Raw genomic sequence first — 128904 nt, 5'->3', positions numbered from 1 at the left:
AACCAAGTCACTATAAAAATATTTATGGCTTTTCTACTGACAAACATCAGCCGAATCACAGAATAATTTATAAATTTGCTACTGACTAAACATTAGCCTAGTCACAAACAAACATCAGCTAGTCACTGAACTTATTTATGGCTGTGCTACTGACTAACATCAGCCGAGTCACTTAACTTATTTATGGCTGTGCTACTAACATCAGCCGAGTCACTTATTTTATTTATGGCTGTGCTACCAACTAACATCAGCCGAGTCACTTAACTTATTTATGGCTGTGCTACTGACTAACATCAGCCGAGTCACTTAACTTATTTATGGCTGTGCTACTAACATCAGCCGAGTCACTTAACTTATTTAAGGCTGTGCTACCGACTAACATCAGCCGAGTCACTTAACTTGTTTATGGCTGTGCTACTGACTACCACCAGCCGAGTCACTTAACTTATTTATGGCTGTGCTACTGACTACCATCAGCCCAGGTTCAGAATATATTTATGGCTATGCTACTGACTGCCATCAACCAAGTCACAGAACATATCAATGGCTATGCTTCTGACAAACATAAGTCAGGTCACAGAACATACTTATGGCTATGCTACTGACTAACTTGAGCCAAGTCACAGAACTTATTTATGGCTATGCTATTGACTGCCATCAACCAATTCACAGAACATATTTATAGCAATGCTTCTGACAAACATAAGTCAAGTCACAGAACATACTTATGGCTATGCTACTGACTAACTTGAGCCAAGTCACAGAACTTATTTATGGCTATGCTACTGACTTACTTGAGCCAAGTCACTGAAAATATTTAAGGCTATGCTTCTGACAAACATCAGCACAGTTACATAATATATTTATGAATACTGGTATGCTATTGACTAACAAAAGCCAAGTCACAGAACACATATGGCTTTACTACAGACAAGCATAAGCCCAGTTCAAAAACATATTTATGGCTATGCTACTGACTGCAATCAGCCAAGTAACAGAACATATTTATGGCTATGATACTCACTGCCATCAGCCCAGTTATTGAACATATTTATAGCTATGTTACTGACTAACCAGCCCAGTTTAAGAAAATAATTATGGCTATGTTACTGGCTGCTATCAGCCCAGTTATAGAACATATTTATGGCTGTGCTACTGACTAACATCAGCCCAGTCACTAAACATATTTAAGGCTATGCTACTGACTAACATCAGCCTAGACACAGAACATATTTATGGCTTTGCTTCTGACTAACATCAGCCCAGTTATAGAACATATAAATGGCTTTTCTTCTGACTAACATCAGCCAAGTCACTGATCATATTTATGTATGTGCTACTGACAAAAATCAGCCCAGTCACAGAATAATTTTATAGCTTTGCTAGGGACTAAATTAGCCAAGTCACTGAACATATCTAGGGCTATGCTACTGGCTAACATAAACCAAGTTTATTGACATATTTAGGGCTATGCTATTAACTTATATCAGCACATTCATTGAACATAATCATGACTATGCTACTGACTAACATAGGCCAAGTCACTGATCATATTTATGGCTGTGCTACTGACTAACATTAGCCAAGTCACTGAACAGATTTATGGCTATGCTTCTGACAAACATCAGCCAAGTCACAGAACATAGTTATGGCTATGCTTCTGACAAACATCAGCCTAGTCACTGAACATATTTATGGCTATGCTACTGACTAACATAAGACAAGTCACTGAACATATTCATGACTAAGCTACTGACTAAAATTAGCCAAGTCACAACATATTTATGGCTATGCTAGTGACTAACATTAGCCAAGTCACTGAACATATTTATGGATGTGCTACTGACTAACATTAGCCAAGTCACTGAACATATTTATGGCTATGCTTCTGATAAACATCAGCCAAGTCACAGAATTTAGTTATGGCTATGCTACTGACTAACATTAGCAAAATCACTTGGCATAGTTATGGCTATAATGCTGACAAACAGCCAAGGCATAGAAAATATATATATGAAAATATCAGCCCAGTTACAAAACATATCTATGACTTCTTTGCCGACTATAACATTATCCCAGATAGTTAACATAATTATGACTTTTTTACTCGAGTAAAATAAACCCAGCTTCTGAACATATTATAACATGGCTGCTGACTAACATTAGCTCAGTTACAGAACATGTTTATGACTTTGCTACCGACTCACATCAGCTCAGTTACAGACCACGTTTATAACTTTGCTACTGACTTACATCAGCACAGTTACAGAACATGTTTATGACTTTGCTACTGACTCACATCATCTCAGTTACAGACCACGTTTATGACTTTGCTACTGACTCACATCAGCTCAGTAACAGAACATGTTTATGACTTTGCTACTGACTCACATCAGCTCAGTTACAGAACATGTTTATGACTTTGCTACTGACTCACATCAGCTCAGTTACAGAACATGTTAATGGCTTTGCTACTGACTCACATCAGCACATTTACAGAACATGTTTATGACTTTGCTACTGACTCACATCAGCTCAGTTACAGACCACGTTTATGACTTTGCTACTGACTCACATCAGCTCAGTTACAGACCACGTTTATGACTTTGCTACTGACTCAAATCAGCTCAGTTACAGAACATGTTTATGACTTTGCTACTGACTCACATCAGCTCAGTTACAGACCACGTTTATGACTTTGCTACTAACTCACATCAGCTCAGTTATAGACCACGTTTATGACTTTGCTACTGACTCACATCAGCTCAGTTACAGACCACGTTTATGACTTTGCTACTGACTCACATCAGCTCAGTAACAGAACATGTTTATGACTTTGCTACTGACTCACATCAGCTCAGTTACAGAACATGTTTATGACTTTGCTACTGACTCACATCAGCTCAGTTACAGACCACGTTTATGACTTTGCTACTGACTCACATCAGCTCAGTTACAGACCACGTTTATGACTTTGCTACTGACTCACATCAGCTCAGTTACAGAACATGTTTATGACTTTGCTACTGACTCACATCAGCTCAGTTACAGACCACGTTTATGACTTTGCTACTGACTCACATCAGCTCAGTTACAGAACACGTTTATGACTTTGCTACTGACTCACATCAGCTCAGTTACAGAACACGTTTATGGCTTTGCTACTGACTCACATCAGCTCAGTTACAGAACACGTTTATGGCTTTGCTACTGACTCACATCAGCTCAGTTACTGACCACGTTTATGACTTTGCTACTGACTCACATCAGCACAGTTACAGAACACGTTTATGACTTTGCTACTGACTCACATCAGCTCAGTTACAGAACACGTTTATGACTATGCTACTGACTCACATCAGCTCAGTTACAGACCACGTTTATGACTTTGCTACTGACTCACATCAGCTCAGTTACAGACCACGTTTATGACTTTGCTACTGACTAACATCAGCTCAGTAACAGAACATGTTTATGACTTTGCTACTGACTCACATCAGCTCAGTTACAGACCACGTTTATGGTTTTATGTTACTGACTTACATACACCCAGTTTAAGAACATGTTATGGCTATGATTTCGACTCATATAAGTCAAGAAATAGAACATATTCATGACGTTGTTACTGACTAACGTTGGCCTAGTTTCTGCACATTTTTATGGCTATGCTACTGACTTACATCAACCAAGTCACAGACCATATTTATGACTCGCTACTGAAAGACCAAAGGAAAACGGTGTGAGCAATAACAGATCATCTTTTGTCCTTCAATATTGAGCAAAAATCATTATAGTAACCAATAAAAGATCTATGAATGACAAAATGTGGAACATTTCATGATCAAAAACCAACGTCCCGATCCATACTACAACGATAAACAAAAATAAACTGTAAATTAATGCAATACAACATTCAACGATTCCTGGCTTCGGAAGGCATATAGAGTGTTTTATTGTTATAAGTTGCTTTTATTGAATTTTTTTGGAGGGTAAAGTTTTAGTAGTAAGACCCGTCATCGCTTGGTCGGGGGAAAGGGTAAGAAAATGCTCACATTAATGTTTGCCGGTAAAACATTACAGTATACGCTAGTGGTACATCAGTTGACAATTGATAGTTATACCCCCGCTTTAAAAAAGTGGAGGCATACTGTTTTACCTCTGTCTGTCCGTCCATCCGTCAGTCCGTCCGTCCGTCCCATGAATATTTTCGTCGCATCTTTCTCAGGAACTACATTACAAAGATTTCTGAAATTTGGTTTCAGGGTTTATATAAGTCAGCTATACTGTGTGATGCGTTTTCAGATTCATCACTCAACAACTTCCTGTTTATCGAACACTTTTATCATTTTACACATGATAGCTAAGTTGAAAATTTTCGTCACATTTTTCTCAGGAACTACAATACAAGGATTTCTGAAATTTGGTTTCAGGGCTTATATAAGTCAGTTATACCGTGTGATGCGTTTTCAGATTCATCACTCAACAACTTCCTGTTTACCGAAATCTTTGGGCGGGGGTATCATCAGTGAGCAGTAGCTCGCAGTTTCACTTGTTTGGATTACAGAAATGGTTTGATATTAAAGATTAACCTTATCTGATACCAGGATTTACAAAACTGGTAACATGATACATATTCATATCAAATTTAATTTAATTACCAGAAACAATAAATAATGAGTTGTAGTTTGTGTTTATGAAATAATAAATAATTAATCATCAAAAAGCAATATATAATCTAGATATCTAATGTCCTTAACTCCTTTATTGTCCATCCTGTTACTGCCACTGTTCGTTTCTGCTGGGAATAGTACACTAATAATACAAATGATTCTCATATAGCAAACACTTGAACTTTTCACTTAGTTTCCAGTTAAAAAGAATGCAAAGAGACACAGTATATTTTTTGGGGGCTATAGCTGTCTACACAATTTGTTTTTGCCAGTTTTGGAAAATTAAAACTATGATGTGTTTTTTCCCCCTCATGCAGGAACACTTATATATCACGTGGCAAAGACTATCTACATATTAACATAACTTCATTTGTTAATGCATATGAACATGTTTTGTTAACGTTATTTCAAACACTACAAAAGTCAAAAAGTCTGAAAAGACCAGTTTTTGTCTGAATTTGCATGAATTTTTACTCGACATTCTTAATTTGTCTGAATAATTTTTAAAAATTCTTAACATAGTATGAATTTGTCTAATAATGTTCTTGATTTTTCTTGACAAGTGTCTTGACAGTATGAACTTTGTCTTAAAATTTCTCGACACTTCCTGTATCATCTGATAAGAGTCTGGATTAGTCTCGACCAATTCTTGACTGTCTTAAATTTGTCTCGATCTGTCTTGACATATTCTTGACATTCTTAATAATGTCTGAATATGTCTCGACATATTCTTGACATTATAAATAATGTCTGAATATGTCTCGACACATTCTTGACAGTCTTAAATATGTCTTGACACTATCTCAACAGTATAAAATTCTACTGAAATGTGAACAGACTTATTCTGCACTGTTTATGACATTCTATTGCTGTTGTATACTCCTTTTTGTCGAGCCTTCGACTTTAGTCGAAAAAGCGGGACATAGCGATCCTACATTCCGTCGGCGTCGGCGTCGTCGTCGTCGTCGTCGTCGTCGTTGTCGTCGGCGGCGTCCACAAATATTCACTCTGTGGTTAAAGTTTTTGAAATTTTAATAACTTTCTTAAACTATCCTGGGTTTGTACCAAACTTGGACAGAAGCTTGTTTATGATCATAAGATAGTATCCAGAAGTAAATTTTGTAAAAATAAAATTCCATTTTTTCCGTATTTTACTTATAAATGGACTTAGTTTTTCTGCCGGGAAATATTACATTCACTCTGCGGTTAAAGTTTTTAAAATTTTAATAACTTTCTTAAACTATCCTGGGTTTGTACCAAACTTGGACAGAAGCTTGTTTATGATCATAAGATAGTATCCAGAAGTAAACTTTGTAAAAAAAAAAAATCCATTTTTTCCTTATTTTATTTTTAAATGGACTTAGATTTTCTGCCAGGAAACAACACATTCACTCTGTGGTTAAAGTTTTTAAAATTTTAATAACTTTCTTATACTATTTTGGATTTGTACCAAACTTGGACAGAAGCTTGTTTATGATCAAATGCTAGTATCTAGAAGGAAATTTTGTTTTCTTTCAGTTAACATTACATACAGTCTGCAGTTAAAGTTTTTAAACATTTATTAGATTCATAAACTATCCTGGATTTTTACCAAACTTGGACAGAAGCTTCTTACAATCAAAAGATAGTATCAAGTGGAATATTTTTATTGATTTACTTCCTCATTTTTGTTGAGCCTGCGATTAACATAAAAAGTAGGCGAGACACTGGGTTCCGCGGAACCCTTACGAATTTTTATTATGGCTAAACTAAACTTTGAAGAATCAAGGATTAATTTGGTATAGTAAGATACCCTTTTGGTGCAACTAAGTTGGAATACCCTGAATAATCCCCCATGTAGTTTAGTTTTGATTTATTTTCATTAAACATTTAAGTAATTGTTTTCACTTGGAATATGTCGAAGGTATTGACAAACAGCATTTAGATTTTTGCCGTTCGCAAAACTGCCAGTCAAATTTGCTTTACAAAAATAGGTGTCTTGTATCTCTTTTGGACCCCACAATTCATCTTTTGGGTGTGTGTGGATAAAAAAAGAGGGGGGGGGGGGGGGGGGGGCTTTCGTTTAGGTCAAAGAATTTGTTCCCATCTTGATTTTCAAACATTATTCATTTTTTAGAACAACCAAAAAACATTTTTTATTCAAATTTGAGTGTTGAATTTTATAATTTTTTATCAAAAATGAATATTTGTGATAACTCCTTCCTGAAAAAAAAAAATGTTTAGATCTATATTATGCATGTCTGCTTGAGAACCATTTCATAAGACCGATGATTTCTATAGAAATCATTGATGGGACCCATTATAAATACATTTTTTTTTATTATTCCAGGAGTAGATAATAATTTTCTTTTAATCTTTGGGAATTATTCAATTTGTTTTTATGTCAAAATAATTAACTTCATAATTTTGATGAAGAAAATCAATTTCAATTTAATTTTTTTTCATCAAAATGATGATTTTCATTTTCATCTATCAACAAACTTTTTAAATTGTAGTGGCATGGTCGGTCAATTGATAAGTTGTATGGCTGATTACAGGTAAAGCAATAACTTCTATTTGACAGTTGGGTGTACTCTGGGGTGTGGAATACCTTAATTTTATGGGGAACATCCTGTCCATGTGTAATACTTAATATATTCCAACAGATGACATTACACAAATTTTTCTTCTGTAAAATGGATGATTTGTACATCATCATAATTTGCTATTTATATAAACCACATTTTGGTATCATAATTATTTACCATATCAACATTGCATATTATGAATGTAGAATGAAATATGTCTACAGTATGAAAATTGATTGGTTTGAATCATTTAATTTATAAGATTTAGGAATCAAAATTTGTAATTATTTAAAAACCCACATTGAAATTGTTTAATATCAACACACCCACATTTGAATTATTTTATACTTTAGATTTCATAGCCAAATTTCATTTGTAAAAATATTTATATACCCAAATTTTCAATTATTTTACATGCCCAACTTTTATTTTTGTTGTAAAGAAGTGTAACTTGAAACAACAGTATATCATATAAAGAGAAATAAAGATTAAAGTTATATCATGAATATTGGTCATGATTTGTAAAACTCAGAACTGTCAAGTAAATTTAAGACACGATTAAAAATGTTCAGAATATGTCAAGCCATACTGAGAAAAAATAAGAATGTCGAGAATATGTCGAGAAATTTCAAGACAGTATTCAAATGTCAAGAATTTGTCAAGAAATTTTAAGACCATATTCAGAATGTCGAGAATATGTCGAGTAAATTTTATACAAATTTAATATAAATGAGAATTTGTCAAGAAAAATTAAGACACAAGTCATACTTTTGGAGAATGTCGAGTAAAAGTTCATGCAAATTAAGACAAAAACTGGTCTTTTCAGACTTTTAGACTTTTGTAGTGAAATATACATCGTAAATTTTGATGTTACTAAAAATTATCCCTTTTCTAATTAATCTAAGTCCTTATCCTCAAAAAGAAAATAGGATAGACAAATGCTAACAACTTTGATCACAAAACTGAAACTAAAATTTTTCAGGGTGTCGTTTGAAAATGTTGTGCACAGAGTAGTAATTTTTGGGGTAATTAGTTTAATTCGTTTTCAAATTAACTTCTTTTCTCTTGGAAAGCAATTCGAAAATGGACCATTACTAGTATTTTGGCGTATATATACGATACGTAAGGAAAATATTTACTACTAATTATTAACACGACATCAATGAAAGAAATATTTATTGGTACCGTTCCTCTTAAAACAACTGTTGGAAAACAGCACATGATAATTTTTTTAATTTTTTGGTTATGTACAGACAAAAACCTTTGATATTTGCCCTTTGTACGATCTTGTCGTATCAAGTACTGATACCATATACTAATGAATTCACAATACATATAATTGAATGTGTTTGAAGTTATTTGACTTTGTAATCTCCGATAGGGACCATCGAAATAAGTATATCACAGATACATTTAACCTTTCTACATGTATATAATAGATAAATTGAAGTTAACTTTCTAGTTTAAGTCCATTGGGCTATATTGAATCCATTGATTTTAAAATAATGTATGTTTTTTTTCACAAAAAGGTAAACAAACACTTACATTGAAGTCGTTGATTGTTGTAAAACAAATATCTAAGTGTCTATGGTGAACCCCACAAAGAATAATCAAAGTACTGACGGACTGTTTACTCGGATGCACCAATTATCTGATGGTTGGCGAATAAATGGCACTTACATAATTTCATACCCCTGTAGACTGCTATGAGTATAAACTTGGTGTTGTTTTCTAACATCCAGTTTCAAATATTTCAACCACATTTAGGACTAATAACATCTTACTAGTAAAACAATTAGGTAGGTATTGTTGGCACACTCGGAGTGTAGACAAGGGATAACTGAAAAAGAGAAAGATAAAGGGCACTATATCTGGATAGTAAATACAATAAATGTTCGCAGTCGGTTAGAAGTGGTTGTGTATATGGGACAAAACCTTATTTTATAAACAATTTTTTACTCAATTTCGCAACACCTTAAAGACATTGGGACTTGCGGGCCCAAACCCTTTCTACACTGAGGTTTATTTTGATGATGTGATCTCTTTCTCTGATTTTTTAAAATCCATCTCATTGAAAGGCGTACATTCATTTTCCAGTTTTGTCAAAACTGTAATTTTGATTTAAAGAGTTTAAATTCTTGAAATATTCATAGAGGGAGTATATTTTTCAGGCAGGATATTCATCAAGACACTGCAACAGAGACATTCATGAGTGGGCCGATTTTGTAATATATATAAATAAGGAGATGTGGTATGATTGCCAATGAGACAACTATCGACCAAAGTTCAAATGTTCAAATGAAGTGGATGTAAGCAAATATAGACAACTGTACGGCCTTCAACAATGAGAAAACCCATACCATATGGTCGGATATAAAAGGACCCCACATGAAAAAAAGAAACAATTCAATTGCGAAAACTAACGGCCTTAATTTATAACAAAACAGATAAACTAAAACAAATATTACAGACATGAACCAACGACAACCACTGAACTACAGGCTCCTGACTAAAGGATGTGGCGTGGTTACACATGTTTGTGAGTGCTCAACCCTCCCCACACTAGCCGAATTTACACTATGCCGAGTTGACATGTGCCGAGATGTCCTGCTTCGATACAGAGCATATATCCCGGTCTGTATGCCATGTAAAAACAAAAGATTTTCCTTTTATATGTTTGTGCTGTACACGAATTAAATTACTAAGGGTATATACTCCATGTGGAGGTGCTTCTACTTACAGGAGGCTTATACACAGAAGAAGAAGCATACTAACAGAGGGAAATAACCTAAAGGCTACACCATTATATTCGAAATCGAAAGTGGAAAACTGTCAACTTGTTTAAAAGCTTCATGTGCTAACGTTAGTAACATTTAACACTTTTAAATAATTAAACTAATTTGATACTATGTTAAAAATCAAACAAAACCTTCAAGGTTAACTGACTTCCCCCACATAGCCATATATATAGGTAGTCCGAGATTACTCTGAGTAATTTTCTGATTTGGTCGCCTCAGAATCCCTTATCAAGCCCTTTCTAGTCTATTCGGGATAATTGATGCCAATTACCTCACCTCCAACTGGCGCCTTTTATACCTACAGCACCATGCTGATACACCCCAAGAAGGTAAGCATTTTTAAAATAGAGGACATCCAAATGGCATATATATCCTTTTAGCCTTTCAGAATCCGCTAAAATTTTGAAAAAATACCAACATTATAGTCTAAGTAGACTTAGAAGCATTTAAGTCTGGTTCAAAACAACATATATATTGCTAGATCAAAATCATGTTTTATCTATATACAAAATAAAAAAAAAAAGTTTTTGAATTAATTATTATCATGATTATCATGATTATTGTTAGTCCAAATAATTATGATGTCTTGAAAGGCTATTATATTTTTTTCTTTGACACCTTACATCGACGGCGTCAAAGAAAAAAATATAATAGCCTTTCAAGACGTCATAATTATTTGGACTAGATTATTGTACATGTTGTAAATATGTTCAAATTTTAAATTTTTTCCCTAGTTTGTGCCTTCTTGTAATCTTCAACATATTGAAGTTAAGGAGTATTATGTACAGTAGATGTAGATGTATGGAGCTTTGATATATTGCATACACGTGACTCTTCCATCGGAATTCAAAATCTGATTTTTAATCCCTCTTCCGTCCCTCCCATTTGTAATTCAAATCTACCTTTTTTTTTAAATTTAATATTATTGTAAATTTGTAACATGATTAAATTAAAGACAAATTTTCACAAAACAGTAGATTATGGATCATCGGGTGCAAATACATTTGGATATCCAGTTTTTGCTTGTTGTTAAAATCTGTTCTTCTTGATAAGGTACAAATTATCTTGTCCTGCATGGTGAGACATTTTTAAGAAGGCTCAAGTTCGGTGACCTATAGTTGTTAATTTCTGGTTTGGGAACACAGTTATCACCTTCGATTTTCATTGTTTACAAATATAGTCCCTACTGTGGACAGTGTATTAGTTGCAATTTTTTTCATAACCCTTCCTAATTTATTTCTTCATGTTTTATGCCTCAAATAGCACGTAGGGGGATGAAATTACACTGTAAAGAAATTTGGGTCATGAATTTTAAAGTAAAGCAGTGATTTGGTCTAGCTGAAAACTAAAATTTAGTATGTTTGAAGCGTATCGAAAGAATTCAAGACCCCCTTAACATAAAATTGTCCATATTTTGAGTTAGAGCTGATGAAGTTTTCTATAATTAGTCCCCTACCAACGAAGTTGAAGGGGAAAGTCTGTCTGTCTGTCTGTCTGTCAGTCCGGCAAATCAGTTTTCCACACTTTTTTTCTTTGTCCTTGAAGATATTGCCATCACTTGGCGTTCGTCGTCGTCTGTCGTCGTCCGTCTGGTGTAAACTATTTCAAACATCTTCTCCTCTGAAAGTACTGAACCAATTCCAACCAAACTTTTTGCTGAATGATGCTTAGGGTATCTAGAATAAAGTTTGTGTTTTATTTACTGTTTCATTAAATCACATGGCCACCATGGCTAAAAATAGAACATAGGGGTAAAATGCAGCTTTTGGCTTATATCTCAAAAACCAAAGCATTTAGAGCAAATCTGACATGGGGTTAAAGTGTTCATTAGGTCAAGTTCTATCAGCCCTGACATTTTCAGTTGAATCTGATAACCAATTGTTGGGTTGCTGCCACTACATTGGTAATTTTAAGGAAATTTTGCAGTTTTTGGTTATCTTGAATATTATTAATGATAAAAATAAACTATAAACAGCAAAAATGTTCAGCAAGGTAAGATCTACAAATAAGTTCATATGATCAAAATTGTCAATTGACCCCTTAAGGAGTTATTGCCCTTTTAAGGACAATTTTACACAATGTGTTTATCATGTTTTCTAACTTTAAAAAATCTTCTTCTTTGAAAGTACTGAACTAATTCCAACCAAACTTAAGCTGAATGATTGTAAGGGTGTCTAGAATAAAGTTTTTGTTTTATTTTTCTGTTTCGTACAAAAACATGGCCGCCATGGCTAAAAATAGAACGTAGGGGTAAAATGCAATTTTTGGCTTATATCTCAAAAACCAAAGCATTTAGAGCTAATCAAAGGAGGTAAAAATGTTTATTAGGCCAAGCTCTGTCAGCCCTGAAATTTTCAGATGAATCTAACAACCCATTGTTGGAATGCTGCCACTTAATTGGTAATTTTAAGGGAATTTTGCAGATTTTGGTTATTATCTTGAATATTATTAATGATAAAGATAAACTATAAACAACAAAAATGTTCAGCAAAGTAAGATCTACAAATAAGTTCGTATGACCAAAATTGTCAATTGTCCCACTTAAGGAGTTATTGCCCTTTAAAATCAATTTTTCAAAATTTGTTCATTTAGTTTGCTTACTTTAAAAAATCTTCTCCTTTGAAACTGCTGAATCAATTTCAGCCAAACTTGGGCTGAATGAGTTTCAGAGTATCTAGTATAAATTTTGTATTTTATTTTCTTGTACGTCAAGAAACAAAGCCACTATGGCTAAAATGAAACATAGGGGTAAAATGCATTTCTTTGATTTTGTAGAAAATATGACAGATACAAAGAACATTTCAATGGAAGTTTTAAGCCATTCATTAATATATATTGAAAAGCAAAAATAATCATTGATGAAAGATTTAAGCAAAAAAATACAGGTGAGCGATTCAGGCTCTTGAGAGCCTCTTGTTTTCGTTATGCTTGAAGATATTGATTTGATAAATGGTATATAGTTTTATCATGACAAGTTACAGATCAAGATCTAATTTTGTTCAGGTCTGATGATTTTGTGCAGAGTTATGGTCCTTGGACTTAGAAAATTCACTCAAATAATCAGTTTTCCTCACTTTTTTTCGTCATGCTTGAAAATAATGATTTGATAATTGGTATATAGTTTTATCATGACAAGTTACAGATCCAGTTTGAATTTTGTTCCAGTACAATGAATTTTTAACCGGTAGTGGAATGTGTATTACCATGCAATACTCTCAGAATGCTTGTTTTGATAAAATTTGTCCCAAAATTAGTACACCACACTGTAAAAATATTGAGAAAGTGCAGGTGGGATTTTTTTTTTATTCAACCATGCTGGATCTATGTGATCACTCAGGATTTGGAGATGGTGCAAAATTCGAAGTTGAGTAAAGACATGTCATGAAAATAATTGTGTGTTTCTATGACTTGCAGAAATTTATACATCATTTTAATCATCAACTGCCAACTTTTAATATGTTATTTGTCCTTAAATTAAGAAATACTTTGGGCTGACAATTTATTTATTTTAGATATACACTTGCATATAGTTCCTTTGTTAATCAAAATTTATATTAAATTAACATTTATAAATGAATGTGGAAAATGTAATTTATCAAATTTAAGCAGTTGATAGGAATAATGAAAGTGTCTTATCAGTATCTTATGTTCCTGTATGCCATTGAATAAAATTTGGTTCAATATGTGTATTGATATCAGAGTTGATTCCCACACTTTTTAAAAATCGGTTATTGATTTGGGGATGTACGGCGGGCGGGCGGGCGGCTGCCAAAAACAGTGGCCATTCATTTACATGAAAACGCTTTGAAGAAATTTTTTCAAATTTAGATATGTTGTTTCCTGTGACTAAATGAAGGTCAGGTTCAATTTTCACGATTTTAGCTTTTCTCGTTGTTCAGTTATAGCCCTTTCCCAAGAATTCAACTTTTGAGGAATTAATCCATTTCTGTACAAAGGGGAATAACTCATCTTTTATTTAAAAGATTTTTAAAAGACATTGTATTAATGATAAATGACATTTTGGATTTTTTTTTCTTTTCTTTGGTAAATTGTTTGAAGAATTTTGTGGTAGGGTTTCGTTTGTTATTCTGTATAAACTAATTTTCTGAATGCTATATATATAATTTTTTTATTATGAAGTGAACTCCTTTAATTAGATAATAATCTATTTTTATTATAGGATATATTTCATTACATTTTTAGAAGTTGTTACATTGATAGATAAGTTGCAGATCTGTGTTAGTTTGTGACAAATAAAAGAAAAAATATTTGGAACTATTAATTATATTTGACTATAATTTGAAAATAGATATACATTGTGTTACATCATATCTAATTTTAGAGAACTATTAATCATATCTAATGTTAGACAGTTAGAGTACTATGTTAAACCATATTTCTGTTCAAAGGGAAATAACCCTTCAGATTTGCAAATATCATTTTCATTATTAATAAGATCTGGGAAATATCTTATCATATGATTATAATTGGAGTGACAGATTTATCTGAAAATTTTCTGTTTCCTGATAAGATCTGTAGGACTGTATAAATGAAGTTTGAAATTTGCTGTTCATTATTAGACATTTTGAAGATAATTACAGATAAGTTTTATAAGATTTTTAAGAGATATTGTATTAATGATAGATAACATTTTAGATTTTTTTCTTCTTTTCTTTGGTATATTTATGCCAGCGCCATAATAGGTAAATGTCCAATTTAAATTTTTCAGTTATTTGACTACAGTCATTTTGTGTCACAAACCTATGCTGTGCCAAATATTCAATCACAATCCATATACAAGCTGTTTAAATTAAAAGTTGTGTCCATACTTGCTCAACTGTTCTGGGTTCGACCTCTGCAGGAAAATCCAGTTTGCTGTCACTCGACAGCCTCTTGTTTGAAATGCTATTATTTCCCATTCTTGCATTAGGCAAATGAGATTATTGATACAATACCAGTATGATGGACAGCTGCCAAGATTTTCAAACAATTACACTCAAAGGTGTAAGTATTAATTGGATTAAACTCCACTCAAATGCAGTCTTAATTGACCTCAGTTATATTATTATATCATGACAGCTGATAATCATACTGGTATTGAGGTCAAGAATTTGGGTATTAAATTTATTACACCTCTAACTGAATACACAAATTCTTGACCTCAATAGTTGTAAAACATGTAAAATCAGTGTCATAATCATCTGACATTAGTTAATAATTAAGGTCTATTTAAGTAACAATTATCAGTAATTTGATTGAAGCAATAAACACAATTGTATAACTCTTACCTGAGCATTTTCTGCAATAAATTTATTTGTATATTCCCCATTATATTGCTATTTAACAGTAAATGGAATTACCTCAGCATTAGGTATTTGTACATCATGTACATGTATATTTGAATACAGGAAATGTATTTTTTCCTTAATGAAGAATGAACACCAATTTAGATAAAAGTTATTTATTTATTTTTGTTGCTGTTGAGAAAGTGCATTTTTAATGCCTCTTTCTGGAAATTATTAAGCCAATTATTATTAATGGGCATTAGCATATAAAAAATATGCTACACATTTGAAGATTTCCCTTAACATTCTTGTCAAAATCATAGAATTTCAAATGTTTCGAAAAAAAAGATGTAAAAAAAATCTGACTGTTGTCAATTGAAAGACCAAAATAATTTGCATCAATATTGCAAAATTCTCCATCTTTTGGCAATAGAATAGAAATTTTACAGTGAGACTATGGAAATGAAGATAACAAAATAATTATCGAAAGTATGATAAGAAAAAATTTCAGGCTAGCTTCGAAATTGGCTGAATCACAACATGCACGCTACGAAATAATTCTGTTGTCGGGCCTAAGGTGTCATTTGGTGTCTTGTGAAGAGATTGATTTTGGGGGTATTTGCCTCAAAATTTTAGGAATAAGGGGCCAAAAAGAGGCAAAAAACATGCATTTTTCTAGTTTCAGGACAATAACTTGTGTGTAAGTGTATGGATCTTTATGAAATTGCACTACAAGGTTCCATATCACAAAGGGAAAGCTGGGTTTGAGTTTGGGGGTAATTGCCCTAAACGTTTAGGAATTTGGGTCCAAAAAACAAGCATTTTTCTAGTTTCCAGACAATAACTTGTGTTCAAGTGTATGGATTTCTCTGAAATTGTACTGCAAGGTACCATACCATAAAGGGAAGGCTGGGATTGAGTTTGGGGGTGATGAATCATAAGGGGGTTCAAAAAATTTGGGGGGTGATTTTTAAGTCTCCCAAACGAAGTTTGGGAAGACTTATTGTTTTTGCTCAGTTATTATTATTCTTCTTCTTCTTCTTCTTCTTCTTCTTCTTCTTCCGCCGCTTTTAAATTTGAACTTGTCCGCACCCGTTCTCCAAAACCGCTTGTCAGATTAACTTAGGGTTTCACAATATGTTAGACTAACATGTCTAGTGGTGCAATCAGGGTTTTGTTTGTGCAATGGGGTTTATAAAGGGGTACTTTGAGGGGCAAAAAGAAAAGAGGGTTTTACTATAGAACCCTATGGGATTTTATTTTTTTAAATTTTCAAATGATTATAAATTGAAAACCGTTTGTGATAGACACAATCTTTTTAATTGAAAATGTTCTAAATGATAAAGCCCATTAAATGAAATACAGGGTTAGTCCCCAGGGGTCACCCCCACCCCCTGCCATTTAAGAATGTTCTAATATCTTGTAAAGTGGTCAAGATCCCCACCCCTAAACCATATATATTTTGGTTTGTTATGCTAAGATGGTTTGAATGATAAACAGGATTAGTCCCAAGGGGTCATCCTGACCCCCTGCCATTTGAGAAAGTTCTAATATCTTGTAAATGGTCGAGATCCCCACCCCTAAACCATATATATTCTGGTTTGTCATGATAAAGCACATCAAATGAAATACAGGGTTAGTCTCCAGGGGTCACCCCCACCCCCTGCCATTTAAGAAAGTTCTAATATCTTGTAAGTGGTCAAGATCCCTCCCCTAAACCATATATATTCTGGTTTGTCATGCTAAGATGGTTTGAATGATATACAGGGTAAGTCCCCAGGGGTCATCCCTACCCCCTGCCATTTGAGAAAGTTCTAATATCTTGTAAATGGTCGAATTCCTCACCCCTAAACCATATATATTCTGGTTTGCCATGATAAAGCACATCAAATGAAAAACAGGGTTAATCCCCAGGGGTCACCCCCACCCCCTGCCATTTAAGAAAGTTCTAATATCTTGTAAGTGGTCAAGATCCCCACCCCTTAACCATATATATTCTGGTTTGTCATGCTAAGATGGTTTGAATGATATACAGGGTTAGTCCCCAGGGGTCATCCCGACCCCCTGCCATTTGAGAAAGTTCTAATATCTTGTAAATGGTCGAATTCCCCACCCCTAAACCATATATACTGGTTTGCCATGATAAAGCACATCAAATGAAATACAGGGTTAGTCCCCAGGGGTCACCCCCACCCCCTGCCATTTAAGAAAGTTCTAATATCTTCTAAGTGGTCAAGATCCCCACCCTTAAACCATATATATTCTGGTTTGTCATCCGAAGATGGTTTGAATGATAAACAGGGTTAGTCCCCAGGGGTCATCTCGACCCCCTGCCATTTGAGAAAGTTCTAATATCTTGTAAATGGTCGAGATCCCCACCCCTAAACCATATATATTCCTATTTGTCATGTCTCGAACATTTGAATGACGTATACGGTCAGTCCCCAGGGGTTCCCCCCACCCCCAATGTTCAAATATCTTGTAAATGGTTGAGATCCCCACCCCTAAACCATATATATTCCTGTTCGTCATGTAATGAACATTTGATGAACGTATAGGGCCAGTCCCCAGGGGTTCCTCCCCACCCCCAATGTTCTAGTATCTTTTAAATGGTCGAGATCCCCACCCCTAAACCATATATATTCTGGTTTGTCATGCCATGATGATTTCAATGATATACAAGGTTAGTCCCCAGGCATCACTAATGCATATAACTTTACTGGACCTAACCAATTTTCACTGGACGTTGCCCAATGTCAGGCGACCTTGGGAATTACGAATTATGGGAGCTTCGTTTGGGAGACTTCATAACAGCATCCTGTTACAATCATTTCTTGTTTTACCTTTTTTTCCTTTTTTTTTCTTTAAAATTTTCCATTTTAAATTGGTTATTTCTGATTTATATATGAAAGCAAATAATAATGATATGGTTTGAATAGGTAAATTACAAATTTTTAAGTTCTTAGACCACATTAATTCTGTGTCAGAAACCTATGCTGTGTCAAATATTTAATCACAATCCAAACTCAGTGCTGTATCAAGCTTGAATGTTGTGTCCATACTTGCCCCAACTGTTCAGGGTTCAACCTCTGCGTTCGTATCAAGCTGCGCCCAGCGGAGCATTTTATTATATTTACAGTATAAAGAATATTGTGTCAGGAACCCAGACACTGTTAACAACAGAGGTTTTAAAGCTTTTTGTACACTTCACAATGGAATTAAATTTGACAAAGAGAATATTTTAAGGTGAAACAAGCAAGTGTTTTGTATATTGTTGAAGAAATCACAAATTTTGTTGCCAAAGGGAAACATGACCTTTGAAAGTCATTATTGAACGAATAGCCAATGGAACTTTGTTATTTCCTAACACACACATTGCACAATGTTGCAGGCCAACCAAAGTATTTTTCTTATCCCTTAAGGAACAACTATTTAACTTTGAGGGGTCTTTTCTTTCATTCTGGAATTTTTGTTTGTATCATGCAAGCATCAGGTTAAAATCATATTATTTTTTGTTGTGCAAAGCGCAAAAATTTGTTAAGAACTTCACATTTCCGTAAATTGAATGGCAATAGTCTCAATCATACATTTTTAGCTCACCTTGCTAAACTTTTCTCGTTAACCGTTGTCCGTTAACTTTTACAAAAATCTTGTCCTCTGGAACTACAGGGCCAAAATCATCATTGGGGTATCTAGTTTAAAAAATGAATCCGCTGACCCCACCTATCAACCAACATGGCAGACATGGCTAAGAATAGAACATAGGGTAAAATGCAAGATTTGTCTTGTGTCTTAATAACTGCTATAAGTGTTGAAAATTTGGCAGGGGCAGAAATGTTCATAATGTTGAGATCAACTTACTGTCTATTTACATCAAAACTGTAAGACAACTGCTTATATGCCCTCTAACGACGATTTTTACCAACTTTTTTGCGTCTTTGCCTAAATTCTTTAAAAATATAATAGATAGATAGAAACTTATAGCTGGTATGGGTTTTAATCTCATTGTTGAAGGGGGTACTGTGACCTCAAATTGCTTTTATCTTTGTCATTTGAACTTTGGTGGATAGTTGTCTCATGACAATCATACCACATCTCCTTATTTTTACTAATTGCCAAAAACCTCTGTTGACTCCATATTGGAGTTATTGCTCTTTGATTTTTACAAAATTTTTTTTGTGTGTTTGCCTTTAATCTTCAAAACTGTAATAGATAGATAGGCCCTTTAAATATCAAAAATGATCAGCAAGACGAGATCTAAAAATCAGTGTTATGGACGAATTTGTCAGTCAACTCCTTATTGTAGTTATTGCTCTTAAATGACGATTTTTACCAATTTTTTGTGATTTTTCCTATTATCTTCAAAACTATAAAAGATAAATAGACATTTAACATACATATAGCAAAAATGATCTGCAAGTCAACTTCTACAAATAAGTCAAATTTTTCCGAATTCGTTTGTAGACTTTATAGGAGTTACAAATTTCCTTTAATAAGTATTTTGATTTTACCCTTTTTGTGTTTTGGGCAAAAACTAAAGAAGAAAGAAAAGCTGTAAACAGAAAAAAAGATCAGCAATACAAGATTCAATAGCAAGTCAACTTCTACAAATAAGTTAAATTTTGACGAATTTGTTAGTAGACTTTATAGTTGTTTCCCTTAAATTAGTATTTGGATTTTACCCTTTTTGTGTTTTGGGCAAATATTAAAAAAGAAAGAGAACTGGTAAACATAAAAAAAGTATCAACAATACAAGATCAATAGTAAAAATGAGATTTTTGTCATGAATAATATTCCAGCATGCAATGTTGGAGAGTCTCTATTGTTGAAGATGCACATAGATCTAGTTGAGCAACACTGGCTCTTTAGAGCCTCTAGTTTTCTCTTCTCCTAGTTCAGCATATTTTTTTCTTCAAAGTTGGGAATCAGAATATTTGTTTTTAGGAAAAAAGACATTTTAGTGATACGAGTTTGCAAAGGTTGATTTTCTTTCCTAATAGATCAGTTAATTATGATTCCCAAGGGAGCAATCAGTAAGTTATCATTTCCAAGGGAGCACTCAGTTAGTTATCATTCCCAAGGGAGCAATCAGTTATCATTCCCAAGGGAGTAATCAGTTAGTTATCATTTCCAAGAGGGGCGAAAGATACCATCATTTCCAAGAGGGGCGAAAGATACCAGAGGGACAGTCAAACTCATAGATCGAAAATAAACTGACAACGCCATGACTAAAAAATAAAAAGACAAACAGACAAATAATAGTACACAAGACACAACATAGAAAACTAAAGACTAAGCAACACGAATCCCACCAGTGATCTCAGGTGCTCCGGAAGGGTAAGCAGATCCTGCTCCACATGTGGCACCTGTCGTGTTGCTCATGTTATTATCATTTCCAAGGGAGCAAACAGTTAGTTATCATTTCCAAGAAGCAATCAGTTAGTTATCATTCCCAAGGGAGCAATCAGTTATAGGTGATCATTTCCAAGGGAGCAATCAGTTAGTTATCATTCCCAAGGGAGCAATCAGAATCTGTACAGAAAACAACAAAAAATTAACAAACTGACAGATCAACAAAACAACTAAACTCTATACAAAGAGCTTAAGATTTTGGGTTTGGCAACATGAACTCCATAAAAAACTCCACTTGTAATGTCCAGGTACAGCCAAGTAGTCTAATTCAACACATTTGCTTGATTTACTTGAAACTTTACACTGTAGTTGGGATTGATAGGAGTTACTGTCAGCTCCCGTTAAATAAATTTGTCCTCCCAGAGTTTTAGAACATTGAAGGTTATATTTTAACTGAATTTTCCACATATAGCACACTAACTTGAGTATGCTCAAATCCAATAACATGCAACTTTACACTGTGTTCGGGATCAGTAGTGTACATAACATTACCTACAGTCATGACAGGTAGATTATTATAAATTTCTGATTTGTCATTCCTGAGGTATTATATCAAAATCATTTTTGAAGGAGAAAAGATTGCAAACAAAACCCTAATGTCACTGGATTGATAGTTATATTTCCAGGCCTCATCTCTTCCTTTGAGATGGTAAACAAAACCCTAATGTCACTGGCTTGTTAGTTATATTTCCAGGCCTCATCTCTTCCTTTGACAAATGTTTGAGATGGTAAACAAAACCCTAATGTCACTGGCTTGTTATTTATATTTCCAGGCCTTATCTCTACCTTTGGGATTGTAAACACAACCCTAATGTCACTGGCTTAGTTAGTTATATTTCCAGGCCTCATCTCTTCCTTTTGAGATTGTAAACAAAACCCTAATGACACTGGCTTGATAGTTATATTTCCCGGCCTCTTCACTTCCTTTGAGATTGTAAACAAAACCCTAATAACACTGGCTTGATAGTTATATTTCCAGGCCTCATCTCTTCCTTTGAGATTGTAAACAAAACCCTAATAACACTGGCTTGATAGTTATATTTCCAAGCTTTATCTCTTCCTTTGAGATTGTAAACAAAACCCTAATGTCACTGGCTTGATTGTTATATTTCCAGGCCTCATCTCTTCCTTTGAGATTGTAAACAAAACCCTTATGTCACTGGCTTTGTAGTTATATTTCCAAGATTTATCTCTTCCTTTGAGATTGTAAACAAAACCCTAATGTCACTGGCTTTGTAGTTATATTTCCAGGCCTCATCTCTTCCTTTGAGATTGTAAACAACTGTGTGAACATAGTGGAGTGAGGTTAGCATTCATTCAATCTCAACCATGCACATCACAAGTAATTTATTTATGATTTACATGTATACTCAAATATTTGAATTACTAAATGATGTGAATGTGTATAACCATACTTGTGAAGAACACTTTTTTTATAGAAATTACATAAGTTGTGCATGGTATATACATGCATTTATTTGTTGTAAAGATTATAGGTTCACCACAATTATACAATTGTGGACAAAGAAGATAACTCTAATTGAAATATAGCCTTTGTTTGATTTTATTCTCACATTGCAAAATGAGAGCAGTCAGCACTTCAGTCGTCACTGAGCACTTTGATTATAAATGCTTATTGGAATTTTTTTTCTGTATCATGTTGATCATTTGGGTAATTAATGTTTTAGGGGTAAAAAGTATTCTTAGAGAATATAATAGATGCACATAGATATAAGAAGATGTGGTATGAGTGCCAATGAGACAACTCTCCATCCAAATCACAATTTGTAAAAGTAAACCATTATAGGTCAAAGTACGGTCTTCAACACAGAGCCTTGGCTCACACCGAACAGCAAGCTATAAAGGGCCCCAAAAATGACTAGTGTAAAACCATTCAAACAGGAAAACCAATGGTCTAATCTATATGAACCACATCAACAAACGACAACCACTGAACATCAGGTTCCTGACTTAGGACATATTTACATTAATGGAAATGTTGATTGTATCCTTTCTTTGTACTAAAAGTTATATTTTGTACTATTTAAGGTTGTCCTGATTATGTTGGAAATATTTGCATCTTGATGTCAAGCAACAATCAATCAATCATGAATTCCTGATATTTTGGACATTTGGTATAATTCTGCTTGAGGAAATACTGACGTGAAACCAAGATGAGTGGAATGCTGGTACTTAGGAAAATTAACTAAATGCAGGTTAGTCCATGTAGTAATTAAGAGAAACAAAAAGGTCATGGATGTTTGATAAATATGATCATGATGATATGGTGCCAAGATAACCAAGAAAAAGGGCACATGCCATCATATAAAAAGTCCTACCATCAGCACCAAAATTATGTAAAGATTAATAGACATATCAACACTATTCTGATTATTGTCCTGCCTTAAAGAAATGGCAGAGGTGAGACTTAAGTCTGTAGGTTCTTGTTGTGGCGGCATCAACAATTTGTTAAAAGGTCAGTTTCAGGGGAACTTTGAATGTTAAATCAATGATATTTGGAATACAGTTGTATCAGCAGTATCACATCTCATATTTAAGACGATTATTTGGCCTATGCCCTAATCCATGAATCTATGATCAATTGACTTTGGAACTTTTGTATAGTTTACATGTTAAAGTTTGATAAGTCAATGATTTTTGTGATGCAGTTGTATTTATAGCATTAGCATTTCCATTGCTACTAAATGCCCCACCACCTCAGTCATGGTTCATTGAATTTCTTTTGCTTAGTTTACCTGTCAAAGTTTGTGATTAGGCCAGCTTAAGGGAGACCAATAAGGATAGGTCAATGGTATATGGTTTGCAGTTGTCTTAGCATTAGCATATATATATATTTCAATGGAGATTATTTAACCCCACAAACATCTCTGTAGTCCATATGTTAAAGTAGTAGAGTCAGGAACCTCAAAAAACAGCCCTGTAGTAAGAGGTGTTTTTTTTAAAAACTCTAATTATAAATGTAAATCTAATGTGTATGTATTTGCTCAATGTATGATATTTAAAAGTATATTAAGAAAAAGTTGTACATCTGCTTCATATTTATATAGATATAAGCGGAATATAGGAAAAGATTTCATTTTCATCCATTTTCTTAGAAATTTTCAAATTTTTCAACCTTATTTCAGGATTTTATATGTGGCGCCACCCCTCGCCCATTGAAATTTTTGTTGAAAAGTAAAGAGTATGGTATATAAAGCATATTTCAGCAAAAATATCTGTAGGCGAAGGGTGGAGCCACTGTTAATTTTGCAGAAAACTGTCATATATTTTGCAGAATTCTGAAAAAATTCAATATTTTACGAAATTCACCTACATTATGACGTCACAAATACGTCACTGATGACATAATTGGTGAAAACCTTTTTTAGCTGCAAAACTATTGGACATTTTAGCATATGTTTTCATCAAATTTTCAACACATCTTCGTAGTGAAAAAATTTCAGATTTTTAGGGCCAAAATTATGAGTTAGTGAAGCAACTCCTTTGGTGATACATTCTTCATCTTTGATTTTGTCAATTTTTAACCAGATTTTCGAAGGAAATATCGGTTATTGATTTGGGGATGTACGGTGCGGGCTGGCGGGCGGATGGGTGGGCAGGGGGGTGGGCGGGCGAGGGGGAGGCGGACAGACGGGCGGTTGCCAAATAGTGTCTTCTTAATAACATGAAAACGCTTTGACAATTTTTTTTCAAATTTGGATATGTTGTTACCTGTGACTAAATGAAGGTCAAGTTCAATTTTCACGATTTGAGCTTTCTTGAATTTCTCCTTGTTGAGTTATTGCCCTTTTTAATATCCAGAAGTGGTATTTTTAATGTGATTGAGTTATTTTGCTTTGTACAGAAATGGTTAATTATATATATGAAGTTTGATTACACTAACATGACTTATTTTCACCTCTTGATAGATAAGAGCATCTGGTAAATGTTTCACACAATTATAATTGGATTGACAGATTTATTTGAAAATTTTCTGTTTTCTAAGTGTTGATGATTATAAGCTATATTGGACTGTATAAATAAAGTTAGAAATTTACTGTTCATTATTAGACATTTTGAAGATAATTACAGATAAGTTTTATAGATTTTTAAAAGTCATTGTATTAATGATAGATAAAATTTTGAATTATGAATGGGGGCATTAAGTTTTACCCTTGTCCTTCTGTATGTACGTACGTACATATGTACTTCCATACTTCCCAAAATTGGTTTCCATTCTCTAACCTGAGTTTGCCTCAACCAAATGTTATGAAACTTATACACAATGCTTATAACTACAAAACACAGATCGAGTTTGAATTTTGGTGGCGTCACTTTGACCGTTCTAGAGTTATGCCCCTTTATAAATTGAAAAATTGCAAAATTTTTAGTTTCCGTTCTCTAACTTAAGTTTGTCTCAACTAAATGTTATGCAACTTATACACAATGCCTATTACCACAAAATACAGATCAAGTTTGAATTTTGGTAGCGTCACTCTAACCGTTCTAGAGTTATGCCCCTTTATAAATGGAAAAATTGCAAAGTTTTTAGTTTCCATTCTCTAACTTAAGTTTGCCTCAACCAAATGTTATGAAACTTATACACAATGCTTATTACTACAAAACACAGATCAAGTGTGAATTTTGGTGTCGTCACTTTAACCATTCTCGAGTTTTGCCCCTTTATAAATGGAAAAAAAATGCAAAATTTTTAGTTTCCGTTCTCTAACATAAGTTGCCTCAACCAAATGTTATGAAACTTATACACAATGCTTATTACCACAAAACACAGATCAAGTTTGAATTTTGGTGTCGTCAATTTAACCATTCTCGAGTTTTGCCCCTTTATAAATGGAAAAAAAATGCAAAATGTTTAGTTTCCGTTCTCTTACTGTATAAGTTGCCTCAACCAAATGTTATGAAACTTATACACAATGCTTATTACCACAAAACACAGATCAAGTTTGAATTTTGGTGTCGTCACTTTAACCATTCTCGAGTTATGCCCCTTTATAAATCGAAAAATTGCAAAATTTTTAGTTTCTGTTCTGTTACTTAACAGTGTTATATGAATTGAACTTATATTCAATTAAAGATTTCTTGCTGTTGTGCAATACACTGTGCTGTTGCGCAATACTTAGTAAATCTGTTGTCAGACTATAAACAAATAAAGTTCAATTTCTTCTCAATGTCATATTTGAAATTTATGAAAATTAGTAGGGAGATTCAATCAATAGCTATAAATAATTCACCAAAGTTTCATGAGAAGTGCTGAAAGCATTCTTGAGTTATTGTCGGAAAACTGGAAAATCCCCCTTTTTAGCTCATCTGGCCCGAAGGGCCAAGTGAGCTTTTCTCATCACTTGGCGTCCGTCGTCCGTCGTCGGCGTTAACTTTTTACATTTTGAACTTCTTCTAGAGAACCACTGAATGGAATAAAACCAAACATGGCATGAATGTTCCTTATGAGGTGCTAACCAAGTGTTGTTACTTTGTAGCCGATCCATCATCCAAGATGGCCGCCAGCGGGGGACTTAGTTTAACATAGGACCCTATGGGAAATGCATACAAATGACTTCTTTTAGAGAACCACTGAATGGAATGAAACCAAACATGGCATGAATGTTCCTTATGAGGTGCTCACCAAGTGTTGTTACTTTGTAGCCGATCCATCATCCAAGATGGCCGCCAGCGGGGGACTTAGTTTAACATAGGACCCTATGGGAAATGCATACAAATGACTTCTTTTAGAGAACCACTGAATGGAATAAAACCAAACATGGCATGATTGTTCCTTATGAGGTTCTGACCAAGTGTTGTTACTTTGTAGCCGATCCATCATCCAAGATGGCCGACAGCAGGGGACTTAGTTTAACAAAGGACCTTATAATGGGAAATACATACAAATGTCTTCTTTTAGCTATAGAGAACCACTGAATGGAATGAAACCAAACATGGCATGAATCTTCCTTATGAGATGCTGACCAAGTGTTGTTACTTTGTAGCCGATCCATCATCCAAGATGGCCGCCAGCGGGGGACTTAGTTTTACATAGGACCCTTTGGGAAATACATAAAAATGTCTTCTTTTAGAGAACCAATAAATGGAATGGAACCAAACATGGCATGAATGTTCCTTATGAGATGTTGACCAAGTGTTGTTACTTTGCAGCCGATCCATCATCCAAGATGGCTGACAGCAGGGGACTTAGTTTAACATAGGACCCTATGGGAAATACATACAATTGTCTTCTTTTAGAGAACCACTGAATGGAATTGAACCAAACATGGCATGAATGTTTCTTATGAGTTGCTGACCAAGTGTTGTTACTTTGCAGTGGATCCATCATCCAAGATGGCCGCTAGGGGGGAGGCTTAGTTTAACATAGGACCCTATGGGAAATACATACAAATGTCTTCTTTTAGAGTACCACTGAATGGAATGAAACCAAACATGGCATGAATGTTCCTTATGAAGTGCTGACCAAGTGTTGCTACTTTGTTGCCGATTTACTGTTCAAGATGGCCACCAGGATATTTTATTAAATAACGGGACCAATATTAATCAAAATTTGGCCTCAATCATTATTTGGGTATCTGTTATGATTTTTATCTATCTTTACATGATTTCTAAAACCAAAGTAGAGTCAGGTGAGCGACACAGGCTCTTGGGAGCCTCTAGTTTAATGAATAAAACCCCAAGACTCGGAAACGGTAAATCTGAAATTTATAAAAAACGAAAGGGAGCTCACATCAATAGATATAAACAATTCACCAAAGTATCATGCATATTGGTTAAAGCTTTTTTGAGTTAATGTCCGACATGTTGATGACGGACGGACAGACAGATGGATGGACGGACGGTCAACGGTATACCATAGTACCCTGTAAACGGACGTATAAAAACTAATTTTCTGAATGCTATATATTTTTTTCTTTTCTTTGGTAAACTTTTTGAAGAATTTTGTGGTAGGTTGGTTTGTTAATCTGTAAAAACTAATTTTCTGTATGCTTTATATATTTTTTAATGAAGTGAACTACTTTAATTAGATAATAATCTATTTTTATTATAGGATATATTTCATTACATTTAAAGTTGTTGACATTGATAAGTTGCAGGTCTGTATTAGTTTGTGATAAATGAAAGAAAAATATTTGGAACTATTAATTATATTTGATTATAATTTGAAAATAGATATACATTGTGTTACATCATATCTTATTTTAGAGAATTATTAATCATAAATCATATCTAATGTTAGAGTACTATGTTAAACCATATTTCTGTTCAAAGGGAAATAACTCAAATTTACTCCATGAACCATTAATGATAAAATCAAAATTTCTTTATAACTATTTTGTTTTAAGTCATGTGTGTTATGAAGGTAGATGTCACAGTTGACAATGTTATGTAGTATTTTATTTTTGTTGTGTGTGTTAATGTTTAATTTTTACATGATCCTGTAAGGGGTTCAGATTTGCAAATATCATTTTCATTATCAATTAGATAATAATCTATTTAAGATATTCAACCACAATATAAATTCAGAGCTGTTTCAAGCTTAAATGTTTTGTCCATTCTTGCTCAACTGTTCAGGATTCGACCTCTGCAGGAAAATCCGGTTTGCTGTCACTCGACAGCCTCTTGTTATTATTGATCCGCAACAAAGTTTTTGGGGCCATATAGTTTTACCCTTGTCCATCATTCTGTCAATAGGTCATTCCGTCATTCTGTCATTCTGTCATTCCGCCATTCCGTCATTCTGTCATTCTGTCATTCCGTCATTCCATCATTCCTCAACAAACAGTTATACAGACTTTTTTTCTTAACGCCTTCAAATATTGGGCTGATTTTTGGTATGTGAGTTAACCATGATGTGTAACAGATCAAGTATAAGTTTCGTTCCACTCTGCTGATTTTTGCTGAAATTACGGGTTTTGGACTTTTGATAAATTGTTGAAAATCACAGGTATACAGACTTTTTTCTAAACGCCTTCAAATTTGATAAAATTGAGAATGGAAATGGGGAATGTGTCAAAGAGACAACAACCAGACCAAAGAGCAGAAAACAGCCGAAGGCCACCAATGGGTCTTCAACACAGTGAGAAAAATCTGCACCTGGCAAAATTTGAAAATTGAGAACATGACCTTGACTTCTGACCTCAATCTACTGTGTATAAACCAAGGACCTTGTATGAAAAGACTGTAAGTCTCTGTGGCTTACTGTTACACCAACATACCAGACATGTCAAACACAAAAAGGGAAAACACTGTAACTCATGTCAAACACAAAAAGGGAAATCACTGTAACTCATGTCAAACACATAAAGGGAAAACACTGTAACTCATGTCAAACACAAAAAGGGAAAACACTGTAACTCATGTCAAACACAAAAAGGGAAATCACTGTAACTCATGTCAAACACAAAAAGGGAAATCACTGTAACTCATGTCAAACACAAAAAGGGAAAACACTGTAACTCATGTCAAACACAAAAAGGGAAATCACTGTAACTCATGTCAAACACAAAAAGGGAAATCACTGTAACTCATGGTCTGATATCCAAAATCTAACAACATGGTTAGATTCAGCATATAAAAAAACACCAAAAATTTACTTAAAGTTGAAATCAAACAAAGTTTAATTTTGGACCCTTCAAATTTAATATGGACTAATTTGAAAATAGGGCCCAATATAAAAAAATCTAAATGCACAAAAAGATTCAGCATATCATAGAGCCGCAAATAACAAAGTTTAATTTTGACCCTTTGGACCTCAATGTAGACCAATTTAAAAATGGGGCCCAATATCCAAAATAGTAATACAAGGTTAGAACCTCAAAAAATTAAAGACTTTAAATTAATCCCATTGAAATTGGTTATAAGATTTGTATTTATTTTCAATCAAAGATTTCTTGCTATTGCGCAATACTGTGCTGTTGCACAATACTTAGTTAATCTGTTATATATAATAATTTACACACCCTGTTTGGTGTGTATCTCCTGCCATATCAGAATTTGCTGCTTTTATATATAAATAAGAAATAATCTATGTAAAAAAAAAATGAGGAAAAAAACCAAAAAAAGTATGGAAAAAAAATCCCCCCAAAAAATTTGTCCCCTCAAAAAATTTTTTTCTTCAAAATTTGAAATTTTGAAAAATCTTGAAGAAAAAAAGTATGAACCTCCCCCCCAAAAAAAAAATTGAAAAAAATATTCCCCTCCCCCCGAACTTTTTTTTTTTGAAATTTCAAAAATTTTGAAGAAAAAAAATATAAACCCCCAAAAAAATTTGAAAAAAATTTTTGAAGATTATTTTACTTTTCAGGAAAAATCTACAATTTCAGAGAGTTCCATAAACTTTTAACACATGTTATTGTCTGGAAACTAGAGAAATGCTTTTTTTTGGCCCCTTTTTTTGCCCCTAATTTCTACACATTTGGGGCAATTACCCCCAAACTCAATCCCATCCTTCCCTTTGTGGTATGGAATCTTGTGGTACAATTTCATAGAGATCCATACACTTACACACAAGTTATTGTCTGGAAACTAGAAAAATGCTTGTTTTTGGCCCCTAATTCCTAAACTGTTGGTACCATAACCTCCATATCGGTCGTATGAAAAGGGAAATTACAGTAACTCATGTCAAACAAACACAAAAATGGAATTCACGGTAACTCATGTCAAGCATGAAAAAGAAAATCACGGTAACTCATGTCAAACACTAAAAGGGAAATCACTGTAACTTGACCTCTTGCATCCAAATTTAATCAATCAAAATTCTTGTCAATGACAAAATGTCAAACATTTTGGAGAAAAAAATTAAGCAATATCTTTATAATAAGAAAGTAGTTTTAAAGCAGGAAGATAATGTCCATATTGAAAAGTGTTAGGTTGAACAAGGTGAGTTTTAAAAGCGCAATAACTTATCGACATGTTGCCAAAGCGACATTTTAGAAACAATTTTTCCAGCAGACTTAACTTTTCAAATACATTTTTATTATACATAAATGATTAATTATTATGCTGTAGCTTTTCATTTTAGAAATAGTTCTCTCATTTCAACTGAGCTTGCACAAGTGAGCTATTCTCATCACTTAGCGTCTGTTGTTTTCTGTTAGCTTTTACTGAAATAAATGTATCCAATGATCCTACCTGTGAACCAATATGGCTGCTTAGACTTAGGGGGAAAATGCATGTTTTGTCTTATTTTGAAAACCATTATAGATAGAGCAAATCTGACAGGAAAAAATGTGTAGAAAAGATACATCTATCTACTGTCCATTTTGACATAAATTGACAGAACTCAGACTACTCCAACATTTGTGAATTTTGGCAAAAAGTATAACAAAGAAAAAGGTACAAAAATGATTAGCAAGACAATGACTTGAACAGGTTTAAATATATCAACATTGGCCGAAAATGTCAGTTGATATCTTATAGAATTATTACACTTTAATGATTTTTACCCTTTTTAGCTCACCTGGCCTGAAAGGCCAAGTGAGCTTTTCTCATCACTTGGCGTCTGTCGTCCAGCATCGTCGACGTCCATTAACTTTTCCAAAAATCTTCTCCTCTAAAACTACTTGGCCAAATTTAACCAAACTTGGCCACAATCATCATTGGGGTATCTAGTTTAAAAAATATGTCCGACAACCCTGCCTGCCAACCAACATGGCCACCATGGCTAAAAATAGAACATAGGGGGTAAATGCAGTTTTTGGCTTATATCTCTGAAACTAAAGCATTTAGAGTAAATTTGACGGGGTAAAAATGTTCATCAGGTTTAGATCTTTCTGCTCTGAAATTTTCAGACGAATCAGACAACCCATTGTTGGATTGCTGCCCCTGAATAAGTAATTTTAAGGCAATTTTGCAGTTTTTGGTTATTATCTTGAATATTATTATACCCCACGCAACGAAGTTGCGGAGGGTATAACGTTTTTGACCTGTCCGTCTGTCTGTCCGTCTGTCTGTCCGTCCTTCCGTCAGTCCGTCAGTCCTGTTTCTTGTCATTGCAACTCCTCTCAAACCACACAACAGAATTTCATGAAACCTTTTTAGATAATAAGGACATACTATGTAGATGTGCATATCGACAGGAAATTACGATTCAGTTTTTTTTCTAGGAGTTACGCCCCTTTGAACTTATTTGCTTCAATGTACTTCTGCAACAGTTTGTCATCGCAGCTCCTCTGAAACCACACAACAGAATTTCATGAAACTTTGTAGATAATAAGGACATACTATGTAGATGTGCATATTGACAGGAAATTATGATTCAATTTTTTTTCTCACACTTATTTTATTTCTCCAATGACAATGTGGGGATGTGGGGTATGTGAGCGCGCTCACTAAGGTTCTTTAATTATAGATAGAGATAAACTGTAAGCAGCAATAATGTTAAGCAAAGTAACATTTACAAATAAGTCAACATGACCAAAATTGTCAATTGACCCCTTGAGGAGTTATTGCCCTTTATAGTCAATTTTTAACAATTTTTTCGTAAGTTTTTGTCATCTTTTACAAAAATCTTCTCCTCTGAAACTATATAGACAAATTTAACCAAACTTGGCCACAATCATCATTATAGGGTTTCTAGTTTAAAAAATGTGTCCGATGACCACGCCTGCCAACCAACATGGCAGACATGACTAAAAATAGAACATAGGGGTAAAATGCAGTTTTTGGCTTATATCTCTGAAACTAAAGCAATTAGAGCAAATCTGACAACGGGTAAAAATGTTCATCAGATTAAGATCCATCTGCCCTGAAATTTTCAGACGAATCAGACAACCCGTTGTTGGGTTGCTGTCCCTGAATTGGTATTTTAAGGAAATTTTGCAGTTTCTATACGACCACAAAAATTTTTTTGCGTCATATAATGCTATGGTGTCGTCGTCAGCGTCGGCGTTTTCCAAAGACACATTTGGTTTCTGGACAATAACTTCAGTTTAAGTGAATGGTTCTCTAAGAAACTTTACCAGAAGGTTAAATACCACAAAAGGAAGGTTGGGATTGATTTTGGGGGTTATGGTACCAACAGTTTAGGAATTAGGGGCCAAAAAGAAGCATTTTTGTAGTTTCCGGTCAAAACTTGTGTGTTAGTGTATAGATCTCTCAGAAATTGTACCACAAGGTTCCATATCACAAAGGGAAGGCTGGGATTGAGTTTGGGGGTAATTGCCCCAACGGTTCAGGAATGAGGGGCAAAAAAGGGGCCAAAAACAAGCATTTTTATATGACCGCAAAAAATTTCGCAATCGTATATTGGTATCACATCGTCGTAGTCGTCAGCGTCGTCAGAAGACATCTGGTTTCCAGACAATAACTTTAGTAAATGTAAATAGAAATCTATGAAATTTAAAAGCAAGGTTTATAACCACAAAAGGAAGGTTGGGATTGATTTTGGGAGTTAGAGTCCTAACAGTTTAGGAATTAGGGGCAAAAAGAGGGGCCCTAATAAGAATTTTTCTAGTTTCCAGACAATAACTTGTGGAACGGTGTATGGATCTCTCTGAAATTATACCACAAGTTTCCATACCACCAAGGGATGGTTAGGATTGGCTTTGGGGGTTATGGCTCAAACCATTTAGGAATTAGGGGCAAAAAAGGGGGAAAAACGATGGTTACCTGGTTAATGGACAATTAAAAAAAAGTACAATGTTATGTTTGGAATACCTCCCTTACACTGCTTTTAAATTATGTATAAGAAATGTTGTATTGTCTAGCTGTCAATTTATTTTCAGAAGTTACTATTTAAAAATGCTGATTAAGGAATATTAATTTTAGCCATGATTATGTATGCCATTTTCTATTTTAAGACTTTTATGATGTATTTAAATAGGTAATTATGGTTGCAAACGCCATTGGAAATTTGAATTGAGATTATGACCATATATTGAGGGAAAGTTTTTTTTTTTAATAGGGGGGAGGGGAGGTGAAAAAAAATTGAGGGGGGGGGGGGGTTAAAAAAGAAATTGTGAGGGGGGGACAATTTTTTCTCATTTCAGATTTCAGAAATTAAAAATATTTTTTTTTGGGGGGGGGGGGGGGGGGGGGTGTCAATTTTGGCAACAGCGTAGTGTATTGCACAAAAGTAAAAAAAAGGGGGGGATTTTTTTTTTTTTGGGGGGGGGGGGGGGGTCAATTCACAACAGCATAGTGTATTGCACAAAAGCAAAAAATTGAATATAAATTCAAATCATATAACCAATTCTAAGTTCTTTGACTACAGTTATTCTGTGTCAGAAACCTATTATGTGTCAAATATTTAATTACAATCCAAATTCAGACCTGTATAAGGCGCCAATATTATGTCCATTTTTGCCCCAACTGTTCAGGGTTGGACCTCTGCGGTCATATCCAGCTGCGCTCGGCAAAGCAATTTATTCTAGTTTCAAGACAGTAACTTGTGTTTAAGTGTATGGATCTATCTAAAATTGTACAAGGTTCCATACCACAAAGGGAAGGCTGGGATTAATTTTAGGGATAATTACTCCAAGGGGGAGGGGGTTCAAAAAGTCTTGGGGGATTTTTTTTTTCCAATTTTTTTTATTCAAAATTTTTGAAATTTCATCGATTGCACAGTTTTGCGCAATAGCAAGAAATCTTCAATTGCACAGTATTGTGCAATAGCAAGAAATCTTCAATAGCACAGTATTGCGCAATAGCAAGAAATCTTCAATAGCACAGTAAATCGCAATAGCACAGTATTGCACAATAGCACAGTATTAAGCAATAGCACAGTATTGCGCAATAGCAAGAAATCTTCAATTGCACTGTATTGGGCAATAGCAAGAAATCTTCAATTGCACAGTATTGCGCAATAACAAGAAATCTTCAATTGCACAGTATTGCGCATTAGCAAGAAATCTCCAATTGCACAGTATTGTGCAATAGCAAGAAATCTTCAATTGCACAGTATTGCGCAATAGCATAGTATTATGCAACAACAAAGTATTGCCTAATAGCACAGTATTGCGCAATAGCAAGAAATCTTCAATTGCACAGTATTGCACAATAGCACAGTATTGTGCAGTAGCAAGAAATCTTCAATTGCACAGTATTGCGCAATAGCAAGAAATCTACAATTAAACAGTATTGCGCAATAGCAAGAAATTTTCATTGCACAGTATTGCACAATAGCAAGAAATCTTCAATTGAAAATAAATACAAATCTTTTAACCATTTTCAATGGGATGAATTTAAAGTCTTTAATTTTTGGGGGTTCTACCCTTGCATTACTTGTTTGGATATTTGGCCCCATTTTCAATTTGGTCTTCATTAAGGTCAAAAGGGTCCAAAATTGAACTTTGTTTGATTTCATCAAAAACTGAATTATTGCGGCTGTATGATATGCTGAATCTTATTGTGCATTTAGATTTTTAACCGGATTTTCGAAGGAAATATCGGTTATTAAAATGGTTATATACGGCGGGCGGCTGGGCGGCTCTGGCGGCTGCCAAACAGCGTCCGCACAATGACATGAAAACGCTTTAACAAATTTTTTTCAAATTTAAATATGTTGTTTCCTGGGACTTAATGAAGGTCTCTATTAATTTTCAAGATTTTAGTATATCTCCTTTGTGAGTTATCTTCATTTTTAATATCCAAAAGTATAATTTTTAAATATTTTACTGTTGTTATCTTTTATGATTTGTCTTATCTCAGAATAAAAATTGGAGTGACAGATTTATTTGAAAATTATCTATTTCCTAAGCGGTAATGATTATAAGCTATATCATTAGACATTTTGAAGATTATTACATTATTAATTATGTTAGAGTACTATGTTAAACAACCATAGTTCTGTTCAATTAGATATTATAAATATTTCAGCATATGATAATGATTTATTTTCATTATTGATTAGATCTTTGAAATATTTTAGGATATGATAATCATTGGAGTGGCAGATTTATTTAAAAATTTACTGTTTTCTGATTGAAATATTGGGGAAGTCCATTGGGGTAACCCATACCCCCTTTTTTTTTGATAACTTGTAAACGGTCAAGATTCCCACCCAGAAACCATATATATTCTTGTATGGGACAATATATCAAATCAAATGAAATATAGGGGAAGTCCACGGGGGTAAACCCTACCTCCTTCTTTTTGAAAACTTGTAAACGGTTAAGATCCCCACCCCTAAACCATATATGTACTTATATGGGACAATAAATTAAAGCAAATTAAATTTAGGGGAAGTTCCCTGGGGTAACCCCTACTCTCCTTTTTTTTGAAAACTTGTAAATGGTCAAGATCCCCACGGCGAAACCATATATATTCTTGTATGTTACAATAAAAAAAATGAAATGAAATAAAAGGTGAGTTCCTTGGGGTCATTCCCACCTTCTTCCTGTTTAAGAACTTGTAAATGGTTGAGATCGCCGCCCCTAATCCATATATATCCTTGTATGGGACAAAAAAAACAAATCATATGAAATGTGTGCTATATTTGAACATAAATTAAATATATATAGGGTTCTTTAAGTGCTGAATCTAAACTTGTTTTTAATTAGATAATAATCTATTTTTATTATGAGATAAAGTTTTTGACATTGATAGATAAGTTGCAGATCTGTATTATTTTTTGACACATGAAAGAAACAATATTAGCAACTATTAATTAAATTTGATTATAATATGGAAATAGATATAACATCATATCTGATTTTAGAGAAGTATTTTGCTGGTTTTTTTATTGGTTTATGTAAATAAGTTTGAGTTATTTGTTTTGAAAAGTGATGTGTTTTTTTTTACTGGTTTATGGAAATAAGTTTGAGTTATTTGTTTTGAAAAGTGATGTGTTTAATTGATAGATATAAAATCATATCTAATTTTAGAGAATTATTTTGGTGTTATGTTACTGGTTCATGGAAATAAATTTGAGTTTTATCTTGTAAACAGTCGAGATCCCCACCCCTAAACCATATATATTCTTGTATGGGACAATAAAACAAATCAAACGAAATATTGGGGGAGTCCCCAGGACCACCCCCACCCCCCCTTCTTTTTGAAAACTTGTAAACGGTCAAGATCCCCACCCTGAAACCTTATATATTCTTGTATGGGACAATAAAACAAATCAAATGAAATATAAGGCGAGTCCCCTGGGGTCACCCCCACCCCATCCTGTTTGAGAACTTGTAAACCGTCGAGATCCCCACCCCTAAACCATATATATTCTTGTATGGGACAATAACACTTATCAAATGAAATATAGGGGAAGTCCAGGGGGTCACTCCCACCCCCCTTTTTGATAACTTGTAAACAGTTGAGATCCCCACCCTGGACCATATATATTCTTGTATGGGTCAATAAAACAAATCAAATGAAATATTGGGGAAGTCCATGGGGGTAACCCCCACCCCCTTCTTTTTGATAACTTGTAAACGGTCGAGATCCCCACCCCTGAACCATATATATTCTTGAATGGGACATTTAAACAAATCAAATGAAATTGAGGGAAAGTCCCCTGGGGTAACCCCCACCTCCCTTCTTTTTGAAAACTTGTAAATGGTCAAGATCCCCACCCTGAAACCATATATATTCTTGTTATGGACAATAAAACTAATCAAATGAAGTAAAAGGCGAGTCCCCTCGGGTCACCCCAACCCCCTCCTGTTTGAGTACTTATAAACGGTTGAGATCCCCACCCCTAAACCATATATATTCTTGTATGGGACAATAACACAAATCAGATGAAAATATAGGGGAAGTCCATGGGGGTCACCCCCACCCCCTTCTTTTTGAGAACTTGTAAACAGTCAAGATCCCCACCCCGAAACCATATATATTCTTGTATGGGACAATAAATCAAATCAAATGAAATATAGAAGAAGTCCATGGGGGTAACCCCACCCCCCTTCTTTTTGATAACTTGTAAACGGTCAAGATCCCTACCCCTAAACCATATATATTCTTGTATGGGACAAAAAACAAATCAAATGAAATACAAGGCGAGTCCCCTGGGGTCACCCCACCCCCTCCTGTTTGAGAACTTGTAAATGGTCGAGATCCCCACCCCTAATCTATATATATTCTTGTATGGGACAATAAAACAAATCAAATGAAATATAGGGAAAGTCCATGGGGGTAACCCCCACCCCCCTTCTTTTTGATAACTTGTAAACGGTCGAGATCCGCATCCCTTAACCCTATATATTCTTGAATGGGACAATAAAACAAATCAAATGAAATTGAGGGAAAGTCCCCTGGGGTAACCCCCACCCCCCTTCTTTTTGAAAACTTGTAAATGGTCAAGATCCCCACCCCGAAACAATATATATTCTTGTATGGGACAATAAAACAAATCAAATGAAATATAAGGTGAGTCCCCTTGGGTCACCCCACCCCCTCCTGTTTCAGAACTTGTAAACGGTTGAGCTTTTCATTATTAATAAGATAATACCACATTGAGGTCCAAAGGGTCCTAAATTAAACTTTTGTTTAATTTCATCAAATATTGAATTCTTTGGTTCTTTGATATGCTGATTCTAACAATGTTTGAGTGTTAAATCATATCTAATTTTAGAGAACTTAGTCATCACTGGTTGTTGTTATTATATTATTGATTATAATTTGAAAAATTGCATCATATCTTATTTTAAAGAACTATTTATCCAGTTTGAGTTATTTCCATTTGCACAGAAAATATTATGGATAAAATTAACTTGTGTTTCATTTCAACATAAATTAAATATATATAAGGGTTCTTTCAAATGCTGAATCTAAACTCTATTTAAATATTAGATTTTTAGGATCAGTTTTCAAGTTGGTCCAAATCAGGGTCAAAAATTAAACTTTGTTTGATTCTACAAAAATTGAATTTATGGTGGTTGTTTGAAATGCTGAATCTAACCATGTATTGAGAGATTTTAGATTGTGGGCTCCTTTATCAAATTGGTCCACATTGAGGTCCAAAGGGTCCTAGATTAAACTTTTGTCTGATTTCATCAAAAAATGAATTCTTGGGGTTCTTTGATATGCTGATTCTAATATGTACTTAGATTTTGGATATTGGACCATAATAGGTATTTAAATGTCCAATTTCAAATATATCAGTTCTTTGACTACATTCATTTTGTGTCACAAACCTATGATGTGTCGAATATTCAATCACAATCCAAATTCAGAGCTGTTTTAAGTTTAAATGTAGTGTCCATACTTGCTCAACTGTTCAGGGTTAGACCTCTGCAGGAAAATCCGGTTTGCTGTCTCTCTGACAGCCTCTTGTTTATTTTGAGCCCTGTTTTCAAATTAGTCCATATTAAGGTTTGAAGGGTCTAAAATGAAACTTTGTTTGATTTTAGATAAAATTTAATTTTTTGTGTTTTTTTATATGCTGAATCTAACCATGTTGTTAGATTTTGGATATCTGACCATTCTAGGTAAATTAAATGTCCCATTTCAAATTTTTAAGATCTTTGATCACATTTATTTTGTGTCAGAAACCTATATTATGTCAAAAATTTGATACATTTATTTTGTGTCAGAAACCTATATTATGTCAAAAATTTGATCACAATCCAAATTCAGACAGTATCAAGCTTGAATATTGTGTCCAAACTTGCCCCAACTGTTCAGGGTTAGACCTCTGTGGTCATATCTGGCTGCGCTCAGCGAAGCATTTTTATGCCCCCCGCTGTAGCGGAGGGTGCATTAAGTTTTACCCTTGTCCGTTTGTTCGTACGTACATACGTACGTCCGTACATCCCAAAATTGGTTTCCGTTCTCTAACTTGAGTTGCCTCAACCAAATGTTATGAAACTTATACACAATGCTTATTACCACAAAACACAGATCAAGTTTGAATTTTGGTAGCGTCACTTTAACCGTTCTAGAGTTATGCCCCTTTATAAATGGAAAAATTGCAAAATTTTTAGTTTCCATTCTCTAACTTAAGTTTGCCTCAACCAAATGTTATGAAACTTATACACAATGCTTATGACCACAAAACACAGATCAAGTTTGAATTTTGGTGGCGTCACTGTAACCGTTCTAGAGTTATGCCTCTTTATAAGTGGAAAAATTGCAAAATTTTTAGTTTCCGTTCTCTAACTTAAGTTTGCCTCAACCAAATGTAATGAAACTTATACATAATGCTTATGACCACAAAACACAGATCAAGTTTGAATTTTTGTGGCGTCACTTTAACTGTTCTTGAGTTATACCTCTTTATAAATGGAAAAATTGCAAAAATTTTAGTTTCCGTTCTCTAACTTGAGTTTGCCTCAACCAAATGTTATGAAACTTATACACAATGCTTATTACCACAAAACACAGATCTATTTTGAATCTTGGTGGCGTCACTTTAACTGTTCTAGAGTTATGCCCCTTTATAAATGGAAAAATTGCAAAATATTTTAGTTTCCATTCTTTAACTTAAGTTTGCCTCAACCAAATGTTATGAAACTTATACACAATGCTTATTACCACAAAATACAGATCAAGTTTGAATTTTGGTGGGGTCACTTTAACAATTCACGAGTTATGCCCTTTATAAATGGAAAACAATGCAAAATGTTTAGTTTCCGTTCTCTAACTTTAGTTGCCTCAACCAAATGTTATGAAACTTTACACAATGCTTTTTACCACAAAATACAGATCAAGTTGAATTTTAGTGGCGTCACTTTAATCATTTTCGAGTTATGCCCCTTTGAAAATCGAAAAATTGCAAAATTTTTAGTTTCCGTTCTGTAACTTAAGTTTGTCCCAACCAAACATTATGAGACCTATCCACAATACTTATTACCACAAAACTCAGATCAAGTACAAATTTGGTAGCGTCACTTTTATCGTTCTTGAGCTATGTCCCTTTATAATGTTGTATGCAAGCGGGGGCATCATCTGTGTCTATGGGGACACATTCTCCATTTTATTGGTTATTATCTTGAATATTATTATAAATAGAGATAAACTGTAAACAGCAATAATGTTCAGCAAAGTAAGATCTAGAAATAAGTCATCATGACCAAAATGGTCAATTGACCCCTTAAGAAGTTATTGCCCTTTATAATCAATTTTTTACAATTTTTCGTAAATTTTTGTCATCTTTTACAAAAATCTTCTCCTCTGAAACTACTGAGACAAATTTAACCAAGCTTGGCCATAATCATCATTAGGGTATTTAGTGTAAAAAAAAGTGTCCGCTGACCCCGCCTGCCAACATACATGGCCGACATGGCTAAAAATAGAACATAGGGGTAAAATGCAGTTTTTGGCTTATATCTCTGAAACTAAAGCAAAAGTATAATGGTTGCATTATTTCATGCATCAATTATAAACAAAAATATCAGGTGAGCGACACAGGCTCCTTGGAGCCTCTAGTTGATTTTTCCCATCACTTGGCGTCTGGTGTCGGTTGTTGCCGTCTATTGACCGTTAACTTTTACAAAGATCATTCCCTCTAAACCTTCTTTTTCGTAGTAACTTTTCCTTATGTGGCAAAGTTGAAAAAAAAATGAATCCTACAAAAATATTCTGTTTTTTGTAAAAGCCAGCCATGAAATTATAATGATAAAACACATAATTTCTTATATAAATATTAAAAGTCTTAGATATAATTACATACTACTCACGAAATTTGCACATTTCATTAAAGATCTAGACCGATTGTTATCTGCTCTTTCAAAGTTCAAGATGGATTAAGACACCCCGGCCAGCTACCTTACTTCTTTTTTTTCCCATTTTGTCTATTATCTTGAAAACTATAATAGATAGAGAGAAGCTTTAAATTGCAATCAAAACTAGATAAGATAAAGAAACTATAAACAGCAAAAATGATGAATAAGACAAGGTCTTCAAAAATATCTGCCAAAATTGTTAGTTGACTTCTCATAGGAGGTTTTGCCCTTAAATGACAATTTTTACCTGCTTGGCCAACAGATAAACCAGGTCTAGTAACCAATCGACTCCATCTGTCATTTCATCAATCCATCTGTTTTTCTGTCCATCTATCCATCCAAAAGACCTTTGTTCTTAGCTTTTATGAAAATGATAGAAAAAGGTAAAATAGCAAAAATACCGAACTCCAAAGAAAATTTAAAACGGAAAGTCCTTTAACAAATGGCAAAATCAAAAGCTCAAACACATTAAATGAATAGAAAACAACTTTCATATTCTTGACTTGCATGACTTGGTACAGGCATTTCCTTTTGTAGAAAATGGTGGATTAAACCTTGTTTTATAGCTAACTAAACCTCTCACTTGTATGACAGTCGCGTAAAATTCCATTATATTGACAACAATGCGTGAGCAACTGTAGTCAACATTGTGTTATTATCTTAATCACTATAAAAAATAAACTATGTCAACAAAGAAAAACGAAATGGCATGTAGACACTCTATACTATAACGATGATGGGAGTTTTTAACGACCTTGACTGGCTTATAATACAGCCCTCGCACGGTCGGTCTATACTATAGACTAAAGCACATAAGCAAAAATGAAATACAAAAAATTACCATAGCACAATAACATAATGGCAGGATGTATAAATACAGAGCCACACCAAAAGGATATTAACAAATTGGACTAAACAGTAAAGGCTATGAATATACATTTATTTGGTCTGCAGTTTGACTATGTTGTGTTAGAACCTGTAGTTTACAGGATTTGCTGCTATAGAATAATCGTTCCTTGTCACTAGATTTATTTGGTCTGCAGTTTGACTTTGTTGTGTTAGAGCCCCTAGTTTACAAGATTTGCTGCTATAGAACAATTGTTCCTTGTCACTACATTTATTTGGTCTGCAGTTTGACTATGTTGTATTAAAGCCTCTAGTTTACAGAATTTGCTGCTATAGAATAATCGTTCCTTGTCACTTGATTTATTTGGTCTGCAGTTTGACTATGTTTTGTTAGAACCTCTAGTTTACAGGATTTGCTGCTATAGAATAATCTTTCCTTGTCACTAGATTTATTTGGTCTGCAGTTTGACTATGTTGTGTAAGAACCTCTAGTTTACAGGATTTGCTGCTATAGAATAATCCTTCCTTGTCACCTGATTTATTTGGTCTGCAGTTTGACTATGTTGTGTTAGAGCCTCTTATTTACAGGATTTGCTGCTATAGAATAATCCTTCCTTGTCACCTGATTTATTTGGTCTGCAGTTTGACTATGTTGTATTAAAGCCTCTAGTTTACAGAATTTGCTGCTATAGAATAATCGTTCCTTGTCACTTGATTTATTTGGTCTGCAGTTTGACTATGTTTTGTTAGAACCTCTAGTTTACAGGATTTGCTGCTATAGAATAATCTTTCCTTGTCACTAGATTTATTTGGTCTGCAGTTTGACTATGTTGTGTAAGAACCTCTAGTTTACAGGATTTGCTGCTATAGAATAATCCTTCCTTGTCACCTGATTTATTTGGTCTGCAGTTTGACTATGTTGTGTTAGAGCCTCTTATTTACAGGATTTGCTGCTATAGAATAATCCTTCCTTGTCAAGTGATTTATTTGGTCTGCAGTTTGACTATGTTGTATTAGAGCCTCTAGTTTACAGGATTTGCTGCTATAGAATAATCGTTCCTTGTCACTAGATTTATTTGGTCTGCAGTTTGACTATGTTGTGTTAGAACCTCTAGTTTACAGGATTTGCTGCTATAGAATAATCATTCCTTGTCACCTGATTTATTTGGTCTGCAGTTTGACTATGTTGTATTAGAGCCTCTAGTTTACAGGATTTGCTGCTATAGAATAATCGTTCCTTGTCACTAGGTTTATTTGGTCTGCAGTTTGAATATGTTGTGTTAGAACCTCTAGTTTACAGGATTTTGCTGCTATAGAATAATCGTTCCTTGTCACCTGATTTATTTGGTCTGCAGTTTGACTATGTTGTAATAGAGCCTCTAGTTTACAGGATTTGCTGCTTTAGAATAATCGTTCCTTGTCACTAGATTTATTTGACAGTCATGACAGTCTGTGTTAGTATTTGTAGTACTTTGGATATATTTAAAATAGGACTAAATACCATTTACATTTTCCAAAACAAAGGATCATGACAAATATTTAGTGACTAAGGCAATTGCTATAGTATTGAAATCACTTAGTGAGAATGTGGGTTGTTTTGTTTATTTCACCATAATATCAAATTGTTATTTTGATTTTAATTTTAAAATACATGAGTTATGGGACTTTCACTAATTTTTACCTATTGAAACATTTTACATTTTACAAAAAGTCATGCTTATTCTTTAATTGATTGAGATTTTGGTCATGTTAGATTCTTCAGTTCACATTAAAAATCTAGATTTTAGCAAATATTTTTCACAGCAGTCCTCAACTTTTTATAATAACAACATTTCCATATAAATGACAGCACTAGTTGTAAATGATTACATAACATTGGAGGATAATATTAAATGTGTTTTCACAAATTTTTCATTTATGGTTTTCTTTTCAGAAAATTTTCTCAGTTGTTAAAAAGTAATTCTGGAAGTTAATAAACAGACCACCAGAAAATCATGAGAAGTGCAGCCATGGAGCTAAGATCCAAATAAGTGTATGAATAGCTATGATGCACATTGCATAAAGAAATAAAATTGGAAGTCTGAACAAAAGAAAATTATAAACTTAATTATTATAGCCTTACATCATGGCATCTAGACTTACACAAGAGGAAGAAAACTATGTCAGGATGAGCTTGTTACTGACAGGAATATCTCCTCGTGCAGCACGAGCTTTGTTTGATCGTGAATTTGCCCCATCATGCTTAGATTCCTCACTGAAGAAAGAGTACAATAAACTGAAAGACCTTCAAATGAAGCGAATAATAAACCAGTCTCAGTGGAAACTCCTGACCCCCCGGTCACCTGGTAAGTATAGAGACATGTTTCATGTTAGTTACAGTGAAACTAGTATTCCCTAGATTTCCTGCTGAAAAACAGGGAGATAAGTCATATTTCAATCAAAAGTAAAATAACAAAAATACTGAACTCCACGGAAAATTCAAAACGGAAAGTCCCTTAACAAATGGCAAAATCAAATGCTCAAACACATTAAACGAACTGAAAACAACTGTCATATTCCTAACTTGGTACAGGCAAAAGGGAAACTCCTTTTCCCTAATTTTCTAGTAACTTTACAGAGACATGTTAGATGTCAGTCGCAGTGAAACTCCTTTTCTCACAATTTCCTGGTTTGTTGTGAGAGACATCATATATGTCAGTTACAAGGAAACCTCCTGCTACGAAGATTTCCTGGTATGTTGTGAATATAAAAATAAGAAGATGTGGTACGATTGCCAATGAGACAACCCTCCATCAGAGACCAAATGACACAGAAATTAACATCTATAGGTCACTGTACTGCCGTCAGCAATGAGTAAAACCCATACTGCATAGTCAGCTATAAAAGGCCATGAAATGACAAATGGAAAGCAATGAGAAAACTAACAGCCTGATTATTGAACAAAATAATGAACGAAAAACAAATATGATATACAGCAACAAACGACAACCACTGAATTACAGGCTCCTGACTTGGGACAGGCACGTACAGAATGTGGCGGGGATAAACTAGTTTGAAGGTGCCAACCCTCATGTTAGATGTCAGTCACAGTGAAACTCCTGTTCCCCTGATTTCAATGTACATTGTATGTTGTTAGAGACATGTTATATATCAGTGATAGGGGACCTCCTGTTCCTAAGATTTCGTGGTATGTTGTTAGAGACATGTTATATATCAGTCACAGTGGAATTCCCAGTTTCTAAGATTTCCTTGTATGTTGTGAGAGACATTTTATATTAAGTTACAGTGGAACCTGCTTTTGTCGAGCCTTTGACAGAAGTCACAGAAAGTGAGACATAGGGATAGTGATCCAGTGGCAGCGACAGTGGAGTTAACTTACTACTTAAATATGGAAAGCCAACGGGGTCAAAATTCTTATTTCGTAACTTGTCAATTTGTAACTTGTATCTTTGTAATTTCAAAATTCTTACTTCCTAAATTGTCAATTTGTAACTTGTATCTTTGTAATATGAAAATTCGTAATTCGTAAATTGTTAATTTGTAACTTGTAACTTGTAACTGTGTGATTTCAAAATTCTTTATTGGTAAATTGTCAATTTGTATATTGATGTTTTGTAACTTGTCGATTCGTTAAATGTCGATTCGTAAATTGTCAATTTGTATATTGTTGTTTTGTAACTTGTCGATTCGTTAAATGTCGATTTGTAAATTGTCAATTTGTATATTGATGTTTTGTAACTTGTCGATTCGTTAAATGTCGATTCGTAAATTGTCAATTTGTATATTGTTGTTTTGTAACTTGTCGATTCGTTAAATGTCGATTTGTAAATTGTCAATTTGTATATTGATGTTTTGTAACTTGTCGATTCGTTAAATGTTGATTTGTATGTTTTGAAACTTGTCGATTCGTTAAATGTCGATTTGTTAATTGTCATTCTGATAGTTGTATTATGCTAACGATCATTATGACGACAGATGGTGCTCGGTTTCCTCTTCGGTGTATAAGCCTCCTGTAAGTAGGAGCACTTCCATGTAGAGTATATACCTAAGTAATTTTATAAATCAATTATGTACAGCATATACAAATAAAAGAAAATAAATAGATAAACACATTGTTTGGTTTATATGGCATATATACCAGGGACTCGGTTTTATATAGAGGTGACCTCGAATAAACATGTATGTCTTCCAGACTGGTAAACACACCTGGCAGGGGTGTGTCACTTCCTGTAATTAGGTATATACTGATGTGTCGCTGGAATGGGCTCACTTATCAACTTCGCAAATATGTTACTGTCACTTGGCAGGAAATATCTTTTTAATATTTGACCGGGTCAAAATTAGACTAAATACATGAAATAAAAGACTAAGCTGGATAGTTCATACTTATATTGTTCAGGGCCGCAAATTTTGGACTAAATGTATGATGGGAGAAATGGGTTGATACCATGGCCATTATTCCTTAATATTATAATTAAGATATTGGAAAAATAATGTAATTTATATCTAATGATTTTTGAATACAAAAAGCACTGAAATTGATGAAAAATCATTATTTATTTGGCTCTTGAGTAATGAAGATAAAAATGTTTTATATCATGTACTTTGCAAAACAAATTGAATGAAGTGTTATTTTAAATGAGTCACTTAATTGATGAATACTATATATTAAAACTGTATTAGATATGTAATATTTTGTAATAAAATCTAAAGGAACCAAAAAACTTATCAAGGACCTAAAATGGACTACCCATATTTTCATCGTAACCAAGAATGCAAACTCAACCGTGACTAGGGTTCCTGATAAGGAATTTGAGATATTGCCCACCAGCCGAATGCAAGAAAACCGCATATATTTCACTTGTCAATATTGGAGTATGAAACAATAGTATATGTGACCCCTACACATCTACGAACATCAACAAGCTTGAAAGAATACAGCGACAAGCTGCGAGATTTATAATGAGGAGGCTACAAATCCAGAGAAGATGGTTGTGTCTCAAACACGCTCTTCAAAGACAAACAGACAAAACGCTTAAGCCATAAGCGAATTGTTCTGTACGAGATGGTTGAGGGGCTGGTTCTTGCTATAGAACCTGAAAAATAAAAAAAAAAAAAAAGCTCGTCCAAAAAGAACAATTGCTGCCTAGGGATTTGACAATTATCAGTCAATAAATATTGTGGAAAAACAGATCAAAAACTACACAAAGTGTTTTGAGATTTTAACGATCAAAATCTCACATTCCAACCCATTTTTCGTAAAAACGGTAATCGAGTGGTACATCCTTGAAGACACTGTAGTGCGCACACCGAGCGTTAACAGCTTCAGATACTGCTCTCGGCACCATCAATAACTTCTTAGCTTCTTGACCAGAAAAGTTTAGTAGGCATGTACAAATGAATGTTAATATATATATATAACATTAAACACGTCTAAATTGAAATAACGTCCAAACCTATGATTGCGTTGGATAAAAACCGCAATTTTATACGTGTGAATGTAAAACATATTTCGTTATAGAGGGGTCTAAATACAGCACAAACAACATTATATAAAATTATAAATATATGTCACCCCTTCCCCCTGAGACCTCAGTCAGAATCAAAAAAGTCCGATAATAGCATTTTAGGATTAATAGAAACCGTTTATTACCTGGGTTTTCACGTACTGGTTTAGCCTTTCATATCCGACTATATGGATTGGGTTTTTCTCATTGTTGCCTATAATTGCTTACATCGACTGTATTTGAACTTTGTTGGATAATTGTCTCATATTGTTTATTACCACATCTTCTTATATCTATTTACCCGAATAATTCAGTCGCAATGTTCCACTAATCTACGACTACTTCATTAACTTCGCAAGTAGGAGAGATCGATTACGTGAAGGGAATGAACTATTTGGGTTGTATTTTTCATATGGTTTCCGTTCTCGAACGATACGCCACCTGTCGTCTTCAGAAAACAAAATAAAACCTGTATACATGCCATATAAAAATAAAAATGTTATTATTCTTTTTGTTTTCTTTAAGATGCATTTGCTGTGCATTATTGATTTAAATTACTTGGGTATATATTCCATATGGAGGTGCTCCTACTTACAGAAGGCTGATTCACCGAAGAAGAAACCGAGTGCCATCTGTCGTCATAATGATCGTTAGCATAATACAACAATGACAATTTACAAATCGACATTTAACGAATCGACATTTAACGAATCGACAAGTTACAATACATCAATATACAAATTGACAATTTACGAATTGACATTTAACGAAACGACAAGTTACAAAACATCAATATACAAATTGACAATTTACGAATCGACAAGTTACAAAACATCAATATACAAATTGACAATTTACAAATCGACATTTAACGAATCGATAAGTTACAAAACATAAATATACAAATTGACAATTTACCAATAAACAATTTTGAAATCACACAGTTACAAGTTACAAATTGACAAGTTACGAAGTAAGAATTTTGACCCCGTTGGCTTTCCATACTTAAAAGCTTAATATTTTAGAAGGTAGAAGACCTGGATGCTTCATACATATATATATATATATATATATATATATATATATGCCTTATGTTATGAAGTTTCAGTCTGATATGTTCATTGTCGATGACCTCATTTTCATGGTTCAGTGACTACTTGAAATAAAGATTTTTTGGAATGTTAATATCTCTTTTATTATGAGTAAATGTATAACTATATTTTGTATTTGCATACCTTGCAAGGTCCTCATGTCAGGCAGACAATTTCCACTTGACATCAACCTCTTTTCATGGATCAGTGAACAAGGTAAAGTTTTCATGGTCAAGTCTATATCTCGGATACTATAAGCAATAGGTCTACTATATTTGGTGCATAGAATGATTGTACGGTGTACATGTCCAACTGGCAGGTGTCATCTGACCTTGACCTCATTTCCATGGTTCAGTGGTTAAAGTAAAGTTTTTGTGTTTTGGTCTGTTTTTCTAAAACTTTATGCAATAGGTCAACTATATTTGGTTTATGGAAATATTTTGTAATTTACATGTCAGTCTGGCAGGTTTTTTTTTTACCTTGACCTCATTTTCACGGTTCATTGCTCAAGCTAAATTTTTGTGTTTTGGTCTGTTTTTCTTAAACTGTATGCTATAGGTTAACTATATTTGGTGTATGTAATGATTGTAAGGTTTATATGTCTGTATGGCAAGTATCATGTGACTTTGATCTCCTTTTCATGGTTCATTGGTCAATGTTAAGTTTTCCTGGCTAAGTTTGTTACTTAGATACTATATTTGATGCACAGAAATCTTTTTTTTTCAAGTAGTCACTGACCAATGAAAATTAGGTCAAGGACAATGGACATTAAGTTATAAAGTAGGGTTTTGTTTCCATTAGCATGATTCATTTTTGTCGAGCCTGCGACTTTTGTTGCAGAAAGCTCGACATAGGGATAGTGATCCGGCGGCGGCGTTAGGTAACTTCTTAAAAGCTTTATATTTTAGAAGGTGGAAGACCTTGATGCTTCATACTTTGTATATAGATGTCTTATGTTACGAAGTTTCCGTCTGTCACATGTCCATTGTCCTTGACCTCATTTTCTTGGTTCAGTGACTACTTGAAAAAAAAAGTTAAAATTTTTTGTAATGTTAATTTCTTTCTTATTATGAGTAATAGGATAACTATATTTGGTATGTGCGTTCCTATCAAGGTCCTCATGCCCGTCAGACAGTTTTCACTTGACCTAGTCGACCTCATTTCATGGATCAGTGAACAAGGTTAAGTTTTTGTGGTCAAGTCCATATCTCAGATACTATAAGCAATAGGTCTAGTATATTTGGTGTATGGAAGGATTGTAAGGTGTACATGTCGAACTGGCAGGTGTCATCTGACCTTGACCTCATTTTCTTGGTTCAGTGGTTATAGTTAAGTTTTTGTGTTTTGGTCCGTTTTTCTTATACTTTATGCAATAGGTCTACTATATTGGGTGTATGGAATGATTGTAAGGTGTACATGTCCAACTGGCAGGTGTCATCTGACTTTGACCTCATTTTCATGGTTCAGTGGTCAAAGTTAAGTTTTTGAGTTTTGGTATTTTTTCTTATACTATATGCAATAAGTGAACTATATTTGGTGTATGGAAATATTCTATGATGTACATGTCAGTCTTGCAGGTTTTATTTGACCTTGACCTCATTTTTACGGTTCATTGCTCAGTGTTAAGTTTATGTGTTTCAGTCTGTTTTTCTTAAACTATAAGCAATAGGTCAGCTATATTTGTTGTATGGAAGGGTTGTAAGCTGTTCATGTCTGCCTGGCATGGTTCATCTGAACTTGACCTCATTTTCATGATTCGTTGGTCAATGTTTAGTTTTCTTGGTTAAGTCTGTTTCTTAGAAACTATAAGCAATAGGTCAACTATATTTAGTGTTTTGAATGATTGTAAGGTGTGTTTTTCTTACATCTTCCATTCCTTCCTAAAAACAGATAATATAATGCATTATATGGAAATGATCCTGTGATCTTCTATCTTACTCTAAGGATATATAAAGGTTATTTATAGAAACGATCAAGTTTCTGTGATCTTCTATCTTACTCCTAGGATTTATAAAGGCTTTTTTTTAGAAATGATCAAGTTTCTGTGATCTCCCCTCTTATTCTTAGGATATATAAAGGTTTAAAATTAGTCTTAAATCTTCAATGATTTGATGATCTTATATATTTTGTTTTTAGATGTACCTGATTCTAAAACATTTGATGTAACTCTAATAATAACGTTACTTAGAAACCTGACCCAACTAACCCCTCCTCATGGTGGATATGACCAGTTACCATCTGATAATGAAACTACACCTTCTTCAGATTTAGCCAGGATAAAATACTACAGAAATTTCCTGGCTCACCTGAAAGAGGGGAAAGTAGACAGAACTACATTCACCACAGCATGGAACAATATTACTAATGTAAGTTCATTTTAAATAAAATGTTACCATGGATACAAAATATACAGTTAGAATAATTTCACTAAAAGCCTGAAACTGAGATGTTTGAATTTATTTATGTCTGGGAAATATTCAATCATATGCATGGACCATGTAGCAGTCTATGAAGAAGATAATCCTGACATTCACAAACACTGTGTTAAAAGTAAAACAACAAAAATACAGAACTCCAAGGAAAATTCAAAACAGAAAGTCTCTTATGGCAAAATCAAAAGCTGCAGTACAAACACATCAAACGAATGGAAAACAACTGTCATATTCCTGACTTGGTACAGGCATTGTATTATCTCTTTAGTTCTTAAATGCAGTGTACATGTAAATCAGAAACTATAAGAAACTAATTTAGTTCTTACAAAACTGCTAAAACATTTACTTTCCTATGAAAACATTATACTATATTTATTACAAGATAGTTTTGGAGAAATGCTGAATTACTGGTTCTCTGCAACATGTTTATCTCAAGTTTAATATACAAAAATGTTTAACATCTAAACTATCTAAAAAGTATCTAGCCCATTCTTTTGGCCGTCCTCTACTATTGACATAACATAGATTTAAAATTCATAGTTTAGTATGCCATTTCATCCAGCCTGACTTGAATAACCAACAATGTAAACTATTACATTGAACCATTTCTTATAAAATGTTTTATTATAGGTTGCACTTTGTAAATACATCTGTTTCACAAACCATGCCTCTTTTTAGGAAATAAATAATATTCATAGATATTTTGTTTTGTTTACTTACTGGTTCCCAGATATGATCTTTATACTTCATACCATAGAGACATAACTTGGGAATGTTAACAGGATAAATACACATGGATAGTGGCTAAATTGAATTCTGAGGAAGATCCAAAGTGAAGGGAGGGTAGTACAGAAAAATTAGTATAAGTTCAAACTCTTAGAAGTTCAGGGCATATAAATGTTGAAAATATGCCACACAGCCCTATGTTTTGACCTTTGAAAAAAATAGTAGTGCATATGAACTTTCCATTCTAGGATATGATTTTTAATGAAACTTCATACTAAAAGTGGCACAGTTTTAGCTGTAAAAGGAGTTCCTATGGGAAATTGCATTGTCTATATTTACAGAAGTGCAATCTATAAGCAGCAATTGTTGCAGGTATCTTTTTATACAACCGTAAAAGATTTGCAGTCGTATAATTGTATGATGTTGTCGTCGTTGTCATCGTCTGAAGACATTTGGTTTCCAGACAATTATTTGAGTAAAAGTGTATAGATCTCTATGAAATTATATCACAAGGTCCCATATCAAAAGAAAGATTGGGATGGATTTAGGGGGTAAGTGTCTTAACTGTTAAGAAATTAAGGGCCAAAAACCAGCTTTTTTCTTGTTTCAGGACAATAACTTGTTTATAAGCAGATGGATCTGTATGAAAATGTAACACAAGGTTCTATACGCCAAAAGGAAGGTTGGGATTAATTTGGGAGGTTATGGCACATACTGTTTAGGAATTTGGGGCTAAAAAAACAGGATTTTCTGGTGTCGGGACAATAACTTGAGTACAAGTCTATGGATCTCTATGAAATTGTACCACAAGATTCCATACTAAAAAAGAAAGGTTGAGATTGGTTTTGGGAGTTATGGTCCTAACCGTTCAGGAAAAAGGGCCACAAAACAATTCTTTTCAAATACTTTGTATGAATTGCTGATGTCAATGGGATTTAATTCAAATTATTAAATTCTGGGGGTTCTTTAATATGCTGAATCTAACCGTGTATTTAAATTTTGGATTTTGGGCCCTGTTTTTATATTTGACCACATTGAATTCCAAAAATTTGATTTCAAGAAAAAATGAATTCTTGGGGTTCTTTGGTATGCTGAATCTATCAACCGTGTATTTAGATTTTGGATTTTGGGCCTGGTTTTCAAATTGGTTCACATTAAGGTCCAACTAGTCCAAAATTTAACTTAGTAGTGAAACAAAAATTGAATTCTTGGGGTTTATTGATAAGATGAATCTAAACATGTATCAAGATTTGTATATGATCCTTTACAAGACTTATAATGGTATACTGTTGCATGTTGTCCGTCCGTCCGTCTGTCTGTCCATCGTCAACATGTCGTACAATAACTTGAAAATGCTTTCACCAATTTGCATGAAACTTTGGTGAATTGTTTACATCTATTGACGTAAGCTCCCATGATTTTTATTAATTTTAGATTTTACATCACGAGTTATGGGGTTTTATTTATGAAAAAGGGGGATTTTCCACTTTTCAGACAATAACACAAAATTTTAGCAGTTTTCATGAAGCTTTGGTGACTTGTTTATATCTATAAAAATAACCTCCCTTTAGATTTTGGGATACCATTTCTGTCAAGCAATCTGTAGACTTTTACCAATGACGCCTTTCCAAGGCTCTCATGTCAACCGTTTTGTGCTTTACATTAAGGAACAACTCAGATTCTTAAGATCGATCTGTTTTAAAGAGTAAAATAAACAAACAGATTGAATTTAAACAACTTTCCTTTTATTTTATTTTCATAATTCTCATGTTTTGATATCTTCCCTTTTAGCTCACCATGGCCTGAAGGGCCCCATGTGAGCTTATGCCATCACTTGGCGTCCGTCGTCGTCTGTCGTCTTTTTGTCATCATCGTCGTAAACTATTTCAAGAATCTTCTCCTCTGAAACTACTAAGCCAAATACCTTCAAACTTAAATTGAATGTTCCTTAGGGTATCTAGGTTATAAATTGTGTCCGAAGTTTTGATCCATCAACAAACATGGCCGCCAAGGCTAAAAATAGAACATAGGAGACAAAAGCAGTTTTTGGCTTTTATCCCAAAAACTACAGCAGTTAGAGCAAAACTGAAAGGGAGTTATAGTAATAAATGGGTCATGATCTATCTGTTATGAAATTTTCAGACAAGTTCGACAACCCATTGTTGGGTTACTGTTGGAACTAATTTATTTTTATTAAATTTTACTGTTTTTGGTTATTTTTTTTAATATTTTAATAGATAGAGAGGAAGTATAAATGGCAATTAATGTTCAGCTAAGTAAGATCTACAAATAAGTCAACATGATCAAAATAGTGAATTGACCCCTTAAGGAGTTATTGCCCTTAAGATGTTTTTTTTTTTTACATTTTTTGTGAAAGTCTATTTTTGCAAAAATCTTCTTCTCTGAAACTACTTGGCCAAATACTTAAAAACTTTAATTGAATGTTCCTTAGGGTATTTAGTTTATAGATTGCATTCTTGGATATGATCCATTCAAAAACATGGTGGCAGTTTGGCTTTCATCTCAAAAACTAAAGCAGTAAGAGCAAAAACTGACATAGGTGAAAGTGTTAAACAGGTGAGTGATATCAGGCTCTCATGAGCTCTTGTTTATTTGCGTTTATTCTACAATACGGAAATCAGAATTAAGTAGTATCTATATTAATGGTTTTATATATTAAGCATCACGTCAAAGAGGGAATTCCGCTGTTTTGTTGAAATGCGAGAGTGGTTCCGTATAAAACTATCAGATAAATACTTAAGTGGTGTTGTTCCTATTATGTTATCTTTAGGAAACTTTGATAATAAACTTCCTTCAAGAAATGGAGAACCCAATGAAGGACGTAAAACTAACATATTATATACATCTTTGCCACAATTGACCTCAACCAAAAAAAATTCTAACAGTAAGTTTAAGTGATGAAGCGCATGCATAGTTTTCTTGACCTCAAGGAGTATGAGACTACCGTAAATGGTTGCTCTGGATTCCATACTCCATTGATTCATTTGCAACTCAAGTTAAATCATGTACAACATTTAAATGGAAAAAATGTAGTCAAAACCGTAGCGATAGAAGTAAAACACCCCTTAAGCACAAATGGAGTCTTCCATATTATCAATTAACGCTAAGAAACTTTATGCCACTTGTTGCTCATTGTTGAACAAATGTTTTTAAAAAGTCAAATTCATTTAGAATATGTTTTAATATTTAAGTAATCATCAGATTTGTTAATTTATCGTTTAATTAAGTTTTTTAAATGAGATGCATTTTCTCATTCTCATCTCATAGAAGGGCGATTATTTCTATAAAAAAACATAAATAATCTATTTATCGCTATTATGTGTATTTTCGAATATTATTTAATACAAATTACCGCCAAAAAAAGGCCTATTCATTGATAATTTTTAATTTTTTCTATGTTACTGTAATTGTGTGCGATTTTGTCCCATGTACATTTACTCCATATACTTTTATTTTCTTCTAATACGATAAGAATGCATTTTCTTTTTTGGTACTATTTATTTCGCGCAGGCTTATTTGATATATACAGCACAACGACTTTTATTCATTTGAAAAGTGGCGTTTGAACTGATCAGCCGGCGTGTTCAAAGATTGCGAACACCATTTTCACCGTTTTGAAAGCTCTATTTTGATGTTACAATACATGTAGACAGACAGACAATCATTTGTAGCAGATTTATGTAAAAAATGACATTTTTTTATATGTAAGAAACATGATTTAATTACTTTTATCAACTTCAAGTTGATTTATAAGTGAAATTCACGGTAAAATTGAAAGGAGAAAAATACTTTTTTTGTAGACATTTCAGCGCAGTCATCCGATAACGCTTTTATATAGTTCCGGCTAAACTTTCTGATTGGTCAACACTCTAGCGCGTGGATATGGATTAATACGCTGTTGCTAAGGACCTTAGAAACTAGCAATAATTTTCATTCTTAAGCGAGTCGAGTGAGAATGAAAATTATCGCGTAAAAAGATCAAAGGAAAAATACTGATAATAGTGATAATTACTAATATTTCTGCTTTGTTAAAAATCTGAGTAGATCAATGATGAACTCGGCCATTGATAGATTACCTGTGGATAGACTATTCCATTTAAGACAGGGGTATACTTTTGAATAGACTATTCCATTTAAGTCAGGGGTTAAAATCTGTTAAAACATCATGGAATAGGAGACTTGTTATTATCAAAAGACAGTGTCCAAAGCAAAATTTAGAGGCAAAAAAAATTATATAATTTGTCCGTATATAACTAGTAATTGGACTTGGTTGTTTTTTTTGCGGTCGTATATTGGTATGACGTTGGCGTCGTCGTTGTCATCGTCGTCCGAAGACACATGGGTTTTCGCACAATAACTTTAGTTTAAGTGAATGGATCTCTATGAAATTTTACCATAAGGTTCAATACCACAAAGAAAGGTTGGGATAGATTTTGGGGGTTATGGTACCAACAGGTAAGGAAAAAGGGGCCAAAAATTAGCATTTTTCTAATTTCCAGACAATAACTTGTGGAACGGTGTATGGATCTCTCTGAAATTATACCTAAAGTTTCCATACCACAAAGGGATGGTTAGGATTTGCTTTGGGGGGATATGACTCAAACCGTTTAGGAATTAGGGGCAAAAAAGGGGAAAAACAAGGGTGTCCTGGTTAATGGACAATAACTTTAGTACAAAACATAATTTAATGCATTGTCAGGGAGGTAATTCAAATACATCATTTGAATTACCTCCCTTACACTGCTTTTAAATTATGTATAAAGTAATGGTTAATGAACAATTAAGACAATTTAAAAGCAGTGTAAGGGAATTAATCCAAATACAACGTTTTGATTACCTCCCTTACACTGCTTTTAAATTATGTTTAAAGAAATGCATATTTATAAAGGAAGACCAGTAAAAATATCTGCAAATGTTGCATCTTTTTTTTTTACAAAAAAATCCATATGAAAGATTTGACACCATATTTTAAATTCTATTGTAAAATAGATTAAGTTAGCACTATGGTAAATTTAAATGGTAATTATGGTTGTTAACTCCATTGGAAATTTGAATTGAGTTTATGACCATATCTTGAGGGAAAGAATTTTTTTGGGGGAAAAAAAGGGGGGGGGGGGTAAAAAGAAATTGCAGGGGGGTCAATTTTTTCTCATTTCAGATTTCAGAAATTAAAAGAAAAAAATTCTTCAAATATTATTTTTTTTGCCAAAAAAGTGAAAAGTGTTAATACGCAACATAGTGTATTGCACAAAAGCAAAAAAAAAAGGGGGGGGTAAATTTTTTTTTTTTATTTTGTGGGGGGAAGGGGGGGTCAATTAGCAACAGCAAAGTGTATTGCACAAAAGCAAAAAATTGAATATAAATTCAAATCATGTAACCAATTCTAAGTTCTTTGACTACAGTTATTCTGTGTCAGAAACCTTTTATGTGTCAAATATTTAATTACAATCCAAATTCAGACCTGTATCAAGCGCGAATATTTCGTCCTTTTTTGCCCCAACTGTTCAGGGTTGGACCTCTGCGGTCGTATCCAGCTGCGCTCGGCGAAGCAATTTTTTTTGTTTTGCTGTTATCTTTTTGTCTAAAATTAAAAGATTTTCAAATATCAAAATGACTTTTCCAAATTTCATGGAATTTTAATTTCCTACCTGGTTGGGTAAAATTCATCTATTCTTCATGATCAAAAGACAGTATCCAGAGCAAAATTTAGAAATTATTTTTTTTAATGTTAATTTTTTTTAGTATTTTACTGATAAATGTACTCAGTTGTTCGTTTGCAGTTTACATTTAGATAGTTTGAGGTTAAAGTAGTTTAGACAGTGATATGAAGTTAAAGAACATAAAAATCAGAGTTCACTGTTAACCTATTAGAATTTTTGGTTAAATTGAATTGTGCCAATTGTTGTCTTAAAATTTCTTTTAAGTAACATATATATGTGTTTAAATGCATTAACGTATGTCGATGGTCAGTATCTTTGCAGGTTATTTGTTTTTAAAACTTAATTGCTTGAAAAGGAAAAAAAATACATATTTAAAAAAGACTCATCAACTTTCAAGAGCTGAGTGTATACCAACAGAACAAAAAGAGGTGCAAATTATTACACACATTCTAAAAGAAATTATACATGCAAAATTGCCGCAATAAATCACTCTCCCTTTCAAAATGTCTTTACATGCCCAATCCAGGTGAAAACATGGATAATTTTTAAAAAGTTGGCAGGTATATGCCGTATATTCGTTTTAAGGTTATGGATTAGTTTAAATGACCACTGCCACATGTGTCTTGAAAGGACATATTCTTTCCGTCTGTGCCAAACAAGCATGACAAAGTACAAAATTGTAACTCAAGTTACTGTTTTCTCGAAAGCTTTCATACATGGTAGAATTTATAATCTTGACCACGAACGTAGAATGGGCGTATCATGGGCTCATGGCGCTGCTCTTTATTGATTTTGGTCCCAGTTTTCAAGTTAGTCCAAATTGGGGTCCAAAATTAAACTTTTGTTTGATTTCAATAAAAATTGAATGTAAATGGGTTCATTGATATGCTGATTCTAATTGTGTATTTAGATTTTTAGATTTAGATTTTTTTAATCACAATCCAAATTGTTGTTTACTTCATGAAGACTTCTTGTTCTCTGTTAATTTTCAGGCTATCAGCCGATTAGGTGGACAGCCAATGAAACAGGAGTGTGATGACCTGAAGGTGAAGATACTGGACCAGACCAATCAGGAAATAATGCTGGACATTAAACGTTCAAATGATGAAATATTTGAATTGAAAAAGTCGGTGGAGAGCTTGAACAAGTCAGTGAAGGGCTTGAAGAGAGCAAAGAAAGCTTTGACAGTAAAAGTGAAAAAGTTAAAGACATCTCAAGAAGATACAGTACCATGGAATATTAGGGGTAAATATTGAATATTCAACAATTGTGATAGTTAATTAGAAGGTTCAATTTTGTCCAAATTGGCTTTAAAATCAAATATATTTCAAGCTATTTCTGATTTTCCAAATGTGTAAATGTTGAATCTATATACAGTACGTAGTTAAAACATTCTAAACAGCTGTCATCTAATATGATATTGCAGTAGTAAGTGTATTTTGCTGTATCTTTTCACAGGAAAAAATTATACAAGTTAATGCTTGTGCTATACATGATTGTATGTTAATTTAGCAAAAACGTACTTAAAATTAGCCTATATTCGGTAAAAATCTAAAATAACTCGTATATGACGTCTCTTTAATTACACAACAGTCAACAAGGCAAATATTCACATGCTCTGAAAGCCTATTTTCCTTTGCTTAAAATCTGTTATTAGTAATGATATCGTACAATGTTTTATTTTCAGTGAATTTACACTTGTCTAAAAAAAAACAAAATACACCATGTCCTTAACTGATGTTCATCTTGGGAATGCTTTACAAGAAAATGGACAAACTAAAAGACAATGTAAACAGAATAAAAACACTGTTAACAAGAAATTATTTTGTTCTGGAATAATTTTTTATTTTAGAAAAATTGATAACAAATGTTAGATGAAAACTAACCCAACTAAATAGGGTCAGTAATTCGTGCATGCCTAAGGTTAATTTTACTTTCACTGATAACTTAGTAACCCCCCTTAGCCATGCATGCATGGCTAACACTCCTAAATTGGGTTAGTTTTCATCATACATTTCTTATCAATTTTCCAGAATACAGAATTATTCCAGATTCAAATAATTCTTTGTTAATTTTTGTAGACAAAAAAACCTGTTTACATGTACCCCACCAGTCTATTGAAACATGTTAGGAAGGGAAACATTGAAAACATCATCTATGAATATTATGGATCAGTTTTGCAAAAGAAACCTTAAATCAAAAAGTAATTGAAATTGAAGAATAAAAAAGAAAAAAAGATACAAATTTCTTCTATAAGTCGTACAGATATTTTTGATATCCTAATACCTTAGGAAGACTGATATCCTAATATCTTAGGAAGACTGATACCTTAGGAAGACTGATATCCTAAGACCTTAGAAAGACTGAGTTTACTTTCTAAAGTCAGTTCCATTCTTTGAACACAGTTTAATTCAATCTCATTTGATAGTTATGATATATCGTTGTCCCATGTATATCAATATGAAAATAAGGATATGAGGTGTGATTGTTAATAAATCAGAAATCCACCAAGATCTTAAGAACAAGGATGTGTGCAACTACAGGTCACTTTATAGTCTTCAATAAGGAGTTAATCCCATACCCTATAGTCTTCAACAAGGAGTTAATCTCATACCGTATAGCCTTCAACAAGATGTGAATCCCATACCCTATGTTCTTCAACAAAGGGGTAAATCCCATACCGTATGTTCTTCAACAAGAAGTAAATCCCATACCCTATAGTCTTTGACAAAAATAACCTATAGTCTTCAAAAAGGAGTAAATCCCATACCGTAAGTCTTCAACAAAGATTAAATCCCATACCAATGAGTCTTCAACAAGGAGTAGATCCCATACCCTATAGTCTTCAACAGGAATAAATCCCATATAGTATAGTCTTCAACATGGAGTAAAAAAAATAAAATCCATACCCTTTAGTCTTCAACAAGGAGTAAATCCCATACCCTAGAGTCTTCAACAGGAGTTAATCCCATACCTTATAGTCTTCAACATTAGTAAATCCCATACTGTATAGTGTACAAGGAGTAAATCCTATACCCTACAGCCTTCAACAAGGAGTAAATCCCATATCCTATAGTCTTCAACAAGGAGTAAATACCATATTGTATAGTCTTCAACAAGGAATAATTACCATACCCTAAAGTCTTCAGCAGGAGTAAATCCCATACCCTATAGTCTTCAGCAGGAGTAAATCCCAGACCCTAGAGTCTTCAACAAGGAGTTAATCCTATACCATATAGTCTTCAACAAGGAGTAAATACAATACCCTATAGTCTTCAACAAGAAGTAAATCCCATATCCTATAGTCTTCAACTAGGTGTAAAACCCATACCCTATAGTCTTCAACAAGGAGTAAATACCATACCCTATAGTCTTCAACAAGAAGTAAATCCTATATCCTATGGTCTTCAACTAGGAGTAAATCCCATATCCTATAGTCTTCAACAAGGAGTAAATACCATACCCTATAGTCTTTGACAAGGAGTAAATCCCATACCCTATTGTCTTCAACAAGGAGTAAATCCCATACACTATAGTCTTCAACAAGGAGTAAATCCCATACTGATGAGTCTTCAACAAGGCTTTAATCCCATACTGTATAGTCTTCAACAAGGAGTAAATCCCATACTGGTGAGTCTTCAACAAGGAGTTAATCCAATACCATATGGTCTTCAATGAGGAATAAATCCCATACTGTATAGTCTTCAACAAGGAGTAAATCCCATATCATATAGTCTTCAACAAGGAGTAAATCCCAGACAGTTTAGTCTTCAACCAGGAGTAAATCCCATATCCTATAGTCTTCTACAAGGAATAATTCCATACTGTATATTCTTCAACAAGGAGTAAATCCCATACTGTAAGTCTTCAGCAAGGAGTAAAAGCACAATGTGAAACAATTTAAAAGAAGAAAAAAAAAAAGCAATCGTTAACAGCCTGATTTATACTAAAATTAAAAATTTACAACAATTAAAGTAGACAGCAACAAATGACAACCACTGGACTATAATCTCCTGGCTTGTGACATGGACATACATAATGTTGCAGGGTTGAACATATTCAAAAGCTAACCCCCCCCCCCCGCATAAGTTCATGATATGGTCAAGTTTATGGGAAACTGTAGTTGCATTAGCTTTGGCACATCTCATTTCAATGGAGAATATTTTACCCCACCCCTTCAGTCATGGTCTATAGACTTTGAAACTTTTGAGTAGTTTACATGAATTATTTTGTGATTAGGTCAGTTTAAGGGAAACAATTAGTGGTAGGTCAATGATATTTGGTATGCAGTGTATAAGCATTAGCACATCTCATTTCCGTGGAGATTATTTTGTCCTGCCCCCTCAGTCATGTTGTATTGACTTTGAACTTTTGCTTAGTTTACATGTAATAATTTTTGTGATTAGATCAGTCTAAGGGGAACTATTAGTGGTAGGTCAATGATATTTGGTATATAGAAGCATTGGCACATCTGATTTCTATGGAGATTATTTTGCCCTGCCCCCTCAGTCATGGTCTATTGACATTGAAACTATTGCTTAGTTTAGATGTATTAGATTGTAATTAGATCAGTTTAAGGGGAACTATTAGTGGCAGGTAAATGATATTTAGTATGCAGATGTATTAGCATTGGCAAATCTTATAAGTCCCCTACCGACGAAGTCGAAGGGGACTTTAGGTTTGCACTCTGTCCGTCTGTCTGCCTGTCCATCCGTCAGTCCAGCAAATCAGTTTTCCACACTTTTTTTCTTTTTGCTTGAAGATATTGATTTGATATTTGGTATATTGTTTTATCATGACAAGTTACAGATCAAGTTCGAATTTTGTTCAGGTCTGATAATTTTGTTCAGAGTTATGGTCCTTGGACTTAGAAAATTCACTCAAATATTCAGTTTTCCACACTTTTTTTTGTCATGCTTGAAGATATTGACTTAATAACTGGTACATTGTTTTATCATGACAAGTTACAGATCAAGTTCGAATTTTGTTCAGGTCTGATAATATTGTGCAGAGTTATGGTCCTTGGACTTAGAAAATTCACTCAAATATTCAGTTTTCAACACTTTTTTTTGTCATGCTTGAAGATATTGATTTAATAATTGGTACATTGTTTTATCATGACAAGTTACAGATCAAGTTCGAATTTTGTTCCAGTCTGATGATTTTGTGCAGAGTCATGGTCTTTGGACATAGAAAATTCACTCAAATAATCAGTTTTCCACATTTTTTTTCATCATGCTTGAAGATATTGATTTGATATTTGTTTTATAGTTTACACCATGACAAGTTATAGATCAAGTTAGCATTTTGTTCCAGTACAATTAATTTTTAACCGGTAGGGGACTATGTTATTGCCATGCAATACTCTCAGAATGCTTGTTTCTATGGAGATTGTTTGGCCCTGCACCTTCAGTCATGGTTCATTGACTTTGAATGATTTGCATAGTTTACATGTTTAAATATTGCCATTTTAATTTCAACATTTTCGTTTCACCATCAAAGTTACAAAATGCGAAACATATCTCTGTGTCAATAGTTTTTAATACTGAAAGGTAGTTCAAATCCCAATTTCAATTAAAATATAAACCATGCTTTCACACACAGAAAATCAACAAATGCACATCCTATGGATAAATGTGAAAACATCACAAGCAGTCTGAGCTAAGCATTGCCTTGTCAAAATATAATTTATGACAGACTGTTGGGCCATAAGTGTTCATAACTGGATAGCAATATATGTTTAGTTATGTATTTAACCATTAGAACAAAACCAATTATAATATTGAATAAGAAGACATTCAAAGATTAAACTACAATGCTTAATTGATAACCTTTAAGAATATGTTTTTTCAAAGGGAATATTAATTAATGTGTCACAAATAATTTTGGAATGTGTGTCTGAAAGGTCAAGGTCATACACTTTATATATTATCATGAAAAACAAGGGGTGAAGCTGAATTATCACTTTATGAGCTGTATTTTGTATATAGAATCAGTATAAAATAGAGGGACTTTCAAACTTATAAGTAGGATACAAACTCACAACACCATGGCAAAAAAAAACAAATAACAACAAGCAGCATGAACCCCACAAAATTAGGGGTGATCTCAGGTGCTCTGGTAGGGTGAGCAGATCCTGTTCCACATGTGGCACCCCTCATGTTGCAAGGTTTACATGTATGTCACTGACTGTGACTGAATTTTGTACACTTATTCATCCATTATTGAACCTACATAGTGAATAATATATAACCCCACCATTGCTGAAGGTACAATTATATGAACAGGAATTACATGATTTATTAGGGACAAATAGACATGATGAAAGACCTCTCCCAGTTTTTTAAATGCTTATCTTAATTGACAAGGATGAATAGTTTTCCTGTCAAAGGTTGGTAGTTGTCTCTATGCACTCTGGTTTCCTCAACCAGAAAAGACTAGCCGCCAAAGCGAAGAGTGCTCAGGATGTGGCGTTAACCATCAACAATCAATCAGTCTATGTTTTAGACACATCTTTTGGTGTTATGATTTTTATAAAAATAATAGGTAAATTATGTCAAATTGATTCCTGGTATCAAAAATTCATTTCTTTATGAAATTGGGGGAAAATTGTGTTGCATCATCTTTGTTTAGTTTTTATTTGAATTCCTCACTCATGATAAGTAATTGGATAAATATATATGGTATATGGTATATGGTATTTCTTGGAGGGTCTTTATTTCTGAAAGTTTGTTTCATCTGACCTCATTTCTTTGATCAGTTATCAAAGATACTATTAGGAGTATGTCAACTATATTTTGTTTGACCTATATTTTGTGTATGGAATGATTGTAATTTGTTAATGTCCATCTAGCAGGTTTCATCTGAACTTGACCTCATTTTTATGGTTCATTGATCAATGTTATGATTTTGAGTATTGATCTGGTTCTCAGGTACAATAAGCAAAAGGTCAATTATATGTGGTGTATGGAAGAATTGCAAGGTGCACATGTCTATCTGGCAGGTTTCATATGACCTTGACTTCATTTTCATGGTTCATCGGTCGATGTTATGTTTTTGTAGTTTTGACTGGTTCTCATATACTTTAAGCAAAAGGTAAAATATATTTTTTTAACTTGTCCGTTTAGCTCATAATTAATGAAAATGTTAAGGTTTATATTATACTTGTATTAAACCTTTGTCTTTATGACTTTTAACACAAATTCAATCAGTATCAGAAAATCAGGTAAGCCATCTCAGCATGTTTACCATTGTCTTCATTATTAGCCATGTTCATGTTCGGGAAAAAAAAGAGGCGGAAGATACCAAGAGGACATTCAAATCTCATTAATTGAACAGAAACTGTTATTAACTTAACAAAATAAATAAAAGAAGTGGGGTACATGTTAATGATACAGAAAACAAAAAAACATAATTTGGAATTTTAGTTCAAAGAATATGTGCAAAAACTTGTTTCAAAACAGTTTTAAGTATTAAAATGCTTCAATCTCCAAAATGCATAACCAAATATATGAACTGCACAATGATCTGAATAAAGACAGTAATAAGTTTATTTATATTTCAGCACAAATCAGTCAGATTCTTGTGGAGTGGAAGGATAATGACCACATGTTTATACCAACAGAAGCTACCAGACATGTACTGAAATGTATAACAGAGAACAGTTGTGTAACTATTACTGCTAGTTCTGGTGTTGGTAAGACAGCAATACTCCGACATGTGGCATTACAAATGGCAAAGGAAGGGTACGATTTACTTCTAGTGACAGATCCAGGTGACATTGTTAAGTTTTATAATCCAAACCAGAAATCATTGTTTGTTATTGATGATTTATGTGGAAACTATTCTTTAAACCAGACCGACATAAAAGTTTGGGAACCAGTCATGGAGCGAATAAAAAATATCCTTTCAAATACACATGCTAAGATAATAGCAGCATGTCGATTACAAGTGTATCAGGATGACAAATTTGAATCTTTATCGATTTTCAAATCATGTGTGTGTAACCTTTTATCAGATAACATGTGCTTGACAAAAGCTGAAAAAGAGTCAATAGCTGAAGTTTATCTTAAAACAAAAGCACCTGAGGTTATAGATTATTATGATTTATATGATTGTTTCCCACTTTTATGTAAATTGTATCATGAAAATCCTGCACTTAATATCACAGATTTTTTCCAGAACCCATTTACAGTTTATAAAGAAGAGATTGACAAACTACAGAAAAAAGGATTTTCTAGTAAATACTGTGCTTTGGCTTTATGTGTCATATTTAACAACAAGTTAAATGAAGATATATTGACAGAGGAGGTGAAAGAAGAAACAAGAACCATCATTGAGAACACTTGTGAGGCATGTAAACTAGATAGAGGAATATCACGGCTTACATTACAAGATGAACTAAACTCACTTACACATACATTCCTGAAAAAGGAGGAAAACATATACAAAACTATTCATGATAAAATATTTGACTTTCTGGTGTACTACTTTGGACAGAAAATAATCAGCTGCTTGATAAAGAATGCACATAGTAGTTTGATCATGGAAAGATTTTTGTTACAAAAACAAAACAATGTTGATCAGTTTATAACAATTGTACCTCCTAAGTATCATAAAATGTACATACAAAGAATGATTGATGACTGGTCAAAGGGTAAAGTAAATGATGTGTTTTGTAACATAAATATGAGCATACCACAGTTCAGAAAAAAATTTCTCTGTTTTTTAAATGAACTGACTGTATCTTACCAGAGACAATTATCACTCACCTGTGATGTAAGTAATAATGATACTGCACTGTTACTGTCATGTTTTGATGGTGACATTCCTATGATTAATTGGTGTATTAATCATGGTGTTGATGTTAATCAGTGCAGAAATGATGAGTTATCACCATTACATGTAGCTGCTCAGGAAGGTTGGGTGGAAATAGTAAGGATGTTGTTAAACATAGGAGCAGATTATAATAAATGTAACAATGATGGTTGGTCACCTGTAAAGATTGCTTGTAGATATGGACATACAGAAATAGTAAGGATGTTGTTAGACATAGGAGCAGATTATAATAAATGTGACAATGCTGGTTGGTCACCTGTAATGAGTGCTTGTAGTAAGGGACATACAGAAATAGTAAGGATGTTGTTAGACATAGGAGCAGATTATAATAAATGTGACAATGTAGGTTGGTCACCTGTAATGAGTGCTTGTAGTAATGGACAAACAGAAATAGTAAGGATGTTGTTAGAATTAGGAGCAGATTATAATAAATGTAACAATGATGGTTGGTCACCTGTAAAGAGTGCTTGTAGTGAGGGACATACAGAAATAGTAAGGATGTTGTTAGACATAGGAGCAGATTATAATAAATGTGACAATGATGGTTGGTCACCTGTAATGAGTGCTTGTAGTGATGGACATACAGAAATAGTAAGGATGTTGTTAGACATAGGAGCAGATTATAATAAATGTGACAATGGTGGTTGGTCACCTGTAATGAGTGCTTGTAGTGAGGGACATACAGAAATAGTAATGATGTTGTTAGACATAGGAGCAGATTATAATAAATGTCACAATGATGGTTTGTCACCTGTAATGAGTGCTTGTAGTGAGGGACATACAGAAATAGTAATGATGTTGTTAGACATAGGAGCAGATTATAATAAATGTGACAATGATGGTTGGTCACCTGTAATGATTGCTTGTAGTGTGGGACATACAGAAATAGTAATGATGTTGTTAGACATAGGAGCAGATTATAATAAATGTGACAATGATGGTTGGTCACCTGTAAAGATTGCTTGTAGATATGGACATACAGAAATAGTAAGGATGTTGTTAGACATAGGAGCAGATTATAATAAATGTGACAATGCTGGTTGGTCACCTGTAATGAGTGCTTGTAGTAAGGGACATACAGAAATAGTAATGATGTTGTTAGACATAGGAGCAGATTATAATAAATGTGACAATGTAGGTTGGTCACCTGTAATGAGTGCTTGTAGTAATGGACAAACAGAAATAGTAAGGATGTTGTTAGAATTAGGAGCAGATTATAATAAATGTAACAATGATGGTTGGTCACCTGTAAAGAGTGCTTGTAGTGAGGGACATACAGAAATAGTAAGGATGTTGTTAGACATAGGAGCAGATTATAATAAATGTGACAATGATGGTTGGTCACCTGTAATGAGTGCTTGTAGTGATGGACATACAGAAATAGTAAGGATGTTGTTAGACATAGGAGCAGATTATAATAAATGTGACAATGGTGGTTGGTCACCTGTAATGAGTGCTTGTAGTGAGGGACATACAGAAATAGTAATGATGTTGTTAGACATAGGAGCAGATTATAATAAATGTCACAATGATGGTTTGTCACCTGTAATGAGTGCTTGTAGTGAGGGACATACAGAAATAGTAATGATGTTGTTAGACATAGGAGCAGATTATAATAAATGTGACAATGATGGTTGGTCACCTGTAATGATTGCTTGTAGTGTGGGACATACAGAAATAGTAATGATGTTGTTAGACATAGGAGCAGATTATAATAAATGTGACAATGATGGTTGGTCACCTGTAAAGATTGCTTGTAGATATGGACATACAGAAATAGTAAGGATGTTGTTAGACATATGAGCAGATTATAATAAATGTGACAATGCTGGTTGGTCACCTGTAATGAGTGCTTGTAGTAAGGGACATACAGAAATAGTAATGATGTTGTTAGACATAGGAGCAGATTATAATAAATGTGACAATGATGGTTGGTCACCTGTAATGATTGCTTGTAGTGTGGGACATACAGAAATAGTAAGGATGTTGTTAGACATAGGAGCAGATTATAATAAATGTCACAAGGATGGTTGGTCACCTGTAATGAGTGCTTGTAGAAATGGACATACAGAAATAGTAAGGATGTTGTTAGACATAGGAGCAGATTATAATAAATGTGACAATGATGGTTGGTCACCTGTTATGAGTGCTTGTAGTGATGGACAAACAGAAATAGTAAGGATGTTGTTAGACATAGGAGCAGATTATAATAAATGTGACAATGATGGTTGGTCACCTGTAATGAGTGCTTGTAGAAATGGACATACAGAAATAGTAAGGATGTTGTTAGACATAGGAGCAGATTATAATAAATGTGACAATGCTGGTTGGTCACCTGTAATGAGTGCTTGTAGTAAGGGACATACAGAAATAGTAAGGATGTTGTTAGACATAGGAGCAGATTATAATAAATGTGACAATGATGGTTGGTCACCTGTAAAGATTGCTTGTAGTAAGGGACATACAGAAATAGTAAGGATGTTGTTAGACATAGGAGCAGATTATAATAAATGTGACAATAATGGTTGGTCACCTGTAAAGATTGCTTGTAGTACGGGACATACAGAAATAGTAAGGATGTTGTTAGACATAGGAGCAGATTATAATAAATGTAACAATGAAGGCAAGTCAACTGTCATAATTGCTTCTGAAAGAGGTCATAGTGATATAGTTAATGTGATAAATGAACATTCCAGGGACAAAACAGGTACATAACACTAGAAGTTTTATGTTTTTTTCCCAGATCATTCAATTTGAAGATTTAAAAATTTACTTTGGATAACCTTTATAACTCGTAAAAATTACTTAAACTGTCTTCATCAGGCCAAAGAAAGTCAGTTTTACTGGTTCACAGAAAAAATAAATTGGTACGAATACAATAATTTTAGTATAAGTGTATGGATCTGTATGAAACTTTAGCACAAGGTTCCATACCTCATAGCTGATTAGGAATTAGGGGTCAAAAAGGGCCTAACAAAAACAATTATTTGTCTGGTTCACAGACAATAACTTGAGTATAAGTGCATGGATCTCTATTAAATTTTAGCACAAGGTTCCATACCACAATAGGAAGGTTGGAATTTATTTTGGGGGTTATTGTCATAGCTGATTAGGAATTAGGGGTCAAAAAGGGCCTAACAAAAACAATTATATGTCTGGTTCACAGACAAAAATTTGAGTATAAGTGCATGGATCTCTATTAAATTTTAGCATAAAGTTCCATACCACAATAGGAAGGTTTGGATTTATTTTGGGGGTTATTGTTGTAGCTGTTTGGTAATTAGGGGCCAAAAACAAGCATTTTTCATGTTTCAGGACTATTATTTGTGTATTAGAGTATGGATCTCTATGAAATTTTACCACAAGGTTCCATACTTCATAAGGAAAGTTTTGATTTATTTTTGGGGGTCATGATCCAAACTGTTTAATAATTAGGGGCCGAAAAGGGGCCAAAAAACTAGGATTTTCTGGTTTCTGGACAATAACTTGAGTATAAGTCTATTTATTGCTATTTAATTGTGCCACAAGGTGTTGTATCATAAAATAAAGTTTGGGATTGATTTTAGGGGTTATGACCTTAACGGTTAAGTTAAAAGGGGCCAAAAATAATTATTTTGTAATACTTTGTATATAAATTGCTTATTTCTTTAGCAATTTCATTGGGTTTTAATTCAAAGTTTTGAATTCTTACATTGGGGTTCTTTAATATGCTGAATCTAATTGGGTATTTATAATTTCGATTTTGGGTCTGTTTTTGAATTGAACCATATTAAGATTCAAAGGGACCAAAATTTAACTTTGTTTCATTTCTTCAAAAATTGAATTATTGGTGTTCTTTGATATGCTGAATCTAATCATGTATTTAGATTTTTAATTTTCGGGCCTGTCTTCAAATTGGTCCACATTAAGGTCCAAAGGGTCCAAAATTAATTTTTGTTTGCTTTTTTTTTAAATGAATGGTTGGGGTTCTTTAATGTGCTGAATTTAAGCATGTATTTAGATTTATGATTTTGGGCACAGTATTCAAGTAGGTCTAAATTGGGGTCCAAAGTTGAACTTTGTTTGATTTCATCAAGAATTTAATTGTTGGTGTTATTTAAAATGGTCAATCCAACAGTGTTTTAGATTTTAGATTTTGTGCTTGGTTTTCAAAGTTGGTACAAATTTGGGTCCAAAATTTAACTTTGAATGATTTCTTCAAAAATTGAATTATTGGTGTTCTTTAAATTTAGATTTTGGGCCCGTTTTTCAAACTGAAGGGTCCAAAGTATCTAAAATACTTAGTTTGATTTTAACAAAAATTGAATTCTTGTGGATATTTGATATGCTGAATCTAAGCATATAATTAGATTTTTGTTTTAAGGCACATTTTTTAAGTTGGTTTAAATTGAGGTCCAAAATTAAACTTTGTTTGATTTTTACCAAAAAATAATACATGGGGTTCTTTGATATGCTAAATTCAAGTGTATATTTAGATTTTGGATTTTGGGTCCTGTTATCAAATTGGTTCACATTGAGGTCCAAAAGGTCCAAAATAAAACTTTGTTGGATTTCTTCAAAAATTGAATTCTTGGGGTTCTTTGATATGTTGATTCCAACCATGTTTTTTAGAATTTGGATATTGGACCATAATTGGTAAATGTCCAATTTTAAATTATTTAAGAACTTATACCACATTCATTCTGTGTCAGAAATTATGCTACAATAAATATTTAATCAGAATCTAAAATTCAGAGATGTATTGCGCAATCAACAGAAATTTCAAGTTGAGTCATATTTGAAAATAGATACAACATCATATCTTATTTAAGAGAAGAAATTATGTATTGATAAAGTTTGAAATTTGCTGTTCATTATTAGATATTTTGAAAAATAATTAAGGTAAGTTTTATAGATTTTTTAAAGACTTTGTATTAATGAGGATTAATATTTTGGAATTGTTTTTTTCTTCATTTTTTTTTACAATACTTTTCTAATTACTTTGTAAAAATTGCTTATTTCTTGACCAACTTCAATGTGGTTTAATTCAAAGTCTTGAATTCATGTGGTTCTTTGATATGCGGTATCTAACCGTGTATTTAGATATAAGATTTTGGGCTCCGTATATGAATCGGTACAAGGGTCTCAAATTAAACTGTGTTTGATTTCATCAAATATTGCATTATTGGTGTTCTTTGATAATGACGAATCTTAGCATGTATTCATGGTATTTAGATTTTATTTTTGGGGCCTTCTTTCAAATTGGTTCTCGTTAAGGCCCAAAGGGTCCAAAATTATACTTAGATTGATTTAAAAAAAAATTGAATTCTAACTCTGTATTTTAAATTTTTTATTTTGGGACCAGTTTTCAAATTGAACCACATAGTCCAAAATTTAAATTATTTTGATTTTATGAAAAAAATGAATTCAAGGGTTTTTTTGCTAAACTGAATCTAAGCATGTATTTAGATTTTTGATTTCGAGCCAAGTTTTCATTTGGTCTAAATCGGGATCCAATATTAAACTTTGTTTGATTTCAACAAAAATTGAATATATGTGGTTCTTTGATATGCTGAATCTAACAATGAATTTCATTTTGGATTTTGGGCCCTTTTATCAAATTGGTCCACATTGATGTCCAAAGGGTCCAAAATTAAACTTTGTTTGAATTAAAAAAAAATGAATTCTTGGGATTCTTTGATATGCTGAATCTAACCGTGTATTTAGATTTTGGAAATTGGGCCATGATAGGTAAAAGTCCAATTTAAAATTTTTCAATTTTTCGACCACATTCATTCTGTGTCAGAAACCTATTGCTATGTCAAATATATAATCACAATCAAAATCCAGAGCTGTATCAAGCTTGAATGTAGTGTCCATACTTGCCCCAACTGTTCAGGGTTCGACCTCTGCCGTCGTATCAAGCTGCGCCCAGCGGAGCATTTCATTTATACTTGTATTGCTAAGTTTTACAAAAGAACAAGTGGACATGAACTCTCTTGTAAAAGAAAACTCTTTATCTTATCAAAACCTTAAGAAATGTACTTCTATTGAATTATTGTTTTCCCGTTCTCTAATTCGAGAATTGCTTTTCCATATGCATTGACCTTAACGACAAGACCTCTCGTTAGAACTTCCACAACCACATAGTGCAAGGGAAAAACCATGACGAAAGAAATGTAAAAAAACATGCACTGGAAGGTAGATAGCGTTTATTGATTCTGAAAGAAAAATTAAATGCACCAAATCATTTAAAAACTGTTATGACAAAGTTTGTTTAACAAATGGAAACGCATGAAAATTAAAAAAAAAAATTAACATTGCTCTATCAACTTTCTTATTTTTCAGGTGCTCCAATGATTCTGGTTGATTGTTTATTAAAGTCATGACTGGTAAACATAGGCAACAAAACAATTAGAAGCTAAATTTTTCAATTAACAATCACTGAATGTTGTGTGATTATACGTTATTGATTTATAATAAAAACATAGAGGACTTAGTATAGTATATATGTGTGCATAGAGGACTTAGTATAGTATATATGTGTGCATAGAGGACTTAGTATAGTATATATGTGTGCATAGAGGACTTAGTATAGTATACATGTGTGCATTCATTCAATAATTTCCTTAACATGTTTAACATTATAATTACAAGAGACTCGTTTCAGATGACTTTAAGTCCCTGCACTAATTTTCTAGAAATATAAGGTTGAAAATTTTACCAATTTTTATAGTTTTTTTTAGGGGAGAATCAATCTTTTGACAATGAAGAAAATCTGTTGAAATTCATTACCACTGACAAATGGTTGGGGACAGGGGAAATTATCATGATTATTCAAATGACTTGCATTTTGGTAAATAAAGATAAAAATTGGGTACTCAGTTTTGGTTATCTTTTTCATAGAATATTGTAAAGTGTTGTTGATTTGTAGTATTATCATGATTATCCAGTTTTGTTATTACACCCTAAATTTAACACTATTTATTTCGTTAAGTTATAAGATATGTTTGAATAAAGCAAGAATCAGTGAGAAAAAGTATAGGTAATGCAGCAAATACATAATTAACAGTGCCTGGTTATGATTCATAGCTTGGCCTTCTTCAGAGGTAGAATGGTGGATTGATAGTGGCACTCTATTTATGTAGTGTCTGAAAGTTATCTGTTACTGGATAATTATTGGTTATCCGTAACCGGATAATTATATGTTATCTGTTTTTGGATGATTTTTATCTATTCAGTTAAACATCCGGTGGTATTTTCATTAGTTACTGTAAGCTTCTTTCAACTTTTCATCAGTTAAGCATTGTTAAGGTAAACTGCTTTCAACTTTTCATCAGTTATGGTAAACCTCTTTCAACTTTTCATCAGTTATGGTAAACCTCTTTCAACTTTTCATCAGTTATGGTCAACTTCTTTCAACTTTTCATCAGTTATGGTCAACTTCTTTCAACTTTAAGAATAAGTGAGTAATTGTTTGAATGAAAAGAGATATTGGACATACATCAATGAGACATCAATGAGACAGCATAAATAAGACATCTACAATATGTAAGAAATTCCATGTTGTAAACTATATTTGGTCTATAATCTCTGGTCATGTCTAGTCATTGTTATGTGATCATGACAACTGTGACTTCATTTTCATGGGTTGATATGGTTAGATTCATATCTGTAAGCAATGATTTGACGCAAGATTTGGTTCCAAGAAACATAATATAAGCCAGGAGCTCTTTTCACAAAAAATCTTAAGAGTAAAAATACTCGTAAGTCATACACATTTCAGTTTAACTTACGATCAATTTTTATCGTAAATTTTTTTGTGAAAAGAGTCGCAGTTTTTTATGTGGTTGTATATTGGTATGACGTTGGCGTCGTCGTCGTCCGAAGACACATTGGTTTTCGCACTCTAACTTTAGTTTAAGTGAATGGATCTCTTTGAAATTTTACCATAAGGTTCAATACCACAAAAGGAAGGTGGGGATTGATTTTGGGGGTTATGGTTCCAACAGTTAAGGAATTAGGGGCCACAAAGGGGCCAAAAATAAGCATTTTCTAGTTTCCAGACAATAACTGTGGAACGGTGTATGGATCTCTCTGAAATTATACTACAAGTTTCCATACCACAAAGGGATGGTTAGGATTTGCTTTGGGGGGTTATGGCTCAAACCGTTTTGGAATTAGGGGCAAAAAAGTGGGAAAAACAAGGTTGTCCTGGTTAATGGACAAATACTTTAGTACAAAACATAATTTAAAGCAGTGTAAGGGAGATAAATCAAATACATCATTGAAATTATCTCCCTTACACTGCTTTTAAATTATGAATAAAGTAATGGTTAATGAACAATGATGAACAATTAAGATAATTTAAAACAGTGTAAGGGAGGTAATCCAAATACAACGTTTTGGTTACTTCCCTTACACTGCTTTTAAATTATGTTTAAAGAAATGCATATTTATAAAGGATAACCAGTAAAAGTATCTGCAAATGTTGCATCTTTTTTTTTTACCAAAAAATCCATATGAAAGATTTGACACTATATTTTAAATTCTGTTATAAAATAGATTAAGTTAGCAGTATGGTAAATATCAAATGGGTAATTATGGTTGCAAACTCCATTGGAAATTGAGATTATGACCATATCTTTAGGGAAAGAATTTTTTGGGGGAAAAAAGGGGGGGGGGGGGGGGTAAAAAGAAATTGTGGGGGTCAATTTTTTCTCATTTCAGATTTCAGAAATTAAAAAGAATTATTCTTCAAATATTATTTTTTTTTCAAATTTCAAATATTGAAAAATTTCAAGAAGTAATCTTTAATTGCACAGTATGGCGCATTAGATTTGTAAAATATTTGACCACATTTATTTATTTGTTATGCCTAATCTAACCGTGTATTTAGATTTTTAATTTTGGTTTGGGTCCAGTTTTCAAATTGGTCTACATTAAGGTCCAAAGGGTCCAAAATTTAACTTTGTTTGATTTTAACAAAAATTGAATTTATGGGGTTCTTTGATATGCTGAATCTAAACATGTATTTAGATTTTAGATTTTTGGCCCAGTTTTCAAGTTGGTCCAAATTGGGGTCCAAAATTAAACTTTGTTTGATTTCATCAAAAATTGAATTATTGGGGTTCTTTGATATGACAAATCTAACCGTGTATTTAGATTTTTAATTTTGGGTCCCGTTTTTTAAGTTGGTCTACATTAAGGTCCAAAGGGTCCAAAATTAAACTTAGTTTGATTTTAACAAAAATTGAATTCTTGGGGTTCTTTGATATGCTGAATCTAAACATGTGTTTAGATTTTTGATTATGGGCCCAGTTTTCAAGTTTGTCCAAGTTGGGGTCCAAAATTAAACTTTGTTTGATTTCAACAAAAATTGAATATATGGGGTTCTTTGATATGCTGAATCTAACCATGTATTTTGATTTTTGGACATTGGACCATAATAGGTAAATAAAAAAAAATCAAGTTCTTAGACCACATTCTTTCTGTGTCAGAAACCTATGCTGTGTCAAATATTTAATCACAATCCAAATTCAGAGCTGTATCAAGCTTGAATGTTGTGTCCATACTTGTCCCAACTGTTCAGGGTTCGACCTCTGCGGTCGTATCAAGCTGCGCCCAGCGAAGCATTTTATTTAATCATCTTAATGATTTTTAAATTAAGTCTGTCCAGAAATATTAGAAGCCATTTTTAGCTCACCTGGCCCGACGTCGTCGTCCGTCGTCGTTAGCTTTTTACAAAAATCTTCTCCTCTGAAACCACTGGGCCAAATTTAACCAAACTTGGCCACAATCATCATTAGGATATCTAGTTTAAAAAATGTGTCCGATGACCCCGCCAACCAACCAAAATCGCCGCCATGGCTAAAAATAGAACATAGGGGTAAAATGTAGATTTTGGCTTATATCTCTGAAACCAAAGCATTTAGAGTAAATCTGACAAGGGTAAAACTTATTATCAGGTCAAGATCTATCTGCCCTGAAATTTTCAGACAAATCTGACAACCTGTTGTTGGTTTGCTGCCCCTGAATTGGTAATTTTAAGGAAATTTTGCAGTTTTTGGTTATTATCTTGACTATTATTATAGATAGAGATAAACTGTAAACAGCAATTATGTTCAGCAAAGTAAGATCTACAAATAAGTTGTCATGACCAAAATTGTCAGTCGACCCCTTTAGGAGTTATTGCCCTTTATAGTCAATTTTTAACAATTTTTCGTAAATTTTTGTAATCTTTTACAAAAATCTTCTCTGAAACTACTGAGACAAATTTAACCATACTTGGCCATAATCATTATCAGGGTATCTAGTTTTAAAAAATTTGTCCGATGACCCCGCCTTCCAATCCAACCATCATGGCCAACTTGGTTAAAAATAGAACATAGGGGTAAAATGCAGTTTTTGGTATATATCTCTGAAACTAAAGCATTTAGAGCAAATCTAAGAGGTGGCAAAAATGTTCGTCAGATTTAGATTTATCTGCCCTGAAATTTTCAGACGAATCTGACAACCCCTTGTTGGGTTGCTGCCCCTGAGTTAGTAATTTTACAAAAATTTTGCAGTTTTTGTCGAGCCTGCTACTTTTGTTGCAAATAGCTCGACATAGGGATAGTGATCCGGCGGCGGCGGCGTTAGCTAACTTCTTAAAAGCTTTATATTTTAGAAGATGGAAGACCTGGATGCTTCATACTTTGTATATAGATGCCTCATGTTACGAAGTTTCCGTCAGTCACATGTCCAATGTCCTTGACCTCATTTTCATGGTTCAGCGACTACTTGAAAAAAAAGTTCAGATTTTTTGGAATGTTAAATTCTCTCTTATTATAAGTAATAGGATAACTATATTTGGTATGTGCGTACCTTGCAAGGTCCTCATGCCCGTCAGATAGTTTTCACTTGACCTCGACCTCATTTCATGGATCAGTGAACAAGGTTAAGTTTTCGTGGTCAAGTCCATATCTGAGATACTATAAGCAATAGGTCTACTATATTTGGTGTATGTAATGATAGTAAGGGGTACATGTCTAACTGGCAGGTGTCATCTGACCTTGACCTCATTTTCATGGTTCAGTGGTCATAGTTTAGTTTTTATACGACCGCAAAAAAATTTTGAGGTCGTATATTGGTATGACGTTGGCGTCGTCGTCGGCGTCGTCGTCCGAATACACAATGGTTTTCCCACTCTAACTTTAGTTTAAGTGAATGGATCTCTATGAAATTTCACCATAAGGTTCAATACCACAATAGGAAGGTGGGGATCGATTTTGGGGGTTATGGTACCAACAGTTAAGGAATTAGGGGCCAAAAAGGGGCCGAAAATAAGCATTTTTGTAACTTCCAGACATAACTTGTGTGTTAGCATATGGATCTCTTTGACATTGTACCACAAGATTCCATATCACAAAGGGTCAATGCTGGGATTGATTTTGGGGTTAATTGCCTCAAAAGTTTAGGAATAAGGGGCCAAAAGGGGGCAAAAAACAAGCATTTTTCTAGTTTCATGACAATAACTTGTGTGTAAGTGTATGGATCTTTCTGAAATTTTACTACAAGGTTCCATTTTACAAAGGGAAAGCTGGAATTGAGTGTTGTGGTAATTGCCCAAAACGTTTAGTAATAAGGGGCCTAAAAAGGGGTTTAAAATAAGCATTTTTTAGTTTCTAGACAATAACTTGTGTTCAAGTGTATGGATCTCTCTAAAATTGTATTACAAGGTACCATACCACAAAGGCAAGGCTGTTATTGAGCTTGGTTTGGGGGGAAAGGGGGGTGGGGGTGATGAATCATAAGGGGGTCGGGGGTAAAAAAAGGGGTAATTTTTTTTTTTCCTTTTTTTTTGTTTAAAATTTACATTTTAAGTTAGTTATTTTTTATCACGAAGTGAAGTAGGAATTAAGTTTTGGGGTTAATTGCTCAAACATTTATGAATAAGGGGCCAAATATTGGTCAAAAATAAGGATTTTTTTAGTTTGCAACAAAAACTTGTGTTCAAGTGTATGGATCTCTGTGAAATTGTATTGCAATGTACCATACCACAAATTGAAGGTTGTGATTGAGGTGGGGGATGATGAATCAAAAGGGGGTTGAAAAAATGTGTGGGAGGTAGGATTTTTTTTTTCCTTTTTTTTTCTTTAAAATTTTCCATTTAAAGATGGTTGTTTCAGATTTATATATGAAAGAAAATAATAATGATACGGTTATATATCATGAGGAATTGAAATTTAAAATTATGTATATTGGAAATTTAATTGGCTTTGGGGGGGGGGGTTATGGCTCTAATGTTTAAGGAATAAGGGGAAAAAAGGTTAAAAAACAAGGGTTTCCATTTTAATAGACAAATAATTGAGTAAAGAACATTATTTAAAAGCAGTGTAAGGTTGGTAATTCAAACTCATTTAAATATCTCATCTACACTGCTTTTAAATTATGTAAATTGGAAATTTGACAATAACTTTATTGTTAATAAATGCATTGGAAATTTGCCAACAATTTTAGTGTAATAAACTTCATTGGAAATTTGCCAATATAAAATTTTGCTGATGAAGGTTTTTTGTTTACCTTTAGCCTTGACTATGAAGTCATTTTCTATTTTTATAGGGGTAAATTCAGTAAAAAATCTCCCATTGACTGTAATGCTAATCTATGTCTTGAATTAAATTTATACCTGATTTACTTTTAGAAATTAGAAAAATTCATATATCATTCATGAAAGTACAAATGTAGCCCTATCATTTGCAACAATAAAAACATAGGGTCATGCGGCATTTTTGGGCATTCACATGGCCTTGTTTACAAACACTGTAGATTCGCACTTAATTCCTTCACTGACCCCCATTACTTTTCAACCCTGTAGTAAAAAAATTTAGTACATTCAGCATTTCTTTTTTTTTTTTTTCAACTCTAGTTTTTATCCATCTATCAAAAAATATTTATTACAAACATTATCTACCAATCAGAAGAGCACATGACTTCAGTTTTATACAGAAAGCTCTCCCCCAAATGGGCGGTCCCTGATGACGTATATTTATTTACTGAATTTACCCCTATAAGGGACTTTTTAGTAGCTTTTCCCTCTTTTTTTGTAATAATCATGTAATGTATCCAATTTTAAAGTTCCAGTTTCAATACAACATTCATAAATGCTGAACTTGTAAAGATAGAGGAAAATTTATACTACAGCCCATACTGCGGCCAATGTATATTTGGTATATAAAGTTGCATATTGACTGTTTGTAAAAGAATGGTGTAAAATACTATGCTTAATAAATATGAATTGTTTTCTGTGTTTGCTTTGACCAGTATTGCAAGTACATCTAGAAACTAAAGTCTTGATGTACTCTTAGTTAAATTTTGCCTTATATGGAAGTTTTTGATTAAATACCCTGAAAAGACCACAAAAACACTTTTCAAAGGCTTTTTTAAGCAGTTTCATACAAAAAAAACAAACAATTATGTTTCATTTTACTAAATTTGTGTTTTAATTACTTGTAAAGTTCACAAAATGTCATTGACAATCACTCTGCAGAAATTCCTGTTACCCCAACATCAGGATGGTTTCTTCGCCAAAACTAGACAGACAAAACTGAAGTAGAAAAAAGTGCCAAATATGAAAAAATAAGACTGGGTATGACCAAACTTTGCATTTGGAAGATTAAAGCAACAATTTAGAATATTTAAAAGCAGTTATTTAACATAGTAATCCAATTACAAACATTTCAACACTAGTTTCATAGATGATGGGCATGTAATCATAAAAGTTATCTACAATTTTTTTTAAATAAAGAAACGCAATGCGTTATGTAAAAATAAATGAATATCTTCATGCGGTCAGATTATTCAAGTGTTAAAATACTTGAAAAGTGCTTATTTACAACTTGTTCTACAACTTAACATGGTGAAACACAGCTAAAAAAAATACACTGTCAAAGGGAGGTAATTCTGATTTTCCATATGATTTTACACATAATGAGGAGAAATATGTGCAAAATGTGTTGTAAAATGTGGGGAATATTTATGCCTTTCATTGATATCATAACTCTCAAGTGTAATTTCTATTGTTTCTTTCAATCTGGACACAAAAACTGATTTTTACCATATACCCCATGCTTCCTCTCACAGTACACTCAGTGCATCTTGGATAGCCGAGTTAAACATAGAAATTTGTGTAAAAAACAACTTCAAATGGTTCCAAAATGCTTCCATTACATTAATATACACAGGAAATAAGTTTTGTGATTATTGTGTGGCCTTGGACAAGTACAGTGACAGAATGCATATTTTCCTATAGGGGTAAATTCAGTAAAAAATCTCCCATTGACTGTAATGCTAATCTATGTCTTGAATTAAATTTATACCTGATTTACTTTTAGAAATTAGAAAAATTCATATATCATTCATGAAAGTACAAATGTAGCCCTATCATTTGCAACAATAAAAACATAGGGTCATGCGGCATTTTTGGGCATTCACATGGCCTTGTTTACAAACACTGTAGATTCGCACTTAATTCCTTCACTGACCCCATTACTTTTCAACCCTGTAGTAAAAAAATTTAGTACATTCAGCATTTATTTTTTTTTTTTTTTCAACTCTAGTTTTTATCCATCTATCAAAAAATATTTATTACAAACATTATCTACCAATCAGAAGAGCACATGACTTCAGTTTTATACAGAAAGCTCTCCCCCAAATGGGCGGTCCCTGATGACGTATATTTATTTACTGAATTTACCCCTATAAGGGACTTTTTAGTAGCTTTTCCCTCTTTTTTTGTAATAATCATGTAATGTATCCAATTTTAAAGTTCCAGTTTCAATACAACATTCATAAATGCTGAACTTGTAAAGATAGAGGAAAATTTATACTACAGCCCATACTGCGGCCAATGTATATTTGGTATATAAAGTTGCATATTGACTGTTTGTAAAAGAATGGTGTAAAATACTATGCTTAATAAATATGAATTGTTTTCTGTGTTTGCTTTGACCAGTATTGCAAGTACATCTAGAAACTAAAGTCTTGATGTACTCTTAGTTAAATTTTGCCTTATATGGAAGTTTTTGATTAAATACCCTGAAAAGACCACAAAAACACTTTTCAAAGGCTTTTTTAAGCAGTTTCATACAAAAAAAACAAACAATTATGTTTCATTTTACTAAATTTGTGTTTTAATTACTTGTAAAGTTCACAAAATGTCATTGACAATCACTCTGCAGAAATTCCTGTTACCCCAACATCAGGATGGTTTCTTCGCCAAAACTAGACAGACAAAACTGAAGTAGAAAAAAGTGCCAAATATGAAAAAATAAGACTGGGTATGACCAAACTTTGCATTTGGAAGATTAAAGCAACAATTTAGAATATTTAAAAGCAGTTATTTAACATAGTAATCCAATTACAAACATTTCAACACTAGTTTCATAGATGATGGGCATGTAATCATAAAAGTTATCTACAATTTTTTTTAAATAAAGAAACGCAATGCGTTATGTAAAAATAAATGAATATCTTCATGCGGTCAGATTATTCAAGTGTTAAAATACTTGAAAAGTGCTTATTTACAACTTGTTCTACAACTTAACATGGTGAAACACAGCTAAAAAAAATACACTGTCAAAGGGAGGTAATTCTGATTTTCCATATGATTTTACACATAATGAGGAGAAATATGTGCAAAATGTGTTGTAAAATGTGGGGAATATTTATGCCTTTCATTGATATCATAACTCTCAAGTGTAATTTCTATTGTTTCTTTCAATCTGGACACAAAAACTGATTTTTACCATATACCCCATGCTTCCTCTCACAGTACACCCAGTGCATCTTGGATAGCCGAGTTAAACATAGAAATTTGTGTAAAAAACAACTTCAAATGGTTCCAAAATGCTTCCATTACATTAATATACACAGGAAATAAGTTTTGTGATTATTGTGTGGCCTTGGACAAGTACAGTGACAGAATGCATATTTTCCTATAGGGGTAAATTCAGTAAAAAATCTCCCATTGACTGTAATGCTAATCTATGTCTTGAATTAAATTTATACCTGATTTACTTTTAGAAATTAGAAAAATTCATATATCATTCATGAAAGTACAAATGTAGCCCTATCATTTGCAACAATAAAAACATAGGGTCATGCGGCATTTTTGGGCATTCACATGGCCTTGTTTACAAACACTGTAGATTCGCACTTAATTCCTTCACTGACCCCCATTACTTTTCAACCCTGTAGTAAAAAAATTTAGTACATTCAGCATTTATTTTTTTTTTTTTTTCAACTCTAGTTTTTATCCATCTATCAAAAAATATTTATTACAAACATTATCTACCAATCAGAAGAGCACATGACTTCAGTTTTATACAGAAAGCTCTCCCCCAAATGGGCGGTCCCTGATGACGTATATTTATTTACTGAATTTACCCCTATAAGGGACTTTTTAGTAGCTTTTCCCTCTTTTTTTGTAATAATCATGTAATGTATCCAATTTTAAAGTTCCAGTTTCAATACAACATTCATAAATGCTGAACTTGTAAAGATAGAGGAAAATTTATACTACAGCCCATACTGCGGCCAATGTATATTTGGTATATAAAGTTGCATATTGACTGTTTGTAAAAGAATGGTGTAAAATACTATGCTTAATAAATATGAATTGTTTTCTGTGTTTGCTTTGACCAGTATTGCAAGTACATCTAGAAACTAAAGTCTTGATGTACTCTTAGTTAAATTTTGCCTTATATGGAAGTTTTTGATTAAATACCCTGAAAAGACCACAAAAACACTTTTCAAAGGCTTTTTTAAGCAGTTTCATACAAAAAAAAACAAACAATTATGTTTCATTTTACTAAATTTGTGTTTTAATTACTTGTAAAGTTCACAAAATGTCATTGACAATCACTCTGCAGAAATTCCTGTTACCCCAACATCAGGATGGTTTCTTCGCCAAAACTAGACAGACAAAACTGAAGTAGAAAAAAGTGCCAAATATGAAAAAATAAGACTGGGTATGACCAAACTTTGCATTTGGAAGATTAAAGCAACAATTTAGAATATTTAAAAGCAGTTATTTAACATAGTAATCCAATTACAAACATTTCAACACTAGTTTCATAGATGATGGGCATGTAATCATAAAAGTTATCTACAATTTTTTTTAAATAAAGAAACGCAATGCGTTATGTAAAAATAAATGAATATCTTCATGCGGTCAGATTATTCAAGTGTTAAAATACTTGAAAAGTGCTTATTTACAACTTGTTCTACAACTTAACATGGTGAAACACAGCTAAAAAAAATACACTGTCAAAGGGAGGTAATTGAGATTTTCCATATGATTTTACACATAATGAGGAGAAATATGTGCAAAATGTGTTGTAAAATGTGGGGAATATTTATGCCTTTCATTGATATCATAACTCTCAAGTGTAATTTCTATTGTTTCTTTCAATCTGGACACAAAAACTGATTTTTACCATATACCCCATGCTTCCTCTCACAGTACACCCAGTGCATCTTGGATAGCCGAGTTAAACATAGAAATTTGTGTAAAAAACAACTTCAAATGGTTCCAAAATGCTTCCATTACATTAATATACACAGGAAATAAGTTTTGTGATTATTGTGTGGCCTTGGACAAGTACAGTGACAGAATGCATATTTTCCTATAGGGGTAAATTCAGTAAAAAATCTCCCATTGACTGTAATGCTAATCTATGTCTTGAATTAAATTTATACCTGATTTACTTTTAGAAATTAGAAAAATTCATATATCATTCATGAAAGTACAAATGTAGCCCTATCATTTGCAACAATAAAAACATAGGGTCATGCGGCATTTTTGGGCATTCACATGGCCTTGTTTACAAACACTGTAGATTCGCACTTAATTCCTTCACTGACCCCCATTACTTTTCAACCCTGTAGTAAAAAAATTTAGTACATTCAGCATTTATTTTTTTTTTTTTTTCAACTCTAGTTTTTATCCATCTATCAAAAAATATTTATTACAAACATTATCTACCAATCAGAAGAGCACATGACTTCAGTTTTATACAGAAAGCTCTCCCCCAAATGGGCGGTCCCTGATGACGTATATTTATTTACTGAATTTACCCCTATAAGGGACTTTTTAGTAGCTTTTCCCTCTTTTTTTGTAATAATCATGTAATGTATCCAATTTTAAAGTTCCAGTTTCAATACAACATTCATAAATGCTGAACTTGTAAAGATAGAGGAAAATTTATACTACAGCCCATACTGCGGCCAATGTATATTTGGTATATAAAGTTGCATATTGACTGTTTGTAAAAGAATGGTGTAAAATACTATGCTTAATAAATATGAATTGTTTTCTGTGTTTGCTTTGACCAGTATTGCAAGTACATCTAGAAACTAAAGTCTTGATGTACTCTTAGTTAAATTTTGCCTTATATGGAAGTTTTTGATTAAATACCCTGAAAAGACCACAAAAACACTTTTCAAAGGCTTTTTTAAGCAGTTTCATACAAAAAAAAACAAACAATTATGTTTCATTTTACTAAATTTGTGTTTTAATTACTTGTAAAGTTCACAAAATGTCATTGACAATCACTCTGCAGAAATTCCTGTTACCCCAACATCAGGATGGTTTCTTCGCCAAAACTAGACAGACAAAACTGAAGTAGAAAAAAGTGCCAAATATGAAAAAATAAGACTGGGTATGACCAAACTTTGCATTTGGAAGATTAAAGCAACAATTTAGAATATTTAAAAGCAGTTATTTAACATAGTAATCCAATTACAAACATTTCAACACTAGTTTCATAGATGATGGGCATGTAATCATAAAAGTTATCTACAATTTTTTTTAAATAAAGAAACGCAATGCGTTATGTAAAAATAAATGAATATCTTCATGCGGTCAGATTATTCAAGTGTTAAAATACTTGAAAAGTGCTTATTTACAACTTGTTCTACAACTTAACATGGTGAAACACAGCTAAAAAAAATACACTGTCAAAGGGAGGTAATTCTGATTTTCCATATGATTTTACACATAATGAGGAGAAATATGTGCAAAATGTGTTGTAAAATGTGGGGAATATTTATGCCTTTCATTGATATCATAACTCTCAAGTGTAATTTCTATTGTTTCTTTCAATCTGGACACAAAAACTGATTTTTACCATATACCCCATGCTTCCTCTAACAGTACACTCAGTGCATCTTGGATAGCCGAGTTAAACATAGAAATTTGTGTAAAAAACAACTTCAAATGGTTCCAAAATGCTTCCATTACATTAATATACACAGGAAATAAGTTTTGTGATTATTGTGTGGCCTTGGACAAGTACAGTGACAGAATGCATATTTTCCTATAAGGGACTTTTTAGTAGCTTTTCCCTCTTTTTTTGTAATAATCATGTAATGTATCCAATTTTAAAGTTCCAGTTTCAATACAACATTCATAAATGCTGAACTTGTAAAGATAGAGGAAAATTTATACTACAGCCCATACTGCGGCCAATGTATATTTGGTATATAAAGTTGCATATTGACTGTTTGTAAAAGAATGGTGTAAAATACTATGCTTAATAAATATGAATTGTTTTCTGTGTTTGCTTTGACCAGTATTGCAAGTACATCTAGAAACTAAAGTCTTGATGTACTCTTAGTTAAATTTTGCCTTATATGGAAGTTTTTGATTAAATACCCTGAAAAGACCACAAAAACACTTTTCAAAGGCTTTTTTAAGCAGTTTCATACAAAAAAAACAAACAATTATGTTTCATTTTACTAAATTTGTGTTTTAATTACTTGTAAAGTTCACAAAATGTCATTGACAATCACTCTGCAGAAATTCCTGTTACCCCAACATCAGGATGGTTTCTTCGCCAAAACTAGACAGACAAAACTGAAGTAGAAAAAAGTGCCAAATATGAAAAAATAAGACTGGGTATGACCAAACTTTGCATTTGGAAGATTAAAGCAACAATTTAGAATATTTAAAAGCAGTTATTTAACATAGTAATCCAATTACAAACATTTCAACACTAGTTTCATAGATGATGGGCATGTAATCATAAAAGTTATCTACAATTTTTTTTAAATAAAGAAACGCAATGCGTTATGTAAAAATAAATGAATATCTTCATGCGGTCAGATTATTCAAGTGTTAAAATACTTGAAAAGTGCTTATTTACAACTTGTTCTACAACTTAACATGGTGAAACACAGCTAAAAAAAATACACTGTCAAAGGGAGGTAATTCTGATTTTCCATATGATTTTACACATAATGAGGAGAAATATGTGCAAAATGTGTTGTAAAATGTGGGGAATATTTATGCCTTTCATTGATATCATAACTCTCAAGTGTAATTTCTATTGTTTCTTTCAATCTGGACACAAAAACTGATTTTTACCATATACCCCATGCTTCCTCTCACAGTACACTCAGTGCATCTTGGATAGCCGAGTTAAACATAGAAATTTGTGTAAAAAACAACTTCAAATGGTTCCAAAATGCTTCCATTACATTAATATACACAGGAAATAAGTTTTGTGATTATTGTGTGGCCTTGGACAAGTACAGTGACAGAATGCATATTTTCCTATAGGGGTAAATTCAGTAAAAAATCTCCCATTGACTGTAATGCTAATCTATGTCTTGAATTAAATTTATACCTGATTTACTTTTAGAAATTAGAAAAATTCATATATCATTCATGAAAGTACAAATGTAGCCCTATCATTTGCAACAATAAAAACATAGGGTCATGCGGCATTTTTGGGCATTCACATGGCCTTGTTTACAAACACTGTAGATTCGCACTTAATTCCTTCACTGACCCCCATTACTTTTCAACCCTGTAGTAAAAAAATTTAGTACATTCAGCATTTATTTTTTTTTTTTTTTTCAACTCTAGTTTTTATCCATCTATCAAAAAATATTTATTACAAACATTATCTACCAATCAGAAGAGCACATGACTTCAGTTTTATACAGAAAGCTCTCCCCCAAATGGGCGGTCCCTGATGACGTATATTTATTTACTGAATTTACCCCTATAAGGGACTTTTTAGTAGCTTTTCCCTCTTTTTTTGTAATAATCATGTAATGTATCCAATTTTAAAGTTCCAGTTTCAATACAACATTCATAAATGCTGAACTTGTAAAGATAGAGGAAAATTTATACTACAGCCCATACTGCGGCCAATGTATATTTGGTATATAAAGTTGCATATTGACTGTTTGTAAAAGAATGGTGTAAAATACTATGCTTAATAAATATGAATTGTTTTCTGTGTTTGCTTTGACCAGTATTGCAAGTACATCTAGAAACTAAAGTCTTGATGTACTCTTAGTTAAATTTTGCCTTATATGGAAGTTTTTGATTAAATACCCTGAAAAGACCACAAAAACACTTTTCAAAGGCTTTTTTAAGCAGTTTCATACAAAAAAAACAAACAATTATGTTTCATTTTACTAAATTTGTGTTTTAATTACTTGTAAAGTTCAAACTTTGCATTTGGAAGATTAAAGCAACAATTTAGAATATTTAAAAGCAGTTATTTAACATAGTAATCCAATTACAAACATTTCAACACTAGTTTCATAGATGATGGGCATGTAATCATAAAAGTTATCTACAATTTTTTTTAAATAAAGAAACGCAATGCGTTATGTAAAAATAAATGAATATCTTCATGCGGTCAGATTATTCAAGTGTTAAAATACTTGAAAAGTGCTTATTTACAACTTGTTCTACAACTTAACATGGTGAAACACAGCTAAAAAAAATACACTGTCAAAGGGAGGTAATTCTGATTTTCCATATGATTTTACACATAATGAGGAGAAATATGTGCAAAATGTGTTGTAAAATGTGGGGAATATTTATGCCTTTCATTGATATCATAACTCTCAAGTGTAATTTCTATTGTTTCTTTCAATCTGGACACAAAAACTGATTTTTACCATATACCCCATGCTTCCTCTAACAGTACACTCAGTGCATCTTGGATAGCCGAGTTAAACATAGAAATTTGTGTAAAAAACAACTTCAAATGGTTCCAAAATGCTTCCATTACATTAATATACACAGGAAATAAGTTTTGTGATTATTGTGTGGCCTTGGACAAGTACAGTGACAGAATGCATATTTTCCTATAGGGGTAAATTCAGTAAAAAATCTCCCATTGACTGTAATGCTAATCTATGTCTTGAATTAAATTTATACCTGATTTACTTTTAGAAATTAGAAAAATTCATATATCATTCATGAAAGTACAAATGTAGCCCTATCATTTGCAACAATAAAAACATAGGGTCATGCGGCATTTTTGGGCATTCACATGGCCTTGTTTACAAACACTGTAGATTCGCACTTAATTCCTTCACTGACCCCCATTACTTTTCAACCCTGTAGTAAAAAAATTTAGTACATTCAGCATTTATTTTTTTTTTTTTTTCAACTCTAGTTTTTATCCATCTATCAAAAAATATTTATTACAAACATTATCTACCAATCAGAAGAGCACATGACTTCAGTTTTATACAGAAAGCTCTCCCCCAAATGGGCGGTCCCTGATGACGTATATTTATTTACTGAATTTACCCCTATAAGGGACTTTTTAGTAGCTTTTCCCTCTTTTTTTGTAATAATCATGTAATGTATCCAATTTTAAAGTTCCAGTTTCAATACAACATTCATAAATGCTGAACTTGTAAAGATAGAGGAAAATTTATACTACAGCCCATACTGCGGCCAATGTATATTTGGTATATAAAGTTGCATATTGACTGTTTGTAAAAGAATGGTGTAAAATACTATGCTTAATAAATATGAATTGTTTTCTGTGTTTGCTTTGACCAGTATTGCAAGTACATCTAGAAACTAAAGTCTTGATGTACTCTTAGTTAAATTTTGCCTTATATGGAAGTTTTTGATTAAATACCCTGAAAAGACCACAAAAACACTTTTCAAAGGCTTTTTTAAGCAGTTTCATACAAAAAAAACAAACAATTATGTTTCATTTTACTAAATTTGTGTTTTAATTACTTGTAAAGTTCACAAAATGTCATTGACAATCACTCTGCAGAAATTCCTGTTACCCCAACATCAGGATGGTTTCTTCGCCAAAACTAGACAGACAAAACTGAAGTAGAAAAAAGTGCCAAATATGAAAAAATAAGACTGGGTATGACCAAACTTTGCATTTGGAAGATTAAAGCAACAATTTAGAATATTTAAAAGCAGTTATTTAACATAGTAATCCAATTACAAACATTTCAACACTAGTTTCATAGATGATGGGCATGTAATCATAAAAGTTATCTACAATTTTTTTTAAATAAAGAAACGCAATGCGTTATGTAAAAATAAATGAATATCTTCATGCGGTCAGATTATTCAAGTGTTAAAATACTTGAAAAGTGCTTATTTACAACTTGTTCTACAACTTAACATGGTGAAACACAGCTAAAAAAAATACACTGTCAAAGGGAGGTAATTCTGATTTTCCATATGATTTTACACATAATGAGGAGAAATATGTGCAAAATGTGTTGTAAAATGTGGGGAATATTTATGCCTTTCATTGATATCATAACTCTCAAGTGTAATTTCTATTGTTTCTTTCAATCTGGACACAAAAACTGATTTTTACCATATACCCCATGCTTCCTCTCACAGTACACTCAGTGCATCTTGGATAGCCGAGTTAAACATAGAAATTTGTGTAAAAAACAACTTCAAATGGTTCCAAAATGCTTCCATTACATTAATATACACAGGAAATAAGTTTTGTGATTATTGTGTGGCCTTGGACAAGTACAGTGACAGAATGCATATTTTCCTATAGGGGTAAATTCAGTAAAAAATCTCCCATTGACTGTAATGCTAATCTATGTCTTGAATTAAATTTATACCTGATTTACTTTTAGAAATTAGAAAAATTCATATATCATTCATGAAAGTACAAATGTAGCCCTATCATTTGCAACAATAAAAACATAGGGTCATGCGGCATTTTTGGGCATTCACATGGCCTTGTTTACAAACACTGTAGATTCGCACTTAATTCCTTCACTGACCCCCATTACTTTTCAACCCTGTAGTAAAAAAATTTAGTACATTCAGCATTTATTTTTTTTTTTTTTTTCAACTCTAGTTTTTATCCATCTATCAAAAAATATTTATTACAAACATTATCTACCAATCAGAAGAGCACATGACTTCAGTTTTATACAGAAAGCTCTCCCCCAAATGGGCGGTCCCTGATGACGTATATTTATTTACTGAATTTACCCCTATAAGGGACTTTTTAGTAGCTTTTCCCTCTTTTTTTGTAATAATCATGTAATGTATCCAATTTTAAAGTTCCAGTTTCAATACAACATTCATAAATGCTGAACTTGTAAAGATAGAGGAAAATTTATACTACAGCCCATACTGCGGCCAATGTATATTTGGTATATAAAGTTGCATATTGACTGTTTGTAAAAGAATGGTGTAAAATACTATGCTTAATAAATATGAATTGTTTTCTGTGTTTGCTTTGACCAGTATTGCAAGTACATCTAGAAACTAAAGTCTTGATGTACTCTTAGTTAAATTTTGCCTTATATGGAAGTTTTTGATTAAATACCCTGAAAAGACCACAAAAACACTTTTCAAAGGCTTTTTTAAGCAGTTTCATACAAAAAAAACAAACAATTATGTTTCATTTTACTAAATTTGTGTTTTAATTACTTGTAAAGTTCAAACTTTGCATTTGGAAGATTAAAGCAACAATTTAGAATATTTAAAAGCAGTTATTTAACATAGTAATCCAATTACAAACATTTCAACACTAGTTTCATAGATGATGGGCATGTAATCATAAAAGTTATCTACAATTTTTTTTAAATAAAGAAACGCAATGCGTTATGTAAAAATAAATGAATATCTTCATGCGGTCAGATTATTCAAGTGTTAAAATACTTGAAAAGTGCTTATTTACAACTTGTTCTACAACTTAACATGGTGAAACACAGCTAAAAAAAATACACTGTCAAAGGGAGGTAATTCTGATTTTCCATATGATTTTACACATAATGAGGAGAAATATGTGCAAAATGTGTTGTAAAATGTGGGGAATATTTATGCCTTTCATTGATATCATAACTCTCAAGTGTAATTTCTATTGTTTCTTTCAATCTGGACACAAAAACTGATTTTTACCATATACCCCATGCTTCCTCTAACAGTACACTCAGTGCATCTTGGATAGCCGAGTTAAACATAGAAATTTGTGTAAAAAACAACTTCAAATGGTTCCAAAATGCTTCCATTACATTAATATACACAGGAAATAAGTTTTGTGATTATTGTGTGGCCTTGGACAAGTACAGTGACAGAATGCATATTTTCCTATAGGGGTAAATTCAGTAAAAAATCTCCCATTGACTGTAATGCTAATCTATGTCTTGAATTAAATTTATACCTGATTTACTTTTAGAAATTAGAAAAATTCATATATCATTCATGAAAGTACAAATGTAGCCCTATCATTTGCAACAATAAAAACATAGGGTCATGCGGCATTTTTGGGCATTCACATGGCCTTGTTTACAAACACTGTAGATTCGCACTTAATTCCTTCACTGACCCCCATTACTTTTCAACCCTGTAGTAAAAAAATTTAGTACATTCAGCATTTATTTTTTTTTTTTTTTCAACTCTAGTTTTTATCCATCTATCAAAAAATATTTATTACAAACATTATCTACCAATCAGAAGAGCACATGACTTCAGTTTTATACAGAAAGCTCTCCCCCAAATGGGCGGTCCCTGATGACGTATATTTATTTACTGAATTTACCCCTATAAGGGACTTTTTAGTAGCTTTTCCCTCTTTTTTTGTAATAATCATGTAATGTATCCAATTTTAAAGTTCCAGTTTCAATACAACATTCATAAATGCTGAACTTGTAAAGATAGAGGAAAATTTATACTACAGCCCATACTGCGGCCAATGTATATTTGGTATATAAAGTTGCATATTGACTGTTTGTAAAAGAATGGTGTAAAATACTATGCTTAATAAATATGAATTGTTTTCTGTGTTTGCTTTGACCAGTATTGCAAGTACATCTAGAAACTAAAGTCTTGATGTACTCTTAGTTAAATTTTGCCTTATATGGAAGTTTTTGATTAAATACCCTGAAAAGACCACAAAAACACTTTTCAAAGGCTTTTTTAAGCAGTTTCATACAAAAAAAACAAACAATTATGTTTCATTTTACTAAATTTGTGTTTTAATTACTTGTAAAGTTCACAAAATGTCATTGACAATCACTCTGCAGAAATTCCTGTTACCCCAACATCAGGATGGTTTCTTCGCCAAAACTAGACAGACAAAACTGAAGTAGAAAAAAGTGCCAAATATGAAAAAATAAGACTGGGTATGACCAAACTTTGCATTTGGAAGATTAAAGCAACAATTTAGAATATTTAAAAGCAGTTATTTAACATAGTAATCCAATTACAAACATTTCAACACTAGTTTCATAGATGATGGGCATGTAATCATAAAAGTTATCTACAATTTTTTTTAAATAAAGAAACGCAATGCGCTATGTAAAAATAAATGAATATCTTCATGCGGTCAGATTATTCAAGTGTTAAAATACTTGAAAAGTGCTTATTTACAACTTGTTCTACAACTTAACATGGTGAAACACAGCTAAAAAAAATACACTGTCAAAGGGAGGTAATTCTGATTTTCCATATGATTTTACACATAATGAGGAGAAATATGTGCAAAATGTGTTGTAAAATGTGGGGAATATTTATGCCTTTCATTGATATCATAACTCTCAAGTGTAATTTCTATTGTTTCTTTCAATCTGGACACAAAAACTGATTTTTACCATATACCCCATGCTTCCTCTCACAGTACACTCAGTGCATCTTGGATAGCCGAGTTAAACATAGAAATTTGTGTAAAAAACAACTTCAAATGGTTCCAAAATGCTTCCATTACATTAATATACACAGGAAATAAGTTTTGTGATTATTGTGTGGCCTTGGACAAGTACAGTGACAGAATGCATATTTTCCTATAAGGGACTTTTTAGTAGCTTTTCCCTCTTTTTTTGTAATAATCATGTAATGTATCCAATTTTAAAGTTCCAGTTTCAATACAACATTCATAAATGCTGAACTTGTAAAGATAGAGGAAAATTTATACTACAGCCCATACTGCGGCCAATGTATATTTGGTATATAAAGTTGCATATTGACTGTTTGTAAAAGAATGGTGTAAAATACTATGCTTAATAAATATGAATTGTTTTCTGTGTTTGCTTTGACCAGTATTGCAAGTACATCTAGAAACTAAAGTCTTGATGTACTCTTAGTTAAATTTTGCCTTATATGGAAGTTTTTGATTAAATACCCTGAAAAGACCACAAAAACACTTTTCAAAGGCTTTTTTAAGCAGTTTCATACAAAAAAAACAAACAATTATGTTTCATTTTACTAAATTTGTGTTTTAATTACTTGTAAAGTTCACAAAATGTCATTGACAATCACTCTGCAGAAATTCCTGTTACCCCAACATCAGGATGGTTTCTTCGCCAAAACTAGACAGACAAAACTGAAGTAGAAAAAAGTGCCAAATATGAAAAAATAAGACTGGGTATGACCAAACTTTGCATTTGGAAGATTAAAGCAACAATTTAGAATATTTAAAAGCAGTTATTTAACATAGTAATCCAATTACAAACATTTCAACACTAGTTTCATAGATGATGGGCATGTAATCATAAAAGTTATCTACAATTTTTTTTAAATAAAGAAACGCAATGCGTTATGTAAAAATAAATGAATATCTTCATGCGGTCAGATTATTCAAGTGTTAAAATACTTGAAAAGTGCTTATTTACAACTTGTTCTACAACTTAACATGGTGAAACACAGCTAAAAAAAATACACTGTCAAAGGGAGGTAATTCTGATTTTCCATATGATTTTACACATAATGAGGAGAAATATGTGCAAAATGTGTTGTAAAATGTGGGGAATATTTATGCCTTTCATTGATATCATAACTCTCAAGTGTAATTTCTATTGTTTCTTTCAATCTGGACACAAAAACTGATTTTTACCATATACCCCATGCTTCCTCTCACAGTACACTCAGTGCATCTTGGATAGCCGAGTTAAACATAGAAATTTGTGTAAAAAACAACTTCAAATGGTTCCAAAATGCTTCCATTACATTAATATACACAGGAAATAAGTTTTGTGATTATTGTGTGGCCTTGGACAAGTACAGTGACAGAATGCATATTTTCCTATAGGGGTAAATTCAGTAAAAAATCTCCCATTGACTGTAATGCTAATCTATGTCTTGAATTAAATTTATACCTGATTTACTTTTAGAAATTAGAAAAATTCATATATCATTCATGAAAGTACAAATGTAGCCCTATCATTTGCAACAATAAAAACATAGGGTCATGCGGCATTTTTGGGCATTCACATGGCCTTGTTTACAAACACTGTAGATTCGCACTTAATTCCTTCACTGACCCCCATTACTTTTCAACCCTGTAGTAAAAAAATTTAGTACATTCAGCATTTATTTTTTTTTTTTTTTCAACTCTAGTTTTTATCCATCTATCAAAAAATATTTATTACAAACATTATCTACCAATCAGAAGAGCACATGACTTCAGTTTTATACAGAAAGCTCTCCCCCAAATGGGCGGTCCCTGATGACGTATATTTATTTACTGAATTTACCCCTATAAGGGACTTTTTAGTAGCTTTTCCCTCTTTTTTTGTAATAATCATGTAATGTATCCAATTTTAAAGTTCCAGTTTCAATACAACATTCATAAATGCTGAACTTGTAAAGATAGAGGAAAATTTATACTACAGCCCATACTGCGGCCAATGTATATTTGGTATATAAAGTTGCATATTGACTGTTTGTAAAAGAATGGTGTAAAATACTATGCTTAATAAATATGAATTGTTTTCTGTGTATGCTTTGACCAGTATTGCAAGTACATCTAGAAACTAAAGTCTTGATGTACTCTTAGTTAAATTTTGCCTTATATGGAAGTTTTTGATTAAAAACCCTGAAAAGACCACAAAAACACTTTTCAAAGGCTTTTTTAAGCAGTTTCATACAAAAAAAACAAACAATTATGTTTCATTTTACTAAATTTGTGTTTTAATTACTTGTAAAGTTCACAAAATGTCATTGACAATCACTCTGCAGAAATTCCTGTTACCCCAACATCAGGATGGTTTCTTCGCCAAAACTAGACAGACAAAACTGAAGTAGAAAAAAGTGCCAAATATGAAAAAATAAGACTGGGTATGACCAAACTTTGCATTTGGAAGATTAAAGCAACAATTTAGAATATTTAAAAGCAGTTATTTAACATAGTAATCCAATTACAAACATTTCAACACTAGTTTCATAGATGATGGGCATGTAATCATAAAAGTTATCTACAATTTTTTTTAAATAAAGAAACGCAATGCGTTATGTAAAAATAAATGAATATCTTCATGCGGTCAGATTATTCAAGTGTTAAAATACTTGAAAAGTGCTTATTTACAACTTGTTCTACAACTTAACATGGTGAAACACAGCTAAAAAAAATACACTGTCAAAGGGAGGTAATTCTGATTTTCCATATGATTTTACACATAATGAGGAGAAATATGTGCAAAATGTGTTGTAAAATGTGGGGAATATTTATGCCTTTCATTGATATCATAACTCTCAAGTGTAATTTCTATTGTTTCTTTCAATCTGGACACAAAAACTGATTTTTACCATATACCCCATGCTTCCTCTCACAGTACACTCAGTGCATCTTGGATAGCCGAGTTAAACATAGAAATTTGTGTAAAAAACAACTTCAAATGGTTCCAAAATGCTTCCATTACATTAATATACACAGGAAATAAGTTTTGTGATTATTGTGTGGCCTTGGACAAGTACAGTGACAGAATGCATATTTTCCTATAGGGGTAAATTCAGTAAAAAATCTCCCATTGACTGTAATGCTAATCTATGTCTTGAATTAAATTTATACCTGATTTACTTTTAGAAATTAGAAAAATTCATATATCATTCATGAAAGTACAAATGTAGCCCTATCATTTGCAACAATAAAAACATAGGGTCATGCGGCATTTTTGGGCATTCACATGGCCTTGTTTACAAACACTGTAGATTCGCACTTAATTCCTTCACTGACCCCCATTACTTTTCAACCCTGTAGTAAAAAAATTTAGTACATTCAGCATTTATTTTTTTTTTTTTCAACTCTAGTTTTTATCCATCTATCAAAAAATATTTATTACAAACATTATCTACCAATCAGAAGAGCACATGACTTCAGTTTTATACAGAAAGCTCTCCCCCAAATGGGCGGTCCCTGATGACGTATATTTATTTACTGAATTTACCCCTATAAGGGACTTTTTAGTAGCTTTTCCCTCTTTTTTTGTAATAATCATGTAATGTATCCAATTTTAAAGTTCCAGTTTCAATACAACATTCATAAATGCTGAACTTGTAAAGATAGAGGAAAATTTATACTACAGCCCATACTGCGGCCAATGTATATTTGGTATATAAAGTTGCATATTGACTGTTTGTAAAAGAATGGTGTAAAATACTATGCTTAATAAATATGAATTGTTTTCTGTGTTTGCTTTGACCAGTATTGCAAGTACATCTAGAAACTAAAGTCTTGATGTACTCTTAGTTAAATTTTGCCTTATATGGAAGTTTTTGATTAAAAACCCTGAAAAGACCACAAAAACACTTTTCAAAGGCTTTTTTAAGCAGTTTCATACAAAAAAAACAAACAATTATGTTTCATTTTACTAAATTTGTGTTTTAATTACTTGTAAAGTTCACAAAATGTCATTGACAATCACTCTGCAGAAATTCCTGTTACCCCAACATCAGGATGGTTTCTTCGCCAAAACTAGACAGACAAAACTGAAGTAGAAAAAAGTGCCAAATATGAAAAAATAAGACTGGGTATGACCAAACTTTGCATTTGGAAGATTAAAGCAACAATTTAGAATATTTAAAAGCAGTTATTTAACATAGTAATCCAATTACAAACATTTCAACACTAGTTTCATAGATGATGGGCATGTAATCATAAAAGTTATCTACAATTTTTTTTAAATAAAGAAACGCAATGCGTTATGTAAAAATAAATGAATATCTTCATGCGGTCAGATTATTCAAGTGTTAAAATACTTGAAAAGTGCTTATTTACAACATGTTCTACAACTTAACATGGTGAAACACAGCTAAAAAAAATACACTGTCAAAGGGAGGTAATTCTGATTTTCCATATGATTTTACACATAATGAGGAGAAATATGTGCAAAATGTGTTGTAAAATGTGGGGAATATTTATGCCTTTCATTGATATCATAACTCTCAAGTGTAATTTCTATTGTTTCTTTCAATCTGGACACAAAAACTGATTTTTACCATATACCCCATGCTTCCTCTCACAGTACACTCAGTGCATCTTGGATAGCCGAGTTAAACATAGAAATTTGTGTAAAAAACAACTTCAAATGGTTCCAAAATGCTTCCATTACATTAATATACACAGGAAATAAGTTTTGTGATTATTGTGTGGCCTTGGACAAGTACAGTGACAGAATGCATATTTTCCTATAGGGGTAAATTCAGTAAAAAATCTCCCATTGACTGTAATGCTAATCTATGTCTTGAATTAAATTTATACCTGATTTACTTTTAGAAATTAGAAAAATTCATATATCATTCATGAAAGTACAAATGTAGCCCTATCATTTGCAACAATAAAAACATAGGGTCATGCGGCATTTTTGGGCATTCACATGGCCTTGTTTACAAACACTGTAGATTCGCACTTAATTCCTTCACTGACCCCCATTACTTTTCAACCCTGTAGTAAAAAAATTTAGTACATTCAGCATTTATTTTTTTTTTTTTCAACTCTAGTTTTTATCCATCTATCAAAAAATATTTATTACAAACATTATCTACCAATCAGAAGAGCACATGACTTCAGTTTTATACAGAAAGCTCTCCCCCAAATGGGCGGTCCCTGATGACGTATATTTATTTACTGAATTTACCCCTATAAGGGACTTTTTAGTAGCTTTTCCCTCTTTTTTTGTAATAATCATGTAATGTATCCAATTTTAAAGTTCCAGTTTCAATACAACATTCATAAATGCTGAACTTGTAAAGATAGAGGAAAATTTATACTACAGCCCATACTGCGGCCAATGTATATTTGGTATATAAAGTTGCATATTGACTGTTTGTAAAAGAATGGTGTAAAATACTATGCTTAATAAATATGAATTGTTTTCTGTGTTTGCTTTGACCAGTATTGCAAGTACATCTAGAAACTAAAGTCTTGATGTACTCTTAGTTAAATTTTGCCTTATATGGAAGTTTTTGATTAAAAACCCTGAAAAGACCACAAAAACACTTTTCAAAGGCTTTTTTAAGCAGTTTCATACAAAAAAAACAAACAATTATGTTTCATTTTACTAAATTTGTGTTTTAATTACTTGTAAAGTTCACAAAATGTCATTGACAATCACTCTGCAGAAATTCCTGTTACCCCAACATCAGGATGGTTTCTTCGCCAAAACTAGACAGACAAAACTGAAGTAGAAAAAAGTGCCAAATATGAAAAAATAAGACTGGGTATGACCAAACTTTGCATTTGGAAGATTAAAGCAACAATTTAGAATATTTAAAAGCAGTTATTTAACATAGTAATCCAATTACAAACATTTCAACACTAGTTTCATAGATGATGGGCATGTAATCATAAAAGTTATCTACAATTTTTTTTAAATAAAGAAACGCAATGCGTTATGTAAAAATAAATGAATATCTTCATGCGGTCAGATTATTCAAGTGTTAAAATACTTGAAAAGTGCTTATTTACAACATGTTCTACAACTTAACATGGTGAAACACAGCTAAAAAAAATACACTGTCAAAGGGAGGTAATTCTGATTTTCCATATGATTTTACACATAATGAGGAGAAATATGTGCAAAATGTGTTGTAAAATGTGGGGAATATTTATGCCTTTCATTGATATCATAACTCTCAAGTGTAATTTCTATTGTTTCTTTCAATCTGGACACAAAAACTGATTTTTACCATATACCCCATGCTTCCTCTCACAGTACACTCAGTGCATCTTGGATAGCCGAGTTAAACATAGAAATTTGTGTAAAAAACAACTTCAAATGGTTCCAAAATGCTTCCATTACATTAATATACACAGGAAATAAGTTTTGTGATTATTGTGTGGCCTTGGACAAGTACAGTGACAGAATGCATATTTTCCTATAGGGGTAAATTCAGTAAAAAATCTCCCATTGACTGTAATGCTAATCTATGTCTTGAATTAAATTTATACCTGATTTACTTTTAGAAATTAGAAAAATTCATATATCATTCATGAAAGTACAAATGTAGCCCTATCATTTGCAACAATAAAAACATAGGGTCATGCGGCATTTTTGGGCATTCACATGGCCTTGTTTACAAACACTGTAGATTCGCACTTAATTCCTTCACTGACCCCCATTACTTTTCAACCCTGTAGTAAAAAAATTTAGTACATTCAGCATTTATTTTTTTTTTTTTCAACTCTAGTTTTTATCCATCTATCAAAAAATATTTATTACAAACATTATCTACCAATCAGAAGAGCACATGACTTCAGTTTTATACAGAAAGCTCTCCCCCAAATGGGCGGTCCCTGATGACGTATATTTATTTACTGAATTTACCCCTATAAGGGACTTTTTAGTAGCTTTTCCCTCTTTTTTTGTAATAATCATGTAATGTATCCAATTTTAAAGTTCCAGTTTCAATACAACATTCATAAATGCTGAACTTGTAAAGATAGAGGAAAATTTATACTACAGCCCATACTGCGGCCAATGTATATTTGGTATATAAAGTTGCATATTGACTGTTTGTAAAAGAATGGTGTAAAATACTATGCTTAATAAATATGAATTGTTTTCTGTGTTTGCTTTGACCAGTATTGCAAGTACATCTAGAAACTAAAGTCTTGATGTACTCTTAGTTAAATTTTGCCTTATATGGAAGTTTTTGATTAAAAACCCTGAAAAGACCACAAAAACACTTTTCAAAGGCTTTTTTAAGCAGTTTCATACAAAAAAAACAAACAATTATGTTTCATTTTACTAAATTTGTGTTTTAATTACTTGTAAAGTTCACAAAATGTCATTGACAATCACTCTGCAGAAATTCCTGTTACCCCAACATCAGGATGGTTTCTTCGCCAAAACTAGACAGACAAAACTGAAGTAGAAAAAAGTGCCAAATATGAAAAAATAAGACTGGGTATGACCAAACTTTGCATTTGGAAGATTAAAGCAACAATTTAGAATATTTAAAAGCAGTTATTTAACATAGTAATCCAATTACAAACATTTCAACACTAGTTTCATAGATGATGGGCATGTAATCATAAAAGTTATCTACAATTTTTTTTAAATAAAGAAACGCAATGCGTTATGTAAAAATAAATGAATATCTTCATGCGGTCAGATTATTCAAGTGTTAAAATACTTGAAAAGTGCTTATTTACAACTTGTTCTACAACTTAACATGGTGAAACACAGCTAAAAAAAATACACTGTCAAAGGGAGGTAATTCTGATTTTCCATATGATTTTACACATAATGAGGAGAAATATGTGCAAAATGTGTTGTAAAATGTGGGGAATATTTATGCCTTTCATTGATATCATAACTCTCAAGTGTAATTTCTATTGTTTCTTTCAATCTGGACACAAAAACTGATTTTTACCATATACCCCATGCTTCCTCTCACAGTACACTCAGTGCATCTTGGATAGCCGAGTTAAACATAGAAATTTGTGTAAAAAACAACTTCAAATGGTTCCAAAATGCTTCCATTACATTAATATACACAGGAAATAAGTTTTGTGATTATTGTGTGGCCTTGGACAAGTACAGTGACAGAATGCATATTTTCCTATAGGGGTAAATTCAGTAAAAAATCTCCCATTGACTGTAATGCTAATCTATGTCTTGAATTAAATTTATACCTGATTTACTTTTAGAAATTAGAAAAATTCATATATCATTCATGAAAGTACAAATGTAGCCCTATCATTTGCAACAATAAAAACATAGGGTCATGCGGCATTTTTGGGCATTCACATGGCCTTGTTTACAAACACTGTAGATTCGCACTTAATTCCTTCACTGACCCCCATTACTTTTCAACCCTGTAGTAAAAAAATTTAGTACATTCAGCATTTATTTTTTTTTTTTTCAACTCTAGTTTTTATCCATCTATCAAAAAATATTTATTACAAACATTATCTACCAATCAGAAGAGCACATGACTTCAGTTTTATACAGAAAGCTCTCCCCCAAATGGGCGGTCCCTGATGACGTATATTTATTTACTGAATTTACCCCTATAAGGGACTTTTTAGTAGCTTTTCCCTCTTTTTTTGTAATAATCATGTAATGTATCCAATTTTAAAGTTCCAGTTTCAATACAACATTCATAAATGCTGAACTTGTAAAGATAGAGGAAAATTTATACTACAGCCCATACTGCGGCCAATGTATATTTGGTATATAAAGTTGCATATTGACTGTTTGTAAAAGAATGGTGTAAAATACTATGCTTAATAAATATGAATTGTTTTCTGTGTTTGCTTTGACCAGTATTGCAAGTACATCTAGAAACTAAAGTCTTGATGTACTCTTAGTTAAATTTTGCCTTATATGGAAGTTTTTGATTAAATACCCTGAAAAGACCACAAAAACACTTTTCAAAGGCTTTTTTAAGCAGTTTCATACAAAAAAAACAAACAATTATGTTTCATTTTACTAAATTTGTGTTTTAATTACTTGTAAAGTTCACAAAATGTCATTGACAATCACTCTGCAGAAATTCCTGTTACCCCAACATCAGGATGGTTTCTTCGCCAAAACTAGACAGACAAAACTGAAGTAGAAAAAAGTGCCAAATATGAAAAAATAAGACTGGGTATGACCAAACTTTGCATTTGGAAGATTAAAGCAACAATTTAGAATATTTAAAAGCAGTTATTTAACATAGTAATCCAATTACAAACATTTCAACACTAGTTTCATAGATGATGGGCATGTAATCATAAAAGTTATCTACAATTTTTTTTAAATAAAGAAACGCAATGCGTTATGTAAAAATAAATGAATATCTTCATGCGGTCAGATTATTCAAGTGTTAAAATACTTGAAAAGTGCTTATTTACAACTTGTTCTACAACTTAACATGGTGAAACACAGCTAAAAAAAATACACTGTCAAAGGGAGGTAATTCTGATTTTCCATATGATTTTACACATAATGAGGAGAAATATGTGCAAAATGTGTTGTAAAATGTGGGGAATATTTATGCCTTTCATTGATATCATAACTCTCAAGTGTAATTTCTATTGTTTCTTTCAATCTGGACACAAAAACTGATTTTTACCATATACCCCATGCTTCCTCTCACAGTACACTCAGTGCATCTTGGATAGCCGAGTTAAACATAGAAATTTGTGTAAAAAACAACTTCAAATGGTTCCAAAATGCTTCCATTACATTAATATACACAGGAAATAAGTTTTGTGATTATTGTGTGGCCTTGGACAAGTACAGTGACAGAATGCATATTTTCCTATAGGGGTAAATTCAGTAAAAAATCTCCCATTGACTGTAATGCTAATCTATGTCTTGAATTAAATTTATACCTGATTTACTTTTAGAAATTAGAAAAATTCATATATCATTCATGAAAGTACAAATGTAGCCCTATCATTTGCAACAATAAAAACATAGGGTCATGCGGCATTTTTGGGCATTCACATGGCCTTGTTTACAAACACTGTAGATTCGCACTTAATTCCTTCACTGACCCCCATTACTTTTCAACCCTGTAGTAAAAAAATTTAGTACATTCAGCATTTATTTTTTTTTTTTTTTCAACTCTAGTTTTTATCCATCTATCAAAAAATATTTATTACAAACATTATCTACCAATCAGAAGAGCACATGACTTCAGTTTTATACAGAAAGCTCTCCCCCAAATGGGCGGTCCCTGATGACGTATATTTATTTACTGAATTTACCCCTATAAGGGACTTTTTAGTAGCTTTTCCCTCTTTTTTTGTAATAATCATGTAATGTATCCAATTTTAAAGTTCCAGTTTCAATACAACATTCATAAATGCTGAACTTGTAAAGATAGAGGAAAATTTATACTACAGCCCATACTGCGGCCAATGTATATTTGGTATATAAAGTTGCATATTGACTGTTTGTAAAAGAATGGTGTAAAATACTATGCTTAATAAATATGAATTGTTTTCTGTGTTTGCTTTGACCAGTATTGCAAGTACATCTAGAAACTAAAGTCTTGATGTACTCTTAGTTAAATTTTGCCTTATATGGAAGTTTTTGATTAAATACCCTGAAAAGACCACAAAAACACTTTTCAAAGGCTTTTTTAAGCAGTTTCATACAAAAAAAACAAACAATTATGTTTCATTTTACTAAATTTGTGTTTTAATTACTTGTAAAGTTCAAACTTTGCATTTGGAAGATTAAAGCAACAATTTAGAATATTTAAAAGCAGTTATTTAACATAGTAATCCAATTACAAACATTTCAACACTAGTTTCATAGATGATGGGCATGTAATCATAAAAGTTATCTACAATTTTTTTTAAATAAAGAAACGCAATGCGTTATGTAAAAATAAATGAATATCTTCATGCGGTCAGATTATTCAAGTGTTAAAATACTTGAAAAGTGCTTATTTACAACTTGTTCTACAACTTAACATGGTGAAACACAGCTAAAAAAAATACACTGTCAAAGGGAGGTAATTCTGATTTTCCATATGATTTTACACATAATGAGGAGAAATATGTGCAAAATGTGTTGTAAAATGTGGGGAATATTTATGCCTTTCATTGATATCATAACTCTCAAGTGTAATTTCTATTGTTTCTTTCAATCTGGACACAAAAACTGATTTTTACCATATACCCCATGCTTCCTCTCACAGTACACTCAGTGCATCTTGGATAGCCGAGTTAAACATAGAAATTTGTGTAAAAAACAACTTCAAATGGTTCCAAAATGCTTCCATTACATTAATATACACAGGAAATAAGTTTTGTGATTATTGTGTGGCCTTGGACAAGTACAGTGACAGAATGCATATTTTCCTATAGGGGTAAATTCAGTAAAAAATCTCCCATTGACTGTAATGCTAATCTATGTCTTGAATTAAATTTATACCTGATTTACTTTTAGAAATTAGAAAAATTCATATATCATTCATGAAAGTACAAATGTAGCCCTATCATTTGCAACAATAAAAACATAGGGTCATGCGGCATTTTTGGGCATTCACATGGCCTTGTTTACAAACACTGTAGATTCGCACTTAATTCCTTCACTGACCCCCATTACTTTTCAACCCTGTAGTAAAAAAATTTAGTACATTCAGCATTTATTTTTTTTTTTTTTTCAACTCTAGTTTTTATCCATCTATCAAAAAATATTTATTACAAACATTATCTACCAATCAGAAGAGCACATGACTTCAGTTTTATACAGAAAGCTCTCCCCCAAATGGGCGGTCCCTGATGACGTATATTTATTTACTGAATTTACCCCTATAAGGGACTTTTTAGTAGCTTTTCCCTCTTTTTTTGTAATAATCATGTAATGTATCCAATTTTAAAGTTCCAGTTTCAATACAACATTCATAAATGCTGAACTTGTAAAGATAGAGGAAAATTTATACTACAGCCCATACTGCGGCCAATGTATATTTGGTATATAAAGTTGCATATTGACTGTTTGTAAAAGAATGGTGTAAAATACTATGCTTAATAAATATGAATTGTTTTCTGTGTTTGCTTTGACCAGTATTGCAAGTACATCTAGAAACTAAAGTCTTGATGTACTCTTAGTTAAATTTTGCCTTATATGGAAGTTTTTGATTAAATACCCTGAAAAGACCACAAAAACACTTTTCAAAGGCTTTTTTAAGCAGTTTCATACAAAAAAAACAAACAATTATGTTTCATTTTACTAAATTTGTGTTTTAATTACTTGTAAAGTTCACAAAATGTCATTGACAATCACTCTGCAGAAATTCCTGTTACCCCAACATCAGGATGGTTTCTTCGCCAAAACTAGACAGACAAAACTGAAGTAGAAAAAAGTGCCAAATATAAAAAAATAAGACTGGGTATGACCAAACTTTGCATTTGGAAGATTAAAGCAACAATTTAGAATATTTAAAAGCAGTTATTTAACATAGTAATCCAATTACAAACATTTCAACACTAGTTTCATAGATGATGGGCATGTAATCATAAAAGTTATCTACAATTTTTTTTAAATAAAGAAACGCAATGCGTTATGTAAAAATAAATGAATATCTTCATGCGGTCAGATTATTCAAGTGTTAAAATACTTGAAAAGTGCTTATTTACAACTTGTTCTACAACTTAACATGGTGAAACACAGCTAAAAAAAATACACTGTCAAAGGGAGGTAATTCTGATTTTCCATATGATTTTACACATAATGAGGAGAAATATGTGCAAAATGTGTTGTAAAATGTGGGGAATATTTATGCCTTTCATTGATATCATAACTCTCAAGTGTAATTTCTATTGTTTCTTTCAATCTGGACACAAAAACTGATTTTTACCATATACCCCATGCTTCCTCTCACAGTACACTCAGTGCATCTTGGATAGCCGAGTTAAACATAGAAATTTGTGTAAAAAACAACTTCAAATGGTTCCAAAATGCTTCCATTACATTAATATACACAGGAAATAAGTTTTGTGATTATTGTGTGGCCTTGGACAAGTACAGTGACAGAATGCATATTTTCCTATAGGGGTAAATTCAGTAAAAAATCTCCCATTGACTGTAATGCTAATCTATGTCTTGAATTAAATTTATACCTGATTTACTTTTAGAAATTAGAAAAATTCATATATCATTCATGAAAGTACAAATGTAGCCCTATCATTTGCAACAATAAAAACATAGGGTCATGCGGCATTTTTGGGCATTCACATGGCCTTGTTTACAAACACTGTAGATTCGCACTTAATTCCTTCACTGACCCCCATTACTTTTCAACCCTGTAGTAAAAAAATTTAGTACATTCAGCATTTATTTTTTTTTTTTTTTCAACTCTAGTTTTTATCCATCTATCAAAAAATATTTATTACAAACATTATCTACCAATCAGAAGAGCACATGACTTCAGTTTTATACAGAAAGCTCTCCCCCAAATGGGCGGTCCCTGATGACGTATATTTATTTACTGAATTTACCCCTATAAGGGACTTTTTAGTAGCTTTTCCCTCTTTTTTTGTAATAATCATGTAATGTATCCAATTTTAAAGTTCCAGTTTCAATACAACATTCATAAATGCTGAACTTGTAAAGATAGAGGAAAATTTATACTACAGCCCATACTGCGGCCAATGTATATTTGGTATATAAAGTTGCATATTGACTGTTTGTAAAAGAATGGTGTAAAATACTATGCTTAATAAATATGAATTGTTTTCTGTGTTTGCTTTGACCAGTATTGCAAGTACATCTAGAAACTAAAGTCTTGATGTACTCTTAGTTAAATTTTGCCTTATATGGAAGTTTTTGATTAAATACCCTGAAAAGACCACAAAAACACTTTTCAAAGGCTTTTTTAAGCAGTTTCATACAAAAAAAACAAACAATTATGTTTCATTTTACTAAATTTGTGTTTTAATTACTTGTAAAGTTCAAACTTTGCATTTGGAAGATTAAAGCAACAATTTAGAATATTTAAAAGCAGTTATTTAACATAGTAATCCAATTACAAACATTTCAACACTAGTTTCATAGATGATGGGCATGTAATCATAAAAGTTATCTACAATTTTTTTTAAATAAAGAAACGCAATGCGTTATGTAAAAATAAATGAATATCTTCATGCGGTCAGATTATTCAAGTGTTAAAATACTTGAAAAGTGCTTATTTACAACTTGTTCTACAACTTAACATGGTGAAACACAGCTAAAAAAAATACACTGTCAAAGGGAGGTAATTCTGATTTTCCATATGATTTTACACATAATGAGGAGAAATATGTGCAAAATGTGTTGTAAAATGTGGGGAATATTTATGCCTTTCATTGATATCATAACTCTCAAGTGTAATTTCTATTGTTTCTTTCAATCTGGACACAAAAACTGATTTTTACCATATACCCCATGCTTCCTCTCACAGTACACTCAGTGCATCTTGGATAGCCGAGTTAAACATAGAAATTTGTGTAAAAAACAACTTCAAATGGTTCCAAAATGCTTCCATTACATTAATATACACAGGAAATAAGTTTTGTGATTATTGTGTGGCCTTGGACAAGTACAGTGACAGAATGCATATTTTCCTATAGGGGTAAATTCAGTAAAAAATCTCCCATTGACTGTAATGCTAATCTATGTCTTGAATTAAATTTATACCTGATTTACTTTTAGAAATTAGAAAAATTCATATATCATTCATGAAAGTACAAATGTAGCCCTATCATTTGCAACAATAAAAACATAGGGTCATGCGGCATTTTTGGGCATTCACATGGCCTTGTTTACAAACACTGTAGATTCGCACTTAATTCCTTCACTGACCCCCATTACTTTTCAACCCTGTAGTAAAAAAATTTAGTACATTCAGCATTTATTTTTTTTTTTTTTTCAACTCTAGTTTTTATCCATCTATCAAAAAATATTTATTACAAACATTATCTACCAATCAGAAGAGCACATGACTTCAGTTTTATACAGAAAGCTCTCCCCCAAATGGGCGGTCCCTGATGACGTATATTTATTTACTGAATTTACCCCTATAAGGGACTTTTTAGTAGCTTTTCCCTCTTTTTTTGTAATAATCATGTAATGTATCCAATTTTAAAGTTCCAGTTTCAATACAACATTCATAAATGCTGAACTTGTAAAGATAGAGGAAAATTTATACTACAGCCCATACTGCGGCCAATGTATATTTGGTATATAAAGTTGCATATTGACTGTTTGTAAAAGAATGGTGTAAAATACTATGCTTAATAAATATGAATTGTTTTCTGTGTTTGCTTTGACCAGTATTGCAAGTACATCTAGAAACTAAAGTCTTGATGTACTCTTAGTTAAATTTTGCCTTATATGGAAGTTTTTGATTAAATACCCTGAAAAGACCACAAAAACACTTTTCAAAGGCTTTTTTAAGCAGTTTCATACAAAAAAAACAAACAATTATGTTTCATTTTACTAAATTTGTGTTTTAATTACTTGTAAAGTTCACAAAATGTCATTGACAATCACTCTGCAGAAATTCCTGTTACCCCAACATCAGGATGGTTTCTTCGCCAAAACTAGACAGACAAAACTGAAGTAGAAAAAAGTGCCAAATATGAAAAAATAAGACTGGGTATGACCAAACTTTGCATTTGGAAGATTAAAGCAACAATTTAGAATATTTAAAAGCAGTTATTTAACATAGTAATCCAATTACAAACATTTCAACACTAGTTTCATAGATGATGGGCATGTAATCATAAAAGTTATCTACAATTTTTTTTAAATAAAGAAACGCAATGCGTTATGTAAAAATAAATGAATATCTTCATGCGGTCAGATTATTCAAGTGTTAAAATACTTGAAAAGTGCTTATTTACAACTTGTTCTACAACTTAACATGGTGAAACACAGCTAAAAAAAATACACTGTCAAAGGGAGGTAATTCTGATTTTCCATATGATTTTACACATAATGAGGAGAAATATGTGCAAAATGTGTTGTAAAATGTGGGGAATATTTATGCCTTTCATTGATATCATAACTCTCAAGTGTAATTTCTATTGTTTCTTTCAATCTGGACACAAAAACTGATTTTTACCATATACCCCATGCTTCCTCTCACAGTACACTCAGTGCATCTTGGATAGCCGAGTTAAACATAGAAATTTGTGTAAAAAACAACTTCAAATGGTTCCAAAATGCTTCCATTACATTAATATACACAGGAAATAAGTTTTGTGATTATTGTGTGGCCTTGGACAAGTACAGTGACAGAATGCATATTTTCCTATAGGGGTAAATTCAGTAAAAAATCTCCCATTGACTGTAATGCTAATCTATGTCTTGAATTAAATTTATACCTGATTTACTTTTAGAAATTAGAAAAATTCATATATCATTCATGAAAGTACAAATGTAGCCCTATCATTTGCAACAATATAAACATAGGGTCATGCGGCATTTTTGGGCATTCACATGGCCTTGTTTATAAACACTGTAGATTCGCACTTAATTCCTTCACTGACCCCCATTACTTTTCAACCCTGTAGTAAAAAAATTTAGTACATTCAGCATTTATTTTTTTTTTTTTTTCAACTCTAGTTTTTATCCATCTATCAAAAAATATTTATTACAAACATTATCTACCAATCAGAAGAGCACATGACTTCAGTTTTATACAGAAAGCTCTCCCCCAAATGGGCGGTCCCTGATGACGTATATTTATTTACTGAATTTACCCCTATAAGGGACTTTTTAGTAGCTTTTCCCTCTTTTTTTGTAATAATCATGTAATGTATCCAATTTTAAAGTTCCAGTTTCAATACAACATTCATAAATGCTGAACTTGTAAAGATAGAGGAAAATTTATACTACAGCCCATACTGCGGCCAATGTATATTTGGTATATAAAGTTGCATATTGACTGTTTGTAAAAGAATGGTGTAAAATACTATGCTTAATAAATATGAATTGTTTTCTGTGTTTGCTTTGACCAGTATTGCAAGTACATCTAGAAACTAAAGTCTTGATGTACTCTTAGTTAAATTTTGCCTTATATGGAAGTTTTTGATTAAATACCCTGAAAAGACCACAAAAACACTTTTCAAAGGCTTTTTTAAGCAGTTTCATACAAAAAAAACAAACAATTATGTTTCATTTTACTAAATTTGTGTTTTAATTACTTGTAAAGTTCACAAAATGTCATTGACAATCACTCTGCAGAAATTCCTGTTACCCCAACATCAGGATGGTTTCTTCGCCAAAACTAGACAGACAAAACTGAAGTAGAAAAAAGTGCCAAATATGAAAAAATAAGACTGGGTATGACCAAACTTTGCATTTGGAAGATTAAAGCAACAATTTAGAATATTTAAAAGCAGTTATTTAACATAGTAATCCAATTACAAACATTTCAACACTAGTTTCATAGATGATGGGCATGTAATCATAAAAGTTATCTACAATTTTTTTTAAATAAAGAAACGCAATGCGTTATGTAAAAATAAATGAATATCTTCATGCGGTCAGATTATTCAAGTGTTAAAATACTTGAAAAGTGCTTATTTACAACTTGTTCTACAACTTAACATGGTGAAACACAGCTAAAAAAAATACACTGTCAAAGGGAGGTAATTCTGATTTTCCATATGATTTTACACATAATGAGGAGAAATATGTGCAAAATGTGTTGTAAAATGTGGGGAATATTTATGCCTTTCATTGATATCATAACTCTCAAGTGTAATTTCTATTGTTTCTTTCAATCTGGACACAAAAACTGATTTTTACCATATACCCCATGCTTCCTCTCACAGTACACTCAGTGCATCTTGGATAGCCGAGTTAAACATAGAAATTTGTGTAAAAAACAACTTCAAATGGTTCCAAAATGCTTCCATTACATTAATATACACAGGAAATAAGTTTTGTGATTATTGTGTGGCCTTGGACAAGTACAGTGACAGAATGCATATTTTCCTATAGGGGTAAATTCAGTAAAAAATCTCCCATTGACTGTAATGCTAATCTATGTCTTGAATTAAATTTATACCTGATTTACTTTTAGAAATTAGAAAAATTCATATATCATTCATGAAAGTACAAATGTAGCCCTATCATTTGCAACAATATAAACATAGGGTCATGCGGCATTTTTGGGCATTCACATGGCCTTGTTTATAAACACTGTAGATTCGCACTTAATTCCTTCACTGACCCCCATTACTTTTCAACCCTGTAGTAAAAAAATTTAGTACATTCAGCATTTATTTTTTTTTTTTTTTCAACTCTAGTTTTTATCCATCTATCAAAAAATATTTATTACAAACATTATCTACCAATCAGAAGAGCACATGACTTCAGTTTTATACAGAAAGCTCTCCCCCAAATGGGCGGTCCCTGATGACGTATATTTATTTACTGAATTTACCCCTATAAGGGACTTTTTAGTAGCTTTTCCCTCTTTTTTTGTAATAATCATGTAATGTATCCAATTTTAAAGTTCCAGTTTCAATACAACATTCATAAATGCTGAACTTGTAAAGATAGAGGAAAATTTATACTACATCCCATACTGCGGCCAATGTATATTTGGTATATAAAGTTGCATATTGACTGTTTGTAAAAGAATGGTGTAAAATACTATGCTTAATAAATATGAATTGTTTTCTGTGTTTGCTTTGACCAGTATTGCAAGTACATCTAGAAACTAAAGTCTTGATGTACTCTTAGTTAAATTTTGCCTTATATGGAAGTTTTTGATTAAATACCCTGAAAAGACCACAAAAACACTTTTCAAAGGCTTTTTTAAGCAGTTTCATACAAAAAAAACAAACAATTATGTTTCATTTTACTAAATTTGTGTTTTAATTACTTGTAAAGTTCAAACTTTGCATTTGGAAGATTAAAGCAACAATTTAGAATATTTAAAAGCAGTTATTTAACATAGTAATCCAATTACAAACATTTCAACACTAGTTTCATAGATGATGGGCATGTAATCATAAAAGTTATCTACAATTTTTTTTAAATAAAGAAACGCAATGCGTTATGTAAAAATAAATGAATATCTTCATGCGGTCAGATTATTCAAGTGTTAAAATACTTGAAAAGTGCTTATTTACAACTTGTTCTACAACTTAACATGGTGAAACACAGCTAAAAAAAATACACTGTCAAAGGGAGGTAATTCTGATTTTCCATATGATTTTACACATAATGAGGAGAAATATGTGCAAAATGTGTTGTAAAATGTGGGGAATATTTATGCCTTTCATTGATATCATAACTCTCAAGTGTAATTTCTATTGTTTCTTTCAATCTGGACACAAAAACTGATTTTTACCATATACCCCATGCTTCCTCTCACAGTACACTCAGTGCATCTTGGATAGCCGAGTTAAACATAGAAATTTGTGTAAAAAACAACTTCAAATGGTTCCAAAATGCTTCCATTACATTAATATACACAGGAAATAAGTTTTGTGATTATTGTGTGGCCTTGGACAAGTACAGTGAAAGAATGCATATTTTCCTATAGGGGTAAATTCAGTAAAAAATCTCCCATTGACTGTAATGCTAATCTATGTCTTGAATTAAATTTATACCTGATTTACTTTTAGAAATTAGAAAAATTCATATATCATTCATGAAAGTACAAATGTAGCCCTATCATTTGCAACAATAAAAACATAGGGTCATGCGGCATTTTTGGGCATTCACATGGCCTTGTTTACAAACACTGTAGATTCGCACTTAATTCCTTCACTGACCCCCATTACTTTTCAACCCTGTAGTAAAAAAATTTAGTACATTCAGCATTTATTTTTTTTTTTTTTTCAACTCTAGTTTTTATCCATCTATCAAAAAATATTTATTACAAACATTATCTACCAATCAGAAGAGCACATGACTTCAGTTTTATACAGAAAGCTCTCCCCCAAATGGGCGGTCCCTGATGACGTATATTTATTTACTGAATTTACCCCTATAAGGGACTTTTTAGTAGCTTTTCCCTCTTTTTTTGTAATAATCATGTAATGTATCCAATTTTAAAGTTCCAGTTTCAATACAACATTCATAAATGCTGAACTTGTAAAGATAGAGGAAAATTTATACTACAGCCCATACTGCGGCCAATGTATATTTGGTATATAAAGTTGCATATTGACTGTTTGTAAAAGAATGGTGTAAAATACTATGCTTAATAAATATGAATTGTTTTCTGTGTTTGCTTTGACCAGTATTGCAAGTACATCTAGAAACTAAAGTCTTGATGTACTCTTAGTTAAATTTTGCCTTATATGGAAGTTTTTGATTAAATACCCTGAAAAGACCACAAAAACACTTTTCAAAGGCTTTTTTAAGCAGTTTCATACAAAAAAAACAAACAATTATGTTTCATTTTACTAAATTTGTGTTTTAATTACTTGTAAAGTTCACAAAATGTCATTGACAATCACTCTGCAGAAATTCCTGTTACCCCAACATCAGGATGGTTTCTTCGCCAAAACTAGACAGACAAAACTGAAGTAGAAAAAAGTGCCAAATATGAAAAAATAAGACTGGGTATGACCAAACTTTGCATTTGGAAGATTAAAGCAACAATTTAGAATATTTAAAAGCAGTTATTTAACATAGTAATCCAATTACAAACATTTCAACACTAGTTTCATAGATGATGGGCATGTAATCATAAAAGTTATCTACAATTTTTTTTAAATAAAGAAACGCAATGCGTTATGTAAAAATAAATGAATATCTTCATGCGGTCAGATTATTCAAGTGTTAAAATACTTGAAAAGTGCTTATTTACAACTTGTTCTACAACTTAACATGGTGAAACACAGCTAAAAAAAATACACTGTCAAAGGGAGGTAATTCTGATTTTCCATATGATTTTACACATAATGAGGAGAAATATGTGCAAAATGTGTTGTAAAATGTGGGGAATATTTATGCCTTTCATTGATATCATAACTCTCAAGTGTAATTTCTATTGTTTCTTTCAATCTGGACACAAAAACTGATTTTTACCATATACCCCATGCTTCCTCTCACAGTACACTCAGTGCATCTTGGATAGCCGAGTTAAACATAGAAATTTGTGTAAAAAACAACTTCAAATGGTTCCAAAATGCTTCCATTACATTAATATACACAGGAAATAAGTTTTGTGATTATTGTGTGGCCTTGGACAAGTACAGTGACAGAATGCATATTTTCCTATAGGGGTAAATTCAGTAAAAAATCTCCCATTGACTGTAATGCTAATCTATGTCTTGAATTAAATTTATACCTGATTTACTTTTAGAAATTAGAAAAATTCATATATCATTCATGAAAGTACAAATGTAGCCCTATCATTTGCAACAATAAAAACATAGGGTCATGCGGCATTTTTGGGCATTCACATGGCCTTGTTTACAAACACTGTAGATTCGCACTTAATTCCTTCACTGACCCCCATTACTTTTCAACCCTGTAGTAAAAAAATTTAGTACATTCAGCATTTATTTTTTTTTTTTTTTCAACTCTAGTTTTTATCCATCTATCAAAAAATATTTATTACAAACATTATCTACCAATCAGAAGAGCACATGACTTCAGTTTTATACAGAAAGCTCTCCCCCAAATGGGCGGTCCCTGATGACGTATATTTATTTACTGAATTTACCCCTATAAGGGACTTTTTAGTAGCTTTTCCCTCTTTTTTTGTAATAATCATGTAATGTATCCAATTTTAAAGTTCCAGTTTCAATACAACATTCATAAATGCTGAACTTGTAAAGATAGAGGAAAATTTATACTACAGCCCATACTGCGGCCAATGTATATTTGGTATATAAAGTTGCATATTGACTGTTTGTAAAAGAATGGTGTAAAATACTATGCTTAATAAATATGAATTGTTTTCTGTGTTTGCTTTGACCAGTATTGCAAGTACATCTAGAAACTAAAGTCTTGATGTACTCTTAGTTAAATTTTGCCTTATATGGAAGTTTTTGATTAAATACCCTGAAAAGACCACAAAAACACTTTTCAAAGGCTTTTTTAAGCAGTTTCATACAAAAAAAACAAACAATTATGTTTCATTTTACTAAATTTGTGTTTTAATTACTTGTAAAGTTCACAAAATGTCATTGACAATCACTCTGCAGAAATTCCTGTTACCCCAACATCAGGATGGTTTCTTCGCCAAAACTAGACAGACAAAACTGAAGTAGAAAAAAGTGCCAAATATGAAAAAATAAGACTGGGTATGACCAAACTTTGCATTTGGAAGATTAAAGCAACAATTTAGAATATTTAAAAGCAGTTATTTAACATAGTAATCCAATTACAAACATTTCAACACTAGTTTCATAGATGATGGGCATGTAATCATAAAAGTTATCTACAATTTTTTTTAAATAAAGAAACGCAATGCGTTATGTAAAAATAAATGAATATCTTCATGCGGTCAGATTATTCAAGTGTTAAAATACTTGAAAAGTGCTTATTTACAACTTGTTCTACAACTTAACATGGTGAAACACAGCTAAAAAAAATACACTGTCAAAGGGAGGTAATTCTGATTTTCCATATGATTTTGCACATAATGAGGAGAAATATGTGCAAAATGTGTTGTAAAATGTGGGGAATATTTATGCCTTTCATTGATATCATAACTCTCAAGTGTAATTTCTATTGTTTCTTTCAATCTGGACACAAAAACTGATTTTTACCATATACCCCATGCTTCCTCTCACAGTACACTCAGTGCATCTTGGATAGCCGAGTTAAACATAGAAATTTGTGTAAAAAACAACTTCAAATGGTTCCAAAATGCTTCCATTACATTAATATACACAGGAAATAAGTTTTGTGATTATTGTGTGGCCTTGGACAAGTACAGTGACAGAATGCATATTTTCCTATAGGGGTAAATTCAGTAAAAAATCTCCCATTGACTGTAATGCTAATCTATGTCTTGAATTAAATTTATACCTGATTTACTTTTAGAAATTAGAAAAATTCATATATCATTCATGAAAGTACAAATGTAGCCCTATCATTTGCAACAATAAAAACATAGGGTCATGCGGCATTTTTGGGCATTCACATGGCCTTGTTTACAAACACTGTAGATTCGCACTTAATTCCTTCACTGACCCCCATTACTTTTCAACCCTGTAGTAAAAAAATTTAGTATATTCAGCATTTATTTTTTTTTTTTTTTCAACTCTAGTTTTTATCCATCTATCAAAAAATATTTATTACAAACATTATCTACCAATCAGAAGAGCACATGACTTCAGTTTTATACAGAAAGCTCTCCCCCAAATGGGCGGTCCCTGATGACGTATATTTATTTACTGAATTTACCCCTATAAGGGACTTTTTAGTAGCTTTTCCCTCTTTTTTTGTAATAATCATGTAATGTATCCAATTTTAAAGTTCCAGTTTCAATACAACATTCATAAATGCTGAACTTGTAAAGATAGAGGAAAATTTATACTACAGCCCATACTGCGGCCAATGTATATTTGGTATATAAAGTTGCATATTGACTGTTTGTAAAAGAATGGTGTAAAATACTATGCTTAATAAATATGAATTGTTTTCTGTGTTTGCTTTGACCAGTATTGCAAGTACATCTAGAAACTAAAGTCTTGATGTACTCTTAGTTAAATTTTGCCTTATATGGAAGTTTTTGATTAAATACCCTGAAAAGACCACAAAAACACTTTTCAAAGGCTTTTTTAAGCAGTTTCATACAAAAAAAACAAACAATTATGTTTCATTTTACTAAATTTGTGTTTTAATTACTTGTAAAGTTCACAAAATGTCATTGACAATCACTCTGCAGAAATTCCTGTTACCCCAACATCAGGATGGTTTCTTCGCCAAAACTAGACAGACAAAACTGAAGTAGAAAAAAGTGCCAAATATGAAAAAATAAGACTGGGTATGACCAAACTTTGCATTTGGAAGATTAAAGCAACAATTTAGAATATTTAAAAGCAGTTATTTAACATAGTAATCCAATTACAAACATTTCAACACTAGTTTCATAGATGATGGGCATGTAATCATAAAAGTTATCTACAATTTTTTTTAAATAAAGAAACGCAATGCGTTATGTAAAAATAAATGAATATCTTCATGCGGTCAGATTATTCAAGTGTTAAAATACTTGAAAAGTGCTTATTTACAACTTGTTCTACAACTTAACATGGTGAAACACAGCTAAAAAAAATACACTGTCAAAGGGAGGTAATTCTGATTTTCCATATGATTTTACACATAATGAGGAGAAATATGTGCAAAATGTGTTGTAAAATGTGGGGAATATTTATGCCTTTCATTGATATCATAACTCTCAAGTGTAATTTCTATTGTTTCTTTCAATCTGGACACAAAAACTGATTTTTACCATATACCCCATGCTTCCTCTCACAGTACACTCAGTGCATCTTGGATAGCCGAGTTAAACATAGAAATTTGTGTAAAAAACAACTTCAAATGGTTCCAAAATGCTTCCATTACATTAATATACACAGGAAATAAGTTTTGTGATTATTGTGTGGCCTTGGACAAGTACAGTGACAGAATGCATATTTTCCTATAGGGGTAAATTCAGTAAAAAATCTCCCATTGACTGTAATGCTAATCTATGTCTTGAATTAAATTTATACCTGATTTACTTTTAGAAATTAGAAAAATTCATATATCATTCATGAAAGTACAAATGTAGCCCTATCATTTGCAACAATAAAAACATAGGGTCATGCGGCATTTTTGGGCATTCACATGGCCTTGTTTACAAACACTGTAGATTCGCACTTAATTCCTTCACTGACCCCCATTACTTTTCAACCCTGTAGTAAAAAAATTTAGTACATTCAGCATTTATTTTTTTTTTTTTTTCAACTCTAGTTTTTATCCATCTATCAAAAAATATTTATTACAAACATTATCTACCAATCAGAAGAGCACATGACTTCAGTTTTATACAGAAAGCTCTCCCCCAAATGGGCGGTCCCTGATGACGTATATTTATTTACTGAATTTACCCCTATAAGGGACTTTTTAGTAGCTTTTCCCTCTTTTTTTGTAATAATCATGTAATGTATCCAATTTTAAAGTTCCAGTTTCAATACAACATTCATAAATGCTGAACTTGTAAAGATAGAGGAAAATTTATACTACAGCCCATACTGCGGCCAATGTATATTTGGTATATAAAGTTGCATATTGACTGTTTGTAAAAGAATGGTGTAAAATACTATGCTTAATAAATATGAATTGTTTTCTGTGTTTGCTTTGACCAGTATTGCAAGTACATCTAGAAACTAAAGTCTTGATGTACTCTTAGTTAAATTTTGCCTTATATGGAAGTTTTTGATTAAATACCCTGAAAAGACCACAAAAACACTTTTCAAAGGCTTTTTTAAGCAGTTTCATACAAAAAAAACAAACAATTATGTTTCATTTTACTAAATTTGTGTTTTAATTACTTGTAAAGTTCACAAAATGTCATTGACAATCACTCTGCAGAAATTCCTGTTACCCCAACATCAGGATGGTTTCTTCGCCAAAACTAGACAGACAAAACTGAAGTAGAAAAAAGTGCCAAATATGAAAAAATAAGACTGGGTATGACCAAACTTTGCATTTGGAAGATTAAAGCAACAATTTAGAATATTTAAAAGCAGTTATTTAACATAGTAATCCAATTACAAACATTTCAACACTAGTTTCATAGATGATGGGCATGTAATCATAAAAGTTATCTACAATTTTTTTTAAATAAAGAAACGCAATGCGTTATGTAAAAATAAATGAATATCTTCATGCGGTCAGATTATTCAAGTGTTAAAATACTTGAAAAGTGCTTATTTACAACTTGTTCTACAACTTAACATGGTGAAACACAGCTAAAAAAAATACACTGTCAAAGGGAGGTAATTCTGATTTTCCATATGATTTTACACATAATGAGGAGAAATATGTGCAAAATGTGTTGTAAAATGTGGGGAATATTTATGCCTTTCATTGATATCATAACTCTCAAGTGTAATTTCTATTGTTTCTTTCAATCTGGACACAAAAACTGATTTTTACCATATACCCCATGCTTCCTCTCACAGTACACTCAGTGCATCTTGGATAGCCGAGTTAAACATAGAAATTTGTGTAAAAAACAACTTCAAATGGTTCCAAAATGCTTCCATTACATTAATATACACAGGAAATAAGTTTTGTGATTATTGTGTGGCCTTGGACAAGTACAGTGACAGAATGCATATTTTCCTATAAGGGACTTTTTAGTAGCTTTTCCCTCTTTTTTTGTAATAATCATGTAATGTATCCAATTTTAAAGTTCCAGTTTCAATACAACATTCATAAATGCTGAACTTGTAAAGATAGAGGAAAATTTATACTACAGCCCATACTGCGGCCAATGTATATTTGGTATATAAAGTTGCATATTGACTGTTTGTAAAAGAATGGTGTAAAATACTATGCTTAATAAATATGAATTGTTTTCTGTGTTTGCTTTGACCAGTATTGCAAGTACATCTAGAAACTAAAGTCTTGATGTACTCTTAGTTAAATTTTGCCTTATATGGAAGTTTTTGATTAAATACCCTGAAAAGACCACAAAAACACTTTTCAAAGGCTTTTTTAAGCAGTTTCATACAAAAAAAACAAACAATTATGTTTCATTTTACTAAATTTGTGTTTTAATTACTTGTAAAGTTCACAAAATGTCATTGACAATCACTCTGCAGAAATTCCTGTTACCCCAACATCAGGATGGTTTCTTCGCCAAAACTAGACAGACAAAACTGAAGTAGAAAAAAGTGCCAAATATGAAAAAATAAGACTGGGTATGACCAAACTTTGCATTTGGAAGATTAAAGCAACAATTTAGAATATTTAAAAGCAGTTATTTAACATAGTAATCCAATTACAAACATTTCAACACTAGTTTCATAGATGATGGGCATGTAATCATAAAAGTTATCTACAATTTTTTTTAAATAAAGAAACGCAATGCGTTATGTAAAAATAAATGAATATCTTCATGCGGTCAGATTATTCAAGTGTTAAAATACTTGAAAAGTGCTTATTTACAACTTGTTCTACAACTTAACATGGTGAAACACAGCTAAAAAAAATACACTGTCAAAGGGAGGTAATTCTGATTTTCCATATGATTTTACACATAATGAGGAGAAATATGTGCAAAATGTGTTGTAAAATGTGGGGAATATTTATGCCTTTCATTGATATCATAACTCTCAAGTGTAATTTCTATTGTTTCTTTCAATCTGGACACAAAAACTGATTTTTACCATATACCCCATGCTTCCTCTCACAGTACACTCAGTGCATCTTGGATAGCCGAGTTAAACATAGAAATTTGTGTAAAAAACAACTTCAAATGGTTCCAAAATGCTTCCATTACATTAATATACACAGGAAATAAGTTTTGTGATTATTGTGTGGCCTTGGACAAGTACAGTGACAGAATGCATATTTTCCTATAGGGGTAAATTCAGTAAAAAATCTCCCATTGACTGTAATGCTAATCTATGTCTTGAATTAAATTTATACCTGATTTACTTTTAGAAATTAGAAAAATTCATATATCATTCATGAAAGTACAAATGTAGCCCTATCATTTGCAACAATAAAAACATAGGGTCATGCGGCATTTTTGGGCATTCACATGGCCTTGTTTACAAACACTGTAGATTCGCACTTAATTCCTTCACTGACCCCCATTACTTTTCAACCCTGTAGTAAAAAAATTTAGTACATTCAGCATTTATTTTTTTTTTTTTTCAACTCTAGTTTTTATCCATCTATCAAAAAATATTTATTACAAACATTATCTACCAATCAGAAGAGCACATGACTTCAGTTTTATACAGAAAGCTCTCCCCCAAATGGGCGGTCCCTGATGACGTATATTTATTTACTGAATTTACCCCTATAAGGGACTTTTTAGTAGCTTTTCCCTCTTTTTTTGTAATAATCATGTAATGTATCCAATTTTAAAGTTCCAGTTTCAATACAACATTCATAAATGCTGAACTTGTAAAGATAGAGGAAAATTTATACTACAGCCCATACTGCGGCCAATGTATATTTGGTATATAAAGTTGCATATTGACTGTTTGTAAAAGAATGGTGTAAAATACTATGCTTAATAAATATGAATTGTTTTCTGTGTTTGCTTTGACCAGTATTGCAAGTACATCTAGAAACTAAAGTCTTGATGTACTCTTAGTTAAATTTTGCCTTATATGGAAGTTTTTGATTAAATACCCTGAAAAGACCACAAAAACACTTTTCAAAGGCTTTTTTAAGCAGTTTCATACAAAAAAAACAAACAATTATGTTTCATTTTACTAAATTTGTGTTTTAATTACTTGTAAAGTTCACAAAATGTCATTGACAATCACTCTGCAGAAATTCCTGTTACCCCAACATCAGGATGGTTTCTTCGCCAAAACTAGACAGACAAAACTGAAGTAGAAAAAAGTGCCAAATATGAAAAAATAAGACTGGGTATGACCAAACTTTGCATTTGGAAGATTAAAGCAACAATTTAGAATATTTAAAAGCAGTTATTTAACATAGTAATCCAATTACAAACATTTCAACACTAGTTTCATAGATGATGGGCATGTAATCATAAAAGTTATCTACAATTTTTTTTAAATAAAGAAACGCAATGCGTTATGTAAAAATAAATGAATATCTTCATGCGGTCAGATTATTCAAGTGTTAAAATACTTGAAAAGTGCTTATTTACAACTTGTTCTACAACTTAACATGGTGAAACACAGCTAAAAAAAATACACTGTCAAAGGGAGGTAATTCTGATTTTCCATATGATTTTACACATAATGAGGAGAAATATGTGCAAAATGTGTTGTAAAATGTGGGGAATATTTATGCCTTTCATTGATATCATAACTCTCAAGTGTAATTTCTATTGTTTCTTTCAATCTGGACACAAAAACTGATTTTTACCATATACCCCATGCTTCCTCTCACAGTACACTCAGTGCATCTTGGATAGCCGAGTTAAACATAGAAATTTGTGTAAAAAACAACTTCAAATGGTTCCAAAATGCTTCCATTACATTAATATACACAGGAAATAAGTTTTGTGATTATTGTGTGGCCTTGGACAAGTACAGTGACAGAATGCATATTTTCCTATAGGGGTAAATTCAGTAAAAAATCTCCCATTGACTGTAATGCTAATCTATGTCTTGAATTAAATTTATACCTGATTTACTTTTAGAAATTAGAAAAATTCATATATCATTCATGAAAGTACAAATGTAGCCCTATCATTTGCAACAATAAAAACATAGGGTCATGCGGCATTTTTGGGCATTCACATGGCCTTGTTTACAAACACTGTAGATTCGCACTTAATTCCTTCACTGACCCCCATTACTTTTCAACCCTGTAGTAAAAAAATTTAGTACATTCAGCATTTATTTTTTTTTTTTTTCAACTCTAGTTTTTATCCATCTATCAAAAAATATTTATTACAAACATTATCTACCAATCAGAAGAGCACATGACTTCAGTTTTATACAGAAAGCTCTCCCCCAAATGGGCGGTCCCTGATGACGTATATTTATTTACTGAATTTACCCCTATAAGGGACTTTTTAGTAGCTTTTCCCTCTTTTTTTGTAATAATCATGTAATGTATCCAATTTTAAAGTTCCAGTTTCAATACAACATTCATAAATGCTGAACTTGTAAAGATAGAGGAAAATTTATACTACAGCCCATACTGCGGCCAATGTATATTTGGTATATAAAGTTGCATATTGACTGTTTGTAAAAGAATGGTGTAAAATACTATGCTTAATAAATATGAATTGTTTTCTGTGTTTGCTTTGACCAGTATTGCAAGTACATCTAGAAACTAAAGTCTTGATGTACTCTTAGTTAAATTTTGCCTTATATGGAAGTTTTTGATTAAATACCCTGAAAAGACCACAAAAACACTTTTCAAAGGCTTTTTTAAGCAGTTTCATACAAAAAAAACAAACAATTATGTTTCATTTTACTAAATTTGTGTTTTAATTACTTGTAAAGTTCACAAAATGTCATTGACAATCACTCTGCAGAAATTCCTGTTACCCCAACATCAGGATGGTTTCTTCGCCAAAACTAGACAGACAAAACTGAAGTAGAAAAAAGTGCCAAATATGAAAAAATAAGACTGGGTATGACCAAACTTTGCATTTGGAAGATTAAAGCAACAATTTAGAATATTTAAAAGCAGTTATTTAACATAGTAATCCAATTACAAACATTTCAACACTAGTTTCATAGATGATGGGCATGTAATCATAAAAGTTATCTACAATTTTTTTTAAATAAAGAAACGCAATGCGTTATGTAAAAATAAATGAATATCTTCATGCGGTCAGATTATTCAAGTGTTAAAATACTTGAAAAGTGCTTATTTACAACTTGTTCTACAACTTAACATGGTGAAACACAGCTAAAAAAAATACACTGTCAAAGGGAGGTAATTCTGATTTTCCATATGATTTTACACATAATGAGGAGAAATATGTGCAAAATGTGTTGTAAAATGTGGGGAATATTTATGCCTTTCATTGATATCATAACTCTCAAGTGTAATTTCTATTGTTTCTTTCAATCTGGACACAAAAACTGATTTTTACCATATACCCCATGCTTCCTCTCACAGTACACTCAGTGCATCTTGGATAGCCGAGTTAAACATAGAAATTTGTGTAAAAAACAACTTCAAATGGTTCCAAAATGCTTCCATTACATTAATATACACAGGAAATAAGTTTTGTGATTATTGTGTGGCCTTGGACAAGTACAGTGACAGAATGCATATTTTCCTATAGGGGTAAATTCAGTAAAAAATCTCCCATTGACTGTAATGCTAATCTATGTCTTGAATTAAATTTATACCTGATTTACTTTTAGAAATTAGAAAAATTCATATATCATTCATGAAAGTACAAATGTAGCCCTATCATTTGCAACAATAAAAACATAGGGTCATGCGGCATTTTTGGGCATTCACATGGCCTTGTTTACAAACACTGTAGATTCGCACTTAATTCCTTCACTGACCCCCATTACTTTTCAACCCTGTAGTAAAAAAATTTAGTACATTCAGCATTTATTTTTTTTTTTTTTCAACTCTAGTTTTTATCCATCTATCAAAAAATATTTATTACAAACATTATCTACCAATCAGAAGAGCACATGACTTCAGTTTTATACAGAAAGCTCTCCCCCAAATGGGCGGTCCCTGATGACGTATATTTATTTACTGAATTTACCCCTATAAGGGACTTTTTAGTAGCTTTTCCCTCTTTTTTTGTAATAATCATGTAATGTATCCAATTTTAAAGTTCCAGTTTCAATACAACATTCATAAATGCTGAACTTGTAAAGATAGAGGAAAATTTATACTACAGCCCATACTGCGGCCAATGTATATTTGGTATATAAAGTTGCATATTGACTGTTTGTAAAAGAATGGTGTAAAATACTATGCTTAATAAATATGAATTGTTTTCTGTGTTTGCTTTGACCAGTATTGCAAGTACATCTAGAAACTAAAGTCTTGATGTACTCTTAGTTAAATTTTGCCTTATATGGAAGTTTTTGATTAAATACCCTGAAAAGACCACAAAAACACTTTTCAAAGGCTTTTTTAAGCAGTTTCATACAAAAAAAACAAACAATTATGTTTCATTTTACTAAATTTGTGTTTTAATTACTTGTAAAGTTCACAAAATGTCATTGACAATCACTCTGCAGAAATTCCTGTTACCCCAACATCAGGATGGTTTCTTCGCCAAAACTAGACAGACAAAACTGAAGTAGAAAAAAGTGCCAAATATGAAAAAATAAGACTGGGTATGACCAAACTTTGCATTTGGAAGATTAAAGCAACAATTTAGAATATTTAAAAGCAGTTATTTAACATAGTAATCCAATTACAAACATTTCAACACTAGTTTCATAGATGATGGGCATGTAATCATAAAAGTTATCTACAATTTTTTTTAAATAAAGAAACGCAATGCGTTATGTAAAAATAAATGAATATCTTCATGCGGTCAGATTATTCAAGTGTTAAAATACTTGAAAAGTGCTTATTTACAACTTGTTCTACAACTTAACATGGTGAAACACAGCTAAAAAAAATACACTGTCAAAGGGAGGTAATTCTGATTTTCCATATGATTTTACACATAATGAGGAGAAATATGTGCAAAATGTGTTGTAAAATGTGGGGAATATTTATGCCTTTCATTGATATCATAACTCTCAAGTGTAATTTCTATTGTTTCTTTCAATCTGGACACAAAAACTGATTTTTACCATATACCCCATGCTTCCTCTCACAGTACACTCAGTGCATCTTGGATAGCCGAGTTAAACATAGAAATTTGTGTAAAAAACAACTTCAAATGGTTCCAAAATGCTTCCATTACATTAATATACACAGGAAATAAGTTTTGTGATTATTGTGTGGCCTTGGACAAGTACAGTGACAGAATGCATATTTTCCTATAGGGGTAAATTCAGTAAAAAATCTCCCATTGACTGTAATGCTAATCTATGTCTTGAATTAAATTTATACCTGATTTACTTTTAGAAATTAGAAAAATTCATATATCATTCATGAAAGTACAAATGTAGCCCTATCATTTGCAACAATAAAAACATAGGGTCATGCGGCATTTTTGGGCATTCACATGGCCTTGTTTACAAACACTGTAGATTCGCACTTAATTCCTTCACTGACCCCCATTACTTTTCAACCCTGTAGTAAAAAAATTTAGTACATTCAGCATTTATTTTTTTTTTTTTTTCAACTCTAGTTTTTATCCATCTATCAAAAAATATTTATTACAAACATTATCTACCAATCAGAAGAGCACATGACTTCAGTTTTATACAGAAAGCTCTCCCCCAAATGGGCGGTCCCTGATGACGTATATTTATTTACTGAATTTACCCCTATAAGGGACTTTTTAGTAGCTTTTCCCTCTTTTTTTGTAATAATCATGTAATGTATCCAATTTTAAAGTTCCAGTTTCAATACAACATTCATAAATGCTGAACTTGTAAAGATAGAGGAAAATTTATACTACAGCCCATACTGCGGCCAATGTATATTTGGTATATAAAGTTGCATATTGACTGTTTGTAAAAGAATGGTGTAAAATACTATGCTTAATAAATATGAATTGTTTTCTGTGTTTGCTTTGACCAGTATTGCAAGTACATCTAGAAACTAAAGTCTTGATGTACTCTTAGTTAAATTTTGCCTTATATGGAAGTTTTTGATTAAATACCCTGAAAAGACCACAAAAACACTTTTCAAAGGCTTTTTTAAGCAGTTTCATACAAAAAAAACAAACAATTATGTTTCATTTTACTAAATTTGTGTTTTAATTACTTGTAAAGTTCACAAAATGTCATTGACAATCACTCTGCAGAAATTCCTGTTACCCCAACATCAGGATGGTTTCTTCGCCAAAACTAGACAGACAAAACTGAAGTAGAAAAAAGTGCCAAATATGAAAAAATAAGACTGGGTATGACCAAACTTTGCATTTGGAAGATTAAAGCAACAATTTAGAATATTTAAAAGCAGTTATTTAACATAGTAATCCAATTACAAACATTTCAACACTAGTTTCATAGATGATGGGCATGTAATCATAAAAGTTATCTACAATTTTTTTTAAATAAAGAAACGCAATGCGTTATGTAAAAATAAATGAATATCTTCATGCGGTCAGATTATTCAAGTGTTAAAATACTTGAAAAGTGCTTATTTACAACTTGTTCTACAACTTAACATGGTGAAACACAGCTAAAAAAAATACACTGTCAAAGGGAGGTAATTCTGATTTTCCATATGATTTTACACATAATGAGGAGAAATATGTGCAAAATGTGTTGTAAAATGTGGGGAATATTTATGCCTTTCATTGATATCATAACTCTCAAGTGTAATTTCTATTGTTTCTTTCAATCTGGACACAAAAACTGATTTTTACCATATACCCCATGCTTCCTCTCACAGTACACTCAGTGCATCTTGGATAGCCGAGTTAAACATAGAAATTTGTGTAAAAAACAACTTCAAATGGTTCCAAAATGCTTCCATTACATTAATATACACAGGAAATAAGTTTTGTGATTATTGTGTGGCCTTGGACAAGTACAGTGACAGAATGCATATTTTCCTATAGGGGTAAATTCAGTAAAAAATCTCCCATTGACTGTAATGCTAATCTATGTCTTGAATTAAATTTATACCTGATTTACTTTTAGAAATTAGAAAAATTCATATATCATTCATGAAAGTACAAATGTAGCCCTATCATTTGCAACAATAAAAACATAGGGTCATGCGGCATTTTTGGGCATTCACATGGCCTTGTTTACAAACACTGTAGATTCGCACTTAATTCCTTCACTGACCCCCATTACTTTTCAACCCTGTAGTAAAAAAATTTAGTACATTCAGCATTTATTTTTTTTTTTTTTTCAACTCTAGTTTTTATCCATCTATCAAAAAATATTTATTACAAACATTATCTACCAATCAGAAGAGCACATGACTTCAGTTTTATACAGAAAGCTCTCCCCCAAATGGGCGGTCCCTGATGACGTATATTTATTTACTGAATTTACCCCTATAAGGGACTTTTTAGTAGCTTTTCCCTCTTTTTTTGTAATAATCATGTAATGTATCCAATTTTAAAGTTCCAGTTTCAATACAACATTCATAAATGCTGAACTTGTAAAGATAGAGGAAAATTTATACTACAGCCCATACTGCGGCCAATGTATATTTGGTATATAAAGTTGCATATTGACTGTTTGTAAAAGAATGGTGTAAAATACTATGCTTAATAAATATGAATTGTTTTCTGTGTTTGCTTTGACCAGTATTGCAAGTACATCTAGAAACTAAAGTCTTGATGTACTCTTAGTTAAATTTTGCCTTATATGGAAGTTTTTGATTAAATACCCTGAAAAGACCACAAAAACACTTTTCAAAGGCTTTTTTAAGCAGTTTCATACAAAAAAAACAAACAATTATGTTTCATTTTACTAAATTTGTGTTTTAATTACTTGTAAAGTTCACAAAATGTCATTGACAATCACTCTGCAGAAATTCCTGTTACCCCAACATCAGGATGGTTTCTTCGCCAAAACTAGACAGACAAAACTGAAGTAGAAAAAAGTGCCAAATATGAAAAAATAAGACTGGGTATGACCAAACTTTGCATTTGGAAGATTAAAGCAACAATTTAGAATATTTAAAAGCAGTTATTTAACATAGTAATCCAATTACAAACATTTCAACACTAGTTTCATAGATGATGGGCATGTAATCATA

At 32.3% G+C, this 128904-nt stretch overlaps 1 protein-coding gene across 1 annotated transcript; it reads left to right on the top strand.

The window, feature by feature from the left end:
• Positions 1-9992: 9992 nt before the first annotated feature.
• LOC127700019 (uncharacterized) lies at positions 9993-74619 on the top strand. The gene is made up of 9 exons (XM_052203457.1): positions 9993-10099; positions 22782-22948; positions 44142-44553; positions 50943-51172; positions 58638-58890; positions 65210-66856; positions 68291-68536; positions 68786-69190; positions 72811-74619. Exons 3-9 carry the CDS (start codon positions 44334-44336, stop codon positions 72849-72851), a joined length of 3042 nt encoding a protein of 1013 aa, XP_052059417.1. The 5' UTR covers positions 9993-10099; positions 22782-22948; positions 44142-44333; the 3' UTR covers positions 72852-74619.
• Positions 74620-128904: the final 54285 nt, after the last annotated feature.

The sequence above is a fragment of the Mytilus californianus genome, unplaced genomic scaffold (assembly GCF_021869535.1).
Source record: "Mytilus californianus isolate M0D057914Y unplaced genomic scaffold, xbMytCali1.0.p SCAF_46, whole genome shotgun sequence".
Taxonomy (NCBI): domain Eukaryota; kingdom Metazoa; phylum Mollusca; class Bivalvia; order Mytilida; family Mytilidae; genus Mytilus; species Mytilus californianus.
Note: the sequence above shows the minus strand (reverse complement) of the source record. Positions and strands in the feature narration are given on the sequence as shown.

Coding starts and splice junctions, on each gene's coding strand:
- LOC127700019 (XM_052203457.1), top strand. CDS start 44,334: ATGGCATCTAGACTTACACAAGAGGAAGAAAACTATGTCAGGATGAGC. Junction 51,173..58,637: donor CATGGAACAATATTACTAAT/GTAAGTTCATTT, acceptor GTTAATTTTCAG/GCTATCAGCCGATTAGGTGG. Junction 58,891..65,209: donor AGTACCATGGAATATTAGGG/GTAAATATTGAA, acceptor TTTATATTTCAG/CACAAATCAGTCAGATTCTT.